Here is a 126,304-nt window from a genome sequence, read left to right as displayed (position 1 = left end):
TATATCAACAAAAAATGGTGTGCCGACATCACGGAGCTCAGCACACACTGCAGCCCGCATTTAGAGTCGCTGTTTTTGAACTGTAAGCCATTCTGCTCGCCTCGTGAGTTCGCATCATTCATTCTCGCCGGTGTCTACATTCCGCCTCAAGCTAACACGAATGCCGCACTGCTAAAGCTCACTGAACAAGTAACGAAATTGAAAAAAAACCATCCGGACTCACCCGTCATTATTCTAGGGGACTTTAACAAAGCTAAACTCAACCACAAACTCCCTAAATACAAGCAGCACATCGAGTGTCCGACCAGAGAAAATAACATTTTGGACCACTGCTATACTACGCTAAATAACGTATACCGTGCCAAACCTCATGCAGCCCTGGGCTCGTCTGATCACTGCTTAATTCACCTAATAACAACACACAGGCAAGAACTTCAATGCACGAAGCCTACAGTTAAAACAGTGAAAAAGTGGACCAATATGAGATAAGATGGAACTTCAAAGCTGTTTAGACTGCACAGACTGGAGTGTCTTTGAAAATTCAGCCTGGCAGCCTGGATGAATATACGGACACTGTCACATCCTATATCAGTTTCTGTGAAGAGGTTTGTGTACCAACAAAGTTATTTTGCACATTCAATAACAACAAGCCGTGGTTCACTGCCAAATTTAAGCAGCTTTGCCAAGCTAAGGTAGACGCATATCAGAGCGGGGACAGGGCCCTGTATAATCGAGCTAGAAACCAGCTGACTAAAGAAATTAACATTGCAAAGAGGAACTATGTAGCAAAGTTGGGAAAACAGTTTAGCGCTAACGACTCTAAATCAGTCTGGCATGCATTCCAATCTCTGACCAATTACAAGCGACGATCCCCCCAAGCTGAGAACAATAGCACACTAGCCAACGACTTGAATACCTTCTACTGCAGATTTGAAAAGGACACTTTCACAGCCCACACCCACACAGCCACACCTCCGACCACAATCACACCTCTGACTTCTGCATTGACCGTCCACGAACAGGATGTGAGACGCATCTTCAAACAAAAAAAGATTAACAAAGCGGCAGGCCCAGACCATGTGTCCCCATTCTGCCTCAAAGTCTGCGCGGACCAGCTCGCTCCAGTCTTCACTCAGATCTTATATAGATCTCTGGAACTGTGCGAAGTACCATCCTGTTTCAAACGCTCCACCATCATTCCAGTCACCAGGAAACCTACAATCTCTGGTCTAAATGACTACAGGCCTGTTGCCTTGACATTCGTGGTCATGAAGACCTTTGAACGTCTCATGCTGAACCACCTCAAGAGCGTCACAGGTCCCCTGCTTGACCCCCTGCAGTTTGCCTACCGAGCGAACAGGTCTGCGGATGATGCAGTCAACATGGGACTGCACTTCATCCTAGAACTCCTTGACAGTGCAGGGACCTACGCGAGGATCCTGTTCGTGGACTTCAGCTCAGCATTCAACACCATCATCCCTGAACTCCTTTCGTCCAAGCTTCTCCAGCTCAGTTTCTCACCTGCCATCTGCCAGTGGATTTACAGATTTCTGACGGGCAGGACGCAGCAGGTGAGGCTGGGGGAGGCCACCTCATCCACACGCAGCATCAGCACTGGGGCGCCCCAAGGTTGTGTCCTCTCTCTGCTGCTCTTCTCTCACTCTCTCTCCACGAACGACTGCACCTCAACACACCCGGCTGTCAAACTCCTGAAGTTTGCAGATGACAGCACTGTCATTGGCCTCATCAAAGACGGTGACGAGTCTGCATATCGACAGGAAGCGGAGCGGCTGGAGCTGCGGTGCGGCCGACACAACTTGGAGCTGAACACGCTCAAGACTGTAGAGATGATCGTGGACTTCAGGAGGCATCCTTCTCCACAGCTGCCGCTCACGCTGTCCAGCTGCCTTGTGACAACCGTCGAGACCTTGAAGTTCCTGGGAATTACAGTTTGTCAGGACCTGAAGTGGGCGATCAACATCAACTCCATCCTCAAAAAGGCGCAGCAGAGGCTGTACTTCCTGCGGCTTCTGGGGAAGCACGGCCTGCCACGGGAGCTGCTGAGGCACTTCTACACAGCGGTCATCGAATCAGTCCTGTGTTCTTCCATCACAGTCTGGTTTGTTGCTGCTACAAAAAAGGACAAACTCCGACTGCAACGGACAATCAAAACTTCTGAAAGGATTGTCGGTAACCCCCTACCCACCCTTGAGGACTTGCACGCTGCCAGAACTAAGACAAGAGCGTGCAAAATCCTCTCGGACCCTCCACATCGCGGTCACCGGCTCTCCTTCCCTCAGGTAGGCGCTACCGAACAATGCAAACTGGAAATAGCAGACATTCCAACAGCTTCTTCGCTCTTGCAATCAACGTCTTAAACACCTAACCTACAATTCCATTGCAACATGCTGCCAATTTTTTTGTCTTGACTTTGTTGTCATATTTCTGTGGGGCCAATTATATATTACTCGTGCACTCACTGTAGTAGTCTCGCCACGCTGCACTATTTGCATATCTGTTGTTGACCAATACTGGCCACTCATGCCAGAGTAGCATCTGCCCCACTTGCACACTGACTGAGGAGTATCTGCACCACTTGCACAATCGACATTGTCCCAGAGTATCCCACTACTAGTCACTTTAAACTGCATACACTCCTTGAAGTCTCGGCACCCTTTGCACATTGGTCATTGCACCGGACTATTGCTATATTAGTCATTCAAACTGCTCTAAGTGCTAGAGGACTCTGCATCTTTTTGCACAATTGTCAAAAAAAAAAAAAAAAAGAAATTGTACTGGCATTACCAGATAACTAGCAACCCTTTATTGCTCAGTGACTGTTTTTCTCAATGTCTCAATGTCAATTGTCTCAAAAGTCCATCCATCCATCCATTTTCTGAGCCGCTTCTCCTCACTAGGGTCGCGGGCGTGGTACACCCTGAACTGGTTGCCAGCCAATCGCAGGCCACATACAAACAAACAACCATTCGCACTCACATGCACACCTACGGGCAATTTAGAGTCTCCAATTCATGCATGTTTTTGGGACATGCCCGGAGAAAAGGCACAGGGAGAACATGCAAACTCCACACAGGCGGGGGCCAGGGATTGAACCCCGCTCCTCAGAACTGTGAGGCTGACGCTCTAACCAGTCGGCCACCGTGCTGCCTGTCTCAAAAGTGTTCTCTGTCAATTGATTGTCTATTGTCGTACTAGAGCGGCTCCAACTACCGGAGACAAATTCCTTGTGTGGTTTTTTTTGGATATACTTGGCAAATAAAGATGATTCTGATTCTGTTTATGATATAAAGGGGGGACGCATGATGGACAACTAGTTAGCGCATCAGCCTCACAGATCAGAGGTTGTGGGTTTGAATCCGGGCTCCGGCCTTCCTGTGTGGAGTTTGCATGTTCTCCCCGTGCTTGTGTGGGTTTTCTCCTGGTGCTGTGGTTTCCTCCCTCATTCCAAAAACATGCATGGCATGTTAATTGATGACTTTCCATGACTGTGAATGGTAGTTTGTCTATGTGCCCTAACGACTGGTCGCCGACCAGTTCACCCTAGACCCCGCCTATCGCCAAAAGTTAGCTGGTATAGGCTCCAGCCCTCAACACTAGTGAGGACGAGCAGTTACAGAGAATGCATGGATGGAATGAATATCTTTTTTTTTTTAATATGAAAGCATAACTCAGGAAAATGTCATCATTGTAGACAAGAAGAAACAATTAAAAAACAAAAACAACGATTGATGTAATACACCTGGCCAGCTCTCGCAGCCTTTATGAAGTCCAAACAAAATGTAAAGTATATGTGCTGCTTTTATTTTGATGTCCATGGCAGAGGGAAGAGGGGAATTTGCCCTTCTAATGATTTGAGATTCGAACAAAGGACGACAAATAGGAGTTATTGGTTTGTGTCATAATGTCAGCGTGCTTTAAAAATATAGAACAAATGATGAACACTGTAGAGATTTTTTTTATGGGAATTTTAATTAAATAGTGTGTAATGTTAAAATGTGTAGTCATTTTAGTGTGATTATATATTTATTAGTTTTTTTATTCCTTAAGTATACATGTAACAACATATTCCATAGTTAAGTAGCTAACCCTTGCTTTATATAAAAAATAATTTATAAATTGATATTTAATTAGGCGGCACGGTGGCCGACTGGTTAGAGCGTCAGCCTCACAGTTCTGAGGACCCGGGTTCAATCCCTGGCCCCGCCTGTGTGGAGTTTGCATGTTCTCCCCGTGCCTGCGTGGGTTTTCTCCGGGCACTCCGGTTTCCTCCCACACCCCAAAAACATGCATTAATCGGAGACTCTAAATTACCCGTAGGCATGACTGTGAGTGCGAATGGTTGTTTGTTTCGATGTGCCCTGCGATTGGCTGGCAACCAGTTCAGGGTGTACCCCGCCTCCTGCCCGATGACAGCTGGGATAGGCTCCAGCGCGCCCGCGACCCTAGTGAGGAGAAGCGGCTCAGAAAATGGATGGATGGATGGATATTTAATTACTAACACAAATGAGGGTAGCATGCTGTTGTAGCTCTTGACAGCCCTTTCAGTTTCTCAGATGGAAAAAGAAAAATTAGAAAAAATAATTGCCCAATGGAATAGAAATACTGCAATTTTTTTTTGCTTAATTTTATATTGATTATAAATGCAACAGATCAGGTGATTAATATATGGGGACATTTATTTATTGGAGTTGTCGTTATTACTGTATGCTGTATAGTGAAGAGTTTAGAAAAAAATAGTCGCTAGACTTGCTCCACACCAGTAGATGGCAGAAATTCTCTTTAACGTTATTTGCCACCAAGCGCCATTAAATGAGAGAAGAAGACGACACAGGGAGGGGGGGAAAGAACCACACTTAGCTTACCTCTCTAGCTACGAACAAAGAGACGCGTTTGTACGCAATAGCTGGCAAAGCAGAGCTCAAAATACCGCGCTTGTAAATTGAAACTGTGTCGAAATGTGTAAAGTTGACATGATAAGAGCGTTGCTGAATGCGCGACTGAGTGCGGCCGTCGAAGAAATCTGTGTTGTGTTTGAAAGAACGGTAGCGGAGTACGAGGAGGAACTTTCTCGGACGAAAGAGGAAAACGAGAGTCAGCGTCAACTACTGGACGCTCTTTTCAAGTCTCGAGATCAAGCACGCCGAACAGGTTTGCCCAATTCTTACTCTCAAATGTTTAGCAGCTACTTTATATTTTTAACAATATATTTTTGTTATACTTTTTTTTTTTTTTTTTTTTTTTAAAGGATCAGAGCAGCATCCGGGTACTATTTGACGTCACGTTTCACCATATTGAGTCATTAAAAACACGTAAGAACAGCCTAAAAATATGGCGGCAACCAAACGGGAGTAATTTTGAATATTGAATTAACTTTATCACTCTTTCTGCCAAGTTTGTCATCAAATACTTGGTTGGTCTTCATCTTGTGTTGCTTCAACATCCGGGGAAGCTTTTAAGGTAGAACGCACTCGGCTGAAGAAACTCCTTGGAAGTTTGCATCAGTTTTCTCGTCTTCTTGTCGTTAAAAAAAAAAAAAAACTTGGCCACGTACACTTGAACAGGCTTTTTTTTTTTTTTTTTTTAATATAAATAAAAAATCCTCCACAAAGACATGTTACAAACACCCTGAAGGGGGAAAAAAATGTTGATTTGTTAATGGTACATTGTTCTGAAATAAATTTAAGGATTGTGTTGAAAGGGACATTTCCTCCAAAAGGAAGCGCATCTATTTTCACATTACCATTAATGCAGCGGCACAAAGTCCCAGCCTGGAGCCCAAAACGGACCAGCATGTATCCCAAAATGTCGAAAAAGTACCCCTTGCGTAGTGCCCGAGATCAGGCAGAACATCTTGCATTAAGGCCCAGCCTGGACCCCAAAACGGACTAGCATGTATCTCAAAATGCAGCGGCACTATGGCCCAGCCTGGAGCCCAAAACGGACCAGCATGGATCCCAAAATGCTCCTTTAAAAAATGGATTCTGATATAGTTGCTAGTAGGGCCTGACCGATTAATTGGACGGCCGATATGAATCCATTTCAAAGTAATCTTAATCGGCCAGAGGTTTAGCGATTAAATTCAGATATATTCTTTATCTTTTATGAGTCTGATTCTGATGCTGATAAATGCTGTTCAATGAGTCACTCAGAATGATGCCCTTTCACCGTTTGTCCACTAGATAGAGCACCATTCAAACCAATAAGCTCCTGAGACGTGACCAATGACATGATTGGCCAGTTGTCACGTGGCCATGCTCAAACACCGCCAGCATTTTCAACCAAAATGACAGATTACGGGATTTACGTTTGTGCTGCGGAATCTCACGGACATGATTTTGTTTTGACAGCAAAGTATTATACTTCTCACACAGAGATGGAGAATAGTATACAACACATGTTCTTAAAGGTGCCATATTTTACCAAACCAACATTTTCTGGTATTTGGGATGTTGTATTGTCTCTATGGTGCCTCAGTAAACATGTGAAATATGAATAAAAATTGTCCACGCATTCCTGAGTTCCAGATGTTTTTCTGCCAAGAGGCCTGAAATCAGGTCATTCGAATGTCTCGAGCTTATCTACATAACTAGTGAAGATCTCCGCCTACCTCTGCGCTCCCGAGCCAGTGCTGTCAACATAATAAACACAAGTGGGTCTTCTACACTGAGGGAATCAATCAGAGGAAAGGGGGCGGGCTTAGCAAAATGTGGACGAAGCGGATACAAAACTGGGTCAAACAGAAGTAGTGGAAGTCTGGACACTCATATGATAAAACCAAGGTGTTTTTTTTTTTTTTATTAAATTGACATTTTTATACTACGTCCATGTTATAGAGTCACGCTGTGGAGGGGACTGGTACCAGAGCCCAAGCTGTGTGTGGAGGCGAGTCCGACTATATCTAGTCGGAAGTTCTCGACCTCACACACCAGCTCTGGGCTCCTCCCCTGCAGAAAGGTGACATTCCACGTCCCTAGAGCCAGCTTCTGTAGCCGGGGATCGGATTGGCAAGGTCCCTGCCTTCGGCCACCGCCCAGCTCACACTGCACCTGACCCCCATGGCCCCTCCCACAGGTGGTGAGACCATGGGAAGCTGAACACATGTCTATCCTTATCTCTAAAAATAAAATCAAATATTCTTCAGAAAGTTCTTCTCATCTCTGTTGTGGAAGGTCGCATATCTGTGTGGCACTTTTAGGTTGTGTTGCTTTCACTCTTTTGTGCAGTTTTAAATTAAAGCCTGGAGACTGTGCCTTTTGACTGGTAAAAGGTTTTAGAACACACCATTTATTTTTTTTTTACAGTTGTTTTTTGTAATGAAAGTCAAGTAGTTCTAGTCCAATGAATAGCTTGAAATGGTACAAACTAAGATAAGTGGTGAACTTAGGCAAGGTTACCCAAAACTGAAAAATAATGTACATTTCACAATTATACAAAAAGGCGCAGCACAACATGAGACTTGACTAACCAAAACTTGGCTGCGTTTGTCTTCTTGTGTCTTGTAGATGTCCGTGAAGATCTTCATTGTGAGCAGCAGCAGCAGCTTGCGTCTCCTCCCATTAAAGAGGAAGAGCAAGAGACTTATGTCACCAAGTTTCCATCCACCTTTATCCCTTTGAAAAGTGAAGGTCAAGGTCAAAGTGAGGAGAACAAAGGGGCGGAACCTCCAAACATTAGCTCAATTCAGTGTTATCAAGTCATGGTAACGGAAGGTGATGGAGACCACTGCGGAGGATCACAAGCAGACAGCCTCTCAATTCGACTGTTAGATAGTGACGACATGGCGTCCCACTCTCCTGACACTGACGATGATGGCCACTCTAAAGGTGACACGGCATGTCACTCTGACGACAAGCAATGGAAATGTTCTCATTGTGACAAAACCTTTACGTATAAGTCGTCATTAAAAAGACACTTAAGTACACACACCGGGGAGAAACCTTTTACCTGTTCAGTTTGTGGTAAAGGGTTCACTCAGAAGGGGCATTTAAGAGCACACATGAGAACACACACTGGAGAGAAACCTTTTGCCTGTTCATTCTGCAACTTAAGTTTCAGTCAACGTTCATCGTTGGGTCCACACATGAGAACACACACTGGAGAGAAACCTTATTCCTGCTCAGTTTGTGGTAAAAGTTTCTCTGTAAGTCTCAATTTGATTAGACACCAAAGAACACACACCGGTGAGAAAGCATTTAGCTGCAGCATGTGCGATGAACAATTTTCTTATAAGTATCAGATGAACAAACACGTGTGTGCCGGTGAGAAGAGCAGTGGTCAATGAAGCTGAAAAATGTAAGTTTCGAAAGTTTGTAACATTGTGCTAACATTGATAAGTGAATATGTGATTTTGAATGAAATAGAAGTTGTCAAAGAGTAAATATAATAAGTGTATAATATATAACAGTAAGTATAGTATAATAAATATACACTTCATTGCGGTTCCCCTTTCGCTCTCCCACTCTTAACGGGGATTTTTGAGCGACCTTTTTTGGGATTGGTAAGGTTTTTGCGGTAATGTGTAGCATTGTGTGCAGGCAAGTCTGAATTTAATAATATAATACCACGCTTTGCCGCAACATGCTGGGCAGCACTGAGCTTTATTGGATGGAGATGTAGCAAAAGAAGAGAACAAGAAGCATAGAAGGATCCCCTACTAAGTAGCGCAAATATATTATGCCTGTATGTAATATACCGGATGGTTTGGGTGAACATTTTAGTGTTAAAATATAAAATGATTTAATTCTCTTGTTGTTTGAGATACTGCTCCGTTTATAAGAGAATAGACGCATGCGTGTACACAAAACACTTCATTCAATAAATACAGTATTTTCTACACATTCTATGATTGCAATTTTTTGTGTTCAAATATATGTTTACATATTCAAAAAGTGTGTTTTAATATGTTTAAAGTGTGTGGGAGCGGTAAAACTAGAGATGTTTGATGCCACATTTTGAGTATTCACTCTTGAATATTATGTAGTATTTTTGATACATCAAATTTCAATTAACACAGTGACGAATAATTGCGAACAAAGACCTTTCTTTCTTTCTTTCTGACGCACATGATGATTCGCTGATGTGTGCCGACTGTCGAGAAGGACCAACAGTGAATTGGAACCTAACTTTATACGTAATGATTGAAATGCTCAAAATGTATGCAGGTGTTTCAATGTACAATAGTGCTGATCAGACCAATGAATCTTGTGAAAATGGACCCAAAAAAAAATTTGTAACAATGAATATAGAATATTTCAAATGTATTATGTCAATGGATTTGGAGGTGTGATGGCCGTAAGAACATTTGAAGAAGGAATTCATTTGGGCGGCCACCTCGTTTTCTGCGGCCCACGGAAGCAAATCATTTACATCAATTTACCTGATTCTTGTGAACATCTGTGCCAAAATTTGAAATTGTCATATGTAATCAATATTAAAAGCATTTTTTATTACCTGAACCCTTTTTTACAATAACTTGAACACGATTTTAACACAATATTATCCAAGCTTCTGATTTCAAAACTAGTTCTCCCTCAATTTATTGTACATGTGTTGGATCTCTCTCTCTCGCCCAACACCTATAAAAATAGACACAAAAGGAAGACGCTGGTTTCTTTTGCTCATGAGGAGGACGTATGAGAGATTGCTCAGCTCCAGTCTCCCATCACGCTCTAAACAATCTCTCCCGTCGCTCCTATATTTATTTGAAATAGGGAGGTATCTAAGTTACAAGACACAACACACTCAGGGGAGGGTTTCAAGGTGACGACATGAGACCAACACCGGCCACGTCCTTGGTCAAGGCGCCCTTCTCTCGGGTGATTCCTGCTGAGTCATCTTGAAGGCGAGACATCTTCCTTTCTCTCACGGTCAGCAAGCAACCATCAAAATCGTCCATAATACTAATGCAAGCTAAGCAAATAAATGATAACTTCTACAATATATTTAACATGTAATACTATGATGAGGCGATGAAACATTTCACAGGCCACAGATTTCACAACTTGGCCCTTCAACAAAAAAAAATCTGGCAGCTATACCTTGCCGCCACCTCCCCACCGTGTGATTTTACAACGTTATCATTCTGTTTTAAAGGACAGCTGGTGGGGAAAAAAAAAGATGTATTCTTCGGAAGAGGTCATTTTTTTATATATTTTTTTCTGCTATAGAATCACAAAATGATATGTGTAGTTAGGTTTTAACAAACAAGGGACTCGCCCTTTGCTCGGTAAAATGTCTTATTCGGTGCGCCAGCAAGTGCAAAGCACAGGATGGAATGAAACAAAATTTTGATCCCTCAGGCGGCACTGCATCAAAAACCGACATCAATGTGTAAGGATACCACCACATGGGCTCAGGAACACTTCAGAAAACCAATGTCAGTAAATACAGTTTGGCGCTACATCCGAAAGTGCAACTTGAAACTCTACTATTCAAAGGAAAAGCCATTTATCAACAACACCCAGAAACGCTGCCGGCTTCTCTGGGCCCGAGCTCATCTAAGATGGACTGAGGTAGTCCACATTTAAAATTGTTTTTGGAAATTGTGGACGTCGTGTCCTCCTGGCTAAAGAGGAAAAGAACCCTCCGGACTCATGGACGCAAAGTTCAAAAGGGGCTGTGTTAGTCCCAATGGCATGGGTAACTTACACATCTGTGAAGGCACCATTAATGCTGAAAGGTACATACAGGTTTATGAGAAACATATGCTGCCATCCAAGCAACGTCTTTTTCCTGGACGATCCTGCTTATTTCAGCAAGACAATGCCAAACCACATTCTGCACGTTACAACAGTGTGGCTTCGTAGTAGAAGAGTGCGGGTACTAGAAGAAATTAAAATGCGTGACGCATTATGAAGCGTATAATACGACAAAGGAGACCCCGGACCGTTGAACGGCTGAAGCTGTACATCAAGCAAGAATGGGAAAGAATTCCACCTACAAAGCTTCAACAATTAGTGTCCTCAGTTCCCAAACGTTTATTGAATGTTGTTAAAAGAAAAGGTGATGTAACACAGTTGTAAACATGACCCTGTCCCAGCTTTTTTGGAATATGTTGCAGCCATAAAATTCTAAGTTAATGATTATTTGCTAAAAACAATCAAGTTTATCAGTTTGAACATTAAATATCTTGCCTTTGTAGTGTATTCAATTAAATATAGATTTGAACATGATTTGCAAATCATTGTATTCTGTTTTTATTTATGTTTAACACAACGTCCCAACTTCATTGGAATTGGGGTTGGACATTTTCCAAAGATTCAACACGTGGGCGACGTGAAATGGAAATGGAAATAAAAATGCTGATCGTGGTAAAAATTAACGGGAAACTAATATCAAAATTTGAGGGAAGTGAAATGCAAAACAAACAAAAAATGGTTGTGGTCAATTGTTTTATGCAGTGGTTGACACAGTTGTGCAGTCACACAAAAGAGGAGAGCGTCTTACAATGTTTGCCAAGTATCGATCTGCGTCAATATTAGAGATGGGTCATTCCAGAATGGGAGAACATTTTCACATAAATGCACTTGTGTAAATTATAGTTCTCCTGAGACAAAATGGACAAAAACTGAACAAAAACATGTATCAACAACAGTACAAACCGTCAGAGTCGCAAGAAACTTGACTTTGCCAAACCACGTGTTTGTCTTCTTGTGTCCTGCAGATGTCAGTAATGAGCTTCTTGATCGCAGGAACCAGCGCTATTGGATATTAAAAAGCCTCGCTCCTTTTCAAGATTGAAGATGAAGGCAAAGGTCAGAGTGAGGAGAGCGAAAGGGAAAATTATCCGCTCAGATGTGGCCTGCAAGGTCCACCTCTGAATGAACGCAGAGCGTAACTGCTTTATTAGATACCATGAAGCACAGTCCTGATGTTATAATGATGATGTCATAATTAAAGGCAAGATTTGAATGTAGGTTCACGTCAAAACTCGCCCCCGCCCTCTTCGTGACTGTGTCTAAGTAAATACTCCAGCTCACTAAACTTGGAAGAAAAAAATCCAGGAAGGGAACGGTCCGTTGCACTCGCCTGACCGCTTCAGAATGCACCTCGGCCGCGAGCATGCGGTATTACCGTACAAACATGAAATGTCATAGGTTTCATGTTGTATTTTTTGGAATGTTCAATCAATTAAAATATAAGAGAGGTCATCAACTTACCTGACGACCCGGTGAGAACAGTGACATCGGCGTCAGTGGTTTTCCAAGTCAGCCATGCAACTGTCTGGACACCACCGATATTTATGTTTACCCTTGTTTTGCCTCGGGATCTGTCCATTTCCTTCTTTTTCACTTTTGTTGCTAACCAGAGTTAAATAATCTGGCCAAGAAACTAGAATAGGTTTATTTGAAATAAACTGCTGTCTCCCCGCGAGGCTCTGTATGTGGCAGGTTGAGTGCGTTGTTTTGCACGAGAAATAATTGACATCTCTTCGGTCGTGCCTCCTGTCTCTATGCAGTCCTTGATTGGCTATTCACTATTCACACTTCAACGGCCCTGGTCTTCGCATCGGGGCTTTGGACCTCGGATTCTGACATCTCCCTGTGCGTGGATGTTTCACAATAATGAATGGCTCACTCCGTCTATAGACATGTTCTAAACATGGGGAAAAGGAATATAAGAAAGTTTTTAAAAAAAAGACTATTTAACTAAGTGCTTTGACAAAAGAAAATCATGTTAAAAACAACAAATTGAGAGTTCAGTCTATCGCGTTGATATTTTTGGGGAAGCCCGTAGCAGCACAAATGCCATGTTTTGTTTTATTTAACCCATCCATTATACGTGGGAATTTGACATATCTGCCCATCCTGCGTAACATTGCTTTTAAAATTTGGGACAGCACTCTCAAAAAAGCTGCTCCGGGAGAGGCCAACACCAATTGTCGCAGTGCACTGAAATTACCCATTAGGTCATTCAGAAGCGCCACAATTGCTAAATAGATACATTCTAATCCTGTTGATTTATATAATGACAACTTTATTTGCAGAACTTCAGTGGGTACAAATGGACATGATATCAGGTCAATGATCAGGACAAAATACTGAACAACTGTACAACATACAACTGTTGACATATAAACACAAAAAAAATTACCTCATTCCGCTTGCCAAGGAAGCTAATTTAAAATTCAAGGCTTCTGTTCTGTTTCTTTCTTGAGCTGTGGTGAAATTGAGGTCTTTTGTGTGAATGTGTCAGTTGTCATGAAGTCCTTCTTTCCAAAGGTTCAGAGGGAACTCGTTTCTCCGAGCACCTCTCAGTCCAATTTTCTGACATCACTTTGTAACTGAAAGAGTGTGTGTCATTTTAAAAGGTGTCTAAAGTGTGTGTGTTTATGTATTTAAACAATCCCAAATATACACTGAAACATGGGGAAAGATTGAACAGGCAAAAGGTTTCTCTCCAGTGTGTAGTCTTGTGCATTGTTCCAAAGGTACCGTCTGTGTGACTCTTCTACCCCAAACTGAGCAGTTAAAAGATTTCTGTCCACTGTCTGGTCTTATGTTGGTTCAAATATGACCTATAAGGGAATCTAGTATAACAAACTGAACAGGCACAAGTTTTTCCGCCCGTGTGTGTGTCATTGTGTGTATTTTTAAAGATCCCCTTCTAGAATAGCGTTTATCACACAATGGACAGGCAAAAGGTTTCTCACCAGTGTGTATTCTTGTGTGTGTTACTAAATGTCCCTTTACGGTAAATCTTTTACCACACACTGAGCAGGAATAGGGTTTCTCACCAGTGTGGGTTCTTGTGTGTAATTTTAACTGCCATGGTCGATTAAATCTTTTGCCACAAACTGAGCAGGCAAAAGGTTTCTCTCCAGTGTGTGTTCTTGTGTGTGAAGTCAAACTTCCCTTATGAGTGAATGTTTTATTGCATACTGAGCAGGCAAAAGGTTTCTCTCCGTTGTGCGCTCTTGTGTGTATAATCAAATCTGAGCTTGTCCTGGAACTTTTATTGCTGGCTGACCTGGCAAAAGCTTTCCCTCCAGTGTGTGTTCTTATGTGTCTGTTCAAATATCGGTTCTCAGCTAATCTTTGACCACAAATTGAGCAGGTAAAAGGTTTTTCTCCAGTGTGTGTTCTTGCGTGACTTATTAAACTATGTTTTACAGAGAACCTTTTACCGCAATCTGAACAGCTGAAAGTCTTCTCTCCTCTATGACTTCTCATGTGAACTTTCATATTCCACTTTGAACTAAATGTTTTCCCACAATGCGAGCATTTCTCATCTGTGTGGTCAGTGTAATTTGTCATATCATCTTCATCATCAGCAGTGTCAGTGTCAGAAGAGTGTGACGTTATGTCATCAAACTCAGACTGTGGCGCTAAGACGCTATCTGCTTGTGATCCTCCACAGTGGTCTGCATCGCCTTCAGTTTTCATGTATTGACTTGAACTGCTGCTTGGAAGCTCCGCCCCTCTGTTCTCCTCACTTTTACTGGGATGAAGCAGTGACCAGTGACCTTGGTCTTCATTATCTTCACTCTTCATAACAACTCCAATCAATGGAAACTTGGTGATATCAACCTCCTGCTCTTCCTCTTTAATGTTGTGGATCTCCTCCTCCTCTTTAGTATCAGGGGGCTCTTGCTCCTGCTGCTCAGGACAAAGATATTCGTCATTCATGTCTGCAGGAAACGAGAAGAAAAGCACTTCTGTCAAGTGTCCTTTTGTGTCTTTATTTAGACAGGTAATTGGAAGTGGCAAAGCTTGTTCTAGCGCACGGATTCAGCGGCGAGTATGAAAGGAGATGACGTCGACTGATGCGAGTTGTCACTTTTGCCCAAAGCTAGTGGTGCTAGCTTGGCTAATAATAACTACCAGTGACCGAGGTCATAAGCAAAACACTGTTTGCAAGATATTCCATTCCCAAAGAGGCCACTAAAAGCACAAAAGGCAGGAGTGAAACTCAAACTCAGGCTAATGAGTAAAGGAGATGTTCATGGCACTGTTACAACAACAATAGGACTTCAGATGTTTGTGAAGGTGATTGACATTGTGGACTCAAACTCGATGCGTTATCAAAGGAGCTTCAGGAGGAAAGAAAACAAGGCTGCAATACGCACAAATAATTTTTACTATATTTGAAAAAATAAATGTACTTAATGATTCAAATAAAATGCATTGCACAAAAGTAAAAACAAAATACAAAAGTACCTACATAAATGTTTGAAAACAGTTTATTGTACTTTATTGTACTTAAAAGTTAAATACAACTGAACTGTACTTAACAAATACAGTGTACTTACTGTATTATGATCAAATTGAATCCAGTGTGAAATTATGCAGTTTGACCATTTGTTTCTTCATCCACCACTAGAGTGAGCCCGCATAGCGCAAATGGTCCATCCATCCATGCATTTTCTGAGCCGCTGATCCTCACAAGTTCCCGCATCTGCCCCTTGGGTGTTGGGATGTAACCTGGAGGGCATCAACCCTCTCCTGACATCTTTCAGACCTATGGTGCGTCTACCTCGCCATCCATCTATTTTCTGAGCCGCTTCTCCTTACAAGGGGATTAAAATCGGAAATTGAATATTTGTTTTCCCAATTCTGGATTGACCGAATTGGGAAATAAGTCAAAAGCACTCAACTAACACGGGAATACATCTAGAAAGCGGTTATTCAAAAAAAGTGATCGTAAATAAGTATACAAACCTGCTCCGTGTGACACAACTCGAGGCTTTTTGAAAACGGCGTCCGTTTGACGTTGTCGCCCGCGGTCCTCGTCTGTTCCATAAATGCCCTCCACGTACTCTTCCTTCACACTTTTTGCACACATTTTGCACGATAATCTCATCGCTTTACACGCACACTTGATCTCTACTTGGCAATGTGTGGCGTTAGCAGCTAGCAAGCTAAGCTAAACGAAGCTAAGATAGCTTACTTCAGTGTGCAGCGTTTACACGAAGATTTAATTATGTTTTACTTCAGTAAAGTCGTGATGGGGTCCTGCGTCGACGCTCCAGTACGTGCACCAATAATTATAGAAACGCGTGTGGTTGGCCAAACCGTAAGTACTGCTGTAGTGTAAATAAGTTTGTTTTTTTAAACCAATCTTATTTAACAACTTGGCAAAGCCTACAATTATTTGCGATACCTTCAACAAAATGGACAAATATATATAAACAACAAAATACGAGGATAACCAAAAACAAATTGAAAGCATGACATCGGTCAGAAAATAAAATAAAATTAATAAATAGAAAATAAATATAGGAGCACAATTTCAAGGTTTTGAGACTTGCTTTTAGCAACACATACTTAGCTCAAAGACAGTACATTTAATAATTTAAAAAAATATATCGACTCTTTTTTTTTTTGCCATAACCAGCACGCAGCATCCGACTCATCTGCGAAGCAACTTTTCATGATGCGTCAAACGCAACTCGGAAAAAAAGCGTGTTATGAGATATTAAAAAGGTGCCTCGGCAACATGCATGCATGACGTGTTAATTCACTCGTCGTAGACATACCAATAGGACATAGTTGCTTGATGATCAATTGACATAATGCAGGAACACTGCCCTTATAATTATAGGTTAACTCATGGGCGTTGCTAGGATTGATCGATTGAGGCGAGTGGCTTTAGCCCCCCCCCAAAAAAATTATTTGTCGAAGGGGGTGCTTGATTGCACTTTTCCATCCCGGGAAACGAAATAGTCGACGGGGTGAGGTGGAGGGTTGCGGATGGAATTTATCAATCCGTGAAAAACGGTTTTGCGTGCGCGGTACGCTTCATCGTATATTGTGTGGCTGGTACTAAATCGTTTAGGGGGGGCTTGAGATTGCTTTTAGGGGTGCTAAGACACTAAAACTTGGGCCTAACTACATAACACTAAATACTTTTCAGGGGGCTAGACAACATTTTCATAGACGTAGCGACGCCACTGGGTTAACGTCCTGGACTAAGCAGCTCCGCCCACATAGACGTACGATCCATATGAGTTTACAACCCCCCTGTTCAAATGGCAGGTGTTTGTGATGGGAAAAAAATTAAAATAAAATAAAAAATGAGACCAACATCTATGTTTGAAAAAACCTTTCTCCACATTTCATGTAACCTGTACAATTTACTGTAATTAAAAACAAATTGAAATCTTTTCAGGGGAAAAAAAAAATCCAAAAATGTACAACAACCTGGTTACATCAATAGGCACACCCTTAAAGTAATACTTTATTGCAGCTCATTTGGCTTTTGTCACGGCATATTTTGTTTGGGCAGTATTTGCCCACTCTTCTTTGCAAAAATGCTCCACATTTGTCCGACTGCAAGGGATCGCCTGTAGAATAAATAGAATAGATTAGAATAGATTCAATATATAGATTAGAGCGGTAGACTGATCTAAAATATGAATGCAAAACTGTTGTTTTGGCCCCCATTTTTCATGAGCTGAACTTAAGATGTAAGACTATGTACACAAAAGCCCTATTTGTGTACATTAGCACTTTGTCATAGTTGAGCTAATCCATCCACAACACAGGTGTGGCATACACATACCATACAACATTTATATAATCCCAAAATAGGTCATTTTGTATCCCGATAACAATATATATCCAGATATAATATTTTTCCTTAGAATGACATGGAATGGGAATTTTCTATTAAACTTTCTCTGTTTATTTATTTAAAAAAAAAAAAAAATATATATATATATATATATTAATTATATTGACACAATAATGAATAAAAGACTAATAAAAAGTAACTACACCACAAAAAAACTGGATTAATGAATGCTACTTAATATATCTTTTTTATTTTTTTTTTTTTTTTTTAACAAAAATACAAAGTGTTTCAAGTACAGTAAATAAGCCTGACATAATAGCCATTGAAGAAACTTGGCTAAAGCCCCATTTCAACGTTTCTGTTCATCAGCAACGTGCACTGAGATTCATGGGCCGGTGACGCACCGACAATCACATTTACAAAATTAGGAGCCAAACGGAGTTGCGTATTGGGCATTAAATTGGCAGCCAGATATTAAAAACTGGTAGAGGAAGAAAATATTTATATATGAGCATTCTTTCCACACACATTTCTAGCAGTTTAGGGTGCGCACAATAGCCAAAGCAATTTTTTTTTCTTATTCGGTAGGCAACTCATTAAATCCCTAAGCGGTGTGCAAAATATGAATTTGAAGCAAGGCCTTTGATTTCAAAATCCATTTTTGTGTTCGATTTTGGGTCAAATCAAAGTATGTTTATTGTCTTACCTCACATGTAGATGAAGTCCACGCGCCTCTCCATCTGAACAAAACTCTCCGTTACTTTATTGTAAAAGTCCTCCTTTCGTTCTTTGAGCTTCAAAAGTCTCTTCTTCTCAACCGAGACTATTGCAAGTGCAGAAAGATTTCCTCGATCGGTCCTATTCTGGAAGAATAGTTTGAGTCTTTTCAATGCCGAGGTTGAGCTTTCCACTGACAATGTTGTAGCTGGCACAGTGAGCGCAAGCTGAAGTAATTTGGTAGCCTCCGGTACGGTCTGAATCAAATCCTTTTCTGTCAAAAAGCTGAGAAGCTGCCCGGGAGTTTTGCATTCGTTCCTCACTATATGTGAGCTGTACAGTCCGATGAGATCGGCCTTTAGTCTCACAAAATCAAAGAACCTGGCATAGTTCAATAGGCTCTGCAGTTTGGCGTCCTCAAAATGTCGGGACATTTTTGAAAATTTGGAGCAATCAACTAAGCCGAAGAATGCAAGCTGGTCAAAATGACCAAATCTACTTCGCATTTGAAAAGTGACATTGTCTAGAATGTTATAATATATTTGTTTCCTCTCCTCTCTGACTGAGCGTTTACCTGTTGGACTTTCACTGTCTGCCAGGCCCAGCGTGGCACATTTCTGCTCAAATCGCTCGTAGAAAGTGTGAAACTCAAGGCTCATGTGTTCAAATACTTCCATTGTGTCCTGGATTCGCGCACAACAATGTCCCATGTCCATCACTTTGTTTTCAAGCGCACTTACAAGTGCATCGATTTCATCAAAAATACCCTCGGAAACCATAATTAAAAAGCATGTCGAGGCTTTTGATAGCCATTGATCATATCCAGAAGCCATCATTAGAGTGTCATTATCCCAGCTGTCAGGATTTTCACTCATGATGCGGAATACAGCACGCACATCAGCTTGATACATGCTAATCGCTCGTAACAGTCTGGAATTGGAGCTCCACCGCGTGGGCGCCGCCCTCGGTAAACGCCGCTTCACAACGTCATCCAGTAAACTGCTGCGCTTTGTGGACTGACTAAAAAATGTCCCAAGTCCCGCCAGGGTTTTAAAGAACGCTCTACACACAGGCATCCATTTTGCTGAATGCAACAACACCAGATTGAGGTTGTGCGCCCAACAGTGGGTCAACATAGCTTCGGGTACCTTTTCTTTGATTTTCTCCTTCACCGGATTCAGCTCTGATGACATCACAGCAGCCCCGTCGTAAGACTGAGCGACAAGCTTTTCGACACAGTCGTATTTATCTAACACCCCTAAGACATATTCAGCTATAGTAGGAACTCGTCTGTCATCACTCACATCATCCAACCCCAAAAGCGCCTCCTTCACTTTACAGGCGACATCACTTTGAGTCACATAGCGCACAATGACAGAAATGTGCGCTTTGTTTGAGACGTCCGTTGTCTCGTCTACTTGTACGGCCACAAAAGGTGCCGCATTAATCTCCTTTTTAATATCATTTCTGATGACATCAGCTACTGCTTCAATTAAATCATTCTCTATTCTCTTTGACAAGGCAGAAAACAAAGCAGATGTCTCCAAAAGTCTTGCTAATTTTGCATCTTTCTCAGCAAAAGCATGTAAAAGTTCCACGTAGTTGCCATGATTAGAACAGCTTGCATTTTCATCGTTACTGTGAAATGTCAGATCCTGTTCAGCAAAGAAGCAGGTTATAGCGATAAGATATTTTAAAACCTCTCGATTTTCTTTTACTTTAGCATTGTGGATGCTAGCATTAAGTCTCTGCTGCTCATCCAGAGCCAAATCTATCCTCGTTGTCCCGAACGTTTTCAAAGCAATTTGGCTTTGAATGTGGGAAGTAGATCTTTCGTGTTTGGTGAGGCTTCTTGGTAAGTTTTTCATGTCACAATATCCAATTTTTGTCCACACATTTTCACAGGTGGAGAACAGCAAGCAGGGGAAACAGAAAAGTCGGTTTCTGACAGGGCAGCCACACAGCCAGTCCTTACGGTTGTACCACTCGGCTTGAAACGAGCGGGTTACTTTCGGACCTGTGGTTTGAAGCAGATCTTTAAGCTCTGGGGTCGGTCTACCTTTGTGAATTAGATTCCATTTCGATTGGTAGTCCAGTTTTGCGAAATTGTACTTGTTGACACCAGTCAAAGGAGACGTGGGGATTTCAGCCACTCGCTCTTCTTCTTCTAGACAGGGGGCCTGTGGCTCCTCCCCCTCCTTTACTTCTTCTTTAAAGCGAGGGAGCTCCAGCGTCACTTCTTCTTTAACATGGGTGGGCTGTGGCTCATCTTCGTCTTTGATGCGGGGGGGCTCTGGCTCCTGCTGTTCCGCCTTGGAGCTCCACTCCTGCTGCTCAGGATAGAGGTCAGGACTCACAACTGCAGGACACGAGAAGAGAAAGTCAAACTTTGACCAATCAAGCTTCACGTTGTGACTTTGATGCAATATATTATGTTTATGAGTAATGTATAAAATTTGACATATACGAGGTTAAAGATTCCAATTTCTGTTCATTTTAAGGCTGCAACTAATGATTATTGTAATACTATTTTTTAATGAATCAACAATCTGCTAAATAAAAACATTTTCCCCATCCCGTTATAAAAAGAAACAGGACATTATTTCAAATTGACAATGCACAAACATGAATTGATTATGATTCAGTTACTGGTTAACATGTCAGAAAATAGGCCTGAAAGGTAAATAACTTAACTCCGACGCACCACGTGACCATTTGGGGACGACACAACGAACACTTAAAAGCGATAGCTAGAACGCAAACAATATACAATACAAAACATTTTTTTTAAAAGCACATCACCATATCCATATGTTTAAATGAGCGTATACATCTCAGCAGCAGCAACAATCATTTTGTTTTGTTTTTCAAATGTCTGCTATGTCAAACTGTTATTTTAAAGGGAGCATATACAATAGTTTTCTTTAACATCCTTCCCACATACTAACATCAATTCAAATGAATAAAAACAAATGATTTGCCATCCATGATTCCACTGTTTTTGCTGATGTTTTTTTTCCGCTTCGGTATTGTTTCAGTATTGGTGTTGCGATGCAGAATTTTGTACAGGTTCTGAATAGTTTCAAGCTTTCCGTATCCTGATAGTGTGGTCTTGACAAATCAGGACGAAGGGGGGACACAGAAATATTGTGACGAGTAGAAAGTCGTTACTAAGCGAGTAAGAGTTAAACAAACCTGCTCTGTGCAACACAACGCGAGGATTCTTGAAAACAGCTTCCAGGAGTTGAAGCTGTCGCTCCTTCTCCTCTTTTGTTCGACAAAGTTTCTCCTCGTACTCCTCTTCTTTCACGCTATTTTCACACATTTTCACACCATAATCGCCACACTTTGCACTCGACTTGGTCTTGCTTGTCGGTACATCGAAAACAGACGTGTCTCCGTTAGCGGCTAGTCAGCTAAGGGAAGCTAGCCGGAGAATCTTCAACGTGCACCCGAAGCGAGTTTATGCGGTCACCAAGGTGTTTTACTGCGGTAAAGTGGTGACGTGCGTACTGTGTCGAGGCTTCAGTACGGTCAGTACTAAATCGAGAATAATTGTTTCGTGAGTACAGAAGTAGCGTAGCAGAGGAAGTCGAGCGTGAAACAAAAAAAAAAGGATTGCAGCGGAAGTCTTTGTTCCACGTCGGATAATTCTTAGAGACGGACGTTTCCGCCCTACGGAGCTCAGTTACTGGTTGCAGTCGGACCCTTTTTATAGAGACAAACAGCAAAAAAAGAAGGAACCCAGGCGTTCGGTAGTGTACTCTTTCAATTCACCGCTCTCTTCCGAATTGGTTCAAACTACGTCACACGGATTACGGACACCATGTTGTCTTTATTCGCGACATTTACCTTGCATTAGCCACTTTTGTCGCTATTGTAATATGGACATGCTCCCTTGGCAGTTATGTCATGATGTTGTGAAGACTTGTTGCCATGATGACTTGTTTGTATTTTCTAAATTGTTAATAATAATAATAAACTTGCATTAGCCTTAGATTTTTCTTTTGCCATTTTTAAGTGGATTTTGGGCCAGTTTGTGCGGGGAAAAAACGACGCCTCTGGGAGATAATCAAATATTGATTCAACAAAATCTAGCATCATGACTTTAAAGTGATGAATAATTATTTTATTTTGTGTCAAATATATTTTTTTGAAAACGGGAGTGTTCACCAATGCAAGTCCCGCCCCCTTCTGGCGGCCTTGGTAAAAACAAAAAAACAATAATATTGATAATAATAATCAAAGCCTTTTTCTTTTAAAGTTCACTAACTGGCCATGATAATATCATGATAATATCAGATTAACATGAAATACATTTACTGAAGAGTTTTTTGTGGAAGATATTCCTTACATAGGATCTATTTTGTGACCAGTCAATTGCTTTGTCTTGGATTGCATTACATATATTAGCACTGGGTGACAATATGGCGCCCTCTGCTGTCACTGTCCAGACGTTCTTTTCTCGGGCTTTGACTCAGTTCCTCTGCTTTCCAGTGCATGCCTCAATCTTTCTAACTGTTCCTCCACCTGCTCCCTGCTTTCACTGCAGATCACAATGTCATCTGCAAACATCATGGTCCACGGGGATTCCAGTCTAACCTCATCTGTCAGCCTATCCATCACCACTGCACACAGGAAGGGGCTCCCTGATGCAGTCCCACCTCCACCTTAAATTCGTCTGTCACACCTACAGCACACCTCACCACTGTTCTGCTGCCCTCGTACATGTCCCGTATTATTCTAACATACTTTTCTGCCACTTCTGACCTTCTCTGTACTTTTCCATCAGCATCCTCAAGGCAAATAATGCATCTGTGGTACACTTTCTCGGCATGAAACCATACTGTTGCTCGCAAATACTTACTTCTGTCCTGAGTTTAGCCTCCACTACTCTCTCCCATAACTTGTGTGGCTCATCAACTTTATTCCTCTATAGTTCCCACAGCTCTGCACGTCACCCTTGTTCTTAAAAATGGGCACCAGCACACTTTTCCTCCAGTCCTCAGGCATCTTCTCACGCGCTAGTATTCTATTGAACAAGGTGGTCAAAAACTCCACAGCCACCTCTCCTAGATGCTTCCATACCTCCTCAGGAATGTCATCAGGACCAACTGCCTGTCCATTTCGCATCCCCTTGAATGCCTTTCTAACTTCCCCCTTACCCCATTGCCACTTCCTGGTCCACCACACTTGCCTCTTCTACTCTTCCTTCGCTCTCATTTTCCTCATTCATCAACTCCTCAAAGTATTCTTTCCATCTATCTAGCACACTACTGGCACCAGTCAACACATTTCCATGTCTATCCTTAATCAGCCTAACCTGCTGCACATCCTTCCCATCTCTATCCCTCTCTCTGCCCAGCCTGTATAGATCATTTTCTCCTTCTTTAGTGTCCAACCTGCCATACAAGTCATCATATGCCTCTTGTTTGGCCTTTGCCACCTCTACCTTTGCCCTGTGTCGCATCTCAATGTATTCCTTTCGCCTCTCCTCGGTCCTCTCAGTGTCCCACTTCTTCTTAGCTAACCTTTTTCCTTGTATGATTTACTGTACTGTGAGGTTCCACCACCAAGTCTCCTTCTCTCCTTTCCTGCCAGAAGATACACCGAGTACTCTCCTGCCTGCCTCTCTGATCACCTTGGCTGCAGTGGTCCAGTCTTCTGGAAGCTCCTCCTGTCTCACCTCTTCCCGAAAAGCTGCACAACACTCGTCCTGTCTCAGCTTCCACCACATGGTTCTCTTCTCTGCCTTTGTCTTCCTAATCTTCCTCCTCACCACCAGAGTCATGTAATCCACCTGCGTGCTTCTACCTCCGCTCTTGTATGTCACCCTATGTTCCTGCCTCTTCTGGAAAAAAAGTGTTCACTACAGCCATTTGCATCCTTTTTGCAAAGTCTACCACCATCTGTCCCTCCGAGTTCCTTTCCTGGATGCCGTACTTACCCATCACTTCTTCATCACCCCTATTTCCTTCACCAACATGTGCATTACAACGGCGCCCTGCAGGTTCACGGCGCCGGTGGCGGACGTCGTCAACCTGGGCCACGACCGATCCGGTATGGAATTCTTGAGATAAACGCTCATATTTATTTGGCAAAGTTTTAAGCCGGATGCCCTTCCTAACGCAACCCTCCGGGCTTGGGGCCGGCCTACAGTTTGCACTGGCTTGTGCCCCCCATAGGGCTGCATTCATTAACTCCCATTATAAATAATATTTTTCAGTACCCTGTAAAGCTGATGTCTTATAATGCTTTTGCCAATGTTCCTCAACGTTTCTGATTGTTTTCGTGCAGAAAATAAAAAAATAATAATTTTGCTTGTTTTCGTGGAGAAAATAATCATCATAAATAAAAAAAAAATGCATGTAATTAAACTTTTCACCCACTAAGTGGCACCAGAGACCGCGACATAGTTTTCATGCCCCGGCCCCTGCAAAATGACTTTTTTAAAATTTATTTATTTATTTATTTTTTTACAAATTTTATTTAGAAACAAAACATCCAAATGCAATCGCCAGAGGTGTGCGCGTGCACATGACGTTTTTGTGTTACAGCTACAAAGTTTTATTTCACCACAATACTTACAAAGTCTTAGTATGGAGATAAGTATATTTTGTGTGCAGATATGAGTATATTTTGTGCATGTGTTTATTTTCAAATCTGTTTGTATTGTTCCTCTTTCATTGGTCGAGAGGTCCTGTTTTAATTGAGGTATTGATTGAACAAAGAGGTGAACATCGCCCCATCTTTGCTTGTGAATGACTGAGCAATTATGGGAAGCTCCTTTTCTACCCAATCATGGCCCCCACCTGTTCCCAATGAGCCTGTTCACCTGTGGGATGTTCCAAACAGGTGTTTGATGAGCATTCCTCAACTTTCTCAGTCTTTTTTTGCCACCTGTCCCACCTTTGTTGGAACGTGTTGCAGCCATAAAATTCTAAGTTAATATTTGTTAAAAACAATCAAGTTGATCAGTTTGAACATTAAATATCTTGTCTTTGTAGTGTATTTAATTAAATATAGGTCGAACATGATTTGCAAATCATTGTATTCTGTTTTTATTTATGTTTAACACAACGTCCCAACTTTATTGGAATTGGGGTTATACTGTAAATGAGACTACTATCAGGATTAAAAGAAAATTAATCTGGACATCAACTGCATACAAGTTGGATTCGTGGGCAATTACTACAAAATGACTTAATTATTTTTCTTTAAATCCATTTACGTCATTAATATTGACATAAAAAAAGAGAGTAGAAACAAACTAAAAAAAGAAAACCTCCCTTAATTGCATACCGTCATGTCACATCCTGTAAAAGTATTATACACATCTTTCACGGCACTGTATTAACAGTGGAGTGAGGACAGAGGAGGTTTCAAATCAAGAAATGAGATTTAGCCTATGTATTTTTAAGTAGAACAACTGAGAGCAGGATGAGCGTGCTGCGGTAGAGTCTAATAAAGTCTATTCAGCCTCCGGGCCTAACGCACTAAAAGTACAGCACGCGAGGGCGGACACTGTTAATTAACTAATTAATTCTTTAAATAGATTTAACAATATGTGATGTTTTCCTTCCTCAATAAGAAAGTGAAATATTTGTGCAGACTGAGCAATAGTCCGACTGTATTGCTGCTGATGACACTTTAGAAAAAGACGAATAACATGTCTACAAAACATTATGAAATAAGCTCTCCTTTTCACACACACACACACACAAACAATTATAAATGTAAATTTTTGCATGTATGTGTGATACATATGAATCACAGACACAGTCATTGATTTCCTCACCAAAGCGTGACTTAGAGTGAATCTTTGTCCATCCTGGAGCTCCACCCCTGCTGCCCAGGAAGATCTGATCTTCCAATCCTGAACTAACGTTGCAGATTGAACAAGCAAAAGTAAGTTAGTCAAATTTATTTATATCACACTTAGAGTGAGGACTGAGAAAGTGCTTCACGTGGTTAAAATGAAGTCATACATATGTAAAACACAAAATCAACATTTTATCTCTTGCAGTTAATAGAAAAAACTCAAAAGAAGACCATAAAATAAAAACTAATAAGGTTTCTCTCTAGTGTGTATACTTGCGTGCCTTGCCAAGTGTCCCTTGTCAAGAAATCTTTTCCCACAAACTGAACAGCTGAAAGGTTTCTCCCCTGTGTGAATCATCATGTGTCTTTTCAGATTTTTCTTGGTACTTATAGTTTTGTCACATTGAGAACATTTCACACGTTTGTTGTCAGGCTGACATGTCATATCGCTTTTAGAATGTTCTTGATCAGCTTCACTCTTCACAATGACAACAGTCAAGGGTAACTTGGTGATATAAGTTTCTTGCTCTTCTTTAATGTGGGGGTGCTCTGTCGCCTCATCTTCCTCTTTAATGTGGGAGAACTCCTTTTCCTCTTTAATGTGGGGGTGCTCTTGTTCCTGCCGCTCAAGACAAACCTCTTCCAATCCTGAATTAAAGTTGCAAACTGAACCAGTAAGAGGTTTCCCTCCAGTGTGTATTCTTGTGTGTCTGTTCAAACTTCCTTTCTCAATAAATCTTTTACCACAAACAGAGCAGACATAAGGTTTCTCCCCAGTGTGCGTTCTTACGTGTATTATTAAGTAGCTCTTTCCAGGGAATGTTTTACCACAAAATGAGCAGGTGAAAGGTTTCTCCCCCGTGTGTGTTCTTGTGTGTCTTACTAATGTTGCCTTTATAGCAAAGCTTTTACCACAAATTGAGCACGAAAATGTTTTCTCCATGGTGTGTGTTCTTGTGTGTATGATCAAAAATGCTTTCCGTGCGAATCTTTTCCCACAATCTGAGCAGCTGAAGGGTTTCTCCCCAGTATGGACCATCATGTGTCTTCTTAGACTTGTTTTGGAACCATATGTTTTGTCACATTGAGAACATTTCCAGTGATTGTTGTCAATTTGAGATGTCACATCGCCTTTACTGTGTTCATCATCACCTTCACTATTTACAGGGATACCAGTCAACGGCAACTTGATGGTATCATCTTCCTTATCTTCCTCTTCAATGTAATGGGGCTCTAGCTCAGGCTGTTCCACTGTGGAACGCAACTCTTGTTGCTCAGGATGGATATCTGCCAATGCAAAACTACAGTTGATGGAAGATCCGCTAAAAAGATTATCTCCAGTGTGCTTTTTGGTGTGCCTCCCTAAGCTGCTCTTGACAGAGAAGCCTTTACCACAAACTGAGCAGGAAAAAGGTTTCTTCCCTGTGTGCCTGTGAATGTGTGTTTTTAAATGTGTCTCCATAGAAAATTTTGTACCACAAATTGAGCAGGCAAAAGGTTTCTCTCCAGTGTGTGTTCTTGCATGTGTCGCCAAATTTCGCTTATCAGTGAATCTTTTGCCGCAAACTGAGCAGGCAAAACGTTTCTCTCCAGTGTGTGTTCTCGTGTGAGCTTTTAAACTACTCTTTTCAGTTACTCTAAGACCACACACTGAGCAGGAAAAGGGTTTATCTCCAGTATGCGTTCTTGTGTGTCTAATTACATGTCCCTTTTCAGAGAATCTTTTACCACAAACGGAGCAGACAAAAGGTTTCTCTCCGGTGTGTGTTCTCAAATGTCTTTGCAATGCGTAGTTAGTGAAAAAGGTTTTGTCACACTGAGAACATGTCAAAGGTTTGTTGTCAGTGTAACATGTCCTACCACCTCTGGAGTGTTCATTATCATCAGTGTCGGGAGAGTGTGACGTTATGTCGTCACTATCTGATAATGGAGCCAAGAGGCTGTCTGCTTGTGATCCTCCACTGTGGTCTTGATTTGAGCTGCTGCTTGGATGCGCTGCCACTCTGTTCTCCTGACTTTGACTGTGATGAAGCTGTGACGTCTGACCTTGGTCTTCATAATCTTCGCTCTTCAAAGGCACAATGCTCAATGGCAACTTGGTGATATCCTCCTCCTCCTCTTTAATACGAGGGCAGTCGGGCTCCAGCTTCTCAGGATGAAAATATTTTTCACCGACGTCTGAAAAAGACAAAAAGGTAAACAACAAAGCTGGGTAGAGTAGCCAAATATTGTACTCGAGTACTGTTATTTTAGAATAAGAGTAAGTATTCAGTGAAAAGAAAATGGTCAACAACTGAGTAACTTCTGATTTATTATTTTCTAACTAGAGCATGAAAATCAAATAGACAAAAAATATTAGGGATAAACTGATAACACTCATTTTAGACAGGGTAGAAGATAAGATATGCCTTTATTTATTCCAAATTGGGGAAATTCTAATTGTTGGCAGCAGCAGTGCATACATTACGTCATTAAAAGGCGACAAACGTCGCAATTGTTCGACAATTGACAGACACGCCCCGAAAGCAGAAGAAGCAGCGAAAAGAGAAGAAAACAGTCAGTGATGACAAGAAGAGTCTTTAGAACTGATAAATATAAGAACATATTGGCTCCAGTTGCACAAAATCCTTGAAATTGCCACAAATGCATGATGACGAGACCTACGTGAGGCGCCATGTTTACTTCCGGTAACGCCTTGTGTTTGTGTGACGTCCAGTTTTTCATGGACGCATTCCGTCTGCGGTAGAAGGCGCATTGGTTTTTGTACTTTGAACGACTACACTGACAGATGGGATTTTATAAAAAAAAATAATTAAATTGGGCATCTTGCCCTGCTGTGTGAACGTAGCCTTAGATGAGAAAAACAAGACAGTGGATTCAACTGTTAGCAGTGGGAAATAATTTTGTAAAAGTGTGATACATATTTAGAATGGTCATCTTGTTCTATCTGCCTTTCCCACGATGCACTAGCTAATCATATCGCCTGGAACACCGGTGGGACTCCTAATAACGAGCTCTCGGCCGAAATATTAGAATTACGGCCAGAGATATTAGAATTATGGTTGTGAATGTGGATCAGTGCACATTCTCGTTGTATTGACCAGTCTCTAGACTTTATAATAAAACATCGTGGGAGGTGGGTTAAACATGAATATTGTACACCCAAAAAAAAGAAAATACGTTAAAGTTAACAAGTGAGCAAAAGAAGTGTATGCCGACAAACCTGCTCTGTGTAACACAACTCGAGGCTGCTTGAAAACAGCGTCCGGGAGTTGATCTTGTCGCTCATTCTCTTCAGTTGTTCCACAAATTTCCACCTCGTACTCTTCTTTCACACGTCTTGCGCACATTTCCACACGATAATCGCAAAAACTTTACAGCCACACTTGAGCGCTGCTTTGCGACGCGTTGATCACAAACGCGTCTCTGGTAGCAGCGATCAAGCTAAGCTAAGCTAGTTTGAGAAGCTTTGATCGTGTTTATCCGGACATGAAGCTTCATTTTTTATGTTTTACTCCATTAGTAGTGATGGGACATACTGTATCGAGGTTTCAGTCCGTTCAGTACTATTTCAAGAAGCTCTATTTAGTATGTGCGTTCGTTCTTGCACGGAAGTTGAGCTGCAACAGATGTATGCCATTAATATATATTAATATATGCTTAACTCTTCTTCTTCGTTCTTCTTCTTCGTTCTTCTTCTTCTTCTTCTGTGGTGGTGTGTTTCAGAGACGTGTGAGGGAGAGTTGAAAGGAAAAATTTGTATATTTATGTAAATACATGTTTTCTCACAGTGTGATTATTGTATCTTCGCGGTGTAGGCTTTTGTGTATTAATAGAGGTTAGGTTTTTTTTTCGTAAGGTTTTGTCCGTGCCTCGTGGCGAGGATGGCGCCGCCTGAGACGCCACCGTCTCTGAGGCACGGCGTGCGGATTGTGCCACAGCCTAGCTTCACGGTGGAGCAAGTGCTGTTGGCTGCTGGTTGTTGGCGAACAGGTGGGATATATGCATATCTCACATGCATCCCGCATAAATAATAATAAATATCCCGTGGTCGTGTTTTTAAGCAACAAAAATATGTAACGGAATTTATAGAGAATGGATTAGTTTATCCCAGTTTCCCCGCTGGCCGTACCGTCAACACGGATCACTGTTTCGGGCGTCCCTCCGTTTATTTCGAACGAGGCGCTGGAACGGGAGCTGAAGCGTTTTGGTAAGTGTGCTAAAACGGTTGATGTACAAGAATATTTTCCAGATGTTAGAAAGTTTGTGAAGAGTGTGAGCACCCTACAAAAGGTGGTAGGAACAGACTTGCTTGATGACAAGAAGAGATATCGCCTGAGGAAGCATGTGACTGCTGCTAGGAAAATTTTAAGTGGTAAAAGACAGAAAAAATTGAAAGTTGATTATTAAATTAGAAATGGAACTACAACACTGGGTGTTTTCTCTGCTGTTGTCTCTTGGCTGCTTGTTTTTCTCTCTCTTTTATTAATATGAATTAATAGTTAATACAGAAACAGTTGCAGGGAGGATTGTAATGGTTAAAGCAGAAATCCGGGCGGGACCGTTTGAGTTTATTCAAAGTACTAAAGGAAAATTTGGACAACTGTGATAAAGTAGAATGTGTTTTAGTTGGGGGGGACTGGAACTGTTGCACCGATCCCGCTTTAGATAGAATAGGACAGGAGCGCCATACCCAGTCATCCTGTTTCTTGTCAAAGATGACTAAGGAGTTGGATTTAGATGATGTGTGGAGGACAAAGCATCCGACCGACAGACAATATACCCGAATGAAAGTTTTTGATGGCGTGGTTACTGCAGCCAGATTAGACAGATTTTATATGTCTGTGGCTTTTAACACCAGGGCAATTAATTGTCAAATTTCCCCAGTTGGGTTTACAGATCATCATTTGGTATTATTGGAACTAATTTTGTCCCACATGGACAAGCCGAAATCATTCTGGCATTTTAATGTCAAATTTTTACATGATTTTGTTTTTTGTGAAAATTAAAAATTGTTTTGGAGTAATCGGAGAGCCAAGAAAGAGTTTTTTCCCCTCCTTAATTCAGTGGTGGGAGGTAGGAAAAAGTCAAGTGAAAGTGTTTTGCCAACAGTACGCATCCTTCTCTAGTATTAATACTAGGAAGGCTATAGAGAAACTAGAAGAGGACATTGAGGTTTTGGAGAGTGTGGCTGCTGAAAATACCGAGCAGTTAAATAAAAAATGACAGCAGTTGACTTGTTTTCTTCAAGAGAAGGCTAAAGGAGCTCTGGTCCGGTCACATTTTACCACACTGAGGGACATCGATGCACCCACCTCCTTCTTTTTTAACCTGGAGAGATCTTTTGGACAGAGGAAACAAATGGTGTGCCTACAGCGGCCTGATGGGACGCTGACTTCAGATTCTGCAGAAATGAGAAGGCTAGCGGTGTCTTTCTACTCCAACCTGTTTGAGGCAGAAAGGTGCGATGGAAAGGCTACAGAGACACTACTTCAGGGTGTCCCTCAGCTGGGATCTGATGTACAAGATGTCCTGGGTTCTGACATTACTCTGAAGGAATTGACGACTGTGGTGACCCAGTTGACCTCTGGTAAGGCCCCAGGTTTGGATGGAATACCAACAGATTTCTATAAACACTTCTGGATTATAATTAGGATTGACTTGTTCGAGGTTTTCAAGGACTCCTTTGGGAGAGGGACTCTTCCAGCTTCCTGTCGGCGTGCGGTGATCTCTCTTCTGCCAAAAAAGGGGGATTTAACTTTGCTCAAGAATTGGAGACCTGTTGCCTTACTATGTACGGACTATAAAATTTTATCCAAAGTTTTGGCAAATAGACTAAAAGTTTATATGGACATTGTAATTGGTGAATACCAGTCGTACTGCATCCCTGGCAGATCTTTGTTGGACAATTTATTTTTAATGAGAGATATTTTTGATGTGTGCAAGGCATACGGTGTTGATGTAGGCATTATTTCTATTGATCAGGAAAAAGCATTTGATTGGGTGGATCTTTCTTTCTTATTTTCCACATTGCGCGCATTTGGAGTTGGGGAGCATTTTGTATCATGGGTGAGACTCCTGTATGAGAGTGCATGTTGTGTAGTTAAGGTTGGGGGAGGACTGAGCAGACCAGTCGTGGTCGGGAGAGGGATTAGACAAGGCTGTCCTATTTCGGGACTATTGTATAGTTTTGCTATCGAGCCTCTCCTATTGAGACTTAGGAAAACTTTGAAAGGTCTATGTCTGCCAGAGATGACTTATAGCCTTCCCATAGTCGTGTCAGCCTATGCTGATGACATTACTGTAATGGTCCAGGGACATGGGGACATAGAGGCACTGAGAGAAAGTCTAACGCTGTATGAAAAGGCTTCCTCAACTAAGGTAAATTGGGAAAAGAGTGAGGCATGCTGGGTTGGTAATCCAACACAGGCGACTGCGTATGGTCTCCCTGGTGGCCTTACATGGGGAAATAGTGGATTGAGAATTCTGGGGATTTATTTGGGTGACGACAAGATGGTTGCTAAAAATTGGGAGGGAGTGCTGGGAAAAGTGCAAGCTAAATTGTCTAGATGGAAATGGTTGCTACCTCAGCTGTCCTACAGGGGAAGAACTCTGATTGTAAACAATCTCATCGCCTCTCTTTTGTGGCACAGACTTCAGGTGTTAGCACCCCCACCAGGACTGATTAAACAGCTACAGAAGATGCTGGTGGACTTTTTCTGGTCTGGTCATCACTGGATGAGAGCGTTAGTCCTGTATCTCCCTGTGACGGAAGGGGGGCAGGGCCTTAAAGACATTGCCTCCAGGATGGCTGGTTTTCGTTTACAGACGGCACAGAGGCTGTTGTACAAAGACTCAATCTGCTGGTCAGCCGTCGCTCGTCTGCTGCTCCGTAGGGCCGGACGGCTAGGTTATGACAAACATCTGTTTCTGCTGTCCTCTAGCTCCGGTTTGGATGGACTGTCACCTTTTTACAGCTCTGTCCTTGATGCTTGGCAGACTTTGGACTTTACTCGAGCCTCTGCAGAGCCTGGATTGTGGTTGTTTGAAGAGCCACTATTCAATAACAGTTTTCTACCTTTGAGTGCCTTTTTGTCTGAAACAATGAGAAGCGCTTTCAGGGAGGCAGGGATTGTGAAGATGGGACACCTAATGAGGACATCCCCAGAGACACTGGCTGAGAAGACTGGTGTCCACTCCAACCGGGTTCTACAGGGTCTGGTGAAGGAGGTGTGGCAGTCGCTGTCAGAAAAACACCAGGACTTTATACGGAACAGTGTTTTAGCTCACCAGTGGACTGAGGGGGCTGAGTACGTTTTTCCTCCTCTTGGCGTGATTCCTGCTGGTGGGGAATGGAGGGAGCAATGTGGAATCGTACTGTCCCTAAAAACTCCAAATCTTGGGAACTTCAGCTCTTGTAGTGGAAAGCGGCTGTATGAGAGTTGTGTAAAGGTGCTGAACAATGGATCGCTCACTGGAGTCAGAGAGTCGAGGTGGACAGAGGTGTTTGGTTCGGAATTTTCCCCAAAAGGAAGCTGGTGGGTCCTGTATAAACCTCCTGTTGAAAAACGGATGGGTGGCATCCAATGGAGGATTGTACATGGAATAATAGCTACGAACAGATACAGAGCTCACTTTGACCCTAGCACTGGGGAAGGTTGTCCATTTTGTTTACACCCAGAGACATTGGACCACTTAGTGCTTCTATGTCCCCGGTTGGCTGTTTTCTTTAAAATGTTGAAGGGGTGGGTGGAGGGATTGGGAGAGGTTTTCTCTTTCCATCTTTTTATTTTTGGACCAACTTATTCCAGAAAAAGAAAGAAAACTGTGGTGTTAATGAATTTTATGTTTGCAAGTGCTAAATTGGCTATATGGAAAAGTAGGAAAAAGAAGATTGTTGGAGCTAATTGGACTGATCCGCTTTACTGTTTGAGAGGGTTGGTGGCAGCCCGTTTAAGGGTGGAGCACACCTTTTATACGGTTACCAATAATCTGCATGATTTTGTGGATCGGTGGGCTATTGGGAATGTTTTGTGTTCAGTAGATGACTATGGATCACTGGTGTTGAATTTTTAATTTTTTTTAAATTTATTTTGTGTAAATTTTCATTTGTTTTGTTTTAATTATGTTTCTGGTGATATCATTTTCATGTTTTTAAAGTAAATGCATATTGGGATCTTTTTTTGTCAATAGGTGTGCTAAATAAAGTTTCTTGAAAAAGTCAAAAAAAAGTCTTCTTCTTCTTCTTCGTTCTTCTTCTTCTTCTTCTTCGGACGGTCTTTCGCAGCCAATGTGCGTGACCCTGTGTTGAAATAGACAAGGAGTTATGGAATCATATCTTTTATAATCGCATATATTATACATGTAATTTGAAATGCATTTAAAAATAATACAAATCAAATTGTAGACGTTCCAGCCCAGTAGGTGGAGGTAATGCTCTTTAAACTCGGGAGGTGATAGTGCGCGTCAAAATAGCATATAATTTGTCCAAGTGGCTCTGCCGTACTTTTCCCTACTTCCGTGTACGTGTTCGCGTTACCACGCGCTGAATAATTGTTCCCGAATTACTACTTAACGTACTAAAACCTCTCGACACATCACGTCCGATTGCTACTTTACTGGAGTAAAACTTCATTAATTACATTTGTTTCCCCGGATAAATTCTTCTCGGCGTACGTTGAAGCTTCTCGAGCTCATCGAGCTTCGTTTCTTTTGCTGGCTGCTAACAAAAGACGCATTTGTTATCAAGTGTGAGTGTAAAGTGTTGTGATTATCGCGTAGAAATGTGTGCAACAAGCGTGAAAGAAGAAGAGTACGAGGAGGAACTTTGTGGAACAAAAGAGGAGAACGACACACAAGGTCAAGTACCGGAGACGCTTTTCAAGAAGCCCCAATATGTGTTACACAGTGCAGGTTTGTTCACCAATTGCTCTGTGTTTAGTAGCTACCTTCCATTTCTAACCAAATTAGTGTGCTTATTTATTAAAGGGATCCTCATTCGGGAAGTCATCCAATTTACTCGTTGACATCAGTGTTCCCTGTTAAATTGAATCCAAATGCCATTCATCCATTCCAGCCCCCCGACCCCCCCCCCAAAAAAAACACAATAGCGCTGCATTATAAAATATAATTGTAAAAACATAACAAAAGAGAGTGACAACAAATACAACGGTTTTATAAAGTGTAATTAAGCTAAAAGACACACGCACACACATTTGTGTGTTGGTGTACCTTCAATGGCAAGTGAGGGACTTCATGCTCCTTGCCATTGTTTTCATTTTGGATTTGTGTGTTTGTCCTGTTAAAGAAACGACTACAAGTGCCTTGCTGACTGTAGTTGTCTGTTTTTTTTCTCCCTACTTTACTCGAGAGACAGGCTATCTGAAGCCCGCTTGTAATTCAAATTTTTGCTCGCAACGCGAAGAAAAAACATTGACCTAGCGACTCCAAAAACCTTTGTTTGGGACTTTTAAATCAAGGTACCACTCTTCATTATTTTTAATTAGAATCACTGGCATATTTTTACATAAATAATTATATTTACACCAGATAATCTGCACTGTGTGGATTTGACGATCAATCATTTATGTGGATCCCTGAGAAATGACTCAAGGTTGATGTCTGTAATTTTCATTTTTCCTTGTGGTACAGTGAATAACAAATCAATTATTTGTAATCATGGAAATGGCTGATTTTGTACTTCCAATTTCTGGACGACTCAAACACCTTTGAAAGGAACATAAATGTAATTCCCGAACCCCATTAGTAGACATGTTCTTGATAAACATTTATAAACTATACTGCACCACATCAGAGTCACAACATCAGACTTGACTTTTCCAAACCATGTGTGTTTTGTCTACACAATTGTCTCCTGCAGACATCAGTGAGGAAGATTGTTATACTGACCATCAGGACCTGGAGCGTGCCCACCTTAAAGAGGAAGAGGAGCCGGCGACGCCTTACATTAAAGAGGAAGAGGAGGAGGCTGATATCACTGAGTTTCCATTGACTGTCATTGTGAAGAGTGAAGACGAAGATGATGAAGAAGGTGATGGAGGATCCCAAGCAGACAGCCACTTAGCTCCACTGTACGATAATGACGACATAACATCACACTCCCCTGACACTGACGAGAATGATGACGATGACGATGAACACTCTAAAGGTGATGTGATAGGTCACAGTGACAACAAACGCGTCAGATGTTCTCAGTGTGACAATACTTTTTTCAACAAGTCATCACTGAAAAGACACATGAGAACACACACTGGAGAGAAGCCTTTTGCCTGCTCAGTCTGCGGTCTTAGAGTAACTCAAAAAAGTATTTTAACCACTCACATGAGAACACACACTGGAGAAAAACCTTTTGCCTGCTCCGTTTGTGGCAAAAGATTCTATGTCAAGGGACAATTAAGAACACACACTAGAATACACACTGGGGAGAAACCGTTTGCCTGTTTGGTGTGTGGTAAAACATTCTCTTTGAAGACAAGTATAATAACGCACACAAGAACGCACACTGGAGAGAAACCTTTTGTCTGCTCAGTCTGCAATTTTAGTTTCAGTGCTTATTCAGGATTGTTTAAACACATGAAAACACATAGTGGGGAGAAGGAATTCCCCTGCTCAGTTTGTGGTAAAAGATTCGCTCGAAGCTGCAGTCTGACAACTCACTCAAGAATACACACTGGTGAGAAACCATTTCATTGCAGTGTGTGTGAGAAAAAATTCTCTCGTAAGGATCAAGTTAAGAGACACAAGTGTGTTGGCGTGAAGACCAGCAGTCATTAACAAAACAAGATGTGAAAGTATAAACGTGATCCTGAATATAAGTCATCAAACTGTGATTGTGATCAGCATCTATAATTGTCGGAGCCGGAATGCAGTCAAGCAAAATTTTTGGTGTTTTCTTTGGATAAGCCATTTGAGGTCTGTGGTGATGGTTGTGTTATTGCATCTTGCATACATTCATCATGGGCATGAATATCATATGAATGTTGGTCTTTTCGTGCATCCAATCGCAGGACCAGATCTTGATCTACTGGGCTCAACAAAGAAGACATCCTCAACAGATTCACAAAGTGGCTGCAATGTCATGAGTGTTGTTTGCATGTTTTTGTGTATATGCAACAGGTGACGCTGCCTTGTAACGTCTTCTGTCATTTGTAATAAAATCTGTAATTCATCATTGCAAAGCAGTACATTTCTAAACAAAAAAAGTAAATAGATAATGTTGTGCTGCTGTATAAAACTGGGATAGATACCACTTACCAAATTACAGTGAAAAAAATTGTAAATAACAGATGAGCGAAATTTCTACACAATCATAAATTACTATCTGATACTAAATATGGATACACACTAAACAGTTTGACATCACTGCTGTCTTATCTTTTTTTAACCAACACAAATGCTTATCCGGAAGAAAAGTGACGCTTCAGAGGTTTTTGGGAGGATTGATGTTGATCTTTTAAGCGTTTATGTATTCCTCATTTTCATTGATTCAAACTTCTTTCTCCATTTTAGTCTGTAAGGCTGAGCTAATGAACAGAAAATAAACATTACAAAAGTATAATGTCGATTGGCTGGCTAACAATAGAAAGTTTACATAGTTTTTCAAATGAACACTGTCAGGGAATAGACTGCAGATGTTCCACTTGTGCCTTGACTTACAAGTGCCCCCCCCTCCCCATATTACAAGTCCTTTTCCAAGTTACAAGCTGTTGCTTGGTTTTGCTCTGTATTGTAGGCCAACATTTTTGTTACAAGCGAGCTTCAGATAGACTGCCAGTCAAGTAGGAAAAAAAAAAAAGAATAAATAAAGAAGGAACAGTTAAGGTACTGCAATGCTCTCCCCTGTAGGCAAGAAGAGCCACAGTCGAAGTTGCACTTTCAGCCATTTATTGAAAGGGACAGTCAAAAACACAACAACAGGGACTGGTTTCATCAAAAGACATATTTTGACAGACTGACATAGAAACAAACAAAATAAAAACAAATGATGGAATATACAACTCCCCATTAACCTCTCAATGTTTGCTTTCATGTTTTTAATAGAGAAAATAGCACTGTATTGTCTAAAAATAATAATATGAACAAGCATGTAAAGATGTAAACTGGGTTTCCAATGTTTAATTACTATACATACTATAGTATTCATGTGGTGGATGTGTGCCTTTAGTGAGTGACTACAGGAGCTGAAGTCAAGTTCGGCTACGTGTGAGCGACGCTACAGAGACTCTCAATAGGGTTGAGGTCAGGAGATTTTTTCCCCTCGCTGTATACAAGTAACAGCCACAGCCTTCAGATCAAGATCTAGTCCTGTGATTGGACACTAAAAGACCAGTGTTACTAAGACATCCATGTCCATGATGGGTGTGAATGTGAACTTCTGACTACACTTGTAACAACCCAAGTATCATGTAATGTTGTGACAAAGATAGACACTGAAACCTTCTCTTTCTGGGCTAGGATAAAATACTGCACCACGTAGAGGAGTATTTTGGGATATGAGATGGATGGATGGATGGATGCTAGCTAGATAGAAAGTGAGATAGATAGATAGATGTGGGTAATGATCACAATGCTTAAATATTATTAGATCCTCAATACTATTGATGTTTGACTACTTTTTTTTTTAAATTCAGGATCCCATATACGCTTTTACAGCTAGCTTACCACAAGCGATCAACATTTACTGTATGTGGGCGAGAAAGTCATAGTTACAAGTTTACAGTTTAAAGTCCTGGAGCTTCACTGACCACTGCTCTTTTCACCAGCACACTTGTGCTTCTTAAGCTGATCCTTACGTGAGAATCTTTTATCACACACACTGCAACTGAATGGTTTCTCACCAGTGTGTGTTCTTGTGTGTTTAACCAACTTTGAACGTTCACTGAAACTTGAGGTGCATAATGAGCAAGCAAAAGGTTTCTCTCCAGTGTGTGTTCTTTTGTGCACTGTTAAATATCGCTTCTCAGAGAATCTTTTATCACAAACTGAGCAGGCAAAAGGTCTTTCTCCAGTGTGTATTCTCATGTGATTTGTTAAACTAAACTTTTGAGTTAATCTAACACCGCACACTGAGCAGGAAAAAGGTTTGTCTCCTGTGTGTGTTCTTGTGTGACTTATTAAACTTTCCTTTAAAGAGAACATTTTACCACAAACTAAACAAGCAAAAGGTTTCTCTCCAGTATGTGTTCTTGAGTGTCTTGTCAAATTGCGACTTCGAACAAATCTTTTACCACACATTGAGCAGGAAAAGGGTTTCTCCCCAGTGTGTGTTCTCATGTGTAGAACCAATCCTGAACGGTCACTGAAAGCAAAGGTGCAGACTGAGCAGGCAAAAGGTTTCTCTCCAGTGTGTGTTCTTGCATGCCTTATTAAACTTGCCTTTCGAGAGTATCTTTGCCCACACACTGAACAGGTAAAAGGTTTCTCTCCACTGTGAGTTCTTGCGTGTGTGTTCAAATGTTCCCTGCGAGCAAATCTTTTACCACAATCTGAGCAGCTGAAAGTTTTCTCCCCTGTGTGGGTAATCATGTGATTTTTCAAAACATACTTGGAGACAAAAGTTTTGTCACAGTGAGAACATTTCCAGCGTTTGTTGACACTGTGACATGTCATATCACCATTAGAATGTTCATCATGAGTGTCTGAAGCATGTGACATTATGTCTTCACAATCTGATAGTGGAGCTAAGAGGTTGTCCGCTTGGGATCCTCCACAGTGGTCTCCATCACTTTCTTCATCATCATCTTCACTCTTCACAATGACAGTCAAAGGAAACTTGGTGATATCAGCCTCCTCCTCTTCCTCTTTAATGTAAGGCTCTGACTTCTCTTCCTCTTCAATGTAAGGTGGCTCTGGCTCCTCTTCCTCCTTAATATGAGGGGGGCCTGGCTCCTGCTGCTCAGGGTGAAGATATTCTTCACTGACGTCTGCAGGACACAAGATGACAAACACAGAAGGTTTGGCAAAGTCAGGTTTATTGTGACTCTGATGTTTTGTATTACAGCAATCCCCCGCTATTCGACCAATTCTTGCTGCAAACATCAAATGCAGACTTTTTTTTTTCATTCTGATTGAAACCATTGCGATTAAAGCTCTCAGGTCAACTGTTTTCTGTGTGACATGATCTATTCCGATTGCATGTGCCATTACATTTAACCAGAGCAGCTGTTTTACAGACGTGCAACATGCACAGATGTTTATTTATCAAGATGAAGGTCAGTTGTCTACTTCACACAGTAGTTGCGATTGTTTTTGCACTTTTATTAAAGTAAAAGCTTGATAATAATGCGCTTCTACTGGAAGCTGGCATTTCCCAGCAGTTCTGTACTTTTTTGACAATTCGGTCTGTTCTGGTTTCGCTGAAACCCAATGAAATTCCATTGGTTTCGGCGGGTTTATTCTGAGGTGTTTATATGGAGTATTTTTATAAGGGTTTGTCTTCCAACCCAATGCTAATCGGAATATTAGGTGCCATGTAAACCAGGCTATTGAACCTTCCGCATGAACACATACCCCATGCCCATGCCGAGATGGTTTGCATATTGAAAATAATACGGAAATGAACTAGCTTTCGTTCGCAACCGAGGTTCCAATGTTATATCTTCCATGTTTGGCTTTTATTTGGAGCAAAATTTTAAAATGCATGACTGCAACTGATGCTTCACTTTCCTCACAACCACGGCAACAATTTTGTTCCGTCTTACTGAATCAAGTCTGCACATGCGCAGTGAGAAGACGGACTAGTCCATTGCATAAGAAGAGGGACCAGTCGCGTTTATCTGCGGTTTTATGTGCTCAACAGCTAAATATGTAATAACAAGTATTACAAACCTCCTCGAGCCAGTTAGTGAGCGCAAAGTCCAATATCCCCAAAAGAGCTTGGCTGCTCGCTGCCGCACTTCGCGCCTCGCCATGTTTTTGAACCGGAAATGATGTGGAAATCGTGGATACAAAACGAAAATAGATATAAAGGAAAGACCAGAGAACTGCAATTTAAAAGAACGTCACTGTTTATTTTGTTACGCTTCTTTTTTGATGAAGTACAGTAGGCGAGGCTCTGCGAGACGAATGATAAGAAGAAGTGAACAAACCTGCTCTGTGTTGGGGGTCCTTGAAAACAGCATCTAGTAGATGATCCTCATCTGCTCCACAAATTTCCTCCCCGTACTCTTCTTTCAGACGTTTGGCACACATTCTCACCTGATGATAACAACACTTGACTCTCACGACTGATCTCTGTTTAGCGATGCGTTGAGAAGAAACGCCTCTCTTCGTTAGCGGCTAGCAAGCTAAGACAAACGAAGATAGCATGAGAAGCTTCACGAGCGTGCACCCAGACCAGTTTATCCGGACACAGAGACTTAAGTAATAATGTTTTAATTAGGTAAAGTAGTGATGGACGTACTGATTCGAAAAGGCTTCAGTATGTTCAGCAGCTGTAATTCAGGAAGAATTATCTAGTGACGCTCGTACACAGAAATCGATCTAAAACCAAAGTTGTACGGCAACACCACTTGGACAAACTTCGTGGAAAAAAGTCAAGAACGAAAACCATCGAGAAGTTGGATCGCGCGAGAGTATGAAACGTCATTTGGAGAATACAACACAAAACGCGTCTCCAAAGACACGCGGACAACGACAAGAAGTTACGGAGCCAAGTCGTTAGCCGGTTACGTGACGTCACTCTCCCATAACCAATCACGCTTGAATACGCGCTCAGATTACTTCCTGGGTTTCTCGCCGTACTCTCTGAAACCTTGGCAGCTTCGTTGCATTACTGCACTTTCACGAATTCTTTCAGTAAACCAGGAGGAAAACCACGACACAGGACGTCCCGTCACTACTTTACTAGACTAAGGCATCATTTATTGGTTCCCTGCGTCCGGATAAACTTGCTGCACGTTGAAGCTTCTCAAACTAGCTTAGCTTAGCTTGTTAGCCACTTACAAAGAGACGCGTTTGTCATCAACACATCGAGAAGTGGAGATCTGGCGTGAGTGTCAAGTGTTGTGAATATCGTGTGAAAATGTGCACAAGAAGTGTGAAAGAAGAATACGAGGAGGAAGTTTCTGGAACAAAAGTGGAGAACGAGCGACAACGTCATCTGCTGGACGCTGTTTTCAAGAAGCCTCATCAGGAAACATACAGAGCAGGTTTGTTCTCTTCTTACTCTCACTTTATTAATTACTACTTTCTATTTTTTTGGGCTATGTAGTTCACTAAAATAAATAATGATTAGGGATTAAGCTATGAGTAATGTTGGGACTCATTTACTAATTCTTCCCTCTAATCATATTGTGATTTTTTTGTTTGGTGGAGTACTCATAAATTGTACTGTACTTCTCTCATTCATCAAACGACATATAGGTGCAGTTTCTGTCTATTTCTGTTCATTTTAGATTTTGACAGCCAAATTAGGTATGACGAAACTAGCAACTCGTCAAATGATCACAAAGGGACAAAATTTAGCAATGAATTAATGCATGCACAGTGCGCAGTGGACTTCAGAAGTTCCAATCATCAATATGTTTTACACCTTCTATTTATAGCATACACATAGATTAAAATAATATGTGCAACATTGTCATTAATTAGTGAACATTCGTGCATGGTTCAATAGCGCTACGCATACAAGAATAAATATATATTTTTATTCGTTTTTGTATTTATTTACATCACAGCTTTGATGGAGTTTTTTTTCTTACATGCAATAGAAATGGGAGATCTGTACTATGTCACGTGGCTCTGATGTGTCCCCTCATGATTATGTGGACCCCTGAAAATCCCAGTTGATGTCTCTGGGATTTTCTTTTTGCTCAGATCAATTACTTGTCATCTTGACAATTGCTGATCGTTGTACTTACAATCGCAGTTCTGTAAACTGCGCAACATCAGAGTCACCACATGAGAGTTGACGGCGCAAAGTTTGACTTTTTCAAGCCTTGTGTTTGCTTTCTCGTGTCCTGCAGACGTCAGCGACGAATGTATTCGTCTTGAGATGCAGGAGCCAGAGCCTCTTCAAATTAAAGAGGAAGAGGAGGAGGTTGATGTCGCCGAGTTTCCATTGACTGTCATTGTGAAGAGTGAAGATGATGATGATGACGATGATGATGAAGACGATGATGATGATGAAGGTGATGAAGACCATTGTGGAGGATCACAAGCAGACGGACTCTTAGCGCCGCTATCAGACAGTGACAACACATCGTCACACTCTCCTGACACGGGTGATGATGAGGAACACTCTAAAAGTGATAAGAAATGTCACGCTGACAACCAACAAGTCAAATGTTTGCAGTGTGGGAAAACATTTAGTTCAAAGTGGAATTTGAAGGTTCACTTTAGAAGTCACAAAGGAGAGAAACCTTTCACCTGTTCAGATTGTGGTAAAAGATTTGCGAATAAGGGAAATTTGAACGCACACACAAGAATACACAGTGGGGAAAAACCTTTTTCCTGCTCAGTTTGTGGTCTTAGAGTAACACAGAAGAGTGGTTTAACAACTCACATGAGAATACACACTGGGGAAAAACCTTTTGCATGCTCAGTATGTGGTAAAAGCTTCTCTATAAAGGGACATTTGAAAAGACACACGAGAACACACACTGGAGAAAAGCCCTTTGCCTGCTTAGTTTGTGGTAAAAGATTCTCTATAAAGGGACATTTAAGAACGCACACAAGTATACACACTGGTGAAAAGCCTTTTGCCTGCTCAATCTGCACCTTTAGTTTCAGTGAACGTTCAAAATTGGTTAAACACATGAGAACACACTCTGGAGAGAAACCTTTTCCATGCTTAGTTTGTGGTAAGAGATTCTCTGCAAAGACAAGTTTAGTAAGGCACACGAGAACGCACGCTACAGAAAACCATGTTGCCTGCTCGGTCTGCAATTTAACTTTCAGTGATCGTTCCGGATTGACTGAACACAAGAGAACACACACTGGAGAGAAGCATTTTTCCTGCTCAGTATGTGGTAAAAGATTCACTCAAAGAGTACACTTGACATCGCATGCAAGAATACACACTGGTGAGAAACCATTCAGTTGCAGTGTGTGTGAGAAAAGATTCACTCGCAAGGATCAGGTTAAGAGACACAAGTGTGCTGGTGAGAAGAGCAGCAGTCAATGACGCTAATGAAACAAGCTAAGTGTATATCTGATCCTGAATAAAAGTCTTCAAACAGTGACAGTGTTGCATATCGTCATTGTAGGAGCCTAAATGGCATTGCGCTTAATTTGAACTTAATTTTCCTTGGTTAAGTCATTTGTTTTCTTTGCTTAAAGAGGAGCTAAACTAGGGGTGTGTAAAAATATTGATTAATGGATGCATCGCAATAATCGTATTCATTACCGATTCAGCAAATCCTTTTAATTGATTGACCAAAACAAGCAGCAGCAGCAAGCAATAAGTCAGCACCTTCAACTTTTAAATTAGCTATTTAGGGTCAATTTGGATTCCGGGACACAGGAAATCAGAATCACAATCATCTTCACTTGCCAAGTATGTCCAAAAAACACACAAGGAATTTGTCTCCGGTAGTTGGAGCCGCTCTAGTATGACAACAGACAATTGACAGAGAACACTTTGGAGACATAAAGACATTGACAAAAAAAAAAAAAAAAAACAGTCACTGAGCAATAAAGGGTTGCTAGTTATCTGGTAATGCCAGTACAAATTATTATTTTATTTTTTTCCTCTAGCATTTAGAGCAGTTTGAATGACTAATATAGTAATAGTCCGGTGCAATGACCATTGTGCCGAGACTTCAAGGAGTGTATGCAGTTTAAAGTGACGAATAGCGTGATAATCTGGGACAATGTTGATTGTGCAAATGTTGCAGATACTCCTCAGTCAGTGTGCAAGTGGAGCAGATGCTACTCTGGCATGAGTGGCCAGTATTGGTCAACAACAGATATGCAAATAGTGCAGCGTGGCGAGACAACTACAGTAAGTGCACGAGTAATGTATAATTGGCCCCACAGAAATGTGACAACAAACTCAGACAAAAAAAAATTGGCAGCATGTTGCAATGGAATTGTAGGTTAGCTGTTTATGAAGTTGATTGCAAGAGGGAAGAAGCTGTCTGCTATTTCCAGTTTGCATTGTTCGGTAGCGCCTACCTGAGGGAAGGAGCCGGAAGAGCCGGTGACCGGGATGCGGAGCCGGTGACCGGGATGCGGAGGGTCTGAGAGGATTTTGCACGCTCTTGTCTTAGTTCTGGCAGCGTGCAAGTCCTCACGTGTGGGTAGAGGGGTACCCACAATGCTTTCAGCAGTTTTGATTGTCCGTTGCAGTCGAAGTTTGTCCTTTTTTGGAGCAGCACCAAACCAGACTGTGATGGAAGAACACAGGACCGATTCGATGACCGCTGTGTAGAACTGCCTCAGCAGCTTCAGTGGCAGGCCGTGCTTTCTCAGAAGCCGCAGGAAGTACATCCTCTGCTGGGCCTTTTTGAGGACAGAGCTGATGTTGATCGCCCAATTCAGGTCCTGAGAGACTGTAATTCCCAGGAACTTGAAGGTCTTGACGGTTGTCACAAGGCAGCTGGACAACGTGAGGGGCAGCTGTGGCGAACGATGCCTCCTGAAGTCCACGATCATCTCTACAGTCTTGAGCGTGTTCAGCTCCAGGTTGTGTCGGCCGCACCGCAGCTCCAGCCGCTCCGCTTCCTGTCGATATGCAGACTCCTCACCGTCTTTGATGAGGTCGATGAGAGTGGTGTCATCTGCAAACTTCAGGAGTTTGACAGCCGGGTGCGTTGAGGTGCAGTCGTTAGTGTAGAGAGAGAAGAGCAGCGGAGAGAGGACACAACCTTGGGGCACCCCAGTGCTGATGCTGCGTGTGGATGAGGTGGTCACCCCCAGCCTCACCTGCTGTCTCCTACCCGTCAGGAAGCTGTAAATCCACTGGCAGATGGCAGGCGAGATATAGACAAGAGACAATAGACAAGATTAAGCTCTTTTGTTACCTGTGCCAGGCAGAATTGTTAAATTACATCACAATTTACAAGAGGAAAGACATAGACAGAACGACAATTAAGTTGACATTGACTTTTTCAATGTTTTACCACAACTGTCACGTTTTTTTTCTTCTGTACTCCTTATGCTCAAAGCAGTTAGTGTGCAAAAAAAAAAAAAACTACGACTACTTCTAAAAATTGCAAGGCAAAGACCACATACAGTATGTTCACGTGGACATTAAAATGCATCTAAAAAAAACTGTCAACAGGTACTCTATTTGTCTCCATCGACTTCTTACTGAATCAGTTTCCAAGCATTTAAATCATGCTTAAATCAAATCGAATCTCAACCTAAAGAATCGAAATCGAATTGATTCGTGAGGTTCTTAACAATACCTGCCCGAAACTACACCCAAGATGTCAAAACTTGCTTGAGTTACTAAAAATAGGGTTAAAGGGTTAGTTAGCATCATTGAAGTGGATGATACCTTACATTGCAATCATACTGTATACTGTTACGCGCCGACATCAACACAATACCACACCAAATCATGTTTAATCAATAATTTAATGCACTATAAATTAGCTAATTTATTAAGATGTGTGCACACCCTCTTATAACTGTTTATGTACATGGCTGTGTTCAGACTTAACCAATCTCGCTCACTCTCACTGTTGTAGACCTGCTCTCTGAGTAAAATGCCCTGAGACAATTTCTGTTGCGATATTAATCAAATTTAATGGAATTGAATTCATATTGGCCATTCATCTCGAGGGACAGAGTCATAAAGGGAACCTGATGGCTTGATCTGGCTAACCACATTTGGAAAATCATCAAAGAAACAGGCTCAAATTAATTTAAAGAGGAATAATAAAAAAAAAGTCTGAGAACGGAACAGGATTTAATTTGCTGACCGCTGGCGACATCGGAAGTACAATACGTCACGGACCGTTGTCCCAATTGACTGGGAGTCTGGCATACTGACGTAGTTTGTCCAAGTGGAGTTGCCGTACAATTTCGGCTTCCGTCTACGGTTTGGCTAACCAAACTCACTACATAATCCGTTTTAAATTAGTACATAATACGCCGAAGCCCCGAATTGTCCCTCCGCTTATTACTTTACTGGAGGAAAACATAATACATCAAATCTTAGTTTCCGGATGAACTCGTCTCGTTGCACGTAGAAGCTACTCCACTTAGCTTAGCTTTCTAGACAATAACAGAGAGACGCGTTTGTTTGTTTGATCAACACCTCGCTGAACCAAGATTCAGTGTGCGTGTAAAGTGTGATTATCGTGTGGAAATGTGTGCAAAACGTGTGAAAGAAGAGTATGAGGATGAACTTTCTCTAACGAAAAAGGAGGACGGGCGACAGCGTCAACTACTGGACGCTGTTTTCAAGAATCATCACGTTGTATCCCAGAGAGCAGGTTTGTTTACTTCTTATTCTCACTTGTTTAATAACTACTTTGTATTTTTAACAATATTCTTGTGTTTACTTCGTGTTTTGATCATTTGTCATACGAAAAATTACATGAAGAAGTTTATCAGAATCAGAATCCTCTTTATTTGCCATGTATGTCAAAAACACACAAGGAATGTATTTAGATTGAATATACAGTAACTTTGTTAACAGTCTGTACAATGTAGATCGGATTGTGTGCCCTCGTGATATAATGTGAACCCTGAAAATTAGTTATATCTCATGGGCTCTGAGAGCTGATGCTTTGCCCTGAATCAGAAGAGTCAGCGTTATAGTTCATCAGGCTCCCTGATTGGCCAACTTTGGCCCACCAATCTTCTTCTTTGTCACTTCTTCATACTGCAACATGGAAATGGTTTAGTTGTTGACGTTTTTCATAAACATGTGAAACACAACGACTCATTTGCTACTCCTGATCTGCTGCAAGAAATTATGATCAATGAAAAAAAATTAACATAGAAGTAAAACGAAGACGTAGTTAGTTTAAATATTGTGCAAAGTTGTTCGTAGATAGGAGCAAGAAACATGATGGAAATCTCCACTGACTTGTATGAGGGCACTGGGATGCTGAAATTGTAATCACATCACTCGGCGTTGGCTCCAGCAGGTTGAGTGTCAACAAAAAAAATGCAGTTTTCTAACAGCCGCAAGTACTTCCAATTTGTTGGCGATTAACCTCACATTCCTAATGGTAGATCAGTTTAAATCACAGCTGCTGCAGGAAGTTGCTGACTCTAAGCTCCCAGAAATGACTAGTGAGTGGTAATAAATGACTGCATCAAATCACAAATAAATGTAACAAACAGCCAGAGCACAAGCGAACGTGCGCTACCAAACTGAAGCTGTGGTAATGCCGCAGCAGGAATTTGGGGGAGTTGAACTTGCAAAAATATTGGGGGAAAAAAAAAGCTAAGAACCGTGTGTTTCAATGTCTGAACATTCGTAAGTGGAGTGGTATAAACAATAATACACAACTTCAAACTTGAGCTGAGCAAAGTTTGACTTTACCAAACTTGTGTCCTGCAGATGTCAGTGAAGAATTTATTCATCCTGAGCAGCAGGAGTGGCGCTCCAAGGGCGAGCGGCAACAGCCAAAGCCTACTCACGTCAAAGAGGCAGAGGAGCCTGAGCCCCTTGTCGTTGAAGAAGAAAAGAGGCCGGAGACCCCCAACATTAAAAAGGAAGAGGCTGATGTCACTGAGATTCCAGTGACTGTCATTGTAAAGAGTGAAGATGATGAAGAAGGTAATGGAGACCACTCTGGAGGATCCCAAGCAGACGGCCTCTTAGCTCCACTCTCAGAGAGTGCCGACATAACAGCACACTCTTCTAACATGGATAATGACAAACGCTCCAAAGGTGATAGGACTTGTCACACTGGCAAAAAACACAAGAGAATGCTCATTGCGGAGAAACCTTTTGACTGTTCAGTTTGTGGCATAAGATTCCGTCATAAGACACATTTGAGCAAACACGCAATAACACACGTTAGAGAGAAACCTTTTTCCTGCTCAGTTTGTGGTAAAGGATTCACCCGTAAGGCACATTTGAAAGGCCACATAAGAACACACACTGGGGAGAAACCGTTTGCCTGTTCAGTCTGCAATTTAAGTTTCAGTGAACGTTCAGGATTGGTTCAACACATGAGAACCCACACTGGGGAGAAACCCTACTCATGCTCAGTTTGTGACAAAAGATTCACTCAAATAGCTGCTTTGATATCACACAGAAGAACGCACACTGGGGAGAAAGAGTTTTCATGCTCCATTTGTGGCAAAAGATTCTCTCAAAGATGCAATTTGACAACACACACGAGAACACACACTGGGGAAAAACAGTTTTCATGCTCTGTTTGTGGCAAAAGATTCTCTCAAAGATGCAATTTGACAACACATGCAAGAACACACACTGGTGAGAAACCATTCAGTTGCAGTGTATGTGATAAAATATTCTCTCAGAAGTATCAGGTTAAGAAACACAAGTGTGCTGGTGAGCAAATGAAGCTTTAAATAGCTTTAACAAAGAAAGTTTGACTCTCTGGTAAACTGTTAAAGTATATGTGATGCTCAATAAAATATCTTTAAATGGAGATACTGTTTTTTGTTATTGTTTTCTTTAAGTCATTTAAGATTCAGTTTCTTGATTTTAACGTGTAAGCCAGGTTTTCAAAACAAATACTGTATATAACTGACGTGATTACTGCAATGTGTACTTTTTTTCCTGTATCTGTACTTTTACTTAACTACAGACTGAGAGTATTTGGCCACCTGTAAATATGATCATTTGTGCTTGTATGGCTTTTAAGTTATTTAAGATCATTTCAAAGGTCAATCAGTTCACCCAGCCCACCGGATACTTCAAATTGGCCTGACGATGAGCAAAAACTGTCATTTGTTAGTGCTGTAAATATTATCATCTGTGCTCTTGTGATTTTTGAGTTATCAGTTTTATTCCCTGAAAGAGGCATCAAAGGAGCCATCTGTTTATTTGTCATTGTCGCGTTTATGGCAGATGTCCACTGGTGGCAGAGCAGGTACTCTTTATAAGCACAGGTGTAGGTGATTAAGACACACATGGGAGTGGAAGACGATTCTTACCTTTCGCTGGCAAACTCACTCGAACAGCATCACAATTAAGGTTCATTTCTTGTATTATTTAAGTCATGTTCTGAGTTTCGGCCTGTCTGCGTGGGTTTCATCCGGTTACTCCATCTTCTTCTAGTTTCATCCTATATCTATTTCTTTCCTGTGACGCTCACATATTGTATTCGTAAATTGCACAGTGTTCATGTATCTCTGTATACTTGTTTTTTGTTAAGTGCATTGGGTTGCCTCGGTGTGATTTTTTTTACGATGAGAAAAAAAAAAGAAAATTAAATAACCTAAATCAGCTGAGATAGGCTTCAGTTCACCCACTAGAGAAGATGACCTATATAAAACGTCATCGCTCAGCGACACACTTGCCATGTTTCACGCCTTACATTAGTTGCGAACAAAGAAACTCTGCAATAAATGTTATCAGATAGTTTTGTTTTTTGTTTTGCCACAATTTATCTTGGAGTTCCCGAAATGAGTATAAAATATTTTTTCTTTTAAATCCCGCTTGGACAGAACGCTCGCTCACATGATTTTTGTCCAAGTGGATGTGCCGTTGTTTTGACGTGTGCGTGTAACCTTATCAAACGCGCTTCACAAAACATAGCTTCACAAATTAGTACTAAACGTACTGAATCCTCGACACAGTACGTCCCATCTCGACGTCACGAACTATTCAATCTCGTGTCCGGATAAACTCGTTTTGGTGACGTTGAAGCTTCTCGAGCTAGCTTAGCTTGGCTTGGTAGCAGCTCACCAAAAGACGTGTATGTTTTTACATATCGACATCAAGTGTGCGTGTAAGCGTTGTGATTATCGTGTGAAAATGTGTGCAAAAAGTGTAAAACAAGAGTTCGAGGAGGAACTTTGTGGAACAAACGAGGAGAAAGAGCGACGACCTCTACTGGACGCTGTTTTCAAAAAGCCTCAAGATGGGTTACACAGAGCAGGTTCGTAAATTTCACCCGTTTAGCAACCTTCTTGTGGCTTTGATAAGAATCAGTGATATTCATTTCATGAATAACATTATTTACGTTTAATAAAACACCACATAATCTGTACTATGGGGATCCGATGGTGGATCCCTGAGTAGCCAGGTTAATGTCTGTAGGTTTTTCTTTTTGCCTTACGACACAAAGAATAACACATCAACTCTTTGGCATCCTGAAAACAGCTGATTTGTACTTTCAGTTACTGAACTGCTGAAGTACATCTAAAAGGAACGAACATAAATGTGATTGTCGGATCTCACCCCTCCTTGAGCCGTCATCTTATCGTGGTGGAGGGGTTTGTGTGTCCCAATGATCCTAGGAGCTAAGTTGTCTGGGGCTTTATGCCCCTGGCAGGGTCACCCATGACAAACAGGTCCTAGGTGAGGGACCAGACAAAGCATGGCTCAAAGACCCCTTATGATGACGACAAACAATGGACTTCGTTTCGACTGGTGGCAGGGCCTGCACCCATGGGGCCCGGCCGGGCAGCCCGAAAGGGTAACGTGGGACCCCCTTCCCATGGGCTCACCACTTGTGGGAGGGGCCATAGGGGTCTGTGCAGTATGAGCTGGGCGGTGGCCGAAGGCGGGGACCTTGGCGATCTGATCCCTGGCTACAGAAGCTGGCTCTAGAGATGTGGAATGTCACCTCTCTGGCAGGGAAGGAGCCCGAGCTGGTGTGTGAGGTCGAGAAGTTCCGACGAGATATAGTCGGACTCGCCTCCACACACAGCTTGGGCTCTGGTACCAGTCCTCTGGTACAGCTTGGGCTCTGGTACCAGGGGTTGGACTCTCTTCCACTCAGGAGTTTCCCACGGTGAAAGAGGCGCCGAGCAGGGGTGGGTATACTTATTGCCCCCCGGCTCGGCGCCCGTACGTTGGGGTTCACCCCGGTGAACGAGAGGGTAGCCTCCCTCCGCCTTCGGGTGGGGGGGACGGGTCCTGACAGTTATTTGTGCCTATGCATCAAACAGCAGTTCAGAGTACCCATCCTTTTTGGAGTCCTTGGAGGGGGTGCTGGAAAGCGCTCCCGGTAGGGACTCCATCGTTCTGCTGGGGGACTTCAATGCTCACGTGGGCAATGACAGTGAGACCTGGAAGGGCGTGATTGGGAGGAACGCCCCCCCCCCACCCCGATCAGAACCCGAGCGGTGTTCTGTTATTGGACTTCTGTGCTCGTCACGGATTGTCCATAACGAACACCATGTTCAAGCATAAGGGTGTCCACAGGGTGTGCACTTGGCACCAGGACACCCTAGGTCGCAGTTCAATGATCAACTTTGTGGTCGTGTCATCGGACTTGCAGCCGCATGTCTTGGACACTCAGGTGAAGAGAGGGGCGGAGCTGTCAACTGATCACCACCTGGTGGTGAGTTGGGTCTGATGGTGGGGGAAGATGCTAGTCCGACGTGGCAGGCCCAAACGTATTGTGAGGGTCTGCCGGGAACGTCTGACGGAATCCCATGTCAGAAGGAGTTTCAACTCCCACCTCCGACAGAACTTTGCTCATGTTCCGGGGGAGGCGGGGGACATCGATTCCGAGTGGACCATGTTCCGCGCATCCATTGCCGAGGCGCCCGACCGGAGCTGTGGCCGTAAGGTGGTCTGTGCCTGTCGTGGCGGCAATCCCCGAACCCGTTGGTGGACACGGTGAGGGATGCCTTCAAGCTGAAGAAGGAGTCCTACCGGGCCTTTTTGGCCTGTGGGACTCCTGAGGCAGCTGATGGGTACTGGCTGGCCAAACGGAATGCAGCTTTGGTGGTCGCTGAAGCAAAAACTCGGATATGGGAGGAGTTCGGTGAGGCCATGTAGAAAAACGTCCGGACGGCTTCGAGGAAATTCTGGTCCACCATCCGGCGTCTCAGGAGGGGGAAGCAGTGCACCACCAACACTGTGTATAGTGGGGATGGGGCGCTGCTGTCCTCGACTCGGGACGTTGTGAGTCGGTGGGGAGAATACTTCGAAGACCTCCTCAATTCCACCGACACGCCTTCCCATGAGGAAGCAGAGTGTGGGTTCTCTGAGGCGGGCTCTCCTATCTCTGGGTTTGAGGTCAGCGAGGTGGTTAAAAAGCTCCTCGGTGGCAAGGCCCCGGGGGTGGATGAGATTCGCCCGGAGTTCCTAAAGGCTCTGGATGTTGTGGGGCTGTCCTGGTTGACACGCCTCTGCAACATCGCGTGGACATCGGGGACAGTGCCTCTGGATTGGCAGACTGGGGTGGTGGTCCCCCTTTTTAAGAAGGGGGACCGGAGGGTGTGTTCCAACTACAGGGGGATCACACTCCTCAGCCTCCATGGGAAGGTCTATTCAGGGGTATTGGAGAGAAGGGTCCGTCGGGAAGTCGAATCTCAGATTCAGGAGGAGCAGTGTGGTTTTCGTCCTGGCCGTGGAACAGTGGACCAGCTCTATACTCTTAGCAGGGTCCTCGAGGGTGCATGGGAGTTCACCCAACCAGTCTACATGTGTTTTGTGGACTTGGAGAATGCGTTCGACCGTGTCCCTCAGGGAGTCCTGTGAAGGGTGCTCCGGAAGTATGGGGTACCGAACCCCCTGATATACGGGATGTTCGGTCCCTGTAAGACCGGAGTCAGAGTTTGGTCTCCAGTAAGGTTACATGAGACCCCTGGGACGACCTAGGACACGCTGGAGAGACTACGTCCTTCGGTTGGGCTGGGAACGCCTCGGGACCCCCCCGGAAGAGCTGGATGAAGTGGCTACACAATGAAGTCTGGACGTCCCTGCTAAAGCTACTGCCCTTGCGACTCGACCTCGGATAAGTGGTAGAAAAAGGATGGATGCATGGATGTCGGATCTCAAAATTGTCACGTTCCTTGCCAAAAACATGTATAACCTATTATGCACAAAATTAAAGTCTCAACACGAGACTTGACTAAGCAAACCTCATTAAACCACCTCTCCAGCAGGTTGGACTCCTGTAACCACGTGGTCCCTGATCTCTGTAAACGAGCTAGAAGACAGTTGCAGTACATTCAAAATGCTGCTGCTCGAGTCCTGAACGCACCGGAACCAGGGACTACGACTCTCATAGCCTAGTGCACAGGTCTTTGCACTGGCTTCCTGTCACTCAGAGAATAGACTTCAAAACCACTCTGCTTGTGTACAGCTCTCTTCATGGTCTGGTGCCAAAGTACATCTCTGACATGTTAGAGCCATAAACCTTCTCGGGCTCTGACAACTTCAGTGAGCGCTCCCCTGCTGGTTCCCAGAGTCGGAACTAAACACGGTCCGGCTGTGTTTCAGTTTTATGCTGCTAAAATATGGAACAGTCTTTCAGAAGATGTAAGACACGCTTCAACTCTGAAAACATTTTATGTAGTTGTGCATTTGACATAGGAAGGTGTTTTATCCGTTCTCCTCTAGTTTTATTAATTAACGATTATTTTTCATGTCTTATGGAATTATTTTATCTGCCTTCTTGTAATTTTATGTAGCCGTAAAGCACTTTGAATTGCCATTGTATATGAATGGTGCTCTACAAATATACTTGCCTTGCCTTGTTTGTCTTCTTGTGATCTGCAGACATCAGTGAAGATCTTCATTCCGAGAAGCAGGAGTGGCGCTCCAGGGTGGAGCAGCAGGAGCCACAGCGTAGCCACATTAAAGAGGAAGAGGAGGAGGCTGACGTCACCAAGTTGCCGTTCACTTGTGTCATTGTGAAGATTGAAGACGAAGACGAGTGTGATGAAGAGCAATGTGGAGGATCACAAGCAGACAGCCTCTTGGCTCCTCTATCAGACAGTGACGACATAACGTCACACTCTCCTGACGATGATGACGATGACGAGGATAATGATGAGGATGATGAACACCCTAGAGGTGATATGACATGTCACACTGACAACAAACATGTGAAATGTTATCAGTGTGGCAAAACCTTTTTCAACAAGTCATCGTTGAAAAGACACAGGAGAACGCACACTGGAGACAAACCGTTAAGTTACTCAGATTGTGGTAAAAGATTTGCTGAGAAGGCTGTGGGTAAACCTTTTGCCTGCTCAGTTTGCCCCTTAAGTTTCCGCAGGCGTTGCAATTTAATTACACACACAAGAACACACACCGGAGAGAAACCTTTTGCCTGCCTGGTTTGTTCAAAAAGATTTGCACGTAAAGGACCTTTGAACGTTCACATGAGAACGCACACCGGCGAGAAACCTTTCGCCTGCTCACTTTGCAGTAAAAGATTTGCTCGTAAGGCACATCTGAACATACACACAAAAACACACACAGGAGAAAAACCTTTTGCCTGCTCAGTCTGCAACTTAAATTTCAGTGAACGTTCAGGATTGGTGCTACACATGAGAACACACACTGGGGAGAAGCCCTATTCCTGCTCAGTTTGTGGAAAAAGATTCGCTCAAAGTCGCAATTTGACGACACACAGAAGAACGCACACTGGGGAGAAGCCATTTAGTTGCAGTGTGTGTGATGAACAATTCTCTTATAAGTATCAGATGGTCAAACATAAGTGTGCTGGTAAGAAGAGCAGTGGTCAATGAAGCTGTAGAACTTTAAGTGAATTGCGACAAAAGACCATGGACTATCAAGCTCAGAAAGTTTTAAGTATTTACGGTAAGATGGAAACCCTGCATATTTGTGTTTCGGCATTTGCCTATTCGCATATTTCTTTGCAGCCTATAATCCTTTATTTGTTGAAAAACTCACCTGTTCAATGTTTTGTGCTCAGGCCATACCAATAAAAGCATTTATTTGGTGCCATCTTGTTGCTAAGGAACTATCTATACATCCGTTTTCTGTAACGCTTTATCCTCACAAGGGTCGCGGGCGTGCTGGAGCCTATCCCAGCCATCTTTGGGCGAGAGGCGGGGTACACCCTGAACTGGTCACCAGCCAATCGCAGGGCACATAGAAACAAACAGCCATTCGCGCACACATTCACACCTAAGGGCAGTTTAGGGTCTTCAAATCAACCTACCACGCATGTTTTTGGGATGTGGGAGGAAACCGGAGTGCCCGGAGAAACCCCACCCAGGCCTGGTCCGGGATTTGAAACCCTGTCCTCAGAAATATGAGGCAGATGTGCTCACCAGTCATTCACCGTGCCGCCCCAAGGAACTATGTTGATTTAAATCGAGTAGCTTCATTGAGACAACAGTAAAGCTTTGATGCCATCTTTGTATCTATAGGCAATTACAGACCTTCTTAGGGGGGGTGTAAGTTACTCATGGGGTCACTGTATATGTGATTGTGAATAAAATACAAGTCATCAAACTGATCAATTAATCGGTCTCTAATTTGTCTCTTTCCCATTGACTCCCATCATTAATTGTTACTGTTTTAACTTTAACCACTTAATTGTGGTCACATTAATGTTGGTAACTTGGTGTAGTATTTAAGATTTAAGATGTATTTAAGAAATGAGCAGCTAAATGTATTTGAAACATAGAAAAGATCATACATTCTCAATATCGAAGCTGCGTTTAAGACCGTGTTATTAATGTTTGATCTGTTGATTCAGTTCAATTCTAATGTAGAATACAAAAATAAAACATGTTTATATGGTCATTTGGGTTCCCGTACGTTGTTATCCTTTGGCGGTTGGCAAACCAGGTGCTTGATGGTAAATTCCTGCCACCGACTGGGCTGGAGTGTTGACTCAGAGAATGTGCAACAATGTAATCTGTCACACAATGACCACTTTCTATATTCTATTTACTAATCTGGTTTCTTTGAGGACATGTTGTACCAAGCCTTGCTCAACATTTTCTTGAATAAAACTGACAGAGCAATGTCTTGACTGCTTGTATTTCTTTAGTATTTGCTTATTCCTTCATTTTGTTATTATTCAGTTGCATTGGAGTAGCACATGATCTCGTTCTTATTGAGATCAATGGTTGCCTTTTCCTGTATCATGTGCCAGTTTCACTTTGGCCCCAGTGCAACTTCCCCCCTTACTGTTATGTGTGGATGTTCTGATAAATAGCTTCATAACTACTTTTTTTGTGTCTCAGTGAATGTTTGTGTAAATACAGGGAACCTCTGTTTAAACCAAGCGGTATGGTCCAAACTCACCCATGATAGGTGAAAAGCTGTGATAAGACAAAATTTGAAAAAAAAATAAACATTTTCACTTCTTAAACCCATTGTAAATGTATTTGAACACAAAAAGCATATGATGCATAGAAAATACGCTACATATTGTCTGCGTACATGCATGTGCCTTTAATCAGGGTGAGCGTGTGTGTGTCTGGGGCAAAGTTTTCAAAATAAGAGGCAAAGCGTGTTTGCTTCAAGCTGTTTATTTGTTACTCCCACTTGAACTTACTGTAAAACTGACATAAAACAAGATAATTACACTTTATATATTTAAGTAGCAAAACGTTCAACCAAACCATGTAATTTTGTATGACGGAAGTCCGCTTGCTAAATGCTACCATATGAAATGTCATAGACGGACTAACAGAAATTTGCATTCATGTTACGGCAATTATAAACCGTCAAACTGCAACTTAACAGACACAGAGCAGTGTCACATACAACAAAAAAGAATTATACATTGTATATTTAAACACCTATATGTTCATCCAAAACAAACATTACTTCCAGGCATATATTTTATCTGCATAGTAGGAGTAATTCAATGCTTCTTCTTAATAATGCCACATTTCCATCAAGTAGAGCTCAGTGCTGCCCCACATGACGTGGCAGAACATGAAACTACACGCTAAAATTCACACTTGCCTGGACTGTATACATCAAGGCTTACTGTAAAAACCCATTCAAAAAATTATAACTTCAAAATCTGCCGCATTATGGAGTGCAAAAGGTGAACCACAACACACTGTATTTGGGTGGTAGGACAGGTTTTCAAGTCCCACTGCAGGGGAAAATCCCAAAATGCAATTAGTTGTGGGAGAAATACTCATCTGCTTTCGTCCCTTCCCCAACTCAAGATGTGCACCACTGTATGCACACCCCCTTGGCTCTGACATCTCGACTTGCATGCCTGCATGTGTGTGATCTGGTTCTTCACGTGGTGTGCAACACAAAATATAGTTGAGAGATTTTAATGACTATTTTTTTGTTACAAAACATTTAGGGGCGGTTGTATAGTCTCCTTTATATCCTGATTACTAGATTATAACATTACCAACATTGTTCTAACAGTGGTACATTTGAAAGAGTAACAATTATTGATGAGATTCAATTAAAACTAAGTCAAATTAGAGATTTTGTGATGAATTAATCAGTTTTAGAACTTGAATTTGATGATTTTATTCTGGAACACATATCTACTTTTCCATCTTACCACAACTAATCAAACTTTCTGAACTTGTTAGATAGTCATGAACCTTCTTCGTAGTGTACTTAAAGTTCTGCAGCTTCATTGACCGCTGCACGAGTCATCAGCATGTGTGTTTGTCCAGCTCTGACTCATTAGAGAATTGTTCATCACACACATTGCAACTAAATGCTTTCTCACCAGCGTGTGTTCTTCTGTGTCTTACCAAATTGACATGCAGAGAGAAACTTTTACCACAAATTGAGCAGGAATAAGGTTTTTCCCCAGTGTGTGTTCTCATGTGTGGGACCAATGATGAACGTTGACTGAAACTTAAGTTGCAGAATGAACAGGCAAAAGGTTTCTCTCCAGTATGTGTTCTTATGTGTGATCTTAAATGTCCCTTCTGTGTGAACCCTTTATCACAAATTGAACAGGCAAAAGGTTTCTCTCCAGTGTGTATTCTTGTGTGAATTTTTAAATCTCCCTTTATCCGGAATTTTTTACCGCAAACTGAACAGGTAAAAGGTTTCACGCCGGTGTGTGTAGTCATGTGTCTTTTCAACGATGACTTGTTGAAAAAAGTATTGTCACACTGAGAACATTTCACACGTTTGTTGTAAGTGTGACGTATCCTCTCATCTTTTGAGTGTTCATCATCAGTGTCAGGGGAGTGTGACGTTATGTCGTCACTATCTGACAGTGGAGCTAAGAGTGCGTCTGCTTGTGATCCTCCACAGTGGTCTCCATCACCTTCTGCTGTCATTTGCTGACTTGAGCCGCTGCTGCTTGGAGGCTCCGCCCCTCTGTACTCCTCACATTGACCTTTACCTTCAGCTTCAATCTTCAAGGGGACACCAGTAAATTGGAACTTAAAGATATCAGCCTCCTCCTCTTCCTCTTTAATGTGGGAGGTCTCCGGCTCCTCTTCCTCTTTAATATGAGGTAGCTCTGGTGCCTGCTCCTCAGGATGAAGATATTCCTCATGGACATCTGCAGGACAAAAAGACAAATTCACAAGTTCAGCTTTGCTCTGTCAAGCCTCAAGTTTCTGACAGGGTTGTCCTGATCCAAACACGTGATCAGAAATCGGCCCAAAGTAATCGATCAATGTAGGTTGAAAAAGATCGGATTTCAAAATGTTCTTAATTTTCAAAGGTCACGAAGTAATATATATTTTATTGCGATATAAGAACAACTAATTTCAAACGTAAGACCATTTTATTAGTACTGTATTACTATATTGATTGTTCAAATATGTTTACATAGGGGGAGGAACGGTGGACGACTGGTTAGCGCATTTGCCTCGCAGTTCTGAGGTTGCGGGTTCAAATCCCGTCCCGCCTGTGTGGAGTCTGCATGTTCTCCCCGTGCCTGTCTGGGGTTTTCCTCGCCTACTGCAGTTTCCTTCCACCTCCCAAAAACATGCATGCTAGGTTGATTGAAGACCCTAAATTGCCGGTAGGTGTGAATGTGAGTGCGAATGGTTGTTTGTTTCTATGTGCCCTGCGATTGGCTGGCGCCCAGTTCAGGGTGTACACTGCCTCCTGCCCGAAGATAGCTGGAATTGGCTCAAGTGAGGATAAGCGGTACGGGCAATGTAGGAATGTTTACCGATCACTTTTTTTTTTTTTTAATACTTGAGTCCGAGTCACTTTATTTTGCTTATCTGCCGATAACGAAGCCCGATCTGATACCTTGGCAAAACAATAAAGAGGGAAAAAAATGGTCTTAAGTTTTTTTTTCATTAGAATTAAAGTATCGCAACATCTCTAAACAACATATTTGTACTATTTGACTAATTCTTATTTAGGACGCTACTAATTCGGGACACATGCCCAGTAGTGCCCAGCACAGTCAATTTAAATCTTTTGGTTTTTTTTTTTCATCTCGCTGTGTATACTGACAATATTCTACTCTAGATGGCTAGTCAGGTTTAACTGCGGACTAGTAAACCATAAGTAGCACTAGTAGTGCGTGTATGTGACGTCACACAATGCCCGGATGTTCGACTTCAAAGACTTCTGTTGACAATAGAAATAAACTGGAGTATATTGTTACAAATAGAAAGTAGATAACGGACAAACCTGGTCTGCGTGCTTCATCTTGAGGCAAGAACACAGCGTCCAGTAATCGACGTTGTCGCTCGTTCTCGTCTTTCGTCCGACTAAGTTCCTCCTCGTACTCTGCTAGCGTTCTTTCAAACACCGCAAATATTTCGTCAACCGCCGCGCTTAGTCGTGCATTCAGCAACGCTCTCAGCATTTCCACTTTGCACATTTTCGCACAATCACAATTTACACTCACACACTCCGCGTAGCGATGTGTCGTTAACAGACGCTGAAATAAGATAAATTAGGCTAAGCTAAAGTAAGCTAAAGTCGCTTGAGAAGATTCGATTTGCGCCCGAACCAAAGATTGAATAAATTATGTTGTACTTCAGTAAAGTAGTGATGGGTGCCCTGTGTCGAGGCTTCAGTTCGTTCAGTGCTAATTCAAGAAATAACAATTTAGTGAACGGCGTTTGGTGACGTAAACTGCGGATAGCTGCGAGTTGTACGGCAACTCCATTGGGACGAAATACTTGCCACGGTGACGAAAACGTGTCTCAACCACAAAAATCTCTGGCGGTCGTCAAAAACAAAACCTGTCATGTAATGATAGTCATGTGACCCAATTCCTAACTCATCACTTCTGTAATGCTGTCATGTTGTTCTTTCAGGGCTTTTCTTTGGAATGTATGACGTACATTTTTTAAATTTAATAATAATACATTTTTAAAAATCCCATTGAGACAGACCGGAAGAACTCGAAGGATATGAAGAGAAGACAGATACAGATATGTTCCTCCGGGTTTCTTGCCGTCCACAAACAACGAATGCTCTGACACGTTGACCCCACTAGCTTTGTTTTGCCGTAGACATGCCGTTCTAAGGGGCGTGTCGTTTTCACGATTGTTCATATTTATGCGCCACTGTCTCAAGCGAATTTCGTTTAGTTTAGCTTAGCCCGCAGAGACGCGTCTGGTAACGACACGTCGCTACGCGGAGCTCTTGTCTACGTGTAAAATTGTGAATGTGCGAAAATGTGCAAAGTGGAAATGCTGAGAGCGTTGCTGAATGCGCGACTAAGCGCGGCGGTTGACGAAATATTTGCGGTGTTTGAAAGAACGCTAGCAGAGTACGAGGAGGACCTTAGTCGGACGAAAGACGAGAACGAGCGACAACGTCGACTACTGGACGCTGTGTTCATGCCTCAAGATGAGGCACACAGAGCAGGTTTGTCCACTTCTTACTCTCAGATGGATTTGGAACAGTGATGCGCTTAGCAACACCACGAGGCCCAACAAAGTACACATCGAGACGTGTGCTCAATGACTCGAGATTTTCCGTTGAGACCGACACTGATCTGCTGTTCTCCAACTTAATTATTGTGATAATACAGAGAAGCACAAGTTGGTAAAACAACAAATACCTTCAATTCATGAGTTAGTGATACAGGTGCTAAACACAGGTAAGCTAACGTGAACTGTTAGAAACACCAGCGAAAAAGATTTTGTCTGTCTTAGATGAATATTTCCGGAAAGAAAGAAATTGGCTTTATTTCACATTGTTATACATTGGCTGGAGCTTGTGCCGAACAAACTGAATTGGCTATTTCTTTCACTCTTTGTACTGTTCGCAGTATTCACAAACTATCTTAGCGCTTGCATTTAATTTTAAAATAATTACAAAGATGCATTTCTTTTTTACAAGAATTTAGGTGAAAAACAATTTAGATTTTTTAATGTTTCGCTTTGAAAGAGTGGCAGACACCGAGTTTTAGGCTGTTAAATGTATTTAAAATAAAATTATAATTAAATAGGGAAATTATCAAACTTTTGGCCCGCGGGCCAAATGTGGCCCGCCATGTCATTTTAGATGGCCCGCGGGAGCTTTGATGGTTGATTGATGAGCAACACAGGTTTCCTACAATTCATGTAATAATACCAGGGCAATAAGTAATAATGAATACAGTTATTTAACAATATGTTGAGGAGTATAGTTACATTAATTTTACATTACATTTAGTTACATTTACTGTCTTCTAACTGGGCCTTCGACGGGATCGATAATGCCAATATGGCCCTTGGTGAAAAGGAGTGTGACACCACTGCAGAGCAAAAAATAAATAAAATTCCTGATTGAATAGTTGAATAGTTAAAGATCTTTAACTGTTCAACCTTATCATGGTTTTTAAAATCGAAAGTCTTAGTCTTGACTTAGTCCGGATCGTGTGGTCTTGAGCACATCACTTACATGGAGTTTTAAGGGGTAATTGCGGCACACGGCATTTCTGTTCAAGACGCAATTTTTCAATGTTTTTCATCGACCGACCACTAGATGTCCCCATAGGCCGTCAGAACGTATCAGTACTTTTTCAGTTCCTTCTAAATGAGTGCAGTGGGAATGAGGCCTCTTCACGTCGGTAGTGTTTTTATTTTGCATTTACTTTTATGGGCATTTTTCTATGATGAATATCTCTTTGTAATATTCTGCCCCCAACTCACTTCAACTTTATTTAAATGGGACTTTCAAACAACCACAGCTGCACACGAAGTGCTGTACATTATATAAAAATAAAACGTAAAAACAATGAAACACAGGGCGAATTCAAACAAATACATTAAAAAACACTAAAACAGTGCAGAGTGTTATGCTGAGTTGAAAGCAAAAGAATAAAAATAGGTAACTAACCCTAACCCAATCTTTTTCGATCGATACCGATCAGCTGAAAATTGTGATCTGCCCCGATTTCCGATCACGATAACCTTAATCACAACAAGCTTGACTTTACCAATCCATGTGAGTTTGTCTTCTTGTTACCAGCAGATGTCAATGAAGAATATCTTCATCTCGTGCAGCAGGCGCCAGAGTACCCTCACATTAAAAAGGAAAAGGCACCAGATCTTCGGAAAGCGGAAGAGGAGCTGGAGACACACCACATTAAAGAGGAAGAGGAGGAGGCTGATATTGTCAAGTTCCCATTTACTGGTGTCCCTTTGAAGAGTGAAGCTGAAGATAAAGGCCAGCGTGAGGAGAACAGAGGGATGGAGCCTCCAAGCAGCAGCTCAAGTCAACGCATGACAACAGAAGGTGATGGAGACCACTGTGGAGGATCACAAGCAGGTGGCCGCTTAGCTCCACTATCAGATGGTGACGAAATAACATCACACTCTCCTGACACTGATAATGATGAACACTCTCGAGGTGATATGGCATGTCACAGCGACAACAAACGTGTGAAATGTTCTCAGTGTGACAATACTTTTTTCAACAAGTCATCGTTGAAAAGACACGTGAGAACACACACTAGAGAGAAGCCTTTTGCCTGCTCAGTGTGTGGTAAGAGATTCACCCAGACGTCACACTTGACATCACACTTCAGAACACACACCGGAGAGAAACCTTTTGGCTGTTCAGTTTGTGGTAAAAAATTCCGGATAAAGGGAGATTTAAAAAATCACACAAGAATACACACTGGAGAGAAACCCTTTGCCTGTTCAATTTGTGATAAAGGGTTCACACAGAAGGGACATTTGAGATCACACATAAGAACACACACTGGAGAAAAACCATTTGCCTGTTCAGTCTGCAACTTAAATTTCAGTGAACGTTCATCATTGCGTCCACACATGAGAACACACACTGGGGAGAAACCTTATTCCTGCTCAGTTTGCGGTAAAACATTTGCTCAGCGTCGCAGTTTGACAACACACAGAAGAACACACACTGGCGAAAAAGCACTGAGTTGCAGTGTGTGTGATGAACAATTCTCTGACGAGTCAGAGATGAACAAACACGTGTGCAGATGAGAAGCGCAGCAGTCAATGAAGCTGCAGAACTTTAAAGCAAAAGTTGTGGTAAGATGGCAAAGTATTTGTGCTCCTAAATAAAAGTCATCAAACTGATTAATTCAATTTGATGAATTCTTTGTTTTAGTTAAGTCCCATCAATAATTGTTACGGTTATAATTTGTCACAAAATCTCTAATTTCATTTTGTTTTTGTTTTAAGTCAACTTTACCACTGTTCAAACAATGTTGGTGATGTGATCTAGGAATCAGGCTATGAAGGAGACTTATACCACTGTACCTAAAAGTTTTTAACAAAAAACTAAAAATTATGCTCCTCCTCATTCCTCAATAGGACATTCAGCGTACACTAGTGTATATTTGGTGTTGTACACCACACGGAGAACCAGATCACACATGCAGGCTTGCAAGGAGAGATGTCGGAGTGATGATTTTTAATGGGTTTCTGCAGTCCTCTAGGTAAGTCTTAATTTTGAGTTGTACTGGGACTCCTACTAAGCAGAGAGTATGTATCTAAGTAATGTATTGTGTGGTTTGTTTGAACATTTTGGTGTTTAAATATATTTTTTTGTATCTGATACTACTGTGTGCGTGTCTGTGATCAGTCATGACTGGCAGGAAGTGTTTATAGATGGAGGATACTAATGCATTTTTGGATACATTGTTATACTTGAATCAGCACTGTCCATTTAAAGAATACATAGAAAATACCAAAAAGAGGGAAACCATGGTTAACCAAATAATACATGTGGATATAAATCAGATATGTATCCGATGCGAGTGCAAGAGAAATATACGTCATCAACAGGCGTCACAATTGTTCCACAAAACACGCCACAATAGCAACGGTGGAAGGAGTAGAAAAGTCAGTGGCAAAAAAGACGCTTTAGAACTGGTACATAAGAAAATATTGCCTCCGTTTGCACAAAATCTTGAAATTGCCACAAATGCGTAATGACGAGGACATATTTACTTCTGTAAAAGTTCCGGTATCGTTTCTGCGCATGCGCAATGTGTCACGTTTGGTGGGCGTGCGTGTGACGTCACCGGCGCGTCCCGTACTCTGTGAAAGTCGCACGTTTTTTCTTTTTTTAATGTGAAAGACTCCATAAAAAGATCGGATTCAACGAAAAAAAAAAATCCGATTTGGGCATTATGCCCTGCAGTGAGAACGTGCCCTTTTTTTTCTAGAATTCTTGAGAATTTTGTGGTTTGGAATGATAAGTAGACATACATTGCCTGCTGATAATTACAGATTTTATTACAAATGATAATGATATTTATCGGCATACAAAGCGACTTGACACTCAAACACAATATTGTTGCAAAACAAAACATACATTCTGTCCAAACTCAAAGTCGCAGACTAGAAATTCACACATGCCAAAGGCCAACACGTACCCAAAACTATTGGAGACAAGGGCACAGCATGACAAAATACCTCATAAGAGTAGTGAAATACTTACACGAATCCCGGATGGATCCAATCATTCATCAGGCCATCTTCATTAACATGATTGATGGGTCGAATGGGGCACGGGGGTCACCAATCAGGGAGGAGCAATCGGAGGTAGCAGCACCTTAGCACATCCGAGGCGAGCACGCTCACACAAAATTTACATACACAAGCACTTTAGCAATACAGATGAGAGCCAGAAAATCCATTGGGCCTTACGATTAACCCAAAAGCCTAACGAACCTGTTGCTGGAAATATGTAATACAAAACCCAAAACTAGTCCACCAGCTCCTTCACGTTGGGCCACAAGTTTTCATCCACATCACAATGGATGTCCTCTCTTGCAATGCACCTTGGAAAGAATCTTCTTGCTCGTCTAATCCATCCCTGACAGGTCTCTGCATTTATTGCCTGACAACTTGCATTCATTGCATCCAACAGGGACATGCCTCGATGAGAATGGCAATCCAACACCTGCCATCTCCATGTTGAGAAGAACTCCTCAATGGGACTGAGGAAAGGCGAGTACGCAGGCAGGAACTGCATTGTCATACGGGGTCGGTCTGCAAACCATTCGTTCACAAGGTCGGAGCGGTGGAAGTCAACATTGTCCCAAACGACGACATACGAAGGCACGCCGGGCCCCGACGGCTCGCCCTCTCCGGGTGGAATCAGCCTGCGCAGCAGGGAATCGAGGAAGACGATGAGGCGTTCCGTGTTGAGGGGACCGATGATAGCGGTGTGGCAGAGGACCCCGTCATTGGAGATGGCAGCACACATTGTGATATTGGCTCCCCGCTGCTCCGGCGCTGTTACGGTGGCCCTCTGCCCGATGAATCTCTTCCCTTTTCTCGTGACCTTCGCTAGATTGAAGCCTGCCTCGTCCACAAAGATGAATTGGAGATTTTTACCATCGCCCTCGAGTTCCATTATTCTCTGAAAATAAGCAAATTACTGTATGTACTTGCATCCACTGTCGCTGTACAAGCTAATGAAGATGCAACATTTTCCTGTAAATCCTTACCTGTACATATCTGTACCTTGCCTCCTTAACTACATCGGAGTTCCTTTGGAACGGAACTCTGAAGACCTTTTTCAATGCTACATTTTTATGCTTCAGAACGCGGTCAATTGTGGACAAACTAACATTGTCGATGTCTGGAAATATTAGTTTATCTGCAATTATGGCTTCTTTGATGTCGCGCAGTCGGATTGCGTTGTTTGCAGCAACCATTGCCACAATGGCTGCCTCCTGGTTTGCATTGAAGAGTTTATCTCTGCCGCCATTTTGTGGTAGTCTGTTGATTCTAGAAGTGAATGAAAGAAAAAATGTCTCTCATTATATATTACTGTACTATGACCAGGGCTGCACATAATTGGCGGGCAGGCACGAGAGAATTTCTCGCGGAACCGCAATGGTGGCTGCCGAGTGCAGAGGGACCACCGACGAGATGGTGGGCTATGTGGCCGTCTCGGTCTGTCTCCCTGTGCAGCGGCAACAACAGTCGGTGACAATATGTCTTTCAATGTAAACAGTCTGAAGAAAAAAAAAAAAAAAAAAAAAACAATCCCGGAACGCTGCCAACTGAACTGCGGCAAAACAGCTGATCATGCCAAGTCTTTAAGTTTATCCAGTGATGTCATTGGGTCGGGGGGAAAACTGAGCACCAATGGACAACCTCTGGTGCTCCTTTGAGAACAAGACAAAAATTATGTGCACCCCTGATGATGTTATATTAGTCACAGTAGAGTAAATGCATCATTTTGACAAGAGATGACCTTTCGAACGGAAACACACAGTCGTATACATATGACTTACCTGTTCTGATGCCGCAAAACTCTGACCATGGAGCCCACAGTGCTCCGAGTCAAAGCAGGTGTGACCCGTTGTCCAGCCTCCTTAAACGTCAGACCGTGGTTGATGACATAGTCCAGAACTGCGGCCCGAATTTCATTGGGAATCTTGGGTCTTGCTCCACCACGCTTTTTCACTTCTTTGGCCGCCCCGCCACGCCCTTTTCCTCTTATAGGTTGTCGCTCGGCTCCTTTTTCCATGACTGAAAAGACAAATGACGCAGAGGTGAGCACGTTTTATGGCCGGGTGAGTAAGGTGATCGCTGAATGAATCATTTTGAGTCGGGCTACACGATATATTGAAAAAATATCGCCATCGCAAAGACATGCAATAAATGAATACGTATATGGTAATGTATGCTTTGTTGCACGCGTGTGGCGTTTATCTGAGGTTGACGCGACCTTAAATACACATCACCATCCACCCCCTTAGATACCGGCGCCCTCCTATTGGCTCTGAGAAATGTGTGATAATAATAAAAATGTGTTTACACATTTGGAGTAGAAGCCCTCTGCTTTGATATGAATGTGATGAAGAGATGATAGATCCGAGTTTCAATAAACGAACCAACGCAATCGAAAAAAATGAAAAACTAATGTGAACATATTATGCAAAACACCATTGCCCGGCATAAGGAAATGAGCAGATGTTGCAGGCATTATAAACCTTAAAACAACTGCTACTTTCACACACACAGAGCAGCAACAACTGCAAAGCCTAAGTTGTCAAATGCTGATGGCCTCATGTCTGTATAAATGATACATTAAACGAAATGGAAAAAAGGAGGTGCATAGTGACTTTTGGTACACCCTGGATGTCTGTGACTATTGTTGTATTGTCTGTTTACATGTGTTGTTGCGCTGTTTGTCTTCTAATGTGTGATGCTTAAGGGGGTCTTAACACCGCAACATTGATGCTTGTTTCATTAGCTCGTCTATGAGCAGTTTAATAAAGACCGATCCATCCACATATACAATATCTATATTCATATACAAGTTATGTGGTCTTGTTGTAAAGTGAGTTGAGTTTGCTGCCACCATCTAGCACTCATAGCACACATTTTTGCTAGCAAGTCAAAGCCAAAAAAACGAAGAAATAAATCAGCCGAGCTAAGGGTTGTATGTCGATAAACCCGAGTCGAGTCACTCTTAAGTCGAGGTACTCAGGTCCCGAAATTGAGTTTCAGACTGAGCAGGCAAAAGGTTTGTCTTCCCCTTTATGACTTCTCATGTGGACTTTCAAATCCCACATTGAACTAAACTTTTTCCCACATAATGCGTGTTTCGTGTGTTTGTCGTCTACGTGACATGTCATACGACCTTTGGAGTGTTCATCATCGTCAGACGAGTGCGACGTTGTGTCGTCACTCTCTGATTGCGGAGCTAAGAGGCTGTCCGATTGTGATCCTCCACAGCGGTCTCCATCGCCTTCTGTTTTCATGTGTTGACTTGAGCTGCTGCTCAGAGGCTCCGCCCCTCTGTTCTCCTCACTTTGACTGGGATGAAGCGGTGACCACTGACCTTGGTCTTCACTCTTCACAACGACACAAGTCAATGAAAACTTGGTGACATCAGACTCATCCTCCTCCTTTTTAATGTGGGCGTGGTCACGCTCCTCCTCCTTGACCACGCAGTGCCACGCCTGCTGCTCAGATTGGAGATTTTTTTCACTAACGTCTGCAGGACAGAAGAAGACGAACATACACAGTACATTGATTGGTAAAGTCAATGTCAGTTGTGATTTTGTGTATTATTGTTTATACATAAATATTAAGTAGTTATTAAACACGTGAGACTAGAAGTGAACAAACCTGCTCTTTGTGACAAAACTTGAGGCTGCTGGCAAACAGCGTCCAGTAGTTCATGTTGTCGCTCGTTGTCCTCTTTTGGTCGACAAAGTTGCTCATTGTACTCTACTTTCACTGTTTTTGCACACATTCTTTTTTTCACGATAGTTACAAAACTTTACATTCACACTTGATGTGGTGATAACGAACGTTAGGGCCTGGCGAGCGAAGCTAAACTAAGCTAAGATAGCTAGCTTCGACATGCAACGGGACGAGTTCATCCGGACACAAATGTTTTACTCCAATTAAATGCGTGCGTTCAGTGTTAATTTGGGAAGAAGTATTAAGTAAAGCACGTTTGATTACACAAACCGCCTATGAAGTCGAAGTTGGAACCTAAGTCAACTCCACTTGGGCACGTTGACTGTCGAACGTGACGTCACGCCGCGTTGCATCATGGGCGTGCACGAAAGATGACCCTCTCGGGGCAAGATGCAGGAAAGCCCTTGAACTCACCGCACTGCTTCGCATTGGTTGAATCCACGTCACATGGTTTTCGGACGCCATGTTGTCTCAAATCACGGCCTCGCCTTGCATTTGTTTTTGGCATCTTTTTTAAACGAGGGTGCTCCTGACGGCCTAGCTAGCTAGCTATTTGTCGTATTTCTTTTATAGTTCACAAACTGGCCATGGTCTGATTAATATATTTATATATATTTTTTAAATTTAAAGCCACTGCAGTCTACAAACACATGAAAAAAAAGTGCATTCTGACCATTTCCACAACATAAACATCTTTTTCATAATGTGTTTGTCAACTTTTGTGCCATGCTGCCGCTTGGCCAGAACTCCCTTGAATAAAAAAGAGGGGAGGTTCTTAATCTCTATGGGATATTTCCTGGTTAAATAAAGATGGAATCAATTAAAATAAAAAAAGGTGTTAACATACACCATATCGTTACACAGTTTGACACATTATGTATGTAATGGGATCATTTACACAAAAACAACTCTGTCTTTCTCTCTTTAAGTTAGACTTGGCCTTTATCTTAAATATTTAGTCCGTGTCTTTATAAACCAGATACTGAACTGTAGATATGCCATACTGGTTTTCCAAATAAAGAGCATTAGCAATGGTAATTTTTACATTAACTTGAAAAGTTTTTCTTTTCTTGTTTAATATTTGATTTTGTACCTTGCTCAGAAGAACCCACATGGAGTTTACCGCGACGTTTGAAAGAGACAGAGGAGCAAATTAACAGTCGATACAAAAAGACTTTTATTGGAAATCTCATTAGACACCTCAGAGAACCAGCAGGTGGAAACGCTACGACGTAACCTCTTTTTTTAAAAAAATTAGCATTTCCATCTACTACTATCGCGATCACAGGGGGTTTTAAAAATGGTGATTTGTCCAAGTAGAGTTTCCGTACTAGTCTATGCAGTGCTACTTCTGTGTGCGGTTTTTTGTAACTATTCGAGCTGCACTCACTAAACAATTCTCCCTGAATTACTACTGAACGAATTAAGCCTCGATACATTCACCTATTACTACTTTTCCAGAGTAAAACATCATGCTTTAAATCTTCGTGTCCAGATAGCTCGTTGACGGTTCATGTTGAAGGTTCACAGGCTAGCCTAGCTTAGCTTGCTAGCCGCTAACCGAGAGACGCGTTCGTTGTCAACACATCGCTGAAGCGCAGATCAAGTGTGAGTCTCAAGCGTTGTGATTATTGTGGGGAAATGTGTGCAAACCGTTTGAAAGAAGAGTACGAGGAGGAACTTAGTCCGACAAAAGAGGAGAACGATCGATCGCGTCAACTAGAGGACGCTGTTTTCAAGAAGACTCACAGAGCAGGTTTGTTCACGTCTTACTCTAACCTTTGTAGTAACTACTTTCTATTTTGAAGCAGCCTTCCTGTGTTTCCTGTGCCACTATTGTAAGCCAACATAAATTGAGTTTACTGTTAAAAAAATAGAGGAAACCGTTTGCTTAATAATGAAAACTTGAGTGAAGAACTGTTTTAAGTACAGTGTAAACAAACTAAATGCCAAGTGTATTTGACTTTTAAAAAATCTATTCCAATGTCAGTCGTTTTTGTAATTAATATGATTAACATTTTAAGAAATAGTTTCTGTAACCACATGTTTGGGTCATTACTGCGAGTGAACGTTTGGAACAAATAGGGGGAGTATGACATTCTCAGCAGATGTGTTTAAAGTTTTGCTTTGAAGAGAGAAACCCTCTTGGCTGAAGCATTTAGCGATGTGTAGGCATAAGAAAGATGCTAGATGTACTCACGTATTTTATTGGCAGTTGAAGGTTGAGCGGGGCAACAACTCCATCCGCACGACACCACCTCAATTCGATAAACTCGCAACAATGAGCATGAAGTCCTTACAGAGGACAAAGTATCACCAACAAAGTCTTCATCTGTGAAGACTTATCAACGTTGACTTTGCAATCTTAACTGCCCGGTGACAACAAATCGTCACCAGCCAATTAGTATTCAAGCTAACATTTCAAATGATGCTCCTTACAACTCAGTCCCAACAAAGAGGTGTGGTTTTGACACACACAAAAAAAAACAACGACCTAATTTACGTTCGACGATGTGTACAAACGAGTAGAATAAACTTAACACTTAAAAGGATTGCAATCAAACTTTATTAATTCAAGCGCATTTGATGGACCCCCTGAGAATCCAGGTTTGTCTATGCAAAGTTTGACTTTATCAAAGGATGTGTGTCGTCTTGTGTTCTGCAGATCTTGATCCTGACCAGCGGGAGCCAGAGACCCCCAACGTCAAAGAGGAAGAGGAGCCAGAGACCATCCATATTAAAGAAGAAGAGAACGAGGCTGATATCACCGAGTTTCCATTGACTGTCATTGTGAAGAGTGAAGATGATGATGAAGAAGGTGACGAGGAGCACTGCCAGTTTCCGTGGACGGATGTCATTGTGACTCGGGACGATAATAAAGGGGCCGAGCCTCCGAATGGGAGCTCACGTCAACACATGACAACAGAATGTGATGGAGACCACTGTGGAGGATCACAAGCAGACAGCTTCTTATCTCCACTATCGGATAATGACAACATAGCGCCGCGCTCTCCTGAGACGGATGATAATGATGATGATGATGAACACTCTCAATGTGATATGATATGTCACACTGACAAACACATGAAATGTTCTCACTGTGGGAAAACATTTAGTTCAAAGTGGGGTTTGAAAGTACATGAGCGAATACACACTGGAGAAAAACCTTTTGTCTGCTCAGTTTGTGGTAAAAGGTTCACCCAGAAGGAACATTTAAGAGCACACACAAAAACACACACTGGGGAGAAAGCTTTTGTCTGTTCAGTGTGTGGTCTTACATTTATTCAAAAGATTAATTTAACAAATCACATGAGAATACACACAGGAGAGAAACCTTTTGCCTGTGCCGTTTGTGGTCTTCGAGTAAATCAGAAGATTAGTTTAACAAATCACATGAGAACACACAATGAGGAAAAACCCTATCCCTGCTCATTGTGTGGTAAAAGATTCACTCAGAAGGGACAATTGGGAAGACACACAAAAGCACATACTGGAGAAAAACCTTTTGACTGTCCAGTTTGTGGTAAAAGATTCACTTTAAAGGGACATTTAAGAACACACGCAAGAACACACACAGGAGAGAAACCTTTTGACTGCTTAGTTTGTGGGAAAAGATTTTCTAAAATCGGACATTTAAAAACACACACTAGAACACACACTGGAGAAAAACCCTTTGCCTGCTCAGTTTGTGGTAAAATATTCTCTATTAAGGGCCACTTAAGAACACACATCAGAACGCACACTGGAGAGAAACCTTTTGCCTGTTCAGTCTGCAATTCAACTTTTTGCGATCGTTCAGGATTGGTTCAACACATGAGAAGACATACTGGCGAGAAACCCTTCAGTTGCAGTGTATGTGATAAACAATTCTCTTATACGTATCAGATGAACAAACACAAGTGTGCTGGTAAGAAGAGCAGCAGTTAATGACGCTTTAAATAAATCGTATAGAAATTCTTTATCGGTGGTAAGCTGTAAAAAGTGTGTGTGAGTTTAACATTTTATATACATCTTCAAACAGTATCAATAGTGGAGCCTAAATGCAGTAAACCTAAATAATACGTGTTTTCTTTTGAGTTTCAACTAAGTGTACTTTGAATTACAATTTAGCATCCAAAGTGTAAATGATTAATTTGACACATTAAATTTCTTCAAAATGGTTCCACAAAAATATTCCATCTTGATTTATGTACTCTGATACCTTTGCTCAGCTGACCTTGAATTGGAAGAGTCAATAAAAAAATGGAGTAACAGCAACAGTCTTTGCAACAGAAAGGTTCTCAGTGGCAATCCTACCCAGCGGATTCTCACCACGGTGGAAGCTTGGAGAGAATTGATTAGCTCAGTGAGAAAAGTCCTGAGTCAAACAATAAAAGAAAAACTTTGGGAAGAACACTGATTTTAAGGGCATACATTTTCCCTTGAGCAACAGGTTCTTTTGTAAAAATGACTTGGCAGAGAGGCAAGAAGCAGGAATACTGTGTAATATAAGCTTTATCTGTGTTGACATTCAAGTTATTGTTCCGAACAGTTTGAGACCACTATGTCGGAACCTCAATTCAGTCTATATATATATATGTATATACACACACATATATATATATATATATAGAGAGAGAGAGAGAGAGAGAGAGAGAGAGAGAGAGAGAGAAAGTCTGGGGTTTTGTGAATGTAGTTTGAAAATTGTGTTTTGTGTTTACAGTTTAGAGAAAACGATGGAGGATTTCAAGAAATGTGTCTGAGCAACTGAGAAAAGCTGTTTTGAGGACAGTTGCTCGCGATCACACTTTATTCAAATACCAACTTGAATTTCTTAGCTTTCTAATCCAAACTATGACCCGGAGTCTGAAACTGTGAAGGTGTTCCTGAAGTTCCACCCCAGAGTTTTAGGCCTGACGCCCCCCAATGAGATGCTGTATTGTTACAGTTCCTGGCTTATTATTGTACATTCACAGTTGAAAGAAGAAATGCAATAGCAGTGTTGTTGAAGAGATTTGTGTCGTCCACCTGTGCTGTCCCGTGTGGACACGAATGAGTTGAAAACATTGCGGCTGGACAGAAATACAGCGAGAAAGCATATCTTCCATGTCAGATGTAAGGCATGAAACCGATTGCACGCTAGAAAATATTTTGTCCTCTGGAATCTGGTTGAACAGGAGTTCTAACAATAACAGTAACACTAGTCGAATAGACGGAGGGAGGGACTTGTTGCCGGCAGAGCCAATCAGCATTCGAGAATCGAGATGGCCTCCCCTTTCAGTTTTCAGCTGCCCTTCACGCACGCTATTTTTGTCTCACACAGACAAAATACCTCGCATAGACAAAATAATTGTCACACGTTTATAGAGGTGAAGTTGTATAATGTTTAACAACTGGAGATAAATACCCTGGCAACTTGGACAGCTTGAATGTTTGCTTGGCTGATACGGTTGACTAACTTGGCTCCCTGTCTGATGCAATTGTCTGATAAAATATTGTCTAACCTGTCTGACATCATTTTGAAAAGAGTAAAAACACATTCCACTTCTGGCTTTACAAAACTTGGTGGCAGACACACTCGGGCACAATCATATTTGGAGTTGTGAACATTAGAAGCTTGTAGACGAAGACACTGTCTTCATAAGGACCATGGCTGGCCAAATTGAGGACGACCTCCAATGTCCGAGCTGTTTCGAAATCTTTAAAGATCCTGTCATACTTCAGTGTAGTCACAGCTTCTGTCGTGCGTGCGTGCAGCGGTGGTGGGAGGAGAAAGGAGATCGATCGTGTCCAATCTGTAGGGGAAAGTGTAATTCGATGGAGCCACCTTTGAACTTGGCACTGAGGAACGTGTGTGAGGCCTTTTCACGAGCTTCAGTCGAGTCAGAGGACATCTGCAAGTTGCACAGGGAGAAAGTGAAACTCTTCTGTTTGGACCACCAGGAGTCTGTGTGCATTATCTGCAGAGATGCAAACCTCCACGCCGGACACAAGTTCTCTCCCCTCGACGAAGTTGTGCAAGATTGCAGAGAAAAACTCCAGGAAGGCCTGCAGAGAGTGAAGAAAAAACTGGGGGACTTTATTAACATCAGAGACAACTGGAATGAACAAGCCGAGTACATCAAAGTCCAGAGGGACAATGTTGAAAGCAAGATTAAGAAGGATTTCCAGGAGCTTCGTCGCTTTCTGCAGGTTGAGGAGGAAGCCAAGTTGTCTGCTGTGAGGGAGGAAGAGCAGATGAAGAGTCAGATGATGAAGAAGAAGACTGAGGCTCTCAACAGAGACATGGCCGCTCTGTCAGACGTGATCAGAACCGCAGAAGAGCAGCTCACATCTGACCACGTTTCCTTCATGAACAGCTACAAAGTTGCAATGACCCGAATCCAACAGCTGCCCGATAAACCCGAGAAACTCAGAGCAGCGCTGCTGGATGAAGTCAAGCATGTGGGCAACCTCAAGTTCACCGTGTGGGAACGAATGAAGGAAGTGGTCTCCTTCAGTCCCGTCATTCTGGACCCAAACACGGCCGGTGCGGCACTCAGTCTGTCTGAAGATATGACCAGTGTGAGTTTTAAAGCAACACAGCAGCGTCCAAACAATCCAGAGAGGTTGAAGCACTTAAACGAAGTTCTCGGTTGTGGTTTGGATTCAGGAACACACGTTTGGGATGTTGAGGTGGGCGACAACACAGACTGGGAACTGGGGGTGGGATGGTGGGACACTTGCTTGCCACACACGTTGTTCAAATGGATCATTCGATTCCGTAACGGTGAATATAAAATACTTAGCCGACCACTTGGATCTGGGAATCTGCAGAGGATCCGCGTTCATGTGGACACTAACAAAAAATCAGTGTCATTCTCTGAATCTCTGACAAAAACTGAATTACACACGCAGAGTAACATTTACAATTGGCCGCATTTTTCAGGTACCATGAAAATGTGTCCTTATTTTTCCACCAGCAATAAAACTCCTCTGAAAATTACTCCACTTACACTTTGTGTTACAACTTGGAGTGAGTGATGTTGAAGACATTTTGCTCTCAGAGTTGTTTTACATGCAGCGACACCCAGTAAGTAAAAAATGGGACATTATAAATTAATTGAAAGCTTATGATATTTTGTATTTGAGTTTTTTTTTCCTCCCACATGGATATTTTACCTGTTCAATAAAGTATACGGGTTACGGATATAGACCAGGTAAAAAAAAAATCTATTTCCGCAAAGTATGTAATCTTGTGTTTTTACTGGACTCTGCAGACTTGTTGTCTTCTTAACGAGTGCTTCATACACAGATGTTTGTGATTGAAACAACAGATCATGGTTGTTTGTCTAACAGCTGGAAAATTTTGCTTTGTGTGCAAAAGTCGCCGCTTTGGTCGCCGCTGGGTTGCAGGATCTTTCCAATCAAAATAATTATTTTGTGCTTGTATCTGTATTGAAATGTGTCAGTAATCAAATACTGAGCTTATGTGCATTAAATAAATTTTCAGCAAAAATATGTGTTGTTGATGGAGTTTGTTTCAGTGCAAATGAAGCAAGATAATCACAAGAAATGCAATCACGCCATACCACATTCATTAAAGTGAGTTTAAAAAAAAAAAGTCCAAACTGGAATGTGACCAATTGGGGTTGCCGTACCACTTTTGTAGCTGATGTACTTCCGCATGCGCTTTGCTTCACACGACCACACACGCGCTTCACTAAATAAAACTTCCCGAATTAACACTCAACGTATTGAAGCCTTGACACGCCTTCTTCCCATCACCACTTTACTGGAGTAAAACACTCAATCTTCATGTCCGGATAAACTCGTCAGCGTCCACGTTGAAGCTTCTCCAGCTGGCTTAGCTTAGCTTGCCTGTCGCCGCTAACAACGAGACGAGTTTGTTATGAACACGCCGCTAAGCAGAGATTTACTTGTGATTATCGGGCGGAAATGTGTGCACGAAGGATCGCAGAGTACGACGAAGAACTTTCTGGAGCAAAAGAGGAGACCGACAGACAGCGTGAACGCTGGACGCTGATTTCAAGCAACCTCCAGTTGTGTCACGCACAGCAGGTTTGTTCACTTACTACTCTCACGTGTTTACTAACTACCTTCTATTACATCTGAGCAGAACCATGGCGTACATTTACACGAATAACGTTATTAACATTTAATATAACATTATAAACACCAGAAAGTCAGTACTCTGCGGATCGGATGGTGTCCACTCGCGTTTGTTTGATGCCCGTTTTTCTTTTTTCTTTTTTTGCTTCCGGTACAATGCATAACACATCGACAGTTTAGCATCCTGAAAATTTCTGATTTTGTATACTTCCAGTTATTGAACTACTTAAGTGCCTTTGAAAGGAAAATAAATGTGATTGTGATTCATAATTATCCATGACACTGATGAACATCACAGTCACAACACGAGACTTGGCTGCGCAAAGCTTTGACTTGACCGAACCGCGCGTGTGTTTGTCTTCTCGTGACCCGTGAAGAAGATCTTCGTCCTGAGCAGAAGGAGTGGAGCACAAGGGTGGCGTATCAGGAGCCAGAGCAGTCCCACATTAAGGAGGAAGAGACGCCAGAGACCCCCCACGTCAAAGAGGAAGAGGAGGAGGCTGATATCACCAAGTTTCTGTTGACTGGTGTCATTGTGAAGAGCGAAGATGATGAAGACCAAGGTCAGTGGTTACGACTATATCACAATCAAGTGTCAGTCAGGATGTTGTTTTTCAAGCAGCACTTGTGTTTACTCCCGACTCTCATTTGATGACTGAGTTAGTTACTGTGGCAGAAATCAAGCAAGTCAAATCAAGGCCCTGCTAAATTTGAAGCAAGTCGAGTCCATTTAAGTTAAGCATGTCTTTTTTTATTTGTATTTTTTTTTTTTTTGGCGGTGAGACGAAAAAAGACACCCATCAATGAATCAAACTTAAAATCAATACCGAGATTCCAACAGAAAAACAGAAACTAAGCATGATTTTCAGCAAATAAAGGAAGATAGCTCGATACAATTGTTTTATGTTGAAAACCGATGTCGAGCAGGTCTAATATTAGTTTCCGGGCGTTTGGGTACATACACCACATAAAAACACACACAAAATTGCACAAAATGGGAGAGGCTAAACCACGCCGTCATCGCCCACAACAGAATGCTGTGTTTTGCCACTCAGTCACGTGATTGAATCCTGTCCACTGATTCAGCGAATGAGGTCTTTCTCTCCTCCTCCTTTGCTGTGTATGCACCCGTTCGGTTGTTTTCTTTTTGAGACAATATAAATACGGGATAATGTAAAAAGAGAAGAAAAAAAAGTACAATTTCACATTGTTAAACCAATGTGTATGAATGCTCAACTCAACTTTATTTATATAGCGTTCTCGCAACAGTCACAGCTGTAACAAAGCACTGTACACAAAACATAAAGTAATTATAACAATACAATCTTGCAAACAAAATCTTCTTCTCCAGTCCAAATCCACCATAACTCGTTTAATTTTGGCACTTTGCATGCAGGTTTTTACCCTCTTGTTGCACATGTTGTTTGAAGCTGTTAGTAGATGAAAGAGGAGCAAGATTAAGTCTCCATTGACCAGCATGAGTACATCGGGATCATAGATTGTGTGAACTTGTGCAAAAGCATTTGATTATTGTGCGTGAAAGTTTATTTAATAGTGTTTATGAGAGCGTTTCAGGTGTTTGTATGAGAGGTAATCCCGAGTTATGTCCCTGACGGTGCATCGTACACTTTTTTTCTCTCATACAGCGAAGCTGCCAGAGCTGTGCTGTGGGCGAAAGAGAGAAAAGAGAGGCCAGCAGAGCTAGTCACTGTGTTTTATCAAGCCAAGTCACATAGTTTACATGAGAAAAAAAATATCACAGCACACCACTGCACCAAAGTGTTACAAAAGTGGATGCGCAAGTTAATTATGTAAATTCTGCCATCTACTAGAAGAGCATTTAATTGTTTTGCCTATCACTATATGACGCTATCATAGTTAGATGAACAAAGATGCCTATTTTTTTTTTTGCAGTTAACAAATAATTTTTAGATTAAGTGAAATTCGATAATTTCCCACAGATAATCTCTCACGGCACACTAGTTGGGTGTATATGGGTATGTGCATGTGTGGTTTTCGTCTTGATTACACATTATAAAAAACATTTTTGTTTGACACTCTCTTTAAATGTTTTAGTATTTATATTTGACAATACAGTGTTATTTCTCTTAGCTAACAGGTAACAACAGTTTTTGGGGGTGCTGGAGCAGATTAATGAAATTTAAATTATTTGATATTTGAAATACAGGTAATTTAAGCCATAAACTTGATCACGGACTATATTAACCTCGTAATCAAGGTACCGCTGTAATAAAAATAATACACAACATCAAAGTAACAGCCTAACATTTGACTTTACCAAACAAAACATGCATTTGTCTTGCAGAAGTGAGTGAAAAGTATCTTCGTCCTGAGCTACAGGAGCCAGAGTCATCTCCCAATAAAGAGGAAGTGGATGTGGCTGATATCAACAAGTTGCTATTGACTGATGTCGCTTTGAAGACTGAAGATGAAGGTAAAGGTCAGCATGAGGAGGAAAGAAGGGCGGAGCCTCAACGCAGCAGCTCAAGTCAACATGTGACAACAGAAGGTAATGGAGACCACTGCGGAGGATCACAAGCAGACAGCTGCTTCGCTCCACTATCAGATAGTGACGACGTAACGTCACACTCTTCTTACACTGATGATGATGATGAACACTCTAGACATGATATGACATATCCCACTGACAAAAAACACTGGGAATGTTCTCAGTGTGGTAAGACTTTGGGTTCAAAGTGGGGCTTGAAAGGACACATGAGATTGCACACTGGGGAAAAACCTTTTGCCTGCTCAGTTTGTGGTGAAAGATTTGCGCACAAGGAACAATTGGGAAGACACACGACAACACACACTGGAGAAAAACCCTTTGCCTGCTCAGTCTGTGGTAAAACATTCACCACAAAGACAGATTCAAAAACCCACACAAAAACACACAGTGGGGAAAAACCTTTTCCCTGCTCAGTTTGTGGTAAAAGGTTCTCTACACAAGGAAATTTCAAAAGACACACAAGAATACACACTGGACAGAAACCTTTTGCATGCTCAGTTTGTGGTAAAGGATTCACTGTGAAGACATGTTTAATAATGCACACAAGAACACACACTGGGGAGAAACCTTGCATCTGCTCAGTTTGTGGTAAAAGATTCTCTACACAAGGTAATTTTATAAGACACACAAGAACGCACAATGAGGAGAAACCTTTTGCCTGCTCAGTTTGTGGGAAAAGCTTCTATATAAAAGAACGTTTAACAACGCACACTAGAATACACACTGGAGAGAAACCTTTTGCCTGTTCAGTTTGTGATAAAAGATTCCATGTAAAGGCACATTTAAAAACACACACAATAACTCACAATGAGGAGAAACCATTTGTCTGCTCAGTTTGTGGTAAACAATTCTCCAGAATGGGACATTTGCGAGCACACACAAGAACTCACACAGGGGAGAAGCCTTTTGCCTGCTCAGTTTGTGGTAAAAGATTTTCTGCGAAGGGATGTTTGAACAGACACGTTGGAACACACACTGGAGGGAAAGCTTTCCCCTGTTCAGTTTGTGGTAAAATATACTCTGTAGAAAGATATTTAATAAGGCATAGAAAAACACACACTGGGGAGAAATCTTTTACCGCTTCATTGTGCAACTTTAGTTCAGGACTGGAAGCACTGGATTTTGAGCAGCAGGAACCAGAGCCCCCGCGACATTAAAGAGGAACAAGAGCCAGAGACCCGCCCTCATCCATCCTTCGTTTTGTAATTTCTTCATTATTTTAGTTTAAATATGTCCATTTTGATGAGTCTACGTATTATTTGGGCAGTATTTCATTCTTCAATGACTTATAATTACACTGGGTCATGGTCACTATGTAATGAAAGTCTGTTCATGAGGATGTATTTTCTCAAATGTGTTTAGAACATCAAGAAAATAAAAATGTCCCCTCAAGAAAGTCTTGATGGTTTTACACAGTTTTGCATTGTATGTAAACATGATTCTAAACAGAAACAGTTGTTCAATTTATGTAGAGTACATATTCTGTACATACTGTATATATGTACAGAGTGGAACATTGTGTGCCAATAATTGTGTGTGTGCTTTTCCAAGACCCAAAACGATAACCAAAAACAGATTAGTAAGTGAACCCAAACATGAACTAATGCAAGGCAAAAGGCAAATGCAGAGGGATAACAATGACAGCATCAAACTCTGCAAAGTATACTCGCTGTCTGCTGGAGTTATACAGTTACCATGTTACAGTTACGTGTTACCTTCAGAATTGCTACAGTTATCCAAGTATCAGCGAAGTGTTCAAACCATCTGTCTTTCCCGTCCAGAATATACACATTTTTGTCCTCAAAAGAGTGCTGTTTCTCTTGGCGGTGCAGATAGACCTGATGAGTTTGCCCGTATGTGTTGTGACATGCGTCTGCTCAGTGGTTGCTCGGTTTCCCCAATGTATGCATGCATGTATGCAATGTGTGCATCCCTCACTGCACTTGACCGCACACACCAGCTTGCTTCTCTGTGTGTGTGTGTGTGTGTGTGTGTGTGCTGTCCGGTCTTTGGGGAGTACCAGCCTTTGTCTCAGGGTGTGGCCAGGTTTGAAGTGTACCGGAATGTTGTGTTGGTTGAAAAGCCTCCTGAGTTTCTCAGACAGATCCAATACATAGGGAATGACAATATTGTTGCGTTTGTCCCTCTTTTCTTTCTCACCCACGTCAGTGTGTTGGGGTTTTGTGTAAACCCCAACATGGAGACAGACCCCTGTCGTCTCCAATGTGAACACCACAGTCCATAAAATGATGTTGTGGTCCACTGAGTTAATGTGCTCGGTGAGGGCTTGCACTTCTTGGCTTTTGATTTTAACCCATGTGTCATCCACATATCTGTACCAATGACTTGGACTTAAAGGAGTTTGGCGCTCCCCTTTCAACGTCCTCCATGTACAGGTTTGCTACGACGGGGGATAGCGGGGAGCCCACAGCACAACCATTATTTTTGTCTGGAAAATGTTCCCATGAAAAGATCAAGTGTTAAGTGTGGATGTGGATCACAATCCAGGATGCAGTGGAAACTGTGAGTCAACGGTTACTGCTTGATCACAGCCTCCGAGACAGATCCGACCCAAACAGATATGCCATCAACGAGTTCTGGGATTTACAGTATTGTATTTTTCTTTTCGTATATTCAAGCACAGAGTTAATGTTCAAACTGTGCACAATGTCAAAGTGGCTCACAATAATGAATACAGGTTTATTTTTTCGGGAGAATAAAACCCCTGCCTCATTTTTTTTAATGCACACTTCGGTCTACTACATTACTTTAAGTTAAATTTGGTGATTATGGTGGTACTTGGAGAGCCAAGCATTCTTTACGGTGGTACTTGGTGTCAAACAGCACAGTACAGCAATTAGTAAAAATACAGTACCTAAATTATATTGTCAGAATAATTTACTCTTAAATGTGTGGAATTACGTGATATAGTATAATGAACGTTTAAACTACTAGAAACTTCCAAAATCCTAATTACCGATACCTGTATTGATAATGTACACTGATTGAACGGTAGCACCAAGTTTGTCCAAGATGAGGTGCCGTAGCCGTACTACTTTCGCCCCAGACCGACTTCCGTATATGGTTTGTGTAGCCAAACCAGATCACACACGCTCCACGGAATAATTATTCCTGAATTAGTACAGAACGGGACTGAAGCGTTGACACGCTACGTCTCATCGCGACTTTATTGGGGTAAAATATCATGAATGAAATATTCGTGTCCGGGATAAATTCCTCCACATTGAAGCTTTTTCGAGCTAGCTTAGCTCAGCTTGCTAGCTGCTAAAAAGAGAGACACGCCTTGGTTATCAACACATCGCTCAGCAGTGGTCAATATTGAGTGTAAAGTGTTGTGATTGTCGTGAGGAAATGTGCGCAAGAAAGACAACAGAGTATGCGGAGAAGCTTTCTGGAACAAAAGAGGACGAGCGACAACGTCAACTTCTGGACGATGTTTTCAAGCAGGCTCGAGTTGTGTTATACCGAGCAGGTTTGTGCACTTATTACTCTCAGTTGACACCACATTCTATTAGTAGAAGTATTCCTTTATTTCTGAATTGATTCCTCTTTCCTCAAGTCGAATATCCTATCACCTATCACTTTGTGGTAAAAGATTCTTACCGTTCAAATGCTCCTCGTCACTAAATAACTGAAGTGTCAAAAGTGTAGTAGTAGTTAAAACACAATTGCAGAAAACCATAAGCAGCCATGTAATTGATCAAATGCCCTCAGGCAACGCTGAACACGCACGCACAAATCAGTAACACATCGTTTTTTATTATTCTTTTAAAAAGTCAAAATCCTCTGATTTCCTTCGTCCTCAATGAAAGCAGACAAATTATCTTTGTGCTTTCAGCAAAGCAAGACTATGGAAGTATATTTGTGCCATCGCAGTTTCAATTTGAATTATTGATAGATTATTTTTTTTTTAGTTATTCTAAACGGAGCATAAACAAAGTTTATACAGAACAGTACCAATAACAAGACACTAACGAAATTAAAAAAAGTCAGAGCTCTAATCATAAAACTAAACATAAAACTACACATTCATATCATTGTACATAATCAACACGTGTTTGGTTTTAACACGTTTAAATGTTTTTTTTTCAAGTTATTCTACTTCCGTCATATCAACTAAAAACAGTGGGTGACGTCATGAATCTGCTTCTATGGATAAATAGTTGCGCAATAATAATCAGGGTGTTATACATTATTTCCCGTGTTTTTTTTCTTTTGTATTATTTTTCCATATTTAATTTCTTTGTATTCCAGCTTGGGTGATTAGTTGTCCTTTGAAGATATCCACCGTTTAAATGCTTCCCAAAACATTTAATTTTTTACAACAATCCCAAAAAAAAAATGTTCAAATGTCTCTCAGTAAGAATCATACAAAAACAAAAAAAACGTTTCTTTGCACGATGTTAAATCTTTGTCTTGGAAAATCATTGCAAGGATCGAAATGAAATGTGTTTCGCTGATACGAGTAGAGAAAGCAAGCAGTCATTCAACTTCCAATCCAGCCAAGTCATGGACCATGTTATAGTCTGCAGGCGCCCTCTACTGGTAGGAACCTCATACAGCAGCTAAGTGATTACTTTCGTATTTTACGTCCTGATAGAGTTGCATCATCATTATTATTATTATTACTTTTTTTAAAAATCTCCATGCCTTTTCCTGTTTACAATATTTAATAGAAGCTACCATTTCCTGGCTGGGGAGTGAGCGGCGTGCCTTATGGTGCCTTCAATTTACACTGAAAGTCCGAATTTGGAGTTCAGAACAACACATTCAAATGCTGTTTGCGTGAGTAGCAGATAGCATAAATTCTATGTCGGACTGGTCAGATTCCTCCGCCCTGCTGATTTGGAGATCCAACTTTCTTTTAATTACTTAATTGCTCAATGGCCTTTGAAAGGAACATAAATGTGCCTCTCAACGTCATATAGGTTTTTGATAAACATTGTCAAAAACATGTATAAACAATAATACACAACATCAAAATCACAATATGAGACTTCACAGAGCAAAGATTGACTTTACCAAGCATGTTTGTTTGTCTTCTTGTGTCCTCCAGACATCAGTGAAGAATATGTTTGTCCTGAGCAACAGGAGCCAGAGATCCCCCACACTGAAGGGGACGAGGAACCAGAACCGCCCGCTGACATTAAAGAGGAAGAACAAGAGGCTGATATCACCAAGTTGCCATTGACTGTTGTCATTGTGAAGAGTGAAGATGATGAAGACCAAGATCAGAAGTCAGAGCTTCATCCCAGCCTAAGTGAGGAGAACAGAGGGGCGGAGCCTCAGAGCAGCAGCTCAAGTCAACATGTGACAACAGAAGGGGATGGAGACCATTGTGGAGGACCACGAGCAGACAGCCTCTTGGCTCCACTGTCAAATAGTGACGACATAACGACACACTCTTCAGACACTGATGATGAACTCTGCAAAGGTGAAATGACGCGTCAAACTGATGATAAACGCTGGAAATGTTCTCAGTGTGGGAAAAAGTTTGATGCCAAGTATAATTTAAAAGTACACATGAGAACACACACTGGAGAAAAGCCCTTCGCTTGCTCAATATGTGGTAAAAATTTTTCTGTCAAGGGATATTTAAGCTCACACATAAGAATACACACTGGAGAGAAACCATATGCATGCTCAGCTTGTGATAAATGTTTCTCTAGACTGGGGCAGTTAAAAACACACAGGAGAACTCATACTGGGGAAAAACCTTTTGTCTGCTCAGTTTGTGGTAAAAGCTTCTATATAAATGGAGGTTTAATCAGACACTCAAGAATACACACAGGAGAGAAACCTTTTGCCTGCTCAATTTGTGGTAAAAGATTCTTACTAAAGACACATTTAAGAACACATACACGAACTCACTCTGAGGAGAAACCTTTTGTCTGTTCAGTTTGTGGTAAAGCATTCTCTAGAATGGGAACTTTAAGATCACACACAAAAACTCACACTGGGGAGAAAGCCTTTGCCTGCTCAGTTTGCGGGAAAAGATTTGCTGAAAAGGGATGTTTAAAAAGACATACAAGAACACACACAGGAGAGAAACCTTTTCCCTGCTCAGTTTGCGGTAAAAGATTCTCTGTAAAGGGACGTTTAATACGGCATACAAGAACACATACTGGCGAGAAACCTTTTGCCTGCTTAATTTGTGGTAAAAGATTCATTCAGAAGGTACAATTGGGAACACACATGAAAGCACACACTGGACAGTAACCGTTTGCCGGTTCTCCACCCCAAAATTAAAGAGGAAGAGGAGGATGATATCAACAAATTGCCATGGACTGGTGTAATTGTGAGGAGTGATGATGATGCACCCTCCAAAGTTGATATGTCACACAGATAACAAACACGGGAAATGTTTTCAATGGGACAAAACTTTTGGTGCCAAGACAGATCGGAGAACGCACATGATACTCCACACTTACAGGAAAAGATGAACTCGGAACGGACATTTGAAAATACACACTAGAACACAATGCATTTCAGTCAATTCCACATGATTGTTTTGAATGGTTTTATGTTTTAATTTCCATGTATTTTGATTTGATTGATTTTTTGTTCTGATTCTAAATTGTAATAACCGTGCAACATTGTGATTCTGTATTTTATACTGTATGTGTATGACTTTTGTTTTTCTTGGAAGCTCTTCATCCGGAACCTTAAGGACGAAACAAAATTATTTGAAGTAGACAGGGCGAGAACATACATTGGTGAGAAACTGTTCAATTGCAGTGTGTGTGAGAAAAGATTCTCTCGTCTCTGTTTAAGTAACGGAAGTGTTTTGGTGAGAAGCGCAGTAGTATATGAAGCTTCAAATAAATTGTAAAGAAACTTCAACACTTTGTGGTAAGCCATAAAAGTGTCTGTCTGGTGCTAAATAAAATGCAGTGATAGAGTTCAGTATCTTTTGTAGGGTAAATGCAGTAAAGCTACACAGAACTGTAGGGTTTTTCTTTCAGTTAAAGGAACCTATTAACTCTCGAGGTTCCATGCGTGTTCCTTTTTGTGAAAGAACTAAAATTATAACGACGTGTTAAAAGCCAACCAATTTATTCTTGACAGAGGAGTCTATACATTTTTCAGAGCTCTGGGTCCGCAGCTACCCCTATCTTAGCCTTAGCAGAGATAGTGTTGACTGAACAAAACTATCTGTTCCTGCCCCAGACTTATACAATGTTTTAAAGGGGAAGTGGAATTGTCTTCATCTCATTGGTCCAGGGTCCATTGACGTCATTATTGCTATGCAGAATGATGGCCGTTTGCCGCTGATGCCAGACGCTGTCTCAACATTTCTTGCTTCTCATAAAGTTTACAGCAATCCTTTGTAGCCACTGTTATCTCTGACAGATGTTCCCTGTGGCCTCCACATGCACCCTACTGGGAGCTTTCAAGCAGCACACCCCCACACCCTTATCTGATTTACATTTTATTCTCCCTGCAACAAAGCACCAATGTTCAAGCACAGACCAGTTAAACAATAATACAAATAACATTAACCCCCCTTTTGATCTCTGCTAATCAGAGATCAACACTCTCTAAATATGCAGCCTAGTTCGCTATAATACTCAATATAGCCCAAACTAAATATAGAAAATATTAAAAAACTTAAGGAGAGGATACAAAGGCGACGTCCAACGGAGCAAGTGCGCTCATGGTGTCCACGTCCTATTTCAAGGGCATCAGCTGATATTGGCCGTGGTGGTCCTTCCATCAAATGCCTTGACAACAATACGGAGGATAAGACTCCTGAGACAAGGAGTGATACAACTTCCGCACAAAGCAAGAGCAGCAATGACAACCAGGATGGAAGTTGCCAAAGTCAGCATGTGAGTTTACCATTTACCAAACACCCTGTTCAGCAAGCTATGGAATGGGTTGTCATCCACTCCAGACGTTGATTTAAATTTAACAGACATGGCTTGCAAACCTTTCATGGCTCTGTTTCCCACTCGTTACTCTTTTTTAGTCCTGTACATCTTTTAGACCCGAGTTCGGACACGACTGCGTCATCTACTACATAGTAGACCCCAGACTATAATAACACATTACACCATAATTACTGTATCTTTATTGTAAATGCCACTGAAGAACTATAACTTCTGCAGTGGTGTTAATAGATGTTTTTTCTTATTAACTACTTAGCTATTTCCCCCAATCATTTACATCATGTTTCTTAATCCACTCTTTTACTTCTGATCTCATTCCATTTCAGTGATATGTGCAAACCAGTTGTTGCATATCACGGCACCACTCTTCTACATCTCTTTTGTAGGGTGTTAAGCTTTCCACCTCTTTCACACACTCCTCTTTTGACCAAGGTCTGTAAACAAGAATTGTACTGCCTTTTCTCCCTCCTTCACCTTCATATGCAGGATTTGCCACTTCGATCATGGGATACAGGCCCCCTTCAGTTAATCTTGCAATTTGGGAGAGGAGTCTGGACTTAATACTCCACCCATCATTCTGCTCTAATTTTACTTCTTGTATGTGCTGGTGTGGCTGGCAGAGAAGAATGCAGGCTTATCACATTCTTATTTACAGAAAGTGGAGGAGAGCCTGTATATGCTAGAACCCCCCCCCGGCAGGGCCAGATAAGAGAGGAAAGAGGCCTCGGGTGCCCCTCCCTTTTCAGAATCAGAATCATCTTTATTTGCCAAGTATGTCTAAAAAACACAAAAGGAATTTGTCTCCGGTGGTTGGAGCTGCTCTAGTACAACAACAGACAGTCAATTGACAGAGAACACTTTTGAGACATTGACAAAAAACTGTCACTGAGCAATAAAGGGTTGCTAGTTATGTGGTAATGCCGGTACATTTTTATTTTTTTATTTTTTTTTACAATTGTGCAAAAAGATGCAGAGTCCTCTCGCACTTAGAGCAGTCGAAAGACTAATATTGCAATAGTCCGGTGCAATGACGATTGTGCAAAGGGCGCCGAGACTTCAAGCGAGTAGTGCGATAATCTGGGACAATGTTGATTGTGCAAATGTTGCACATACTCCTCAATCAGTGTGCAAATGGAGCAGATGCTACTCTTGCATGAGTGGCCAGTATTGGTCAACAACAGATATGCAAATAGTGCAGCGTGGCGAGACTACTACAGTGAGTGCACGAGTAATGTATAAGTGGCCCCACAGAAATGTGACAACAAACTCAAGTCAAAAATTGGCAGCATGTTGTAATGGAATTGTAGGTTAGCTGTTTATGAAGTTGATTGCAAGAGGGAAGAAGCTGTTGGAATGTCTGCTAGTTCTAGTTTGCATTTATCGGTAGCACCTACCTGAGGGAAGGAGACGGTGACCGAGATGTGGAGGGTCTGAGAGGATTTTGCACGCTCTTGTCTTAGTTCTGGCAGCGTGCAGGTCCTCAAGGGTGGGTAGGGGGGTACCGACAATCCTTTCAGCAGTTTTGATTGTCCGTTGCAGTCGGAGTTTGTCCTTTTTTGTAGCAGCACCAAACCAGACTGTGATGGAAGAACACAGGACTGATTCGATGACCGCTGTGTAGAACTGCCTGAGCAGCTCCTGTGGCAGGCCGTGCTTTCTCAGAAGCCGCAGGAAGTACATCCTCTGCTGGGCCTTTTTGAGGACGGAGTTGATGTTGGTCGCCCACTTCAGGTCCTGAGAGACTGTAATTCCCAGAAACTTGAAGGTCTCGACAGTTGACACAAGGCAGCTGGACAACGTCAGGGGCAGCTGTGGCGAAGGATGCTTCTGAAGTCCACAATCATCTCTACAGTCTTGAGCGTGTTCAGCTCCAGGTTGTGTCGGCCGCACCACAGCTCCAGCCGCTCCACTTCCTGTCGATATGCAGACTCGTCACCGTCCTTGATGAGGCCGATGACAGTGGTGTCATCTGCAAACCGGGTGCGCTGAGGTGCAGTCGTTCGTGTAGAGAGAGAAGAGCAGCGGAGAGAGGAGACAACCTTGGGGCGCCCCAGTGCTGATGCTGCATGTGGATGAGGTGGCCTCCCCCAGCCTCACCTGCTGTGTCCTGCCCGTCAGGAAGCTGTGAATCCACTGGCAGATGGCAGGTGAGACGCTGAGCTGGAGAAGCTTGGATGAAAGGAGTTCAGGGATGATGGTGTTGAACGCTGAGATGAAGTCCACGAACAGGATCCTCGCGTAGGTCCCTGCACTGTCGAAGTGTTCTAGGATGAAGTGTAGTCCCATGTTGACTGCATCATCCGCAGACCTGTTCGCTCGGTAGGCAAACTGCAGGGGGTCCAGCAGGGGACCTGTGACGCTCTTGAGGTGGTCCAGCACGAGATGTTCAAATGACTTCATGACCACAGATGTCAAGGCGACAGGCCTGTAGTCATTTAGACCAGAGATTGTAGGTTTCTTGGGGACTGGAATGATGGTGGAGCATTTGAAACAGGATGGTACTTCGCATAGTTCCAGAGATATATTGAATATCTGTGAGAAGACTGGGGCGAGCTGGTCCGCGCAGACTTTGAGGCAGGATGGGGACACATGGTCTGGGCCTCCCGCTTTGTTAATCTTTTGTTGTTTGAAGATGCGTCTCACATCCTGTTCGTGGATGGTTAACGCAGAAGTTGGTGGTGTGATAGGCGTTGGTGGTGTGGCTGGGTGGGTGTGGGGTGTGAAAGTGTCCTTTTCAAATCTGCAGTAGAAGGTATTCAAGTCGTTGGCTAGTGTGCTATTGTTCTCAGCTTGGGAGGGATCGTCGCTTTTAATTGGTCAGCGATTGGAATGCATGCCAGACTGATTTAGAGTCGTTAGCGCTAAACTGTTTTTCCAACTTTGCTCCATAGTTCCTATTTGCAATGTTAATTTCTTTAGTCAGCAGGTTTCTAGCGCGATTATACACGGCCCTGTCCCCGCTCTGATATGCGTCCTCCTTAGCTTGGCGAAGCTGCTTAAGTTTGGCAGTGAACCACGGCTTGTTGTTATTGAATGTGCGAAATGACTTTGTTGCTACACACACATCTTCACAGAAACTGATATAGGATGTGACAGTGTCCGTATATTCCTCCAGGCTGCCAGCTGAATTTTCAAAGACACTCCATTCTGTGCAGTCTAAACAGCTTTGAAGTTCTATCTTTGCTTCATTGGTCCACTTTTCACTGTTTTCACAGTAGGCTTCGCGCATTTAAGTTCTTGCCTGTATGTCGGTATGAAGTGAATTAAGCAGTGATCAGACAAGCCCAGGGCTGCATGAGGTATAGCACGGTATGCGTTTTTTAGCGTAGTATAGCAGTGGTCTAAAATGTTATTTTGCCTGGTAGGACAGTCGATGTGCTGCTTGTATTTAGGGAGTTCGTGGTTGAGTTTAGCTTTGTTAAAGTCCCCGAGAATAATGAGGGGTGAGTGCGGGTGTATATTTTCAATTTCGTTGACTTGTTCGGCGAGCGTTAGCAATACGGCATTCGTGTTAGCTTGAGGTGGAATATAGGCGCCAGCGAGAATGAATGATGCGAACTCACGGCGTGAGTAGAATGGCTTACAGTTCAAAAACAGCGACTCCAAATGCGGGCTGCAGTGTGTGCTGAACTCTGTGACGTCCGTACACCATTCTTCGTTGATATAGAGGCATATCCCGCCACCTTTTGTTTTCCCCGATAACTCCGTGATGCGGTCTGCTCGATGAAAACCCGGAAGCATGACGGTGCCATCGGGTACAGCCTCACAAAGCCAAGTCTCCGTAACGCACATGGTGGCGGAACGTCCGAAGTCTTTACTGGTCTTTATCAGAAGTCCGGGAGCTTCGGCACCGTGGGCGAGGAGGACGGGAACATGTCACGGATGACTGCAAACACTGGAGGAGCAAAAGGGGCAAATAAAATTTCAGGTTTGACATTATTCAGACCAGACGGTGTCAAAATATCATCTGATTGATGAACCGAAATGCAACAGGCGCAAATCAATCTCACGACGTCACCACACGGCAGGCTCATGCCATCTGTCAACTTTTTCTCAGCGCCTGGATCCACATTTCACCGGCAGCAGTCAGTCCAGGCAGCCGTTTCTGTAAAAACTCAAGATCTTGTTGACTGGGGGCTCGTCCGGGATTGATGGGAGTTTTACTTCCCCGGTGTCTTGGTCTGTCATTTGAGCGGCTCCCTCGACCGGCAAAGGAAAGGAAAGTCACTGGGGGGGGTCGCTTTTGGGAAGGTCCGTAATTGGATTTCGTGGGTCAATTTGTCACTCTTTTTTGCCGAACAGCTGCCATGGCAGTGGAAACCGCACAAATCTCCTGAACATTTCTCCTCAATTTTTCATACTCTTCTATTTTCTTATTCAAATCTCTTTTCTCCATCCACCCTGCAGTGTCCAACTTTTCCTTTTTCCTTTTTGCCCACACACTTCTAAATTCTGCTTGTTTCTTTCCATGCCAGCCAACAATTGACCTTCTATTTCAATCCATAAATCCTCCAATGAGTGGTCATCACTCTGATACATATCGGATTCATTACCTCTACACTCGACTGTCCAATTCACACCCCAGGGTTTTGGTGGCACACTCATCTTATTCTAAATCGGTTTTTGGGGTCCCAAAATCCCCAACGTCTACCGAAACTTCACAGTATGAAACCGCGTCCGATTTCAAGTCGGTCTACGACGGGACTAGTAGGCACCTCGTGACCCTACTTTTCCCAGGTCATCAGTTACCCTGGTCTGTCAGGTCATCTTTTACCCTGACTAGTCAGGGCCTCTGTTACCCTGACTTCCAATTAACACAACAATAACTACAGAACGTCTTAGTAACTATTGACAATGAAACAATTGTACCACAAATCTCCCAAATTTCACAATATCCAATTCGCAGAATTTGTGATATACTCAAACAGGTTTCTGCTCACCTCCTTCTGTCGGTGCACCGAGCAGATTGCAGTCCAACTGAATTCCAGTCCACTCCTCTGTCCTTTTATCTAATAATCCTTCCAGGATGACGTCGCGGTCACCATTTAAAGGAACCCGTGTTTTAAAATCATCTATTAACTCTCAAGGTTCCATGCGTGTTCGTTTTCGTGAAAGAACTACAATGATGATAACGTGTTAAAAGCCAACCAATTTATTCTTGACAGAGGAGTCTATACATTTTTCAGAGCTCTGGGTCCGCAGCTACCCCTATCAAAACTATCTGTTCCTGCCCCAGACTTATACAATGTTTAAAAGATGAAGTGGAATCGTCTTTGTCTGATTGGTCCAGGGTCCATTGACGTCATCGTTGCTATGCAGAATGATGGCCGTTTGCCGCTGGTGCCAGACGCTGTCTCAACATTTCTTGCTTCTCATAAAGTTTACAGCAATCCTTTGTAGCCACTGTTATCTCCGACAGATGTTCTCTGTGGCCTCCAATGCACCCTTCTGGGAGCTTTCAAGCAGCACACCCCCACACTGATTTACATTTTATCCTCCCTGCAACAAAGCACCAATGTTCAAGCACAGACCGGTTAAACAATAATACCATATCACATTACAGTATTTATTTTAGACTACGCAAGCAGTTCTTGACCTCAATAACTTATCCACAGGAAGAGCACAGCTATACTGCATTGAGGCAGTCTACCGTTACGAACAGCATTGCATGAAGTGCATGTGTGTGGGCTGCACCAGCGAAGAAGAGCAACGACTTGTCTTTTCAGTGTTGTTCACAATTGGCCCACCGTGCCGCTGATATTAATTTCTTCTTCTTAAAAAAAAGAGAGCAATTGAGGAACAATGAGCTGCAACTGACCAATACACCTTTACTACTTCAACAAGGCCCAAATGGAGTAGACAGAAGCAAAGCTTATGGGTGCCAAGCCCATTTACCAATTGAAAAAGACATTTTGGAAGCAGCTGTTACAAAATTAATTATTTATATACCAAGACTCTCTACAGAGTCTTTAAGATTCAGCTGAATCTGAAAATAAATAAATAAATAAAAACATTCAAAATCTTATGTGAGAGACATACGTGCGTCATGCACACAGGAGTGTTGTGTGGCACATTGTAAAATAGTCATCCCCCAATTACACTTTTGTATACAACACAAATGACTGTTTGCCAGTATTCATTGTAGTTAAAACCCCTGTATATTCAATAAGAATCTTCTTTATGATTATGATCGTTATAGTTTATGCATTTTTTGCAAGTGCTGAGGTGTGATTGTTGTATGTGATTGTCTTGCTTCTTCCACTGGAACAGTCTTCATTAACCACACATAGCGTCTCTCTCAAATGTTGATTTATAACATATTCTCTGTAGTTTTTGATTACAATGATACTTATCAATACAGCTACAACCACAAAGTACAATTATTTTTGATGGGAAGTGTCAGACACCTAGTAGTGACCATTGCTCCCATCAAAATAAAATAGAAGCGAGTCTTTCATATACAACTGTCAGGAAAATAAAAGTCACAAAAGAGTGTGGAGTAATCATTGAGAAGAAAACAATATAAGTCTTCAGATTATTAAAACAAACATTTAAACAAAACATTTTTGATCAGATATATTTTTTTTCGACATGGTCTCTTAAAACCGAAATACTGTATGAATTCAAAATGATGTTTTCTAGTTATTGAACAGTTCAATCACTGTAAAATATCCTTGTGGGAGAAAGAAATATCTTATACAAAGTGACATATCATATTCAATGAACCATCTTGCAACTTTTTATTTACCATGTCGTTGCAGCATTCTGGCAGCAAATTATCATCACAGACTTTGAGTTGTAACAAAAAGTGTAAGTGGTATTATTCTCAGAGGACTTTTATCCTCTGTGTAAAAGTAAGGATACATTTTCATGCTCGAAGACAAATTCGGCCAACTTGAAAAGTTCTTCCTTGTGGATATTTCAGTGTTTGTAAGGGATTCGGATAATGAAATGGATCTTTCGTTAGTGTCCACATGAATTCGAATCCTCTGCAGTTTTACTGGCGGATTCCAGGATTCATATCGTCCTGATAACTTTTTGTATTTATCATCACTGAATCCGATGATCGATGTGAATACGCTAGGGGGCGAATCAGGTTCCCCCCACGCGACCCCCAGTCGCCAGTCAGCGTTGTCTCCCACGTCGACATCCCAGACGTGTGTTCCTGAGTCCAAAGCGGAACCGAGGACACCGTTCCAGTACTGACACCTCTCGGGATTCTTTGGATGTTGCTCTCCAGCTTTAACGCTCACACTGGTCAGATCTTCAGACAGACTGAGTTCCGGACCGGCCGTGTTTGGGTCCAGAATCACGGGACTGAAGGAGACAATCTCCTTCATTCGTTCCCACACGGTGTACTTGAGGTTGCCCACATGTTTGACTTCATCCAGCAGCGCCCCGGGGAGCACGTTAGGCTTCTTGGGCAGCTGCTGGATTCTACTCATTGCAGCCTGGTAGTTGTTCACGAAGGAAACGTGGTCAGATGTGAGCTGCTCCTCTGCGGTTCTGATCATGTCTGACAGAGCGGCCATGTCTCTGTTGAGAACCTCAATCTTCTTCTTCATCATCTGACTCTTCCTCTGCTCTTCCTCCCTCAGAGCAGACAACTTGGCCTCCTCCTCAACCTGCAGAAAGCGATGAAGCTCTTCAAAATTCTGTTTAATCTTGCTTTCAACCTGGTCCGCCTGGACCTTGATGTACTCTGCTAGTTCACTGCAGTTGTCTCTCACCTCATCGTACACTTCCAGACTTTTCTTTACTCTCTCCAGGCCTTCCTGGAGTTTCTTTCTGTGATCTGGCACAGCTTCATCAAGGGGACGCACCTTGTGGCCAGCGTGGATTTCTGCATCTCTGCAGATGATGCACACAGACTCCTGGTGGTCCAAGCAGAAGAAATTCAGTTTCTCCTTGTGCAACCTGCAGATGTCCTCTGGCTCCACCGAGGCCTGTAAAAAGGCCTCAGACGCATCCCTCGGTGCCAATTTGCGAGGTAGATCCATCGAGTTACACCTTTTCCTACAGAGTGGACACGATCTTTCTCCTTCCTGCTCCCACCACCGCTGCACGCATGCACGACAGACGCTGTGACTACACTGAAGTATAACAGGATCTTTGAAGATTTCCAAACATTTCGGACATTGGAGATCATCTTCAACTTGGCTAGCCATGGTCCACTTAAAGCAACTGAAAGTACGGTTGTGCCCACGTACGCCCTTGCCTTAGAGTTTTGCTCAGCCACAAGTGTTTAACGTGTTTTTAGAAAAATGTCAGACAGGTTTGATCACATTTTAACAGATGTTGTCATCAGACAAGGAGTCAAGTTTTTCAACCGCATCAGCCAAGCAGACATTCAAGTCATTCAAGTTGCAAAGTATTGCTCTCCTATTTTCAAAACGTGATACAATATCATCACTACAAATATGTGGCAAGCTGACATGTTGTTGTTTGTCTTTTTGTTCAGCACTCGTAGGAGGTGCCATCTGGGCCCAAAATAATATTTACCTTACCTCTCTCACACACAGACACACGCAAACTCTCAAACTCAGCAAATAACAATCGATCAGGCAGAAAAACATTGAGAAAGCACCATCTTCCATGTCTGATGGAAGGGACAAAACCGATGACATGCTTCCAAATCTTTTGTCCTCTGGAATTTGGAGCCAGTTGAACCGGCAATAGACAGAGGGAGGGACTAGTTGCCAGCAGAGCCAATCAGCATTCAAGATTCTATCTGTCTCACTCTCTGGAGACAGTCACCCCACACTGAATCTTTGGAGGTTTATTCCTTAGAGAGTTTTTCTTGCCTCCGTTGCCGATTGCTTGCTCAGCCGGGGCTTCAGTTGGTCTTAGTTATAATTGTGTTTCTCAAACCTCGTAATTACACATGTTGCAGACAAACATTGCCAAAAAAATGCATTAACAATCATGGACAACGAAATGCACAACATAAAATTCACCTCATACATGTAAGACTTGGAATTACCATTAAAGCGCATTTAACGAAACACACATGAACACACACTGGAGAGAATACTTTTGCCTGCTAATCCTGCACATTCAGTTCCAGTGAACATTGAGGACTGGTTGAGCATCCACGAAAACACACTGGTGAGAAACAATTTCTGTGATCATTTAGCAGAAAAAGTTTCTCTTTAAAGCAAAGTTTATTAAGGCACCAGGGAGAAGCCTTTTGCTTGTTCATGTTGTGATAAAGGATTAATTCTTTAGACACAATTGAACAAACCTGCTTAGTGTGTAGTAAAAGATTCTCTGTAAGTCGCAATTGCACAAGACAGAAGAGAACACGTCAGTCAAAAACAATTTGTTTGCTCGGTTTGTGGTAAAAGATTCACTCAGAATTTCACTTTGAGAACACACACGACAACTCACATTGCTGAGAAACTATTCAGCAGTATTTGTGATAAAAGATTCCATGTCAAGCGACAGGTCAAGAGACACAAGTGTGTTGGTGAGAAGAGCAGTGGTCAATTAAGTTTTAAATGATTAAAAGACTAAAATACTAACAATCTTCAAACTGATAGTATTCAGTATATATAATTGTAGAAGCCTAAATGAAGTCAAGATAAACTCTGTGGTTTCTTTGGCCAAGTCATTTGAGGTTTCATTTTGCGTGCTCGTAATCACGGTACGTTGTTTGTCCGAGTGGTGTTGCCGTATTACTTCCGCGGCACGTCTACTTCCGTATACGTTTTATGTCACCACGCGCGTTCAACTAAATCGTTCTAAACCCGAATAAGCACTGAACGCAGCGAAGCCTCAACGCAGTACCTCCCACCGCGACTAATCAAGAGTGAAAACATCATTCATGAAATCTTCGTGTCCGCATAAACTCGTCTCGGTGCACGTTGAAGCTTCCAGTTAGCTTAAACTTAGCTTAGCTTGCTAGCTACTAACAACGAGACGCGTTTTGTTATCACATCACGAAGCAGAGATCGAGTGCGAGTGTAAAGTGTTGTGATTTTCGTGTGAAAATGTGTGCAAAACGTGTGAAAGAAGAAGAGTACGAGGAGGAACTTTGTGGAACAAAAGAGGACAAGCGAAAACGTCAACGACTAGACGCTGTTTGCGAGCAGCCTCGAGTTGTGTTCCTCGAAGCAGGTTTGTATACGTTTTAGCCTACTCTTGTTTTGTCAATAGTTTATTTTTCTTAACATATTTGAACGTCCCATGAAGTTGTATTATAAAATATAGAATGGAATAGAACTCTGCCTGAGTTCGTGTGACTTGTACACTTCCAGGGGAAATTCTAGGAGTTAGGGGTTCTGACAGTTTCGGGGCCCGAGGACATCCCGATGGATAACAATCTTATCCATCATGAGGTTATCAGTGTGTACACAAACACACACAATAGGAGTTTTAATAGTAATGGACATCAAGTCAGCTAGTCACTTGCACTTTTGTTTTAAATATTAACACTTGCACATGGCAGATGCTGGTTTCTCATATTCCAAATAAAAAAGGACAGTGGTACTGTCTGACCACCTGTAACCTTTCCTAGATAGAAAAAACGTCAGCTAACTCCTGCCTAACAATACTGACCTACAGTGAAGTGCAGCAGTAAAGTGGGCTGCTAATGATAATAATGTGCTGGTATTGAGTGGTAGACGTTGAGTAATTGGCCATATCATACATCATATCATCAGGTAGGTTCTACTTAGACCACTCATCCATATGAGTGGAAGGTATAGCTCTGCGCTCGCTGCTCAGAACATAAGTGGGAGAGATGGTGTGGATCAAACCTTTTTTGAGGCAAAATGGGGGGTACTGTATTTTGGTTGTGAAAATATGAAGTTTCAACCAAGTATTGTATGTATTGAACACGTTTCTAGGTTGTTAACAAAAAAGAGGATGTACAGTAAAAAAATATCGAAAGAGCTGTCAGTTTGGGGGTGCTTCAGAAATGGGCTGGACGCACCTGTGCTACACATCATCATCATCATCATCTTCATCTTCCTCACTGCTTATCCTCATTAGGGCCGCGGGCGTGCTGGAGCCTATCCCAGCTAACTTCGGGCGAGAGGCGGGGTACACCTTGAACTGGTCGCCAGCCAATCGCAGCTGTGACACCTTAAATTATTTCCTCAAATCCAGTGGTGGATGGTCAGGGCCAGGAAGGCCATCTCTGCGGGATGCACTGACACGTTTACAACATAAATTCTAATATTTGTTCCATTAGAATGTATCAATTTACTCCCAACCACCTATTCTCTTCAATTTGTAGTGTTTCTTTTGGCTGCACTGCTTCCAGTACATATAAGTGGATGTTAGATTTTCTTGTGCAATCAGATTTCAGCCACTGTCTGCTGCCATGTCAATATAATCTAACCAGGGCCTTCAGATTCAGTAGTGCTGATCAGTGTGATTTAAACCACAGTATATTAGAAATGGGATCGTTTCTTTAACCAATTAGATTTCATATTGTACCCGTAGCACATAATAACATCAATAGGTCAATTATAATTATATTGGAGATATGAAAAATATTAACAATGGTACCTGAACAAGTCTTTAAAAAGTACATTTTAAATTTGGTTTTACACTTGATCTCTTTTGTCAGTGCAAGTGCATACGAGCGGTAGGTAGGAGGAAGAGACAACAAGTGGCAATAGCATTCACTGTGGTAAGCACACAGCGGCCAAGAGTCACATCACAGAAAACAAAGAGATCAGTGATTCCAAACAGTCGTGCCACAGGAAATTATCAAATTTTACCTTACTGGTCCCAAAATTATTATGTACTTACTACAAATAATGTGACCATAGGTATGGTCACGAGCTGTGGGTCGTGACCGAAAGAACAAGATCCCGGATACAAGCGGCCAAAATGAGTTTCCTCCGCAGGGTGTCTGGGCTCTCCCTTAGAGATAGGCTGAGAAGCTCGGTCATCGGGGAGGATCTCAGAATAGAATCGCTGCTCCTCCACATCGAGAGGAGCCAGATGAGGTGGCTGGGGCATCTGATTCGGATGCCTCCCGGACGCCTCCCTGGTGAGGTGTTCTGGGCATGTCCCACCGGGAGGAGAACCCGGGGACGACCCAGGACACGCTGGAGAGACTATGTCTTTTGGCTGGCCTGGGAACGCCTCGGGATCCCCCCCGGAAAAGCTGGATGAAGTGGCTGGGGAGAGGGAATTCTGGGCGTCCCTGCTAAAGCTACTGCCCCCGCGACCCGACCTCAGATAAGTGGTAGAAAATGGATGGATGGATGGATGGATAGATAGTGTATCTTAGTTCATTTATGCCAGAGAAATATAGTGACGAGCACAGCAATGTCATGCTCTACAATTATCATAATCATCTTTATTGGCCAAGTATGTTAAAAGCAGCATTGCCACAGTTACCTAGAAAAAGTAACTTAGTTACAGTATTTTGTCGTGTATAATGCACACCCATGTATAATACGCACCCCCAAATTTGAACTCAAAATTCTGGAAAACCCTTCTACCGATGTACAATGCATTTTTACAATGCAGGATTTTGCTTCTACCCATATGATCTAAACATGAAGTATTATCTGTATTCTGTTAGTTTTTTTTTTCCAAATAATTATTCTGAAGTTAAGTACTTGGTTTGAACACTTAATCCTTTTTTAAATTTACTTACTCTTATTTTGAAAATCACAGCCCTGCTTTTATTTAGTAAATGAGAAAACACACAGTTGTGCTCATATGTTTGATTACCCAGGCAGAATTTGTAAGATGGGTACAATTCTAGAAAACATGATTTTATTTTAATGGGATTCAAATTAAACGGTCCAGCATTTCAGAAAAGCATTATCATTCAACAAAACATAACCATCAAAAATTAATGATGGTTGTTGTTCAGTCATCAGTCATCTTTTAAATAAACTATATTTCACAAATTCTGCCAGGTTATGTAAATTTATGAGCACAACTGTACATATATGCAGTCATACGTACCCCTATCAAATTGGAATGAAAATATAGGCTACACCTTTTTTTTATAACCACTAGGTGGCGGTGTCATTTTGGAATGAAAGTGTACAGCTTTTTCATAACCACTAGATGGCGGCATACATTTATAAAACGTGAAAGTTTTTTTTCCATTTGCCCCTATACCTATGTATAATGCGCACTATTGACTTTAGACAGTTTTTTTTGGGGGGGGGGGGGGGGGGGGGGATGTGTATTGTACACGATAAATTATGGTACTTTACTGATTACTTGATTTAAAAAGTAACTAAGTTAGAAAAAAGTAACTTTTGAGTTACTCTCAGCAGCTGCCAAGTGGCATAAATATCACTTATCCACAGTACAAAAAAAGCCTTAGCTTAACTGTACCCATTACTTGGTAATGTACGCCACACAAGTTACAGAATGATGTCATCAACATGAACCAATAACTTCAATAATACTGTAGTTGAAGCTACATTAAATTAGCAACTTAGTGCAGACTTGCCATGCCAAATCCAGTTAAGTACATAAACATGGCAACAAGAACACCACTCTCAGTACACTTTTAACTGATAGATTGATAGATGCCAATTGCGGTCCATGAAGGCAGCAACTGTGTGTGTGTGTGTGTGGGTGTGCATTTGTGCGTGCGTGTGTGTATATTCATAATCAGAATCATCTTTATTTTGTCAAGTATGTTAAAAAGGCGCGGCACGGTTGACCGACTGGTTAGAGCGTCAGCCTCACAGTTCTGAGGATCAGGGTTCAATCCCCGGTCCCGCCTGTGTGGAGTTTGTATGTTCTCCCCGTGCCTGTGTGGGTTTTCTCCGGGCACTCCGGTTTCCTCCCACATCCCAAAAACATGCATTAATTGGAGACTCTAAATTGCCCGTAGGCATGACTGTGAGTGCGAATGGTTGTTTGTTCCTATGTGCCCTGCGATTGGCTGGCAACCAGTTCAGGGTGTACCCCGCCTCCTGCCCGATGACAGCTGGGATAGGCTCCAGCGCGGCCGCGACCCTAGTGAGGAGAAGCGGCTCAGAAAATGGATGGATGGATGTTAAAAAAGCACACAAGGAATTTGCCTCCGGTAGTTGGAGCCGCTCTAGGACGACAACAGTCAATTGACAGAGAACACTTTTGAGACATAAAGACATTGAGAACAATAAAGGGTTGCTAGTAATCTGGTAATGCCGGTACAATATTTTTTAATTTAGTTTTTTTAATTTTTGACAATTGTGCAAAAAGATTAAGAGTCCTCTAGCACTTAGAGCTTTTTGAATGTCGAATATAGCAATAGTCCGGTCCAATGACCATTGTGCAAAGGGCGCCGAGACTTCAAGGAATGTACGCAGTTTAAAGTGACTAGTAGTGCGATAATCTGGGACAATGTCAATTGTGGAAATGTTGCAGGACATTTAGGACATAAAAAGGCATGTACGGAGAGTCATTGAGCAATGAACAGGTGCCAGTAATGTGGTAATACTGCTACAGTGACAATTGTGCAAATGATGGAGTCGTCAAGCGATTTAAAATAACTAGTAGTGCAATAATTGTGATACAATGACACTTTTACAAATGGTCCAGAGGTGGCCTGCTGATTTTTGTTATAGTTTTTTTTTTTCTTCCATGAAACCATTACTTTAGGTAGTGTGTGAAAGAATGACCTCTTGGTCAAGAGCGTGCCCATTCAGGTGTTAACTGTCTAAGAATAATAAGAACTAACTATAGCAATAATAGCATGATACACTTTGGCCTAATAAATAATCAGAAGAGCTGCAGCATTATGTTGTCACTTTTAATGTTTTCCTGTAGTATAACAATAAGTCTCAAATAAAGCTGTAGAAAGAGAAGCTTTAAATTTTGGTTTCTCAGTGCTTTGGTCAAAGTAGCAAGTCTTTTCAAGTCAGTGGGTGAAGTCTCGAGTCATTACTGTTCAAGTTAAAGGCGAGTTGCAAGTCTTGTAACATCTAGTCGAGTCAAATCTGAAGTCATCAAATACATGACTCGAGGCCAAGTCATGTGACTTGAGTCCACTCCTCTGCTGAGTGACAAAGCAAGTAACGCAGAATGACGAAGTGACGAGTACAGTAATAATGTCCCAACAGAGATGTGCACAATTGGCAATAATGTCACGTCACTATGGGATTATAAATCAACTGTTTAAGAAGTGAATGGCAAGAGGGAAGAAGAATTGGAATGTCTGCTGATTTTAGCCACTTCCCAATCATACAACAGAATAATACCATTGTGTTCAACTAAACAGGTGCAGATTTTAGACTAATTGAACCTGAATAAATTGAGATGAAATAATCATTGTTTCAGTATGTACTTATTGTGACATTTTTACCCATTTCTTTTAACCAATTTTGTTGTTAGGAACTTCAGTTTTATGTTTTTTTCCTTTTTAAATATACTGTTTTGCTATGTAAGTGATTTCATGCACTGTACTCTGAACAGTTTTAAACAGTTTATTTCTTCTTGCAATCCTCTTTTGTGAAGCAGAACATCAGGGAACCGTATGATAGCACCGATAATGTCAGGTTCATGTTGAGGAATACATTGCCAGCTGCAGAGGTTCTTGGCATATTTTTAATAATAATCACTGACATATATTTACATAAATAACTTTATTTACATTTAATACAAATGTTTTTTTATAATCACTGACATTTCTTTACATCCATCCATTTTCTGAACCGCTTTTTCCCATTAAGGTCGCGGGTGTGCTGGCGCCTATCTCAGCTGACTGGGGGCGAGGAGGGGTACACCCTGGACTGGTCGCCACTCAATCGCAGATGTATTTACATAACGTCATTTACATTTAATATAACATTATTAACTTTAGATAATCTTTACTATGTGGATCTGATGGTGTCCCAGCTTGCGGTACAATGAATAACATCAAATATTGGTTGGTCATCCTGAAATTAGATGATTTTCTTCTTCCATTTACCAAACTCCCTTTGAAAGGAGCATGAATGTGATTCTCAAACCTCATTATCATATGTTCGGGGCTGTAGACTAACTTTTTGCACCGGTGCGCTCAACTTTTCTTTCTGCAGCACAAAAGCACAAATTTGCATCGGATTCAACACCACAGTTTTACAGGTTCAGTCTTAAAAAGAGAGAACAAAAGATAGCTGCCTGTCTTTTTAGTCAATATTGACTAGTAAATGATAAAGTAATAATGTGGTCAACATAAAATTCTTTATTTGAAGCAAAATTCCACAAAACGGGTAATTTACTGAAAAGTGTTTGTGCTCAAAGTGCTTTGTGTGGGAGCATTGGTTCGGACTTTCAGACGAATCAGATCTTAAGATTTTTCACGAAGAAGGTGTTAATCGTTATTTTGATTTTATCATCCGTGGCTATTTGTACTCTAAATCAGATGGGATTACGAGGCCAATCAACTAGTCCTGTGACGATAACACAGGCACACGACCACGGCCAATCAGATGGGGGTCCCGCTCTTTACTATCTCTGATTGGTCTAGACCACGATAGGTTTAATGTGTCTGCTTTCAAAGTGGCAGAGATGTTTTTATTTTTTATTTTTTGCAACCTCTCATTTTTTTAAGCACACTGTTCAGAAATTAGGGTGCACATTGCGACAAAATTAGTCGCACTCTAGAGCCACGATGCTCCTGATAAATTTTACAAAAACCATGTATAAATACACAGCACAATAGTCACACCATGGGACTTAACTTCACCAAACCATGTGCGTTTGTCTTCTTTGTGTCCTGCAGATGTCAGTGAAACATTTATTCATTCTCAGCAGCAGGAGCAAGAGCCCCTTCACATTAAAGAGGAAGAGGAGGAGGAAGAGACCCGCCAAATTAAAGAGGAAGAGGAGGAGGACGATATCACCAAGTTGCCATTGACCATTGTCGTAATGAAGAGTGAAGATGAGGAAGACCAAGGGCAGAAGTCACAGCTTAATTCCAGTCAAAGTGAGGAGAACAGCGGGATGGGGCTTCAAAGCAGCAGCTCAAGCCAACACAGGACATCAGAATTTGATGAAGACCAATGTGGAGGATCACAAGCAGACAGCCTCTTAGCTCCACTATCAAATGATGATGAAGTAACATCACACTCTTCTGACACAGATGATGATGAACACTCTAAAGGTGATATGACATGTCACACTGACGACAAACGGGAATGTTCTCAATGTGACAAAACGTTTTTCAACAAGTCATCATTGAAAAGACACATGAGAACACACACTGGAGAGAAACCTTTTGCCTGCTCCATTTGTGATAAAAGATTCACTCAGAAGGGACATGTACGAAAACACAAAAGAACACATACTGGGGAGAAACCTTTTTCCTGCTCAGTGTGTGGTCTTAAAGTAAATCAAAAGTGTAGTTTAACAATTCACATGAGGACACACACTGGAGAGAAACCTTTTGCCTGTTCAGTTTGTGGCAAAAGATTCACTCTGAACACAGGTTTAGTAAGGCATGCAAGAACACACACTGGGGAGAAACCTTTTGCCTGCTCCGTTTGTGAAAAAACATTCACTGTAAAGATCGACTTAATCAGGCACACAAGAACACACACTGGAGAAAAACCTTTTGCCTGTTCAGTTTGTGGTCAAAGATTCACTCGGAAGGCACATTTAGGAAAACACACGAGAACACAATCTAGAGAGAGCCCTTGTTCCTGCTCAGTGTGTGGTCTTAGGGTGAATCAAAAATGTAGTTTAATAATTCACATGAGGACACACACTGGTGAGAAAACCTTTTCCTGTTCAGTTTGTGGTAAATGCTTCTCTCTTAAGGGAAGTTTAGTAAGGCACGCAAGAACACACACTGGAGAGAAACCTTTTACTAGTTCAATCTGCAATTTTAGTGGATTAGAAAATCTTTGTCCTGAGCAGCAGGAGTGGAGCTCCAGGGTGGAGCAGCAGGCCCTCTACATTAAAGAGAAAGAAGAGGATAATGCCACCGAGTTGCCATTGTCAGGTGCCCCTGTGACGAATATAGATAATGAACACTGAAAAGTGATATGACATCTCACTGAGAACAAACACTAGAAATGCTCTAAATGTGAAAAGATATGATACGAAATTAAGTTGAAGAAGACACATGATGTTCTACACAAGAGAGAAACCTTTCCATTTCCGAGAAGGGACATTTGAATGCACACACAAGAACATGAAGGAAACTTTTGCCTGCTTAGTAAAAGACTCACTGGGAAGACACGAGAACAAACTGGGGAGAAACATTTTGCCTCTGGTAAGATTCTTCTACAAGGGACATTTGGAACACACAACAACACACACTGGAGAGAAACCTTTTACAACTTCAGTCTGTAATTTTAATTCAGGACTGGACCGCATTGTCCCGAGCAGCAAGAGTGGCTCCAGGGTGGAGAAGCAGCAGCGTCTCACCACTGCACCTGAGGTTACTGTATGACCAAATTTATATATTTAATCTCGCCAAAGGCTAGCTCCAAGACTGTAAAGCAACTGTCCTGGGTCTGCCCAGTAGTGTAGTTGGGCCTTGTCAACCTTGCGGTTCTGAGACTGACTCTGCCGGACAACACTATGTACAGGTTTGGCAATCCCGTGCATTTGGTGTACTTTGTAAATAAGAAACAAGAATGTGGCTTCAAATGAACAAGGGTAAAATAAAAGCCATTAGGGCTGGCTGGCTAGCATTAGCTTGCAGCTAGCTAACATTGGACAGAAACCCGCTGCAGCATCGGAGGTACTTTGAGTCTTTTGATATGGAGACCCTCTTGTTATTTTTCGTCTTTTATTTTTGGTCTTGTAACACAACTTGGGCATTGTGATCTATTTTTGTTGCCACTGTGCAATTATACATTGTTGAAGGGCTGCAGCTATCAAATATTATTAGAATCTAATATTCTATCGATTATTCAAGTTGATTAATCAAATAATCAGATAAACGCTTACTTGACTTTAAAGTTTATTCTTTATTAACTGATTACTGTTGTTCATTTGGCATTGTATAATGGTTAAACTGAACCAGAAAACAACAATGAAGCAATATCACACCAGAGGGAGTGATGTTGAACTCACAAGTGTTTTTGAAACTGCTACATTAAGTATTTGTGCCCTTCTCAAATTATTATTTTTTGCAGTTTCTCCACTTTAATGTTTAAGATCATCAAACAAATGTAAATATCAGACAAAGATAACACAAGTAAATATTAAATGCAAATTTTAAATGGTGATTTTTATTTATTAAGGAGAAAAGGGAACTATTCAAAGCTACCTGGCCCTGTGTGAAAAGTAATGCCCCCCTAAACCTAATAACTGGTTGGCCCACCCTCAGCAGCAATAACTGAAATCAAGCATTTTCAATAACTGCCAATGAGTCGTTCACATCTCTGTGGAGATGCTCGGCAACAATGGAGGGTTTTCAAGCACAAACAGCCTTTTAAAGAAAAGGATTCAAGTCCATCAAGACTTTGATGACGCCACTCCAAAACTTCTTTTTTTTTTTTAAAGCCACTCAGTTCACTTTCTTGTGTGTTTTGGATTGTTGTCCTGCTGCAGAACCCTGCACGCCTCAGTTTGAGGTCACAAACATTCAGGATTTTCTGGTAAAGAGCAGAATTCAGTGTTCCATTAATAACAGTCGTCCAGGTCCTTATTGAGAAAAGCAGCCCCAGACCATCACACTACTACCACCATGTTTGACTGTTTGGTAAGATGTTCTTTTTCTGAAATACTGTGTTACATTTACGCCAGATGTAACAAGATACACACATTTCAAAAAGTTCAATGTTCATCTTGTCAGGCCATAGAATATCCTTCCAAAAGTCTTGGGTATCATTCAGTTTTGTTTTTTTTCCCCCTACAGTAAGACAATCCATTCTTTTTCTTTCTTTTTGGTCAGCAATGGTTTTTGCCTTGGAACTCTGGCATGGATGCCATTGTTGTCCAGTCTCCTCTTTATTAGGATGCCTGCGCTTCTTTAGATGTTGTCCTGGGTTCCTTTGTGACCTCCTGAAGGATTCATCGCTGTGCTATTGGAATCATTTTTGTAGGCTGACCACTCCTGAGAAGGTTCACCACTGTTCCACGTTTTCTCCATTTGAGGATAATGGCTTTCACTGTGGTTTGCTGGAGTCCTTAAGCTTCAGAAATGGCTTTGTAACCCTTTTCAGTCAGATGTCAATTACTACTTATTATTTCTCATCTCTTGTTGAGTTTGTTTGGATCGTGGCATTTTGTTACAGCTTTTTGAGAGCTTTTGGCCAACGTCATTTGGTCATTTAGGTTCTATTTAAGTGATTTATGGATTGAACAGGTCTGGAGGTAATCAGATTTGGGTGTGGTCAATGAAAATGAACTCCGCTTTCCAAAAAATGTGATTAGCCACAATTAATTCATGAGTTAATAAGGGGGGCAATTACTTTCTTACACAGGGCCAGGTAGCTTTGAATGGTTTGTTTCCCTTAAAGGAGGTATGGGGTCCTAATGGTCCATATTTCATTAGCAAGTTGATTTTGTGCATTTTTTCCTTAAGAAAATGAAACTGGCAGTCATTTCCAATAATATCAATCTGTTTTGGAGCAATTGATGAATAACAAATTGCCTTTGAAAATACCCCCCCCCCCCACACACACACACACACACACACAAATACCTGTATTTATGCATTTATGCATGTCTGTATGAATGTTATGTATGAATGTGCAGCGTATGTATGTACAAACCCAAATTCCAGTGAAGTTGGGATGTTGTGTAAAACGCAAATAAAAACTGAATGCAATGATTTGCAAATGCTTTTCAACCTATATTTAATTGAATACACTGCAAAGACAAGATATTAAATGTTCAAACTTATAACATTTGTTTGCAAATATTCACTCATTTTGAATTTAATGCCTTGCCTGCAACACGTTCCAAAAAAGCTAGGACCAGGTCATGTTTATCACTGTGTTACATCACCTTTCCTTTTAACAACACTCAATATGCGTTTGGAAACTGAAAACACTAATTGTTGAAAGTTTGTAGATGGAATTCTTTCCCATTCTTGCTTGATGTACAACTTCAGTTGCTCAACAGTCCGGGGTCTCCATTGTCGTTCAAAATGCGCTTCATAATGCGCCGCACATTTTCAATGGGAGACAGGTCTGGACTGCTAGAAGGCCAGTCAAGTATTTTCTAGTCTTTTACTACGAGCACATGCTGTTGTAACATGCAGAATGTGGCTTGGCATTGTCTTGCTGAAATAAGCAGGGATGTCTCTGAAGAAGACCTTGCAGCATTTGTTGCTCCAAAACCTGTATATACCTTTCAGCATTATTGGTGCCTTCACAGATTCGCAAGTTACAGATGCCATGGGCACGAACACACCCTAATACCATCACAGATGCTGGCTTTGAAACTTGATCCTGATGACCATCTGGATAGTCCTTTTCCTCCTTGGCCTGGAGGACACCAGTTCCATGATTTCCAAAAACAATTTGAAATGTGGACTCGTCACACTTTTCCACTTTGCGTCAGTCCATTTCAGAAGAACACGGGCCCAGCGGCCATTCTGGGTGTTGGTGATATTTGGCTTTCGCTTTGCATGGTAGAGTTTTAACTAAGTGTTCCTGAGCCCACATGGCAATATCACTTTCACAATGAGGTAAGTTTTTCATGCAGTGCTGCCTGACGGATCGAAAGGTCGCGGGCATTCAATGTTAATTTTGGGTCTTGCCACTTACGTGCCAAGATTTTTCCGGATTCTCTGAATCTTTTGATATTATGGTATGATATGCTTTAATTGCCCCTCCTTGAGCCGTCACCTTATCGTGGTGGAGGGGTTTGTGTGTCCCAATGATCCTAGGAGCTAAGTTGTCTGGGGCTTTATGCCCCTGGCAGGGTCACCCATGACAAACAGGTCCTAGGTGAGGGACCAGACAAAGCACGGCTTATGATGACGACAAACAATGGACTTCGTTTTCCCTTGGCCGGACGCGGGTCACCGGGGCCCCCCACTGGAGCCAGGCCTGGCGGTGGGGCTCGATGTCGAGCGACTGGTGGCCGGGCCTGCACCCATGCACAGCCCGAAAGGGTAACGTGGGTCTCACTTCCCATGGGCTCACAGCCTGTGGAAGGGGCCATTGGGGTCGGGTGCAGTGTGAGCTGGGCGGTGGCCGAAGGCGGGGACCTTGCTGATCCGATCCCCGGCTACAGAAGCTGGCTCTAGGGATGTGGAATGTCACCTCTCTGGCAGTGAAGGAGCCCGAGCTGGTGTGTGAGGTCGAGAAATTCCGACTAGATACAGTCGGACTCGCCTCCACACACAGCTTGGGCTCTGGTACCAGTCCTCTCGAGAGGAGTTGGACTCTCTTTCACTCTGGAGTTGCCCACGGTGAGAGGCGCCGAGCAGGTGTGGGTATATTTATTGACTTATTGCCCCCCGGCTTGGCGCCTGTACGTTGGGGTTCACTCCGGTGGACAAGAGGGGAGCCTCCCTCCGCCTTCGGGTGGGGGGACGGGTCCTGACTGTTGTTTGTGCCTATGGACCAAACAGCAGTTCAGAGTAGCCACCTTTTTTGAGTCCTTGGAGGGGGTGCTGGAGAGCGCTCCTGCTGGGGACTCCATCATTCTGCTGGGGGACTTCAATGCTCACGTGGGCAATGACAGTGAGACCTGGAAGGGCGTGATTGGGAGGAACGGCCCCCCGATCAGAACCCGAGCGGTGTTCTTTTATTGGACTTCTGTGCTCACGGCTTGTCCATAACGAACACCATGTTCAAGCATAAGGGTGTCCACACGTGCACTTGGCACCAGGTCGCAGTTCGATGATCGAATTTGTGGTCGTGTCATCGGACTTGCGGCCGCATGTCTTGGACACTCTGGTGAAGAGAGGGGCGGAGCTGTCAACTGATCACCACCTGATCCATGCCGGTCCGACGTGGCAGGCCCAAACGTATTGTGTCTGCTAGCAACGTCTGGCAGAATCCCCTGTCAGAAGGAGTTTCAACTCCTACCTCCGACAGAACTTTGCAGGGGAGGCGGGGGACATCGAGTCCGAGTGGACCATGTTCCGCGCCTCCATTGCTGAGGCGGTCGACCGGAGCTGTGGCCGTAAGGTGGTCGGTGCCTGTTGTGGCGGCAATCCCCAAACCCGTTGGTGGACACCAACGGTGAGGGATGCCGTCAAGCTGAAGAAGGAGTCCTATCGGGCCTGTGGGACTCCTGAGGCAGCTGATGGGTACCGGCTGGCCAAGTGGAATGCAGCTCTGTTGGTCGCTGAAGCAAAAACTCTGGTATGGGAGGAGTTCGGTAAGGCCATGGAGAAAGACTTCTGGACAGCTTTGAGGAAATTCTGGTCCACCATCCGGTGTCTCAGGAGAGGAAAGCAGTGCACCACCAACACTGTGTATAGTGGGGATGGGGCGCTGCTGACCTCGACTCGGGACGTTGTGAGTCGGTGGGGAGAATACTTCGAAGACCTCCTCAATTCCACCGACATGCCTTCCCATGAGGAAGCAGAGTGTGGGTTCACTGAGGTGGGCTCTCCTATCTCTGGGTTTGAGGGGACCAAGGTAATTACAAAGCTCCTCGGTGGCAGGGACCCGCGTCTGGATGAGATTCACCCGGAGTTCCTAAAGGCTCTGGATGTTGTGGGGCTGTCCTGGTTGACACACCTCTGCAACATCGCGTGGACATCGGGGACAGTGCCTCTGGATTGGCGGACTGGGGTAGTGGTCCCCCTTTTTAAGAAGGGGGACCGTAGGGTGTGTTCCAACTACAGGGGGATCACACTTCTCAGCCTCCCTGGTAAGGTCTATTCAGGGGTGCTGGAAAGGAGGGTCCATCGGGAAGTCAAATCTCAGATTCAGGAGGAGCAGTGTGGTTTTCGTCCTGGCCGTGGAACAGTGGACCAGCTCTACACCCTCAGCAGGGTCCTCGAGGGTGCGTGGGAGTTCGCCCAACCAGTCTACATGTGTTTTGTGGACTTGGAGAAGGCGTTCGACCGTGTCCCTCGGGGAGTCCTGTGGGAGTATGCCCTGATACGGGCTGTTCGGTCCCTGTACGACCGGAGTCAGAGTTTGGTCCGCATATCCGGCAGTAAGTCGGACTCGTTCCCGGTGAAGGTTGGATTCCGCCAAGGGTGCCCTTTGTCACCGATTCTGTTCATACATTTTATGGACAGAATTTCTAGGCACAGCCAAGGTGTAGAGGGGGTCAGGTTGGGTGGCCTCAGTATTGCATCTCTGCTTTTTGCAGATGATGTGGTTCTGTTGGCTTCATCAAGCCGTGACCTTCAACTCTCACTGGAGCCGTTCGCAGCCGGGTGTGAAGCGGCTGGGATGAGAATCAGCAGCTCCAAATCTGAGACCATGGTCCCCAGTCGGAAAAGGGTGGCATGCCCTCTCCAGGTCGGGGATGAGATCCTGCCCCAAGTGGAGGAGTTCAAATATCTTGGGGTCTTGTTCACGAGTGAGGGAAGAATGGAACAGGAGATCGACAGGTGGATCGGTGCAGCATCTGCAGTGATGCGGACTTTGTATCGGTCCGTTGTGGTAAAGAAGGAGCTAAGCCGAAAGGCGAAGCTCTCGATTTACCGGTCGATCTACGCGTTCCTACCCTCACCTATGGTCATGAGCTGTGGGTCGTGACCGAACGAACAAGATCCCGGATACAAGCGGCCGAAATTATTTTCCTCCGGAGGGTGTCCGGGCTCTCCCTTTGTATCTCTAAGGGTGAGAAGCTCGGTCATCCGGGAGGATCTCAGAGTAGAGTCGCTGCTCTACCACATCGAGAGGAGCCAGATGAGTTGACTGGGGCATGTGATTCGGATGCCTCCCGGACGCCTCCCCAGTGAGGTGTTCCGGGCACGTCCCACCGGGAGGAGACCCCGGGGACAACCAAGGACACGCTGGAGAGACTACGTCCTTCGGCTAGCCTGGGAACGCCTCGGGATCCCCCTGGAAGAGCTGGATGAAGTGGCTGGGGAGAGGGAAGTCTGGGTGTCCCTGCTAAACCTACTGCCCCCGCGACCCGACCCCGGATAAGCGGTAGAAAATGGATGGATGCTTTAATTGTCAATCATCAATATGTGTGAAATTAGACACTCCACAAATGTGAATGCACATTAAATTTTAGATGTGCTCTTTATAATGTATTTCTGTAATTAGACTGACATTTTGCCTGTTTGTATTTCACCCCAAATAATATAATCTCCATGTAATGATGACAATGAGGAGCAAACGTCTCATTTTTCCAAACTTGTTTTTCTCGTCTTCTGAATGGGCTCTCTGGTGGGAGGCACTATCATGTAAAGAGGAGTGAGGGCCGAGGAGGCTGCAAATAAAGAAATGAGATTGGCCGTTGACGCTAACTTCCACCCATAGCTTGTTTTATCATTAATATTAGATGTTGTTTGTGGTTTGTAATGTAATAGTAGGTGTGTGTTTTACTAACTGGTTTTACATCATTTTGTTTTGTACTCGGCCTAAGTTAGTGTTTTGTGTAGTGACAACCCAGTTTGTGTTTCCTATGACGGATCACATCATAGCAAGCTCGCTGCTGATTGTTGGATGTGCATCACACGTATCTTCACCTGAAGTTGAAGCAGTACAATGGGAATGTGATGCAATTTTAACAAGCACTTTGCAATTATTACCAGTCTAAATATCCATCCATTCATTTTCCGTACTGCTTATCCTCACTAGGGTCGCGGGCGTGGTGGAGCCTATCCCAGCTATTTTCGGGCAAGAGGCGGGGTACACCCTGAACCGGTCACCAGCCAATCGCAGGGCAGATATCCGGGGGTGCAGATTAAATTTTTCTGCCGAGCACCTATGAGTGACTGGTGAGTGGGTGGTATAGGGGTGCCCTGATGGCGCCCCTTCATCACCGCACCGCTCTCACTCTCCACACTGTAAAACATGAGGTGTTTGCTCAATTTAAGACAAAGTAAGAATTTACACTGATATTTGTAACTTCATCACTGCCTAGCTAGATAAGTCTAGTGGCATGTACTCAACAGTAGCTGAATTAAATATGAAATGCCCTCAAAATATCCATGGAAATAGTTCAATTTTTTTCTTTCCCTTTTTTTTTCACAGCGAACAAAAACAATTAAAGCTTTTTGGTTTCTTTTTTTAAAGACATTTTATGCTGTATGCACTATAGGAAAATCCTAATAACAGTACTTCTGTTATTTAAAATATGAATTTATGTACAATTTAGATAATTATTTGTATTTATGTAAATGTGTTGTTGTTTCAACTATAGTTCATAAACAAATGTTAAAATTAAATATTCTGCAATTGGCATGAAGTTTTGGAAGGTGATGGGCGTTCCATATAAATAACGGTTTCATCATGTATGACTCGTGTTACTCAGGTAGGTTAACAATTCATTATAGTTTAGCCATGATTTTAAATACGGATTCTCCAATTTTTGTGTGTGTAATAGAGACACGTTTTTTTCACTGTCAATCTTTTTACCTCCTAAAACTACGGTATGCTATTTCATCACCTCCCCCAGAAAGGGTGCGACCAAATCATGTGCTACCAGTGCAAAAGTTAATGTAGCGCCCTGTCCAGCTGTGAATTATGTCATACTTGCTAGTGTTTGTGTGGAAAACTCAACTATTTATGCTCCAATTAAGAGGCATGCACCACACCACGTATGGTATCATTCTTTTGGAATCCAAATAAGGGGGGGAGTCGTTAAGCCGCCACGCCGAGAAGACAGTCCACAAGAGTCGTTGGGTGGAAACTTCCTCATTAATATTCCTCATTTGCATGAGTTAATGACGCCCTACAATCACACCTTTGACTAGAGCTATTCTATCAGTCCTTGGTCTCCGCAATGTAGTGGGAATTAGATGGTTGAACAATTTTCCACATCTCCTCCAGAACTGAAAAACACATTGAAGTTCAGGTACAGAAACTTAATTGAGTGGAGATGACGTGTTCACATTATGGTGGCATCTTTTAAATCCTTTTTCTCTCCACACCCACAGATGCATAAAAAAATTTGTTCATGCAAAACATACATGCTTCATCACTGCTATCCTGGTGATGCACTGGTGCACTGGGGTGAGAAACTGTACACGTCAGCCTGCTAACAACATGATGAAAACATATACAGTAATGAATCAGAAACACACCTCCACTGCATCATGCAGGTATCATAAATTACACACACACAAACACACTACAACCTGTAGGCACCGACTAAGAGACATGACATAACATGAAATTGTCTCTTTGAAGCGTTTATGACACCACAACACACATAACAACCACTCCGTAAACGCAATACGCAGGTTTAGCCAACAGATGGAGCGCTTTTTTTTAAGTGCGCCAAAGCTTCGAATCATTGCTTTAGAACGCCTCCGTTTATTCACCCCTAATTGGAGCAAATTAAAATTATATATTGTAATGAAAGAAACTCAATTAAAGCAGTACCACAGTTGACGACATACATTATATGTAAAATAATTTTTAGCTTATTCAGAGATCTACTCCAAATGCTGACATACAGGAGAATAAATGACTCTTCTTCTACTTGTGCAACATTTTAGTTGTTGTTAATTTTACTTTTGTGTATCCATTTTTCGCTGCCGTCTCGTTCGTCCAAGTGGACTTGCCGTACAACTTCCGCCGCAGCGCTCCCGTTTACGATTTGTGGAACCAAACGTGCTTCACTAAATCGTTCTTCCAAGAATTCGTACTGAACGTACTTAAGGCTCGACATGGTGCGCCCCGTGACTACTTGACTGGGGTAAAACATGATTCAACAAGTGGTCGTGTCCGGATAATCTCGTCTCGGTGCACTTTGAAACTCTTTGAGCTGGTTTAGCTTTTATTAGCTTGCTAGCCTCTAACAAAGAGACACGTTTGTTGGCGACACATAGCTAAGCAGAGATCAAGGGTAAGTGTAAAGTGTTGTATTGCCGTGGGGGGGGAAATGTGTGCACGAACGTCAGCAGAATACGTGGGAGAACTTTCTGGAACTAAAGAGGAGAGAAGGCGACAACGTCGACTACTGGACGCTAGTTTCAAGAAGCTTCGAGATGTGTTATTCGGCGCAGGTTTGTTACGTCTTACTCTTACTTTTTTTTTTTTTTTTAGATATATATATATTTTTAAGTAACTAACTTACAATTATTAAAAACATTCCTGTGGCAGTTGTATGAATGCTGAAGAGCAGATAAGATCATTCAGGATATAGTTTTATTTGAAATGCGTTAGGGCGCCATCGTCCAGGAGTGAGATTCATGTTTATCAGACATAAAAGTAACACAAGTTTCACCAGAATCAGAGGTGCCGTAACAGAGCAAAAAACAAGGTGCCACTGAATATATTCCCTGCTACACCTCACTCATACACAGAAACACAATTCTACAGTCATTCAAACTATTAAAATCCTTTTTAACATGGCATGCATTTCCGAGCTACGCTTGAATGCACCATACGCCACGGCTCACACACGAACAAGCGGACCGATCAGTTGTTGGACAAAATAGTTGTATAAGTTTAGTAACGCTTCTACATGTTAATGTAGACAATGTATGAGAAATTAAAACTAATTCACTGCCAGCCTCCCCAGTTAATACGGATATTTGACTTCTAAACCTGTCAATGGGAGTGAATGTTAATAGGTCATGTGAACGTTAATGTAGAGTGAGTTAGTGATCGTGAAAAGTCGACCGGCAAGGAGATGTCTGTGTGACTCGGTCCAAATCAAAAGTTATCATTTTGATACACAATGTGTCATAAAGTCAAATCGGAGCCCTGATGAAAGATTGATATTGTTACCTACAGTATATTAGCTTGCTTGCAAGCTTTTTGAATGTAAGAAACAAAGCCACTCACTGCACATATGGAACATTGTTTGGAAACGTACTGATCCTAGCCTCATATGTTGTCAGAGTTATGATTTAAGGGTTTGGTGGGCCTTAGGATTTCAAATTGGGTAGACTGGGCACTTGTTTTGCTTAAAACACAAAGGTAACTTGTTTGCTTTGATAGATGACTTAGGAAATCAGAAAATAGTCCAATTTGACTAAACTGAGGATTTGAAATCTTAATTTATATTTCAAAAGTGGTTCAATTCCCTTTCACTTCCTTTCCATCTTGTGTCATCATTGGACAGTCAATTATGTGGCCGGTTGTGATTTGACTTAATTGTATTTTAACTCAATAGCTGTTGTGCAATTTCCATTACTGCATTTTCCTTTTATGATAATGGTTTGATAAATTTGGTTGCGATCATGAGTGTTATGAATGTATTGTTGAGATAGTTTATTTACTGTTCTGCAGAAGGTGCTTAATTAATGTCTATCTTTACACTGTAAAAAAAACAAAATCTATATAGTTATAAAGTAATTGAGGGCAGAAAAGCAATGCTATGCCGCAGAAGGAGAATGTGAGGTGGACCACCGTTTAAAATTTATTTCTCAATTGTATTACATTGAAAACAAAAACTGTTCGAGAGAATAACTCCACTGACATGTACAGAGTTCCCGGCTTGACATGGGAATGTTATGGTGGTCACAATATAGTTGTGACATGCACACAAAATGCTAATAGATGACCACAAAAAAGGTGTAATTTGCACACAAAATACTAATTGGTGGGTTTATAATCGTTCCGATGAACAAATAAGAAAATGCTACGCACCCTTGTTAGAAACTGCAATTCCTGGTGTCCTTAAGGCAAGTGAATAGCGTGCAGTGCTATGCTAAGGCGTTTCAAACTCTTGTTCCACGTGCCCGCATTTAACTTTCCAAAGGTCTCTGCACGGCCCTGATGTACATGTTACATGTAATGTTACATGTATGTAACATGCATTTTCTAACATTCCTAAGCATGAACGCTTACTGTGACTACACGGCGCCATCAAAAAGGCCTCGATTCATACTGATGTCCAGATTTTTTTCTTTATTTTCCCTCTCCACCCATAACGTTACAAAATCACAAGACACCATGAAAACTATAACTTAACCATGAGTCCTCCGAGGGACACGGTCGAACGCCTTCTCCAAGTCCACAAAACACATGTAGACTGGTTGGGCGAACTCCCTTGCACCCTCGAGGACCCTGCCAAGGGTGTAGAGCTGGTCCACTGTTCCACGGCCAGGACGAAAACCACACTGCTCCTCCTGAATCTGAGATTCAACTTCCCGACGGACCCTCCTCTCCAGCACCCCTGAATAGACTTTACCAGGGAGGCTGAGGAGTGTGATCCCCCTGTAGTTGGAACACACCCTCTGGTCCCCCTTCTTAAAAAGGGGAACCACCACCCCCAGTCTGCCAATCCAGAGGCACTGTCCCCGATGTCCACGCAATGTTGCAGAGGCGTGTTAACCAGGACAGCCCTCCAACATCCAGAGCCTTGAGGAACCCCGGGCGAATCTCACCCACCCCACTCAAATCATTAACACTTTAAACTCTGCAGATACATGTGCATGAATGATCCTAAGGACTCATTAAAGCCAATACACTCTAATCTTTATACATTCATAATCATGGTAAAAATATGTCTTTACTGTTATTGATCAAGTTACAGTGGACCCCCGCATATTTGCGGTTCAATTCACCTATTTGTGGATTTTATTGTATTTCTTTTCCCCCCGGCGGCACGGTGGGCGACTGGTTAGAGCGTCAGCCTCACAGTTCTGAGGTGCGGGGTTCAATCCCCGTCCCCGCCTGTGTGGAGTTTGCATGTTCTTCCCGTGCCTGCGTGGGTTTTCTCCGGGCACTCCGGTTTCCTCCCACATCCCAAAAACATGCATTAATTGGAGACTCTAAATTGCCTGTAGGCATGACTGTGAGTGCGAATGGTTGTGTGTTTCTATGTGCCCTGTGATTGGCTGGCAACCAGTTCAGGGTGTACCCCGCCTCCTGCCCGATGATAGCTGGGATAGGCTCCAGCACGCCCGCGACCCTAGTGAGGAGAAGCGGCTCAGAAAATGGATGGATGGATGGATTTCTTTTCCCCCCTTATGATTATGTACCCCTCTGTGAGTCAAGGTTAATGTGGGGTTTTCTTTTTGCTTGCAGTACAATGTATAAAACACCAATTATTATTGACAGTGCCGTATAAATGTTTTTGTCCCCTTCATAACTTGATTTTTTTGTTGTAATTTATATTTAAATGTTAATCAAATCCTCAAACCAATTTTAATCTCAACAAAGACAGTTAATATAAAAGGTGGGTTTTAAATGATGATTTTATTAAATTCATGGGGGAAAAATTTCCTTGTGAAAAAGTAATATTCCCCTAAACGTAATACGTGGTACCTTGATTTCCCCAATTTATGAGTTTTTCTAGTTACAAGCCTTCGCTTAGTAAATGTTTTTTTCTTTTTTAGTTTTAGTTACAAGTGCGCTCCAGTCATGCTGCATATCGAGTGAAGTGTGAATAAAAGAGTAATCAAACTGTAATGCAGTTCACACAAGAGCTGGGAGAGCCACAGTCGGCGATGCACCTTCATCCATTTATTGAACGGGGCCGTTAAACATGAGACAAAATGAGAACATTAGCAACAAGCTCCATTAGGCCACAATTTGTGCCCAGATGGTTATACTCTAACCACCTACCCTTGAAGGCATACATACAACACTACTTTATGAAACCACTTTATTTAGTTGCATTTGTTTTCATTTCTTTTAATTTGACCTTTTTTTTTTTTAACAACACCACTATTTTTCTGTATTAAAACAGGTACCCTAAAATTTTTGGGGGGTGGTTGGATCAGCTTCATGGTATTTCAGTACATTTCAATAGGGACTGTTGAATTGATATGAGTCACAATCTTGGTCACAAAATAATTAAACTCATGTCAAGTCAAGTCGTCGTGGAAGAATTTTGGGTCACTCTTCTTTACAGACTTGTTTAAACTCAAGTCATATTGGAGGGTTTTTGTGTATGTGTCTTAAGGTCATACCACAGTATCTTACCGTATTTTCACGACCATAAGGCGCACTGTATTAAAAGGCGCATTCTCAGTTACGGGTCTAATTCTGTATTTAACACATACATAAGGCGCACCGTATTATTGTGCACAGGCATGGTAAAACATACGGTAGCTTAAAACATACGGTAGCATGCATGCACGCTCAAACAATGTTTTTAAAAAGGCAGCGGGAGCAAAACTGATTTAGATTATACTTTATTGAAGTATTTAACAATGTGCTCACGTTATTTTTTGATCAATCCTCATCCACAAATCCATCAAAGTCCTCATCTTCTGTATCTGAAATGAAGAGCTGGGCAAGTTCTCAATCAAACACGGAGTCAGTCTCATTGCCGTGCGGCTCCTCAGAAATGATGCCGGCTTTTACGAAAGCTCGAACAACAGTGCAAGCAGACACGTTAGTCCAAGCATCCACAATCCATTCACAAATTGTGGCGTAACTCGCCCGGCGCTGCCTCCTAGTCTTAGTAAAGCTGTATTCGCCATCTTGTCATCCATGGCTCCCACGCCGCTCACAACTTCACTTTGAACGCCGTTTACACCGATGTCCAGCGGTTGGAGTATCTTCGTCAAGCCTCCCGGAATGATGGCAAGCTCCGCGTTATTGCCCTCAGTCAAATGGTGACTGTAGAGACGCTTCTACCGGCTGTTTTTTGCTCATTAATCCATTGCTCGAGTTGGTCTTCTAACTCGGGCCACCTCGCCTTGTTTCTGCGGAAACTCAACTTCGTCTTCTTGACTTGGCAAAGCTCGTTTTCCTGCTTCCTCCACTTGCGAACCATGGATTCGTTGATCTTGAATTCTCTCGCGGCTGCTCAATTCCCATGTTCCGTAACTAATAGCTTGCAGTTTAAACTGTGCTTCGTAAGGGTGTCTCTTCGTTGGTGCCATTTTTGTGTGGTATGACCTTAAGACACATACACAAAAACCCTCCAATATGACTGAGTTTAAACAAGTCTGTAAAGAAGCCGTAGGTCCTTAGCCAAACCGATCCACATACCGGAACTATATCCCTACTGGGGGCGTGTCTTTAGCATCCTCTGTCACGTGCACCCTTCCCCCTTTACGTCCGCATGCTGTCCTCAGTCACGTCCGCCTTCCTCTATATAAGCAGCGTGTCGGCAGGAAATGCTCCTAGCCAGTCAAGCGGAGCGCTCATTAAAATCACACAACATTTACAGATTTTGGAACTCGGTGCACACATAAGGTGCCCTTTAAGTGTGCCTTATGGTCGTGAAAATACGGGAGTTGAATTTCACTTTGCACTTCATTTCGCTTTTTTGTGCCATTTAGATAAAAATGAAATTGACAAAATGTTGTACTTCCAGTTTAATGGTCGAACTTGCCCTCTAAAACCCCCATCGTTATTCGTATTGATAGTGACGACTGAATAACAAATCACAATCGAAGTGTTAGTTACTTGTACTATTCCAAAATAATAGTCCAACAAATAAAAACTCCAAATTGATTATTTGCGAACTATCTAAAGAACCGGTAAGAGAGTACGTGGGCATGTTTTGACTTTTGACTGGCGCGTTTTAGTTGGCGTGGCTCCGTACAGAAAAGTTTTTCTTGTTAGTTTAAAATGGCTTACTTTAACTAGGCTCCCTCGCCAAAGCTTGGCCACAGGTAGAATCCCAGTCGGGTCTTTGCGCTCGTCGCCAGTGCCTGCTGGCTACTTAGCCGTGCTAGCTATTTGGATCAACTTTCTGCCTTTCTCTCTCTTAAATAGCGCATTTAATTTTTAAGAAAACTTTAAGATCTGCGCTACAATGCGTACATAGGCAGAAGCGATGCGCAGTAAGTCAAAATGGTAGTGGAAGTAAACAAAAGCATTGCAACGCATTGATTTGTTTTCATTCGAATGCAAAAATTCTGATTTGGGAATAATTTTTTCATTGGAATGTGAAAATCAATCTGAATAGCGAATCATCAATTCCTAGTACTATTCCAACTAATCAACTCCTCAAGCGCCTTTGAAAGGAATGTAAATGTGATTATCTAACGTCTTGATGAACATTGTCAAAAACGTATAAACAATAATACACATCACAGTTACAGCATGAGACATGACCGAGCAAAGTTTGATTTTACCAAACCATGTACCTTTGTCTTGTTGTTAATTACAGACGTCGATGAAGAATATCTTCATCCTGAGCAGCAGGTGCCAAAGCCCCCTTACATTGACAAAAAAAAGGAAAAGCCCCCCCACATTAACGAGAAAGAGAATGAAGAGCCCCCCCATATTAAAGATGAAGAGGAAAAAGAGTCCCTCCACATCAAAGAGAAAGAGGAGCCAAAGTCCCATCACAAAGAGGAAGAGGAGCCAATGCTCTGTCACAATAAAGAGGAAGAGGAAAAAGAGCCCCTCCACAAAGAAAAAGAGCCGCCAAACTCCTATAACATTAAAGAGGAAGACAAGGAGTATGATGTCACCAAGTTGGCATTAACTTTGAGGAGTGAAGATGCTGGTAAAGGTGAAAGTGAGGACAACAGAGAGGCTGAACCTCCAAGTAGCAGCTTATGTCAACAAATGAAAAAAGATAATGGAGACAGCTGTGGACGATCACAAGCAGACAACCTCTCAGCTCCACAATCAGAGTGTGACAACATATCATCACCCTTTTTCGACACAGACAGTGGTGATGATGAACACTCGAACTGTGATGCAACTTGTGACACTGACAAAGAACGCTGGAAATGTTCTCCAGGTTCTCCCCAACCACATGGTTCAACCACATCCCCTGATGAACCAAATTCAAGTAGTGGAGTAAACGGCCATGTTTTTATTCGTGCATACCAAAAAAGAAGCCACAAAAGAACATACTTCAAGAGACATTATTGCTTGTATTGTTCAAAGCCTTATGCAAAGATGGCTCGACACCTACAATGCGCACATCACGATAAATGGGATGTGGCTGAAGCCCTAAGCTTTCCAAAGAGGTCAAAGGAGAGAAAAAAGCAGCTCGATTACATTCGCAACAGGGGCAATTTTGAACACAATACTGCTGTTTTGAAGTCAGGAAAGGGTGAGCTGGTGCCATATAAGCAACCACCCAAAGAAGCGCAGGGAAGTGACTTCATGCACTGTGCCTACTGTCAAGGGCTTTTTGCAAGGAAGGTGTTGTGGCGACATATGCACGCTTGTGTCTTTAACCCTGCATCAGTCCCTCCTAAGCCGGGAAGGAAGCGGGTTCAGTCACTGTGTTCATACATAGGTCGGATACCTTCCCACGCGAGTAAGGAACTTTGGGGTGTCATCAGTGCCATGAATCATAACTCAATCACAGATATAATAAAAAATGACAAGGTCATTATTGATATTGGGCAACGCCTGTTAAACAAAGGTGGAACATCAGCAAAAAACCTCGAGTATGTGCGAGTCAAGATGAGAGAAATGGGGAGGCTCATTGCAAATGCAAGGAAGGTCACCTCCTGTAAAAAATTTGAAGACCTCATAGATCCACAAAAGTACACAGAACTGACTGAAGCTGTGAAGTCGACATGCGGGTATAACATTAAAGCAGGGAAGCTCACTTATCCAACACTTGCCAACAAACTTCACAATACCCTGACTGAAGCAAGCAAATTGTTAGAAGCTCAAGGTTTAATCACAGACAATGAAGCGCTTGTAAAGAAAGCCACTGAGTTCCAAAAAGTCCATCAGAAAAGGTGGAATGAATTGATTTCGCCTGTAGGACTGAGGAACATCAAGGACTCTCGATGGAACATGCCCACTCTTGTGCCTTTTATTGAAGATGTTCAGAAAATGCACATATATCTCAACCAAATGGGAGACAAGCACTACAAATGCCTTGCCCAAAGCATTTCTTGCCAAGCCTGGGTGGAGCTATCCAATGTCTGCCTCAGCCAAATAATTATTTTTAACCGACGCAGGGAGGCCGTGGTTGCGAACATGCCCTTATCTGCATTTTTAGCAAGCGAGACTGTTGATCCACACAAGAATGTCGACTGGGCACTCTCTGAAGTTGAGAAAAAACTGTGCAGACATTTCATAAAGATTATCGTCATGGGGAAACATGGCCGGCCAATTCCAATTCTCCTGACACCAAAGATGCTGTGTGCATTACAACTCCTTGTTCTGCTGAGACAGAGCTGTGGAGTTCTTGAAGAAAACAAATACCTGTTTGCAAGACCTGGCACCATGACACACGCCCGAGCTTCAAACTGCCTCCGTGGCCATGCGAAGCTTTGTGGTGTGAAGTACTCCAAGTCAATCACATCCACCAGACTGTGCAAGCATGCAGCAACCTTGTCGACTGTGCTGAACATGACCGACACTGAGATGAACCAGCTGGCTAACGTTCTTGGTCATGACATAAAAGTCCCTCCTGAGTTCTGTCGACTCCCTCAGAAGACCGAGCAACTTGCCAAGATCAGCAAAGTTTTGATGGCACTCGAACAAGGAAGATTAGCTGAGTTTCAAGGCCAGGACTTGGATCAAATTGAAATAAATTCACATGGTGTGTTGAATGTTTCTGAATATTTGTACAGTTTATTTTTTGTTTATTCACATTAACGAGCTGTACTTTGCATTACTTCAACAGAAACAGTTATTGACAGCAGTGAGGAAGATGACAATACCTTGGAGGAGGCAACCTGTTCGAAAACTGAAGAGACCGCGCCCTTGGAGGAGGCAACTTGTTCGACTACCATTGATGGTAAATGCTACATCCAGGCTCTATTATGTTAAATTTGCTTTCTTGCTGTACATCTTGCTGAAAATGTAGATTTTAGTATTAGTTTTGCATTGAGCTGCCTGTGCTAGTCACATTAGGTAAAGCACGACAGAAGACGTCAACACAGTGGAGCCAGCAAGAAGTCCAGGCAGTGAAGAAACATATGAGTCGTTTCATCACCTCTTGCATTGTCCCAGGAAAGAATGACTGTGAGGAATGTTTAAGGGCTGACCCAAAAGCGCTAAAGAACCGCAACTGGAAAAATATTAAATTCTATGTTTACAATCGCATTAGGGTCAAGCAAAGGAAAACTCTACCGGTATGTGAATAATGTGAAACTTAAGTCAATAAAAGTTATTTTCATTGCAAGTTTAGTAAGTGCTACAGTATTTTTATATTAGTAACAGAAACTAAAGGATTGGTTATAAGGACTGGGGAGCTTCTCGAGACGGGCCCGGCGTCAGTGTACAATGTGTTTTTTGATATCTTCTCGAGTGACGCAGAGGTTTCTTCAGGTCCATAGTCAGTGATTCAATTGCATCTCAAGAAGGACAATGACATCCAAATTCTGGATAGGAATGGCCGCTGGTTTGAGGTGAAAAGAAGCCATCCATGTCAAATTAGAAAAGATGTCTCCATACAATAGGTGATGCCTCAAACCTCTTCTATCGCCTGCCTATAACAATGTCCTGACATCGCTCTGCTCAAGATTGCCTCATTCTACGGGAAGAGTGGCCCTAAAGAGCTGCTTTGCCTCAAGGCGAGCGAACGACAGATTGCTACGCAAGACTTTCGCTTCACTACACGCTGGGCATCAACAACACTGCTGTTGACTGCCATCAGGGGACACACCCAACGAGAATAGTCCGGTTGCCTCAAATGAACTTTTGTAGGTTACCATGTCCTGAAAGACAGATGTAACTGCTGTATTTTACCTAAATCACAGTGAAGGATGGGAAAATAAAATAAAAAATGGGGATAGAATTATTTTTTTTAAACATAACGTCCAGAGTGCCGCCCAGTGCGGTGGCACACTGCCCACATGCCAATTAGCCCCACTGAGTTTGAATATATGATGACTGTGATGGTGAAGTTAAAGTTCTGTAGGTGAGTGTATTCCTGTAAGTGCACTGCATTTAACCTTTATAAAATAAGAAAAAGCTAAATTAACTAGAGAGGAATAAAATGAGTAGCGAAAGATATTGCAAAATAGAATAAAAAGTTTGTTCTAAAGTTTTCTTTGTTTTAATTTAGAGATTTTTTTTACATATAGCACACACACACACACACACATGTGTGTATATATATATGTATATCTATATATAGATATACACATATATATATATATATGTGTATATATATAGATATATATATATGTATATATACACATATATATGTATATACATATATATATATATATATACATATATATATATATATATACATATATATACATACATATATATACACACATATACACATACACACACATCCATCCATCAAACCATGTTCTACCGCTTATCCAAAGTCAGGTTGCGGGGGCAGTAGCTTTAGCAGGGACGCCCAGACTTCCCTCTCCACAGCCATTTCCTCCAGCTCTTCCGGGGGGATCCCGAGGCGTTCCCAGGCCAGCTGGAAGACGTAGTCTCTCCAGCGTGTAATGGGGCGTCCCCGGGGACGTGCCCGGAACACTCCACCGGGGAGGCATCTGAATCAGATGCCCCAGCCACCTCATCTGGCTCCTCTCGATGCGGAGGAGCAGCGACTCTCCTCTGAG

The 126,304-nt window shown here is 42.3% G+C and overlaps 17 protein-coding genes and 1 pseudogene across 27 annotated transcripts; 12 read left to right on the top strand and 6 right to left on the bottom strand.

The window, feature by feature from the left end:
• The first annotated feature begins 4,842 nt into the window (after window positions 1-4,842).
• Window positions 4,843-9,476, top strand: LOC133473312 (zinc finger and SCAN domain-containing protein 2-like). Its single transcript, XM_061764948.1, has 2 exons — window positions 4,843-5,169; window positions 7,524-9,476. Exons 1-2 carry the CDS (start codon window positions 4,977-4,979, stop codon window positions 8,300-8,302), a joined length of 972 nt encoding a protein of 323 aa, XP_061620932.1. The 5' UTR covers window positions 4,843-4,976; the 3' UTR covers window positions 8,303-9,476.
• Window positions 9,477-13,019: 3,543 nt separating this feature from the next.
• Window positions 13,020-21,853, bottom strand: LOC133473277 (gastrula zinc finger protein XlCGF17.1-like). Of its 4 annotated transcripts, none has more exons than XM_061764880.1 (4): window positions 21,448-21,811; window positions 18,242-20,611; window positions 15,272-17,305; window positions 13,020-14,650 (listed from the first exon to the last, which is right to left on the bottom strand). In XM_061764880.1, the coding sequence occupies exon 4, from the start codon at window positions 14,646-14,648 to the stop codon at window positions 13,527-13,529; it is 1,122 nt and encodes a 373-aa protein (XP_061620864.1). In that variant the 5' UTR covers window positions 14,649-14,650; window positions 15,272-17,305; window positions 18,242-20,611; window positions 21,448-21,811; the 3' UTR covers window positions 13,020-13,526. The 4 variants fall into 4 exon arrangements, 3 of the variants coding, with proteins under 3 accessions (XP_061620864.1, XP_061620865.1, XP_061620863.1); XR_009787017.1 differs by lacking the exon at window positions 13,020-14,650 and having other exon boundaries at window positions 15,187-15,528; window positions 15,681-17,305; window positions 21,448-21,853; XM_061764881.1 differs by having other exon boundaries at window positions 13,020-17,305.
• Window positions 21,854-25,994: 4,141 nt separating this feature from the next.
• On the bottom strand, window positions 25,995-29,915 carry LOC133473278 (oocyte zinc finger protein XlCOF6-like). Its single transcript, XM_061764882.1, has 2 exons — window positions 29,297-29,915; window positions 25,995-28,251 (listed from the first exon to the last, which is right to left on the bottom strand). The coding sequence occupies exons 1-2, from the start codon at window positions 29,421-29,423 to the stop codon at window positions 26,318-26,320; spliced, it is 2,061 nt and encodes a 686-aa protein (XP_061620866.1). The 5' UTR covers window positions 29,424-29,915; the 3' UTR covers window positions 25,995-26,317.
• Window positions 29,916-34,572: 4,657 nt separating this feature from the next.
• Window positions 34,573-37,261, top strand: LOC133473309 (gastrula zinc finger protein XlCGF7.1-like). 3 transcript variants are annotated; one of them, XM_061764946.1, is made up of 3 exons: window positions 34,574-34,986; window positions 35,954-36,241; window positions 37,101-37,261. In XM_061764946.1, the coding sequence occupies exons 1-3, from the start codon at window positions 34,857-34,859 to the stop codon at window positions 37,211-37,213; spliced, it is 531 nt and encodes a 176-aa protein (XP_061620930.1). In that variant the 5' UTR covers window positions 34,574-34,856; the 3' UTR covers window positions 37,214-37,261. The 3 variants fall into 3 exon arrangements, with proteins under 3 accessions (XP_061620929.1, XP_061620930.1, XP_061620928.1); XM_061764945.1 differs by having other exon boundaries at window positions 34,573-34,932; window positions 35,954-37,261; XM_061764944.1 differs by having other exon boundaries at window positions 34,575-34,986; window positions 35,954-37,261.
• Window positions 37,262-37,869: 608 nt separating this feature from the next.
• Window positions 37,870-41,721, bottom strand: LOC133473295 (oocyte zinc finger protein XlCOF6.1-like). 2 transcript variants are annotated; one of them, XM_061764912.1, is made up of 3 exons: window positions 41,495-41,721; window positions 41,181-41,378; window positions 37,870-40,016 (listed from the first exon to the last, which is right to left on the bottom strand). In XM_061764912.1, the coding sequence occupies exons 2-3, from the start codon at window positions 41,281-41,283 to the stop codon at window positions 38,830-38,832; spliced, it is 1,290 nt and encodes a 429-aa protein (XP_061620896.1). In that variant the 5' UTR covers window positions 41,284-41,378; window positions 41,495-41,721; the 3' UTR covers window positions 37,870-38,829. The 2 variants fall into 2 exon arrangements, with proteins under 2 accessions (XP_061620896.1, XP_061620897.1); XM_061764913.1 differs by having other exon boundaries at window positions 41,181-41,289.
• A 69-nt stretch (window positions 41,722-41,790) lies between these two features.
• On the top strand, window positions 41,791-44,274 carry LOC133473296 (oocyte zinc finger protein XlCOF6.1-like). Its single transcript, XM_061764914.1, has 2 exons — window positions 41,791-42,242; window positions 43,059-44,274. Exons 1-2 carry the CDS (start codon window positions 42,116-42,118, stop codon window positions 44,216-44,218), a joined length of 1,287 nt encoding a protein of 428 aa, XP_061620898.1. The 5' UTR covers window positions 41,791-42,115; the 3' UTR covers window positions 44,219-44,274.
• A 2,770-nt stretch (window positions 44,275-47,044) lies between these two features.
• Window positions 47,045-49,622, top strand: LOC133473305 (gastrula zinc finger protein XlCGF17.1-like). The gene is made up of 2 exons (XM_061764926.1): window positions 47,045-47,480; window positions 48,560-49,622. Exons 1-2 carry the CDS (start codon window positions 47,354-47,356, stop codon window positions 49,540-49,542), a joined length of 1,110 nt encoding a protein of 369 aa, XP_061620910.1. The 5' UTR covers window positions 47,045-47,353; the 3' UTR covers window positions 49,543-49,622.
• A 415-nt stretch (window positions 49,623-50,037) lies between these two features.
• LOC133473363 (zinc finger protein OZF-like) lies at window positions 50,038-55,855 on the top strand. Its single transcript, XM_061765056.1, has 4 exons — window positions 50,038-50,066; window positions 50,120-50,170; window positions 50,968-51,077; window positions 54,659-55,855. Exons 1-4 carry the CDS (start codon window positions 50,038-50,040, stop codon window positions 55,633-55,635), a joined length of 1,167 nt encoding a protein of 388 aa, XP_061621040.1. The 3' UTR covers window positions 55,636-55,855.
• Window positions 55,856-57,380: 1,525 nt separating this feature from the next.
• On the bottom strand, window positions 57,381-61,254 carry LOC133473308 (oocyte zinc finger protein XlCOF8.4-like). The gene is made up of 2 exons (XM_061764943.1): window positions 60,467-61,254; window positions 57,381-59,372 (listed from the first exon to the last, which is right to left on the bottom strand). Exons 1-2 carry the CDS (start codon window positions 60,657-60,659, stop codon window positions 58,504-58,506), a joined length of 1,062 nt encoding a protein of 353 aa, XP_061620927.1. The 5' UTR covers window positions 60,660-61,254; the 3' UTR covers window positions 57,381-58,503.
• A 71-nt stretch (window positions 61,255-61,325) lies between these two features.
• LOC133473303 (zinc finger protein 135-like) lies at window positions 61,326-64,810 on the top strand (annotated as a pseudogene).
• Window positions 64,811-65,472: 662 nt separating this feature from the next.
• LOC133473284 (uncharacterized) lies at window positions 65,473-69,817 on the bottom strand. The gene is made up of 5 exons (XM_061764898.1): window positions 69,355-69,817; window positions 68,864-69,220; window positions 67,509-67,746; window positions 66,714-66,996; window positions 65,473-66,625 (listed from the first exon to the last, which is right to left on the bottom strand). The coding sequence occupies exons 1-5, from the start codon at window positions 69,479-69,481 to the stop codon at window positions 65,966-65,968; spliced, it is 1,665 nt and encodes a 554-aa protein (XP_061620882.1). The 5' UTR covers window positions 69,482-69,817; the 3' UTR covers window positions 65,473-65,965.
• Window positions 69,818-70,442: 625 nt separating this feature from the next.
• On the top strand, window positions 70,443-73,707 carry LOC133473293 (zinc finger protein OZF-like). The gene is made up of 2 exons (XM_061764910.1): window positions 70,443-71,188; window positions 72,098-73,707. The coding sequence occupies exons 1-2, from the start codon at window positions 71,074-71,076 to the stop codon at window positions 73,357-73,359; spliced, it is 1,377 nt and encodes a 458-aa protein (XP_061620894.1). The 5' UTR covers window positions 70,443-71,073; the 3' UTR covers window positions 73,360-73,707.
• A 1,170-nt stretch (window positions 73,708-74,877) lies between these two features.
• On the top strand, window positions 74,878-76,873 carry LOC133473294 (E3 ubiquitin-protein ligase TRIM35-like). The gene has a single exon (XM_061764911.1). It carries the CDS (start codon window positions 75,061-75,063, stop codon window positions 76,432-76,434), a length of 1,374 nt encoding a protein of 457 aa, XP_061620895.1. The 5' UTR covers window positions 74,878-75,060; the 3' UTR covers window positions 76,435-76,873.
• A 95-nt stretch (window positions 76,874-76,968) lies between these two features.
• On the top strand, window positions 76,969-81,468 carry LOC133473285 (zinc finger protein OZF-like). 2 transcript variants are annotated; one of them, XM_061764900.1, is made up of 4 exons: window positions 76,969-77,472; window positions 77,921-78,086; window positions 79,850-80,053; window positions 81,153-81,468. In XM_061764900.1, the coding sequence occupies exons 1-4, from the start codon at window positions 77,350-77,352 to the stop codon at window positions 81,257-81,259; spliced, it is 600 nt and encodes a 199-aa protein (XP_061620884.1). In that variant the 5' UTR covers window positions 76,969-77,349; the 3' UTR covers window positions 81,260-81,468. The 2 variants fall into 2 exon arrangements, with proteins under 2 accessions (XP_061620884.1, XP_061620883.1); XM_061764899.1 differs by having other exon boundaries at window positions 77,048-77,472; window positions 79,850-81,468.
• A 1,649-nt stretch (window positions 81,469-83,117) lies between these two features.
• LOC133473297 (gastrula zinc finger protein XlCGF57.1-like) lies at window positions 83,118-86,976 on the top strand. Its single transcript, XM_061764915.1, has 2 exons — window positions 83,118-83,546; window positions 85,131-86,976. The coding sequence occupies exons 1-2, from the start codon at window positions 83,426-83,428 to the stop codon at window positions 86,291-86,293; spliced, it is 1,284 nt and encodes a 427-aa protein (XP_061620899.1). The 5' UTR covers window positions 83,118-83,425; the 3' UTR covers window positions 86,294-86,976.
• A 544-nt stretch (window positions 86,977-87,520) lies between these two features.
• Window positions 87,521-96,558, bottom strand: LOC133473291 (E3 ubiquitin-protein ligase TRIM35-like). Of its 2 annotated transcripts, XM_061764908.1 has the most exons (3): window positions 95,697-96,558; window positions 92,907-95,591; window positions 87,521-91,861 (listed from the first exon to the last, which is right to left on the bottom strand). In XM_061764908.1, exons 1-2 carry the CDS (start codon window positions 96,132-96,134, stop codon window positions 94,749-94,751), a joined length of 1,281 nt encoding a protein of 426 aa, XP_061620892.1. In that variant the 5' UTR covers window positions 96,135-96,558; the 3' UTR covers window positions 87,521-91,861; window positions 92,907-94,748. The 2 variants fall into 2 exon arrangements, with proteins under 2 accessions (XP_061620892.1, XP_061620891.1); XM_061764907.1 differs by having other exon boundaries at window positions 92,907-96,554.
• Window positions 96,559-97,664: 1,106 nt separating this feature from the next.
• On the top strand, window positions 97,665-108,684 carry LOC133473292 (gastrula zinc finger protein XlCGF57.1-like). Of its 2 annotated transcripts, XR_009787020.1 has the most exons (3): window positions 97,665-98,085; window positions 104,651-106,144; window positions 106,236-108,684. XR_009787020.1 is itself a non-coding variant. In XM_061764909.1 (2 exons), the coding sequence occupies exons 1-2, from the start codon at window positions 97,959-97,961 to the stop codon at window positions 105,904-105,906; spliced, it is 1,383 nt and encodes a 460-aa protein (XP_061620893.1). In that variant the 5' UTR covers window positions 97,665-97,958; the 3' UTR covers window positions 105,907-108,684. The 2 variants fall into 2 exon arrangements, 1 of the variants encoding a protein (XP_061620893.1); XM_061764909.1 differs by having other exon boundaries at window positions 104,651-108,684.
• Window positions 108,685-115,468: 6,784 nt separating this feature from the next.
• LOC133473276 (uncharacterized) lies at window positions 115,469-124,896 on the top strand. 2 transcript variants are annotated; one of them, XM_061764877.1, is made up of 4 exons: window positions 115,470-115,936; window positions 121,957-124,311; window positions 124,396-124,509; window positions 124,617-124,896. In XM_061764877.1, the coding sequence occupies exons 1-4, from the start codon at window positions 115,813-115,815 to the stop codon at window positions 124,856-124,858; spliced, it is 2,835 nt and encodes a 944-aa protein (XP_061620861.1). In that variant the 5' UTR covers window positions 115,470-115,812; the 3' UTR covers window positions 124,859-124,896. The 2 variants fall into 2 exon arrangements, with proteins under 2 accessions (XP_061620862.1, XP_061620861.1); XM_061764878.1 differs by having other exon boundaries at window positions 115,469-115,936; window positions 124,396-124,896.
• Window positions 124,897-126,304: the final 1,408 nt, after the last annotated feature.

This window comes from Phyllopteryx taeniolatus, unplaced genomic scaffold (assembly GCF_024500385.1).
Source record: "Phyllopteryx taeniolatus isolate TA_2022b unplaced genomic scaffold, UOR_Ptae_1.2 contig_24, whole genome shotgun sequence".
NCBI lineage: Eukaryota > Metazoa > Chordata > Actinopteri > Syngnathiformes > Syngnathidae > Phyllopteryx > Phyllopteryx taeniolatus.
This window is presented reverse-complemented; position numbering and strand designations above follow the sequence as displayed.

Excerpts from the sequence above, each read along its gene's own strand:
- LOC133473297 (XM_061764915.1), top strand. The coding sequence starts at position 83,426 with ATGTGCGCAAGAAAGACAACAGAGTATGCGGAGAAGCTTTCTGGAACA. Across the intron at positions 83,547-85,130 it reads AGTTGTGTTATACCGAGCAG|ACATCAGTGAAGAATATGTT; the intron begins GTTTGTGCACTT and ends TGTGTCCTCCAG.
- LOC133473308 (XM_061764943.1), bottom strand. The coding sequence starts at position 60,659 with ATGTGCAAAGTGGAAATGCTGAGAGCGTTGCTGAATGCACGACTAAGC. Across the intron at positions 59,373-60,466 it reads AGATGAAGCACGCAGACCAG|ATGTCCATGAGGAATATCTT; the intron begins GTTTGTCCGTTA and ends TTTGTCCTGCAG.
- LOC133473305 (XM_061764926.1), top strand. The coding sequence starts at position 47,354 with ATGTGTGCAAAACGTGTGAAAGAAGAGTATGAGGATGAACTTTCTCTA. Across the intron at positions 47,481-48,559 it reads CGTTGTATCCCAGAGAGCAG|ATGTCAGTGAAGAATTTATT; the intron begins GTTTGTTTACTT and ends TGTGTCCTGCAG.
- LOC133473295 (XM_061764912.1), bottom strand. The coding sequence starts at position 41,283 with ATGTGTGCCAAACGTCTGAAAGAAGAGTACGGGGAGGAAATTTGTGGA. Across the intron at positions 40,017-41,180 it reads GGACCCCCAACACAGAGCAG|ACGTCAGTGAAGAATATCTT; the intron begins GTTTGTTCACTT and ends TGTGTCCTGCAG.
- LOC133473292 (XM_061764909.1), top strand. The coding sequence starts at position 97,959 with ATGTGTGCAAAACGTGTGAAAGAAGAAGAGTACGAGGAGGAACTTTGT. Across the intron at positions 98,086-104,650 it reads AGTTGTGTTCCTCGAAGCAG|ATGTCAGTGAAACATTTATT; the intron begins GTTTGTATACGT and ends TGTGTCCTGCAG.
- LOC133473278 (XM_061764882.1), bottom strand. The coding sequence starts at position 29,423 with ATGTGCGCAAGACGTGTGAAAGAAGAGTACGAGGTGGAAATTTGTGGA. Across the intron at positions 28,252-29,296 it reads AGTTGTGTTACACAGAGCAG|ACGTCGGTGAAAAATATTTT; the intron begins GTTTGTCGGCAT and ends TGTCTTTTTCAG.
- LOC133473363 (XM_061765056.1), top strand. The coding sequence starts at position 50,038 with ATGGCAGATGTCCACTGGTGGCAGAGCAG. Across the intron at positions 50,067-50,119 it reads GTCCACTGGTGGCAGAGCAG|ACGATTCTTACCTTTCGCTG; the intron begins GTACTCTTTATA and ends TGGGAGTGGAAG. Across the intron at positions 51,078-54,658 it reads AGATGGGTTACACAGAGCAG|ACATCAGTGAAGATCTTCAT; the intron begins GTTCGTAAATTT and ends TGTGATCTGCAG.
- LOC133473277 (XM_061764879.1), bottom strand. The coding sequence starts at position 21,577 with ATGTGTGAAAATAGCGTGAAAGAAGAGGAGTACGAGGAGAAACTTTGT. Across the intron at positions 20,612-21,447 it reads CGTTGTGTTGCACAGAGCAG|TTGTGAGTCCTGACCTCTAT; the intron begins GTTTGTTTAACT and ends CGTGTCCTGCAG.
- LOC133473285 (XM_061764899.1), top strand. The coding sequence starts at position 77,350 with ATGTGTGCACGAAGGATCGCAGAGTACGACGAAGAACTTTCTGGAGCA. Across the intron at positions 77,473-77,920 it reads AGTTGTGTCACGCACAGCAG|AAGGAGTGGAGCACAAGGGT; the intron begins GTTTGTTCACTT and ends CGTCCTGAGCAG. Across the intron at positions 78,087-79,849 it reads CGAAGATGATGAAGACCAAG|AAGTGAGTGAAAAGTATCTT; the intron begins GTCAGTGGTTAC and ends TTTGTCTTGCAG.
- LOC133473276 (XM_061764877.1), top strand. The coding sequence starts at position 115,813 with ATGTGTGCACGAACGTCAGCAGAATACGTGGGAGAACTTTCTGGAACT. Across the intron at positions 124,312-124,395 it reads AATTGAAATAAATTCACATG|AAACAGTTATTGACAGCAGT; the intron begins GTGTGTTGAATG and ends TTACTTCAACAG. Across the intron at positions 124,510-124,616 it reads TTGTTCGACTACCATTGATG|TCACATTAGGTAAAGCACGA; the intron begins GTAAATGCTACA and ends TGCCTGTGCTAG.
- LOC133473309 (XM_061764944.1), top strand. The coding sequence starts at position 34,857 with ATGTGTGCAACAAGCGTGAAAGAAGAAGAGTACGAGGAGGAACTTTGT. Across the intron at positions 34,987-35,953 it reads ATATGTGTTACACAGTGCAG|ACATCAGTGAGGAAGATTGT; the intron begins GTTTGTTCACCA and ends TGTCTCCTGCAG.
- LOC133473293 (XM_061764910.1), top strand. The coding sequence starts at position 71,074 with ATGTGTGCAAACCGTTTGAAAGAAGAGTACGAGGAGGAACTTAGTCCG. Across the intron at positions 71,189-72,097 it reads CAAGAAGACTCACAGAGCAG|ATCTTGATCCTGACCAGCGG; the intron begins GTTTGTTCACGT and ends TGTGTTCTGCAG.
- LOC133473291 (XM_061764907.1), bottom strand. The coding sequence starts at position 96,134 with ATGGCTAGCCAAGTTGAAGATGATCTCCAATGTCCGAAATGTTTGGAA.
- LOC133473296 (XM_061764914.1), top strand. The coding sequence starts at position 42,116 with ATGTGCACAAGAAGTGTGAAAGAAGAATACGAGGAGGAAGTTTCTGGA. Across the intron at positions 42,243-43,058 it reads TCAGGAAACATACAGAGCAG|ACGTCAGCGACGAATGTATT; the intron begins GTTTGTTCTCTT and ends CGTGTCCTGCAG.
- LOC133473284 (XM_061764898.1), bottom strand. The coding sequence starts at position 69,481 with ATGTGTGCAAAAACAGTGAAAGTAGAGTACAATGAGCAACTTTGTCGA. Across the intron at positions 69,221-69,354 it reads AGTTTTGTCACAAAGAGCAG|ACGTTAGTGAAAAAAATCTC; the intron begins GTTTGTTCACTT and ends TCTGTCCTGCAG. Across the intron at positions 66,626-66,713 it reads CAAGGTACAGATATGTACAG|AGAATAATGGAACTCGAGGG; the intron begins GTAAGGATTTAC and ends GCTTATTTTCAG.
- LOC133473294 (XM_061764911.1), top strand. The coding sequence starts at position 75,061 with ATGGCTGGCCAAATTGAGGACGACCTCCAATGTCCGAGCTGTTTCGAA.
- LOC133473312 (XM_061764948.1), top strand. The coding sequence starts at position 4,977 with ATGTGTAAAGTTGACATGATAAGAGCGTTGCTGAATGCGCGACTGAGT. Across the intron at positions 5,170-7,523 it reads AGATCAAGCACGCCGAACAG|ATGTCCGTGAAGATCTTCAT; the intron begins GTTTGCCCAATT and ends TGTGTCTTGTAG.